General features: G+C 42.1%; 1 protein-coding gene and 2 pseudogenes across 1 annotated transcript; all 3 read right to left on the bottom strand.

Annotated features, from left to right (window-relative positions):
* Positions 1-40734: 40734 nt before the first annotated feature.
* Positions 40735-137345, bottom strand: PARM1 (prostate androgen-regulated mucin-like protein 1). The gene is made up of 4 exons (XM_037150197.2): positions 137065-137345; positions 78132-78827; positions 55916-55994; positions 40735-44776 (listed from the first exon to the last, which is right to left on the bottom strand). The coding sequence occupies exons 1-4, from the start codon at positions 137105-137107 to the stop codon at positions 44692-44694; spliced, it is 903 nt and encodes a 300-aa protein (XP_037006092.2). The 5' UTR covers positions 137108-137345; the 3' UTR covers positions 40735-44691.
* LOC119052804 (histone chaperone ASF1-like) lies at positions 62146-62754 on the bottom strand (annotated as a pseudogene).
* On the bottom strand, positions 74952-76399 carry LOC119052796 (40S ribosomal protein S3-like; annotated as a pseudogene).
* Positions 137346-144179: the final 6834 nt, after the last annotated feature.

Raw genomic sequence — 144179 nt, 5'->3', positions numbered from 1 at the left:
TTGTGATTTTTTAACATACTGCAGTAATTCAGGATATCAGAGGATCAAGCAATGGGATTAAAGGGTCATTTTACTTCAGAATAGTAAAGCTGCATATGATGAAGTCCTGCTCAACACGAGAAATGAAGGAGGGGCCTTTGCTTACTGTGTTGCTAAGGTATAGATCTAAAAACCAGCATTCAGGAGGACAGGTTTCTGGCAAACATTGACAACTGTTTTCTCATTTGATGATGAATACAGAAAGAGAAAAACAAAAACAACAATATAGACTCTATGGAAATATGAGAGAAGGGAAATATTCTGAAATCTCAGGGAAAGTGTATAGTTGTGAGAATGGACAGTACATACCTAAGGACATTTAAGGATAAAAAAACAGAAGTTTAAAAAAAAATAATGGGAATCCTCAATATTACTCCTGAAAACTCAAACATTATGAAATAGAAATAGAAACTCCTAAGGACAGGTCAGACTGAGATTGAAAGAAAATGCATGTATGGAAAAAATGATATAAGCTCATTTTTTAAAGTATACTTTATTGATTATGTATTACAGTTGTCCCACTTTTTTCTCCCCTTTCCCCCCTCCATCCTCACCCACCTGCCCTCCAGCATTCCCCCTACTTTGTAGTTTATGTTCATGGGTTGTACATATAAGTTCTTTGGCTTCTCTATTTCCTATACTATTCTTAACCTCCTCCTGTCTATTTTATGCCTACCAGTTTTGCTTCTTATTCCCTGGACCTTTCCCCCATTCTCCCTCCCCACTGATAACCCTCCATGTGATCTCCATTTCTATGATTCTGTTCCTGTTCTAGTTGCTTGCTTAGTTTCTGTTTTTGTTTTTTATATTCAGCTGTCGATAGTTATGAGTTTCTTGTCATTTTGATGTTCACAGTTTTGATCATCTTCTTTTTCTTAAATAAGTCCCTTTAACATTTCATATACTAAGGGCTTGATAATGATGAACTTCTTTAACTTGACCTTATCTGGGAAGCACTTTATCTACTCTTTCATTCTAAATATTAGCTTTGCTGGATAGACTAATCTTGGATGTAGATCCTTGCCTTTCATGACTTAAATGCTTCTTTCCAGTCCCATCTTGCTCACAAGATTTCTTTTGAGAAATCAGCTCATAGTCTTACTGGAACTCCTTTGTAGATAACTCTCTCCTTTCTTCTTGCTGCTTTTAAGATTCTCTCTTTATCTTTAATCTTGGGTAACTTAATTATGACGTGCTTTGGTCTCTTCCTCCTTGGGTCCAAATTCTTTGGTACTCTCTGGGCTTCCTGGACTTACTGGGAGTGTATTTCCTTCACCAGATTGGGAAATTTTTCCTTCATTATTTGTTCAAATAAGTTTTGAATTTCTTGCTCTTCCTCTTCTCCTTTTGGCATCCTTATAATTTGGATGTTGGAGTGCTTATAGTTGTCCCAGAGGTTCCTAAGACTCTCCTCACTTTTTAAAAAAATTCCTTTCTCTTTATTCTGTTCTGATTGGATGTTTATATCCTCCTTTTGTTCAAAATCATTTATTTAAACCCCAGTTTCCTTCCTTTCACTGTTGGTTCCCTGTATATTTTGCTTTATTTCACTTTGGATAGCTTTCATTTCTTCCTTCATTTTGTGACTGAGCTCAATCAATTCTGTGATTGTCCTGATTACCAGTGTTTTGAAATTTGCATCAGATAGGTTGTATATCTCCTTGTCACTTAGGGTTTTTTTTTTTCCTGGAATTTTCATCCGTTCTTTCATTTGAGCCATATTTCTTTGTCTTGGCACACTGGTCTGGATGAATGTTTCTTTAACTCCTTGGTTGTCCATGTTCCATGAAGAAATATGTGTCTTTTTTTTTTATAAGTGTCAACTTAAAAAAAAACTAACAGGAAAATCTTTTTAATCTAAAAACACCAAGTTTATTTAGAAGCTGTGCTGTAAACTTCTTGCCCTGTTTTATAAGAACACTGAGTTTATGAATTAGCCAACTATAAAGAAGACTTTGTTACCTGACTACTTAGCTAGAGGTAGTGTTCTCTACTAAGACTCAATTTGGTTATTCTCTCTTTTATTATCATAAGTGACAAAGTTCTCTATTATGTTTTCTTGTCATTCAAAAATAAAGAAAAGTGGGTGCCCTTGTCAAATTATTCTATTAGAAAGCTTGAGATTATCAGTCTAAAATATAAATAGTCCCAATTTTATAAATACAGGGGTGGGCAAAAGTAGTGTGCTGTCTGTAGTATTATATTGATGATAGCACTAAAATTGGAGAAATAATCTTCTAGTAGTCAAAATACATACTGAGAGAAGAATTTAGTCAGTTCATTGACAGACGAGTGAAGTTCTGACATTAGTCTTTGCAATTTTGCTTTCTTCTTGTAAATAGAAAAGAAATGATCAACTGACATTCATGTTGGAACCACACTCATTTCCTGATTGTTACCATAGGACATCTACAAAAAACCCCACAAAGTTCAGTGAAAATCAAGAAAACATTCAATGAAGATTAATAAGCTACTACATGGGATTTAGAATAAAGAAAATTATATATATTTTTATATTTGTTGTTTGTGTGCTGCATATTCCTTATCAGTAAAATTTATAACAAACATATATATGTAGAGACACATCCATTTTTTGGAAAGCTTGTTTTTAAACCAGTATATAATTGCCCCATTCTCTCAATTTTCATGAATTATATGGACAAGGAAAAAAATCCTCAAGCAAAAAAGAATGCAAAGCATAATACTAATAAAGGAATTAAAAATGATGCTTTTTCTCAGATGATTTCCTTGGGAGACCCCAAAATCTAAGAGACAATAAAGGCAGGTATAGAGTTTTGAGAAAAACATTATGTTCCAAGAAAAAACTCCAGTCAGGGTGCCTTTTGCATGTGAGGCCAGAGAATGACATTCTATGATGTCCGGTGTCTTGTTCTTGAACAACTTACTGAACTACATACTCTATCTTGCCAAGAAAGAAATCAAAGTTAGGTTAAGAATGAAAAAAATGATAAAGAAGCATCACCAAACCAGATAACTACAGAAGAATAAGTCATTGCTTTAAGTTTGGCTACAAGCCAAATGCATTTAAAATATGTGAAAGATTATTGAATTAGAGTATACAATAAAGTAACTAAATAGCAATTAAAGAGAAAGTAATGAAATAATGATCATAATTTGTTAGTGGTTATACTGACTTAAGATGTTTAAGACAGAGAGAGCTAGATTTTCTAAACTCTGTAATGTTATTTCTTGAATGTTTTTAAAAATTTGCTCTACTTCATTAGTTTACTGAGAAATATCATTTGTTTATCTTGTTCTGCCTGCCATATTTTTTCTGTCTTGCATTCTTTGTCAATTAAGATAGTATTTCTACCTTCTATGGCACTTCTGTTAAATAATGCCATTCCCTCCAATTTAGTAGCATGTCATGCTCCTATCTTCTTCTATGTTCAAATATATTTATCTTGCAGGTTATATTTATTAGTTTTTAATAAACTTGCACAGTTATTCTTTTAAACATTTTTATTAAGACATTTTTTAGAGTAGTTTTAGGTTGACAGCAATGTTGGGCATAAGGTACATAGATCTCCCATTACCTCCTGCTCCCACACATGCACAGCCTCCCCCCATATCAACATCCCCCACCAGGTGGGAAAATTTATGACAATGGATCAATCTACATTGATAACCAAAGTCCATAGTTTACATTATGTTTTTCTCTGGGTGTTGTACGTTCTGTGAGTTTGGACAAGTGTATAATGACATGTACCCATCACTGTGGTGTCATACAGAGTAGTTTCATTGCCCTAAACATCCTTTGAGTTCTGCTTATTTGTTTCCACCCATCAACCCCTGGCAACCACTGATGTTTTTACTGTCCTCATAGTTTTGCTTTTCCAGAATGTCAGAAAGGTGGAATCACACAGTATGTAGTCTTCTCAGACTAGCCTATTTCACTTACTGATATTAACTTAAGATTCCCCTATGTCTTTTCATGGCTTAATAGCTCATTTCCTTTTAGTACTGAATAGTATTCCAGCCTGGCTGTAGCAGAATATAGTTATACATTCACCTACTGAAGAAAATCTTGGTTGCTTCCAAGTTTTGGCAATGATGAATAAAGCTACTATGAACTAAAAACATACATTTGTAGATTTTTGTGTAGACAGAAGTTCTGAAGTCCTTTGGGTAAATATCAAGGAGTACTATTGCTGGATTGTGTGGTAAAAGTATGCTAATTTTTGTAAGAAGCCGTCAAACTGTCTTCCAAAGTGGCTGTGTCATTTCGCATTCCCACCACCATTTGGTGTCATCAGTGTTCCAGATTTTGGCCATTATAACAGGTGTATATTTCATTGGTATATCACAGGTGTATAGTGATATTTCATTGTTATTTTAATTTGCATTTCCCTGGTGACATGTGATATAAAACATCGTTTCATATGCTTATTTGCCATCTGTACATCTCTGGTGAGGTGTCTGTTAAAGCCTTTAGTCCATTTTTAAAATTGGGTTTGTTTTCTTATTGTTGGGTTTCAGGAGTTCTTTGTGTAGCTACATCTATCCCCCCCATTCATTATGGCATCTGTAACATATAAGATCATTATTTCCTAAATTTCATTTTTTTTCTCAATGCCTAAAACCCTGGCAACACCTAATGAGCTCACCTTCTTCCAAGTGTAATTTTAAGATCTCTTTTCTATGAAGTGTCAGGTAGCATGTTATTCAGATTGAAGAGATGAGGCCAAGAGCCAAATATCACAAGTAACTTTGCTAATATCCCTCATTCTGCCAATCAATGACTATTAATGTAGGAAGAGATCCTAGATCTCAGGTTGTCCTGTTCTTGCTTCAGAGATGAGGAGATGGAGAGAAAGAGTTTCAAGGGGAACTGTTGTTTAATTACAATTCAAAGAATCTAAAGCTCTGAGCCCTCAGCTTACTGGTTAAAAATTGTGCTCTAGTTTTTTTCTTATAAGTGAGAACTATAAATGATAAAGCACTGGGTGGAGAAGAGGGAGAATATGAGGCCTCTGTGTGCCCTGATTTATTGAGTGGTTGAATTATCTCATGGATGCCTCTCCGCCTTGTTCATTATCCCTTCATTAAGTCTACCATGGTCTGGTCTGTGTTTCACTGTCAGAGCTACCCTTATGTATAAGTGACTTTCTTGGTCTGTGATGTTTTTACACGCTTTATAAAAGATCTCTTTGTTTCTCCTGGGAATTTCTACCACCCACTGCTCAGTCAGAGCTGCCTTACATTCATTCCTCCTAATGGGCTTACCTCCAGGGGGTATTAGCTAGACTCATCTTTATGTGTATGCCACTAGCTTTTTGTCCTTTTCTTATTTTGCTTTTTCAGGGTTTATTTCAACCCAAGGTTATTGGAGCCTCTTTAGATTTAATATCCAATGCTTCCTAGTGTAGGTTTGATTTTTTTTGTAAGTGTATATAGTTCAGTCATGTTACATATATTCATGTTGTTGTGCAACAAATCTCTAGAACTTTTTCATTTTGCAGAACTAAAACTTTATACCCATTAAACAACTCCTTCTTTCTCCCTTAGATTTGATTTTTGCCTTAAAGGATAACAACACATAAAAGGCAATTCTCTGGACTGCTATCAAAGAAGGAAAGAGCTGCCCATTCCTAAAACTTAGTATTATGTGAAGAGAAGGGTGTTAGAATGGGGGAGATTTTTTTCCCTCCTTAAAATTAGGAGGGGAAACATTTATCCAGAAGAACTTTTCATCTCTTTTGGTGTAATGTACATCTATCTATCTATCTCTCCATCCATCCATCCATCCATCCATCCATCCATCCATCTATTGAATGATACTTGGCCTCTGAAACATCAATGTTTTAAATACAAACAACCACAGCCACGAGTGCTGTGCAGCACATAGGCCCCTTTTTGTGTCATTTATTAAATGCATATATGTAGCTATGACACCTGCTTCTCCCTGTGTCCTAACTGGATGCAATTTCTATCTAGGAGGCAGCCCTAAATCTTTCCACTCCCTGAGAAAGTCTGCCTTCTGTTCATGAAACTTGGAGTAGTTGCAGGGAGCAGCTGAAGTTTCTGAGTCTGAATGTGTATGTGTTAGCCATTAAGAAAAAATTTGTGCTAATTTATGTTTTGAGTCATAACTATACCATCAGTTGGTCCCAACAAACTTGTCAATGCCAGTCCCAAGGGAGCAAGGTCTGAATTCTGTTCCTAGAAATGCTCTTCTGGTGCATTTTGGTCAACTCATATAAAATCCTTTTTGTCTTCATCAAAAGTAAACATTTTATAAAATTACTTTCTGCTTGAGAATAAAAAGACAATTTTTTAATCTCCTACCTTACTGTTTCTGAGAGAACAGTTTACAGTCAGCTCTGGGAACAAAGTCCGTGGAGAAGTCCCAGGGCCTCTCATGGCTGAGGCCCGGGAAAGACCTAGAAATCTCTCGGTCCTATGCCCCTTAGTCTTCAGACTTGCTGACTTTTGCAGTATCTTTATATCATCTATTATTTACTTAATACATACTTAGAGGTTCGACTGACTCATTTTTAACAGTTACCTTTCTGCTATGTAAAACTATCGAAATTATAGGTATGCTTTATATAATAAACTTATGTTAACAATGTAAAAATATAGAATTTATTAATATGCTTTCCCCATATCACATTTAAATCAAAACACAACTCTTAAAAGAAAAAAAATAATAGAGTGTGTGTGACCTAAAATTAGTGGTTTGCATTTTATACTTTGGGATACACTAATCTAAACCACCTCCATCAATTAGTACATGTGGACACGGAGCTTCAGAAAGAATGTGATTTCACAAAGGCCTTCAGCTAATTAGAATCCAGAGCTTCTAACTTCTAGTTCAGTTTTCTAAGGCATGAAAATGTAAATGGAAAAAGCATTCTGGGTGGTAAATTTATCTGGGATTTGGTTCAGAGAATCTGGGGAGATGAGGTAGCTTGGCAACATTTTGGTGGACCTGGAATGTTAGGCATGGGAGTAGAAACTTCTCCACAGGGTCAAGGTTTCAACCCTGGGATCCAAGGAAAATCTAAAAAATTGTTATGTGACACTTATTGGGTATATGCCCATAGGTATCTGGGTGGGGCGAGGAGTCCTCCATAGAGACTAGCAGCCATTGCTCTTGGCAATGAGAGCTATTTTGGTTCTCAGATAAGGGAATAAGTGTGTTGTAGAGAGGTCCGTCTGGTGCAATATGGGAAACAACAGAATGAGGACAGCCCGAGAGGGAGGGAACAGGAGGCGACTGAAGCTGTCCCACCAGAGTGTGCCCAGTTAGGGCTTGGGAGTCATTTCTTTAGGGTGGATTTAGGAAGACGGACATAGGTAGCAGTGAACTACAGAAACATCACATTGGTTTTCTTCATTTATTTTCTGAGGGTCACCTGTGGAACCAAATTGTTGAGTGAAAAAGTTACATATGTAAATATTATCCACACTGTGACTGCTTTTTGTGTGCGATAGGGAGAGGAAGTAGGGCAAAGTGGAGAGAGGAAAAATGTGGTAAAAGGAGGGTCTTCTGCACCATTGAGGACCAGCTTATGGGGGGCACACCAAATCCCAAAATTTATTTATAAAAAATTGTGTATTCTTACATGTTTAAACTTGAGTCACCTTCAAAATACTCCCCATTTGATGCAATACACCTGTTGAGACTTTTTTCCACTGCTCAAAACAGTGTTTGAACTCATTGATTTGGATGCCTTTTAGTGCTTCTGCCATTTTTTGTTTCACCTCTTCCACATCAGCAAAATGTTTCCCTTTGAGCACTTTTAAAAAAAAATCCAGGGAAACAAACAAAAATGTTGTCGCTCTGGGTGAGATCAGGTGAACAGGGAAGGTGGGGCATGGGTATCATGCCATTTTGGTCAAAAACTGCTGAACACTCAGTAAGGTCTGGGCACGTGTGCTAATAACTAAATCACCCAGCATGAAAAGAGCAAAAGGCATTGAAGGAGTCTTAAAAAAAAATTCACTGAAGCCAAAGGCGTCATCTCACAACAATGCCAGCTGGTACACTGCTACAGATGGGCTCCTAGAACACTCACCCAGTGGGGGAAGCCTGGACTATAAAGGGCTCACTCTCCAGAAGATAATTCTGTTTTTTGGGGTCCCCCATCATGTTTTGCAACTATAGGGGCACATGGGAAAGTATGCTCATTGTTACTTTTGCTCGTTGTTAATAATTGTAAAGCAGTTATTGGCACTTACCTCTCTGAAAGTGTTACAGTATTCCAAGGGTAAGACACGTATTTAACAAACAAAGCAGGTTCATGAGTCAGGCACTGTGCTAGGGGCTTTTGCAGGTTATTTCACTCGGTAAACACAACTGGAGAGAATTGCTTCTATTGAATACTGAGCAGTGCAGAATGAGGGTTTTTTCACTTATTCAGCAACCTGAGCATCTATTATGTCTGTGGCACTGATGGACACTTAGGGCCACAGGAAAAAAAGTCATAGTTCTTATCTTTAAGAAGTTCACGATCTATTTGGAATAGCAAAACTAATGCATTTATCTATTCCATGCACACATGGAAACATTGCATAGCTATTTAAATTAAGAAATAAAATTAATCATATATCTGATGATTAATTATACACCATCTTTTGATACTTGTTCTAAGGAGGAGTGCTGGTGATTTTCTTCCCTGCAGAAATCATTCTCAGTTTTTTCACTGCAGTGTTCTAAGTATATATTTCATTGCTTAGGCAATTATAGTTGTCCCAATTTTTTCCTCTGTGCCCCCTTCTGCCTAGTACCCCTCATTCCCTCCAGCAATCCCCTCCTTAGCTCATGTCCGTGGGTGGTTCATGTAAGTTCTTTGGCTTCCCCATTTCCTATACTGTTCTTAACCTCCCCCTGTCTATTTCGTACTTACCTATTATGCTTCTTAATCCCCGTACCTTTTCCCCTGTCCTCCCCCTTCTCCCTCCTCACTGATGACCCTCCATGTGATCTCCATTTCTATGATTCTGTTCCTGTTCTAGTTGTTTGCTTAGTTTATTTTTGGTTTTTTAGGTTCAGTTGTTGATAGTTGTGAGTTTATTGTCATTTTACTATTCATAGTTTCGATCTTCTTCATTTTCTTAAAGAAGTCCCTTTAACATTTCATATAATAAGGTCTTGCAGTTTTACTGAAAATCTGAAAAATTGGGATGATAGAGAAGGGTGAATATAGAAGGTGACCATCACTTGGGGATTTATTGACTAATGCGTAGCCTTCATTTGGAATAAATAGCTTTGCATCTAGTTCAGATTGCTACCAATGGAAAGCCATGAAAAGCCATTGTTTAATACTTTGGAGGTGACATCTACATTCAAGAGACTGCTTCCATAAACAATGAAGACCTGGTCTGCTTCAGAAAATCACAAGTGAAAGTCTTAAGTGGCTCAGGAAGAAAAAATGAAGATGGAGCACAGAGGAAAGCCACTCATGGGTGGGTTGGCTGGACGTGGGAAGAAGAGCTGATGGAGCAGACAGTGGGCCACAGAGGGCACAGAAAGCCAAGACTGAGATCGGTGAAACGAAGGAAAAAACTCCAGCTGGAAAAAATCAAGAATAGGTTTTCTTTTCCTTATATACAAAGTCAAATATCCCAATGAGCCTTTTTAATTTCTCAGCAATACCTTTAGTCACTCAAAGATGGCATGTAAAGCTGATCTTTGTCACCACCTTCTTGGCTGTAGAAAGCAAGACTTTCTAAAGAGGGCAACATGAATAATGTCAAACTCAATCTGTTGATGGCATGTGCTTCAGTTAGCTATTGCTGCAAAACAAACTACCCCCAACTCAGTGGCTAACAATGACATTGTCATTTAATATTATAGTTCTTATATCTACAGATCTGATCTGGGTTGGGTGGGAGGAGGGCTTGGCTGGGGTGGCTCTGCTCCTGTGTCTCTCCTCTTCCTCTAGGGGCCAGTGAGCCAGCCTGGATATGTGCTTCTTATGGTGACAGCAGAGGTCCAACAAGGCAAGTGGAAAAATGCGAGGTCCCTGATGACCTTGGTACAACATTACTTGGTCCTCGTTCTATTGGCTTCAAGAAGTCATATGGTTAAAAAGAGAAGGTGTTGAGAATATGCTTCAGCTATATACTGGGAGGAACTACAACATTCCATGCAAAAAGTGTGGAGCCCGGGATGGTGAAGAACAGGGGGCTACAGTTGTTTCCCTTATTGTGCCAATATGAGAAAGATTTAGGTACGAATTTTAGCTCTGTTGTTGACTAATTACATGTTTTAGAGAGGTTGGTTGAGGTTTCTGAGTTTTTATTTACTCATCTCTAAAACTGAAATAATAAAATGTTTAGATTTTGTTTGTGAAACTTCTGGGACTTAAATTATGTTTTTTCCCCCTATTCTGTGTATATGGTCATATGCTTGCTACCATCAAATCCTTGTAAGGATGTCCATATATACTCTTTTATGCTGCTCAGGGCTGCCTGTATCACCTTTCAGACTGACAAAAAGAAAAGAAAAAAAAGAAGGTGGAATTTTTCTCCAACAATGTGATGTCTACAAGTCGGACCTGGGTAGGTGGGGTCATTCTCTCTTGGCCCTCAGTGCGACTATCAACATCATATTAATTTCCTTTCTGGCTCATGATCCTTCCCCGAAATCTGAAAGATTTACTCTACCTGAATAGCTAGTGCTTTTCCAATATGTCCTCCAATTATTAATATCAGGACACTGTTTGATAGCAGTAATGATGATAATGTAAGCCCTACTTTCTAGCCCAATCCAGTGTGAGGTCTCCAAGGAAATATATAACTTCTGCATGGAGGATCATTTTATGAGGGCAATCTGGGAAGGCAGTAAAGAGCAGTGACTAGGAACATAAACTAGGTAGCTGGGTATGTCATACCCTTTATTTCATTTAACCCTCAGCATAATCTCTGGGAGGTACACACCCATTTTATAGATGCAAACTTTAAGGTGTAGGGAGACGGGGTAACTGGGTCAAGGTGATACAATTAGCCATTGTAGAAGCTAATCTGAAGTATAGATATAATTTGAGAGTATGTATTATTACCCACTTTTTAAAAAGAGCAACAGTATTATACTCTAGAATCACATTTTCCATTTAAGGTTTAGAATTAAATAAATCATAGATACAATTTTTGATGTCATAAAGAAAAAGTACAACAACAAAGACATCTAAAATAATTGAAGGCATTATTTTATTGGGTTTTATGAAATGGAGGTAAATATTATGCCTCTAAGTCTCCAACATATTATTAATGACACATATTTTACATAATTTTTAACTGTACAGTGTACCTGCTCTATTGCCAACACACTAACTGCCATGTGTGTCACTTAAACCTTCAAGTGACGGTGATTTTGCTTGCCTTTGACAAAAGTTCCAGGCCTTTTTGGAAAGGGTTGGGATGGTCCTGTTCTCCTTTTAAAACAGGGGGAATGCTGAACTGATACTTTCCCTTTTTTTTTTTTTTTTTTGTACATTTATAATAGCAAGTAGAGGCCTCCTGAATTATTCGGTTGACCCTGGTTTGTATGCCAAATTGAGGTCATTCTTTTTAAAAATAGCCCTTGCTGCATGTAGAGATTTGAAAGCCTAGCCAAACGTTTTAATGGTGAGGGTCTAGTAGAAGAAACATCCCTTTAATTCTCTCCCTCTCTCCCCATCTCTGTCTGTCTGTCTTGTTCTTTGCTTTCCAGCATCTCTCACTTAGTCCCTCTCCCGTATCTTCCTGTGCCAACTCCTCAATCAACAAAGTTTACAAGGTTAAATCCAGGGATCTATGTGAGGAAGGTATTTGAAGGCTGATCTCATGGCTCTGAGCTTTCTCTTAGACCAGCTGGCAGCCCCTTGTGTCTTATCTTCCCCTGCTTTCCTGTGTAAATGCCCAGCATAACTCTTGTTGCATAACAGCCAGGGAATGAATAGGCGAAGCCAGTGAAATGTGTCAATTTATAGGGCAGCAGAGAGTGGAGAAATATGATTACCCAAAATATGCCAATGTGGGGTGAGTTAACTACCACAAACTACCAGATAACTTTCCTAAATGCAAACAGGGAGAAATTTTTTTTTTGACCTCATGATACCCCAGTCGTGTTTTTTGATCTCCCTCAGACCATCATTCCTCAGCGTCTTTTGCATACTCTCTATTCTGCTTCTAAATATAGGAGTGCTTAGGATTCAGTCCTGGGCTTTCTTTTCAGTTCACTTTACACTTATTTATTTATTTTTTAAATGAAATCTTATCCTACGACAAGATTTTACATGTAATTTATATTCCAGCAATTACCACTTGTTTTCTATGTTTAGCCTGGGTCTTTCTTCTGAATTCGGATCCATGCACACAACTGTAAGCCTGGTCACCTGACCTCAGCATCTCAGGCATCTGGAGCTCAACATGTTTGGAAGTTGCTGGTCCCCTTCTGTCAGCCCCCTTTGGTCCATGCTGTCTGAGTAAGTGCCAACTCCATCCACCTGGTTGCTCTTGCCAGAAACCCGGTAGTCATTATTTCATTTTTAATTTTCCCTTTGAAAACAGTAACATTTATTCCAACTATAACGTGGTTTCTCTGGCATGCTTCAGAGCCTATTACCTAGACATTCTGTCCTGCCAGTCTGTTTGATTTATGGATCTGTGCAGTTTCTGGCACTGGGGCATCATCTGAGTATGGACCAGACAACAGCGATAAAATGGGTGGAATAACTTTAGAAATGGTTAAAGCAAGGGACCATGTGATTCCAACACAATGCTCTCATTATTATTTAATGTTTGGGTGGTAAGTCAGAATCATTAGCATTTGATTTTAAATATTATTTAAAATGCAGTATTTTTATTGTTGTTTAGTTAGAGTTGTCTTGCCTTTTCTCCTATGGCTCTCTCTGCCCCATCCCCCCAAATGTAATGTTTTGTTAATATTTGGATGATCAATTCTTTTTAAAAATGCAATTGTCAAAACGAAAATACATTGATAAGAACCAGAATTGTGATATTGATAAGGACCTGTAATTGTAGCTTACCATTTTGTCACAGGCCAGATGGCACGGTCCCTAATACGTCATTTCAATGCTGTGATCTGTGCTGTTTTCTTTGGTTTTTCACTCACTCAGCATTGATATTTGGTCGTTCCTTATCCTGCGGCCAGAGTGAGCATGTTACAAAGATAAATCAAATTATGCCTTTCCTCTTCTTAAAACCCTTTAATGGGTTCCCATTGAATTATGACGAAATCCAAAATTCTTAATGTGTTCCACCCATATGCACATTGTACATAAACGGGTGGAACCCTGCATACTCTGCTTCTCCAGCCTCCTCTCTTTTACTCCCTGCTCTCCTGCCGCACTTTCTCCAACGCCCCTGGGGCCTGCTCACTTCTTGCGGGGGTGGGGGGATGAGGGTGGAAGGAGTAGGGTTGGGGGCTGAGCTTCCACGTCACTTCCTCAGAGGGACAGTTCCTACACTTCCTGATCTAAATTGCCATTCTCTGCTCTGTTCTCAATAATTCTTCCTTATAATGCTTATCAAAATATATTTTATATTTATTTATGGAATAATTCTCCCCTAGCAGCCGGTGGCCCCAGGGAGCAGGAGCAGTATCCCCTTTGTCATCGTTAGCATACATCTAACATGTAGTGGGTTGGCAAAAGTATTTTTTGTAATAGAGGTAATGTAACTTTAATTATAAATTAAAAAAAATTTTTTCTGGAAAAATCTAACTTTTAGGGCAACCAAATTATTCTTTGAAGACTTTATTACAAAAGTCCTCATATAAAAGGGGTTATTAGGTGGAACAACAATGTATTCAATTAGGATTTATAAGAGATATAAAAATACTCATTACATTGATATAAAAATTTAATATTGGCTTTTTTAATCATAAAAAGAAATATTTGTATAACTAGTAACTTGAACAGGCAGGACTCTTGGGATGTATTTAAAAACTTATTTATTTTTTATTCCTCACTGTCTATAATACAGTCAGTGAAGGAAGTGTTTCCCTGTCATGGCTTACTTTTATGTAATAACAGTAAAAAGTGATTGTGCAATCAAAGTCTCAGTTTAAATTCAGAAATTAAGATACCCAAGTCACGATCCAAACTCTGAACTTCATTTGAAGTGTTTCCACTCCCCTGGCTGGTAGTTTTCTTCAGGCAGAAAGTTAGGGAAGAGGAGGAGTCGCCTTTTTCTCCCCTTTCCCAAGATGGGCTTCCAGCCCTGCTCTCTTGTCTTGCTGATTGTGGCTTCTTGTCCTTACCTGGCCAGTGGTGACGTGATAGAGGGAGAGAAGGTAGAGGAATAGAAAATTTCCTCCTGGATAGATATTGTCATTAAATGGCTGTGCATTCTTTGTGCTTGGTAGGCGTTTAATATTCTCTCTCTTTCTCTTTGGGCCCCTTCTTCCAATTCTCGAATGCATGTTCTGTGAGGTGGGCAATGTCTATATATGTGCAGGGGTCGGGGGAGTATGGAGAGGGAGAGAGAGGGAGGATGGGAAAGGAAGGGAAAGAGAGAGCAAGCTGGCAGGATGGGCATTCGAGGAAGAGCTGATGTTACCGTCTTGAGTCTGAAACTCAGGTGGGATATAAACATAGGTGGGACCTATGTTGCAGTCTTGAGGAGAATTCTTTCTTCTGTGGAAAACCTCAGTGCTTGCTCTTAAGGCCAGCAGCTGATTGGAGGAGGTGTATTACTTTATGGAAAGTATTCTGCTTCTACTGACTTAACTGTTAATCACATCTAAAAAATTCCTCCACAGCAACATTTAGACTAGTGCTTGACAAAATAACGGCCTCGTAGCCTAGCCCAGTTGACACATAAATTTAACTGTAACATGACTACTTCTGGTAAGTCCTGTATCACCTACAGTCTCAGGCAAGGTTTAAAGAGCCTCAGCCTGGCTTTCTCTCAAATGCCACATTAAATTGAAAAGAAACAATCATACATCCTTTTCCTAACAATAATTTTTGCCTTTTTTAATTTGCTTTCTTTTCCTCTACCTTTATTGAGGTATAATTGACAAACAAAGTTGTAGATATTTTAAGTGTATATCTTGATGATTTGATATCCACATATTTTGTGAAAAGATTCCCACACCTAATTAAGTTAACACATCCATTATTTCTCTCAGAATGCTTAAGCTCCACTCCCCAGCAAACCTCAATTATATAAAATGCAGTGTTATCTACTATAGTTACCATTAGCCTCAGATCTAATCCATCTTATAGCTGAAAGTTTATACCCTTTTATAAATCTCTTCCTATTTCTCTAACCCCTCAGCCATAGCAAGCACTTTTCTACTCTGTTTTAATGAGTTTGACTTTTTTTTAAAGATTCCTAATATAAATGATAACATTCAGTATCTGGCTTTGTCTGACTTATTTCACTTAGCATAATGTCCTCAAGATCCCTCCATGTTATTGCAAATGCCAGAATTTCCTTCTTTCTAAAAGCTGAACAATATTCTGTTTATATATATAATTATATATGTATGCATGCTATATGTATATCTGTACACACAATGATTAATATTCCATTGTATTCACACACATATGTCACATCTTAATTCATAGATCTACCGATGGACACTTTGGTTGTTTCCATATCTTGGCTACTGTAAATATGTGGCAGTGAACATGGGAGTCCAGATATTGCTTTACTACTCTGCTGTTGTTTCCTTTGGATACATACTTAGATGTGAGATTGCTAGATCATGTGATGGGCTTGTTTTTAATTTTTTGAGAAAACTCCATACTGTTTTCTACAGTGACCACACATAAATTTATATTTGCACCAACAGTACAGAAGGATTCCTTTTTGTCCTCATCCTCACCAACACTTGTTATCTCTTGTATTTTGGTGATAGTCATCCTAATAGGTGTGAGGTGCTTTCTCATTGTGGTTTTGATTTGCATTTTCTTGATGATTAGTGATCTTGAGCACCTTTTCATGTATCTGTTGACTATTTTTATATTTTCTTTAGAAAAATGTCTGTTCAGTTCCTCTGATCATTTTTAATTGATTGTTTTTTTTGCTATTGAGTTGTATGAGTTCTTTATATATTTTGACTTTTAATCCCATATCAAATATATGGTTTGTAAATATTTTTCTCCTATTTAATAAGCTGACTTTTTATTTCATTGAGGATTTCCTATGCTGTGCAGAAACTTTTAGTTTGATGTAGTCCCACTTATTTGCTTTTGCTTTTATTTCCTTTGCTGAATCATTGAAGAGGTCAGTGTTAAGAAGCTGATTCTCTGTGTCTTCTTCTAGGAGTCTGATAGTTTCAGGTCCTATGTTAAAATCTTTAATTCATTTTGAATTGATTTTTGTGTATGGTGTAAGATATTCGTCCAGTTTCATTCCTTTGCATATGAATATCCAGTTTTCCCAACATGATTGTTGAAGAGATTACCCTTTCTTTATTGATTATTCTATGCTCCTTTGTTGTAAATTAATTGAATATATATGCATGGATTTGTTTCTGGGCTCTCTATTCTGTGTGATTGATCTATGCGACTTTTTTTATTCCAACACCACATTATTTGATTACTATAGATTTGTAATATAGTTTGAAACCAGGAAGTGTGATACCTCCAGGATTGCTCTTATTTCTCAAGATCGCTTTGACCATTCAGGATCTTCTGTGGTTCCACACAAATTTTAGGGATGTTTATTCCATTTCTGTAAAAGATGCCCTTGGCATTTTGGAGGAAATTGCATTGAATCAGTAGATAGTATGAACATTTTAACACTATTAAGTCTTCCATTTATCTGAATCTTCTGTTTCTTTCATTAATGTCTTACCAGTTTCAGTATATAGGTGCTGTACCTCCTTGGTTAGATTTATTCCTAAGTATGTTATTCTTTGTTTTGTTTCATTTTTTGTATCTTTTATTTATTCCTTTTTTCTTTTTTATTGAGTTTATTGGAGTGACATTGGTTAATAAAATTACGTAGGATTCAGTTGTACAAGTCTATATAGTACATTATCTGTATATTGTATTATGTGTTCACCCCCCCAAGTTAAGTCTCCTTCCATCACCATTCATCCCAGTTTATATGCTCTTCTACTCTCCTCCCAGCCTCCTCTTCCTCTGCTCGTCACCACACTGTTATCCAAGTCAATGAGTGTTTTTTTAATCCCTTTACCCTTTTCAGCCATGTTTTATCCTTTTTGACACAGTTGTAAATGGGATTGTTTTCTTAATTTATATTTCTGATAGTTTGTTTTATTAACATATCTCAAAATCCAATCAAAGGTTGAAGTTGTTTGGATGGGGGTTATAAACATTAAGATAATTTAGAGATTAATAACATTATGAGCAAGTCTAGGGGATGTAGGTTATGTGGCTGTCTTCTTAGAATTTTGGTCTGGTTAATACAGTCACAAAAGAAGGACACTTTTTATCAGTGTAACTGGTAAGGACCTAATCTTATCTAAGACTGATGTCTTCTGGTCATTAGGAGACTTTAGCAAACTAAGAAGACAATGCTTCTTTTTCCCCAATTTTTTTTTTAACAAAACATTTGCCTCTTTACTGGGTAAACTGAATATTCTTTTATTCTCTCTTTACTCCCTAAGGTTTAGTCTTCTAATCTCTCCATCTTTCTCTCTGCCCTAGGAGGTTGACATGTATCTGCTCCCTTGCAAGGGAGCCTCCCATCAGTCAGGCCCCCTTGCTTCCAGAAGTCTGGAGGGTGCCAGAGGAGATAGAGGCAAAACATATATTTCCATGTCTTCGTCCATGCCAGGCTTCAGGTTGATAGTAGCAGAGTTATCCTACCAAGGCCACAGCTCTTGTCAGGTGACTGCCCAATAACTACAGGTCTTACTGCATTCTGATTACCACTCCATCTCTTCAGACCTAGGCATGGTATTCAATCCCTTGTTGCTGACCTGTGGTACTTCACCATTCTTGGTGTTTTCTACTACAAGATGAATTACTTAAATAATACCAGGAGTGATTGCAGAAAAAAAACCTTTAAAATGAGCTTCTGATTTATATGATGAATATATGAATGACCTATTTTTTTTTTGCTGTGGGAAATAAGACTTTGGTAATGCATAATATGTGGTGCCATCATGATTACTCAAAGTATCATTAGTAGTAGCGTATGATACAGTACAGATAAAGGGCAGGTAACGGTAGACCAAGTCATTCAGTTTCCCCAACACTATGTATTGGATAACCCAATCTTTCTTTACTGATTAAAATAGTCTCCTTTACTATAAACTACATAAATTCTCATATATACTTAGGTCTGTTCTTGGGCTATTTTGTTCCATTTATTTGGATAAGTCTCACATGATAACTTTACTTTATTGACCATTTATGTAAGTCACGGACATAACACTGATTCATAATAATAATAGCCCTCACTTTAGTAATGCTTACTCTGTACCAGGAACTGTTCTTAGTGATACACACACACACACACACACACACACTTACTAATTTTATATATATTCACTCATTTCCTATATGTATTAACTCATTTCATATTGTTTTTAGTGATATATATATACACACACATATAGATATATAAATTCATTTCATATTTTATGTTCACAACACCTCTATGACCAGAAGCTGTTATTATCTATGTTTTGCTGATGGGCAATGAGGCACAAAGATGTTAAGTGACTGGGCCCAAGTCCCACAGCCAGACAGCAGAGAACCTGAGATTTGAACCTTGGAAGTCTAGACTTACAGTCAGCACTACTAATTACTATGCTATATTTCCTCTAACCCTGAGATGGTGAGAGACACTTATTTTGAGAATAAGAAAGATATAGGCCAGGTGTACTGATGATCTAAATTGATCAGATAGAACTTAGATAACCTAGAAAAATTGATAGTTACTGTATCTCCTGAACTGTCCCTTTCAATTATCTGTTTTTCAGGTAATCTCCTAGTTACTGTCAGACTTTATCTGCATCAAACTAGTGAATCAAGTCCAAAACATTTTATACCTGCCTGTCTTCCCTGATGTTCATATGATTGAGCTAGCCAAATAAATTTAACTTGTTTCTATTGCTGATTTCTCACAAATTGTGGCTGGCATCCGTGTATTTATAAAGGCCTTATTGCATTGCTAAATTCTCATTGTATTATTATAACAGATCACAGATTGATGAATGCCATGGTGAGACACCATAAACACAGTCCATTTTGAATGGGTAAAATTCTCTTTAATTTCCTCATTTATAAAACAGGAATAAGAACAACTCGCTTAGAGTGTTGGGTGAATATTATAATAAGATATGTATGTGAGAGCAATTAATAGTGCCTGGCATGTGGTAGGCATTCAAGTCACGTTGGCAGGGTTGGAACCGTTTAGGCTATGGTTGTTACATGGCTAAGTCTAAAGGTAGAAAGGAGATGGGGATGATGTAGATATTTATGGAGCATTTTTCACAGTCCAGGCACTGCGCTTGGTTGTTTATAGGTTTATAATTTGATATTATGGAATTAATACATATTTTTATAAACTAACTTTCCTATGTGGTACATAGTCTAAAATTAAGGTTCAATATTATGTGCTGCCTCCGCATCTGGTGAAGTCAGGGGCGTGGGGGAAGGGCCCTCAAATGTTCTAACCACAGCTTCTCTCTAACACTACTCCTGCAGATAAGGTCTCCGAGCCAAAAACCCCTCTTATCACCACATGGACTGGGTACAGTTCCCACTTACTTCTCAGGAGCAGGTTCCATTCCCTGTCAGCCCACAGAATTATTCGTACAAGCCAATCACTCCTCCTCTTAGGGGATGCAGCTGTTCCTCAGACCACACATGGAATAACAAGGCCCTAAGGGACACAGAATCCAGGCCAGGGAGGTGTGGAATATTTACTGTATCACTCATTAAATGACTTAATCATCTAGAAATCTGGCACATCCAAGAATGACTGATAGTTCCTTCCAGAAACTGGGGCATTCAATCTACAGGATCTGTATAAAATGCAAAGATGGAACAATCCACTGGTACCAGAAGGAAAAAAAAAAAAAAAAAAAAAAAAAACCCTTAGAAGTCACGTGACCAGGAGACCCACCTGTATATATATAGAGAGAGAAAATGTACTTGCCAGTCTCTGCCTTGCTCTAGGCATTCTCTGATCAAAGAATATTACTATTTTGAAGAAGAAAACATTGGTCTCCATAAATCTTACTACTGCACTTCTGAGGGTTAAAGAACTTTGCTTATTTCTAGTAGTTTTTTAGTAAGGTTCATTGGGAAAATGCCTGAGTCAGGGGAAGAGGGGGAAGAGATTTGTTGCAGAGTGCCAGATACTTCTCATTGGGAAGGACAACTGGAAAAGGAAAAAAACAGGAGAAGGGCTGGATGAAATCAAATCATGGTTTCTTCCCGAAGCCTGACCTCCGAACACATCACAAAGCCAAAGCCCCAAGGGTGCCCTCTGCCCCCAGGAGACAGTGCATATTAGATTGGCCTTATGCTTAGCAGACAGGCCTTGATGCTAATTTCTCCTGACCTCATGTGATTCTTGTCAGCCTGGCCCTCATTTGTTAAGCTTCCTTTAATTATGTGCATAATGGCTCATTATTTTTTATAAAGGAACCAGCAGAGGAAACAATTATGCAAATGAATGAGGTTTGTTGTTTGCCGAGGAGTTGTGGGTTAATTGGGCACTGATATGAAAACACTATTGCCAACTAAGATAAACTTTATGCCCAAGAACAAAGATAAAATGCCAGAAGAATTTACCTAAAGGGCTTTGATCAGACTAGCAAATCTTTGCTCAGGTTGAAGGCTTGTCTGAGTTGTCCAAGATCAAGCTTCTCCCAGTAGCATCTTCTTTTTGGTTTGGTCTTCAGTTGTTAAATGGAAAAGATTTGTGTGTTCAGACCTAGTATTCTTTCCTGTGGTTTTTCCTTTGAAACATCTCATTCATTCATTCAGCCTGTTTTAATTCCATCTAGTTAAAATCTTTATCAATAAGTTCCTGCATGATTTGGCTCCTTTTTGATTTAACCAATTTCACCTCTTCCTGACTCAGCTTATTATAGGTGGCCTTCCAACCTTGAATAGTCAAATGTTCTTTTATTATTACCTACAATGAATTAACAACCCACCCATGTAACCCTAATTCTGATTTATATTAGATTAGATCAGGAAGAGATGTCATATGCTTCCATGCTACCCTATATTTTTTCCTTAAGGCACTTAAAATATTTAAAATTAATTGCTGTTGTAAAATGGCCTAAGCTAACTTGGTAATTTATAATTATTACATCTCCAGAACTCATCATCACCAGCAGGGATGTTACACTGAAGGCAAGTCTCAAAATGGATTCTGCATTGCAAGTATCATCAAGCAGACATGAAGCCCATCACACATCCTATTTTGGAAACTCAGTGAAATCCTGGCTCTTTGTAGGCACCCAGATGAGCTTTTAATTAAAGGGTTCATTTCAGGCAAATGTGAAAATATTCTAGCAGCAAGATTCAGCTGAATTTTTCATCAGTATTAAATACTTCTAAATGGCAGAATATGGTACCAGAAAAAGTACCACAGTCTGGGGCATCATTTTACAAGACATGAGGCTGTTAGCTTTACTAAGTTCCTATATTTGTTTATGCAACTGTGGTCATGCCTATACAATATTTTTAGTCATTCCATATAACTGGAAGATCATTTATTTCATCAAAGAAACAAAATTTTCAACATTTATTACACCAAGTGACAAATCTGCTTTTGATCAATCAGGTAGTAAGATAAATAAAGCCTATGGTAGCCATCTCTGGAGTGTGGATTTTTATTATAATCTTTCAAGTGGTAACTAACCCTCCTGGAGTGTGTATTTTTGGTTAGGGTGGTTCAGGTATTAACCAACCACTCTTAATGTATAAATTAAAGTGCCTACCTATATATCACAAATTATTGTGAAGTAATTTAAAGTAAATTGTAGACAATATAGCAATGGTTGAATTTGCAGGTTAATGTTTGGTTTGCTTACAGAAATGTAATTTCCATGGCATGGGAGGTTATTTCTTGTATTACATACCCAGAGTCTGTACAGTTTTAGACCCAGCAGGTGACCAAGAAATGTTTTTAAAATAAATGGAGATCATCTGCTAACCTTTCTCCCTTCCTTCGCAATTCTGCTATTTTGCTTCTCATTTTCTTCTATCGCTCTAATTTCTAGTTCTTTTTCTTTCTGTCCCTCTCTTGTTATCATTTCCCCCTCTCCTTCTCTTCTTATTTATTTGAAAAACTTGCCTGGCTTTTTCAGAATTCTGGCTGAATATTCTGCTATTAAATAGCAGGAGTGTTGGAAGACGTGCTTACCGTGGTTTAGCTGATTTGAGGATTTATCCTTCCCTTGTCTCCTAATCTGTAAAAGGAGGGCAGCAGCAGTCTACTGTAGAGCGTTGTTGTGAGAATCTGTGAAATGTTCCCAGCATGCTTAATCCACCTGCTTCCTGTTTAGCCTTAGGCCCCATTTCACTAATTATTTGATTACTTTAATTTCCTTTGCCATAAAGTCATTCATTTCTTTCTCCGGCTGGTGTGGAGAACATGAAAATGTAGCATCTCCTTTGCTGGCTGTGCATTTATGTATGAGAGGAGGACGGGACGTGGAACGGCAGACCAAGGAGAGTTGCCTCGCTCCCCTCATCTTGCCCTTTTAGCTGGGTTCTCTAGGACAAACCAGTAAATCCTTGGTAGCTTTTGTTTTTCTGTCCACAAGCTTGGGTTATGATGCCAACCTCATGTAGATGTCACGAATATAATTGAGATTAGTGTATGCAGTGACAGTCAGCCCAGTTAGATGCTCAACCAATGTTAATAGAATTGAATGGTCCTTTCTAACCAATTGTAACACTACAGTTCAGGTAGGGATCTGACCTTTCTGAGCTACGAATATTGGATTTACTACAGGATTTAGAGCCTGTACAGGTATGGGAGTATGGGGTAGTGAAAGTCTGAAGGCTGAGTTGGAGGATCAGAGAAGACACCAACCAGCCAATCTGAAAGCTAAGCACATTCACCTGCCAGAGTGAAACCAAAGGGGAAGCTGATGGAGAGGTGTATGGGAGACTACTGCTTGTCAGGATCCACAGCCACACATCTGGTGATGAGCCTGAGATGTCTGTTAGACAGTAGGTTGAGCAGTCAGGGGGAAGAGCTTGACTCCGAATGGCGGAGTGCAAACAATACCAATCCACTGGCGCCCGAATATATGAATGTATTTGTCACTCAAATTTAAGCTTGATGACCTTCAGAGAATAAAGGCTGCTACTTCATTTTTACCTCCCATATTCCATGCAGATTCCAGTTTTGAGCAATTTTAACTCTGTATCATATACAAGCACAGAATTCTCAAAAACATAGTTTTAGTTTTACCAAGTTGACCTGGAAAAAACACCATACCAATATTTTCCATTTTATAGCTAACTACTTTTAGCTTTAAGTTACTATTTTTCCCTGAAGAAATGCCAAAGATTACCCTTTATCCGTGATCTTAACCTTATAGAATTATATAAAATTATACCTAAAGGGGTCAGACCCCTACTTCACACTTGAAATGCCTTGTGAGAGGAGAGAAGGATTTTAATGTGATCATATATTACTTTCCTTACAAACTGGCAAGGGGAAATTTTATTGATTACAATCTGGGTTTAGATTGTAAATATATACTAGCAATGACAATGTCTAGGGTTTTTATAGTTTATTCAATTGTTATTTGAGCCATCCCACTAAATTTTAAGTTCCATATTCTGTCTTGCCACCTCTTCTCTGAGCCCCATGGAGCTCCAGCACAAGAAGGCTGAATTCTCTGAGGCCTGTGCTTTGATACTGCAACTGGACCCAGAACACTCATAATGGAGTAGCACCTCCAATTTGTTGAAGAGAAATCAGTGTTAAGATTCATGAATACTTAAGATTAAGCTACTTAAACTTTTCTTAATAACATTCCCACCCTCCTGCCCCTTACTCAAGGCTACTGTGTGACTGTGAGGCTGCGCACTGGGGATCAGTGCAGTTTAAAGCATTAATCATCTTCCTCGTTAAGCATCGGGGAATGGAAAGATGGATAAGATGCTGGCACTGTCTCAAGGGATTTAAAATCTAATATGTTTGGGGGAAGGGAGAGAAAAAATGATGAGATCACTTTATGAGCAAGGTACTCTGGTGAAAAACGTGGCCATTAGGGAAGAGGGGGCAGAGATCTGGGGTCTCAAACTGGAGAAGGCACATTTGGTCATTGGCCCGTCTAAGATTTAATTAAGAGAAGAAAGTGGGCAGGGTGTTTATTCCCAGTAAAAGAAACTCAAGGCCATCTGAACATTTAATTAATCTTTTAACAGTCCTGGTTGAGTGAATTGAGAGGTTGAGCTCTTATTTTAACAGATTGAAATCTGACAAGAATGAATACAGGGAAGATAAAGAGCAAGGACAATAGAATAAGTTTGTGATTGCTAAAGATAAATTGTAAAGGGGATGTTTACTTTTAGCAACTCCATTTATCCTGTGAGGGCTCTGTAACCCCCTGCACTGGGCATCTCAGTGACCTTATTGTTTCTACGATCACTCCCCCCGCTTGAGTGCCATACCTTGGCTAACCATGGCTCTTCCTCCCTTTAAACTTTACGTGTCTTCACCCGTTTTTGTGCTCTGCTGCTTATTAGACTATAGTACTTCTTTACCCAGATATTCAGTGTCATCATCCAAATACCTTACATGATAGCATTCCTTAAGATAGGCTAAGTGCTTTTTAACTATATTATGCCAATTTATTAGATCAACTTGTTAGACTGAATTAATATGTTAATAAGCTAGTGCCTCTAGCTAACACAACGATATGTTAACAGAGGGCTACTGGAAATAATACCATACTCCCTAAAAACCTTAGATCTGTGTAGTTCTTTATCCTTTGTAAAATGTTTTCACATCTGAATTTGAAGAAGTTCTAGAGTAGTGGGAATTAGGTACCAGGGTAGAATGGAAGAGAAGATGTCTTCAGGCAGAGGGGCCTCTGGGCCCAGAGCTACCATACTGTGCAATCCTAGGAGAGCCGTTGGCACTGTGGAGCCTGGAAATGGCACCCCTGCCACTGTGCAGGGCACCAGCTCTGAGCAGCCAGATGCAGGAACCCTGTGTTCTTTGATTCAGTCTTCTGGTTCCTTTGCCCATGCCTGAGAAGACGGCTTACCCCTGCTAGCCAGTGAGGACGGTGGGGGGGCTGGGTGGAGAGAATCCTAACTCAGTACTTCCCAGGATGGAATAACTAAAGCCACAATACAACCTTCTTCCCCAAGCCCAGGGGCAGTCATAAAAGTACACTTGGCAGATAATTTTTTTCTCTCAAAGCTCAGAGTAAACCTGGTTGGAGTTATGAGTAGAGTAGAGGCCAATGATTATAAAAGTATGTGAAGCACAGCAGGGGTTTTCCTTTTAGCATACAACCCCCTCTCCTGGGCAGCTGCCATTTACAGCTCAGTGAGTATTCTTGTGTTGCCATGGACCGCAGGCAGGTTGCTGTGATTTTCAGGTTTCCTGATGAATTTAGAGGGACGCCAGTTTTAGAAATAATTTGTTTCAGTGCTGTCAGAGCTCCTTCTTATCAATCTTTTACACCAAAGTGGTGTTTTTCAGGGCTCCACAGTTCTTCTGCTGCGAACTCACTCTTTCACTGTGACCTTTCTGCTTCAGCCGTCCAGGAGGTCCGGAGGGGCTCCCCAGACCGCTGGTTTTCCCAGCAGTTTAGCAGAAGTCCTCAGAAAGTATGGCGATTTTATAGGAAAAGAGGCAACAAACATTTTGTTTATATATATTTTACACATTTGCAATGTAAGATAAATCACAAGCTTCAGAGAAATATGGTTCCATTCCTAACAAGCCAAACTATTCTAAAAGCATTGCTTATATGCAAATGACATGTGAATCAGCTGTCCTTGCTAACATTCAGTTCATCTCAGTTACTGTGTTTGTGTTGGGTGTGAACTTTGCAAAGTTTGCAATCACTTCTCCAGATATAGACTAATGTTTGTTCCAGACTACAGGGGCCAAGAATAAATGGCATAAGCAAAATTTGTTTACACATTTATGCATTCCTTCCTTTTTCATTTCTTTTGGCTCAGGCAAGGGATGCAGAGGAATGTGACCTTTTTTTATTCTTGGCTGCAAGTGTGGAAATCCACAGAGATAATGTGATAGGTTTGGGCAGCCATGGTGGGGCTTATAACACATTAATGTACAAGCAGCAGAGGCTCTTCACAAGTACTTAGGTGGAAGCTGCTCAGAACGCCGCTTCATTTGAGGGTGGTTTTAGAGGTGGAAGGGAGTAGGGGAGCCCAGCTGCCGCAGCCTAGACTGGAATGAAGACCCTATTCTCTGTCCACAACTGATTTCTTTGAACTATACTCTCACCTTCAGTCCCTTCCCAAACTTAACAAGTGGTTTAGACTTAGCATTATACAATAGATTCTTAAACATCTAAATGCCGTCTTAGCCTCCAGTGTATGTCCATGCTTCATCCTTATCTTAGGTGGTTTATGGAGGTGAGCTGCTGGGACATGTGCATTCGTGTGTGCTCCCACACCGCTAACTTTTCCCTTTACAGCTGTCACAGTCACACTCTCTGTCCGTGTCACACCCACACTGGAGGTGAGGCCACCACAAACTACTGTGCATAGAAAATCTGTCAAGCTGAGTATTTTTCTGCAGCCCCTTTCTACCATTCTGTTTTATTTGGTGTTATTATTTATGTTTGTTATTTTTAAATTTTGGTTGTTGCATGGTATCTTGATTTTATCCAAATGATTCAAAGGCTTAAAAGCATTTATCAAAGTAAAAATATAAGGATAACAATAGTCACATAAATACTGTAATTCAGAATGTATGAACAAAACTCCCAATATAGAATGTGAATATTATGAATATACACTAAATTTCCATCAGCTGGAACTAGAGAATCATGGGGATGATTTGCATAAGAAAAAAAGTATTATTAGGAAGCATAACAATAAATATCTGAAATTTGAATGTTGCTGGACTGACAACTTAATTTTCCCTAATACTTAATATATTGTCTATAGAAAAATCTTGTCTAATACAGGCATGAAGATATTATAGCTTTTGAATCGTTTAAAAACAAAGTATAATAGGAATAATTTCAGTGGCATTTAAGAAATTAACATTAAAATGACAGTGACTTGAAATGAATACGGCTATTTTTACTTTTTAAAAATGTGTTTCATTGATTATACTATTACAGTTGTCCCATTTTTTCTTCCCTTTATTCCCCTCTGCCCTGAACTCCCCTCCACCAGCATTCACCCCCCGCCCCATTAGTTCATGTCCATGGGTCGTACATGTAAGTTCTTTGGCTTCTAAATTTCCTATACTATTCTTAACCTCCCCCTCTCTATTTCATACCTATCATTTATGCTTCTTATTCCCTGTACCTTTTCCCCATTCACCTCCCTTACCCACCCCACTGATAACCCTCCATGTGATCTCAATTTCTGATTCTCTTCCTGTTCTAGTTGTTTGCTTAGTTTATTTTTGTTTTGGTTTGTTCAGTTGTTGGTATTTGTGAGTTTGTTGTCATTTTACTGTTCTTATTTTTTATTATCTTTTTTCTTAGATAAGTCCCTTGAACATTTCATATAATAAGGGCTTGGTGATGAGGAACTCCTTTAACTTGATCTTATCTGGGAATCACTTTATCAACTTCCCATTCTAAATGATAGCTTTGCTGGGTAGAGTTATCTTGGATGTAGGTCCTTGCCTTTCATAATTTTTAATACTTCTTTCCAGCCCCTTCCTGCCCACAAAACTTCTTTTGAGAAATCAGCTGATCATCGTACGAGTACTCCTTTGTAGGTAACTCTCTAAAAAATCTAAAAAAAAACAAAAAAAACTAAGCAAACAATTAGAATAGGAACAGAATCACAGAAATGAAGATCACATGGAGGGTTATCAGTGGGGAGGAGAATGGGGGAAAAGAGAATAAGAAGCATAATTGGTAAGCTAAAAATAGACAGGGGGAGGTGAAGAATAGTATAGAAAATGGAGAAGCCAAAGAACTTATATGTACGACCCATGGACATGAAGTAAGAGCAGAGAATGTAGGCAGGTGAGGGGAGGTGCAGTGATGAGGAGGATAAAAGGAAGAGAAGATGGGACATGTACTAGCATGATCAATAAAATACACTTAAAAAAAATAAAAGACTTTGGATGGCTGAATGGATAAAAAAAAGACCCTTACATATTCTGTCCACAAGAGACTCACTTCAGATCTAGACACACAGAAACTGAAAGTAAAGATATGAGAAAAGGTTTTTTTATGAAACTTGAAATTAAAGAAAAAGCTTTTGTAGTAATACTTATACCAGACAAACAGACTTTAAAGCACAGGCTATAAAACAAGAGACAAAGAGGGACCCAGAAATTCCACTTCTGGGTATTTATCTCAAGTAACTCAAAACACTAAATGGAAAAAATATATTCATCCATACGTTCATTGAAGTATTGTTTATAATAGGCAAGATATAGGTGCAACCTGAGTATCCATCAATAGATGAATAGATAAGGCAGTGGTACAGAAATACAATGGAATATGACTCAGCCATAAAAAAGAATGAAATCTTGTCACCTGCCACAACATGGATGGACCCAGAGGGTACTTTCCTGATTTAAATAAGTCAGACCGAGAAAGACAAATACCGTATGACTTCACTTATATGTAGCATCTAAAAAAAACCAAATGAACAAGCAGAACAGAAACAGGCCATAGATACAGAGAACATTTTGACTATTCCTGACGAGAGTGGTTTTGGGGGAAAAGGTTAAAAGGTGAAGGGATTAAGAAATTGGTAGCCCTGGCTGGTATGGCCCAGTGGAGTGAGTCCTAGCCTGTGAACCAAAGGGCCGCCTGTTCAATTCCCAGTTAGGGCACATGCCTGGGTTTCAGGCCAGGTCCCCAGTAGCGAGAGCATGAGAGACAAACACACATCGATGTTTCTCTCTCTCTTTCTTCCTCCCTTCCCCTCTCTCTAAAAGTAAATAAATAAAATCTTTAAAAAAGAGGAAGTAAAGTTGGTAGTTATAGAATAGTCATGGGAATCTAAAATATATCATAGGCAACATAGTTAATAATGTAGTAACTATGTAATGATACCTAGGGAGCTAGATTCATCAGGGTAATCACCTTATAGGATATATAAATGTCTAGTCACTGGGTTATACTCCTGGAATTAATATAATGTATGTTAACTGTAACTTAAAGATACATTATTTTAAAATAAGTCAGTTGAATAAGGAAAGATTAATTTCTCTTTTTCGAAGATGTCTTGTGGCAGGCATTCTAGGGTTGGTAAAGTAGGCCTATGGTATCATCCAGGCCTCAGGCTCTTTTCTCTTTATACTACCATATTTGTGTGTGACATATTAGTGTGTAACTTGCAGTTACTTCATGGTCAAAGTCAAAGGGGGCTGCTGGAGTTCCAGATATCCCAATCCCGCTCTAGCCAGCAGGAAGTGAGGAGAGGCACACCTATCTTTCAAGAAGATTTCCCAAGAGTCCTAAACAAGCACATCTATTTATATCTCAGCTTAGTCACATCACCATCCTAACTGCAAGGGAGGTGGGCCGGTAGTCCTCCATCTGAGTAGCATAGTGTCCTTCTAAAATCTGATGTTCCGATACTAAGGAAAGAGGAAAATGGACATGATTGTATAGCAGTTTCCTCCATAAATGACTTCAAAAGCAAACTTAATCAATTTCTAATAATAAGCACCAAATGATGCTTTCTAGTATACCAAGAAGTTTTGTTGCTAAAGACAAAGGAGAGACTAAAATGGAAGATGAATCTTTTAAAGTTGTACAAGTCATTCTATAAATGAATACTTGTCACACAAATAATAAGAATCTTGTAAAATTATTCATAAAGTTAGTGATAAATATATTTGAGGGTTATTGATAAAATTTCGTTATGAAATAACTCTGTTGTATATTGATCAATATCAATGAAATAAATATGAAAGGCCAATTACTATTACAAGTACATAATAGCAGTAGATAGTTTGCTTTGAAGTTCTGTAAAGCCACAAATTCGGCATTTCAGATAGCTGCTGCCAGTTGTCACATGTCTGAGGGGAAACTGCTTCACAATTTTTTGTTCTATTTATTCCTGAAAACCCATGATACAGGAGATTTTGTTCATTTAGTTAATAATAACATTGTAAGTCATACTATAGATAGGAAAACACTGAGATTAGTTCTAAAGGAGGGCCAGACTTATTTTGCAGTAAGTAAAAGAAATTTCATTGAAATGTGAAATCACTCAACATTTTAGTCACATGGGATGGTTGGTGGTAGGTAGGCCACAGGTTTGAATTTTAGAGGGATAGTGAAAGTTGTAAATACAAATGGTGGCTACTGAGTGCATTATGTTTAGTGTACTATGCAAAAAGTTGGGCAGCAAGTAAAATCTGCTGATGTAGGTAGAGAACAGATAGCCTGTGGCATGTGGTAGTGGTGCAAATGTTAAACATTTTAACTGTGGTGAACTGAGATGGTATACAGCCAACACCTTGACTTTGGCCTTTTGTGACCGACCCTAAGCAGGGGGTCCAGCTGAATCTGCCTGGTGGTCTGACCTATGGAACTATGAGTTGTTCTGAGAACATGAGTGTTGTTTTAAGCTGTTGCTCAGTAATTTTTATGCAATAACAGAAAATCAATACAGTGTGTTCAAGAAACTGGGTAATAAGCCCTAAGAAGATTCAGGGGCCCACACCATTAATATAATTTTTAGTCTAATGGTCTGAGGTATGCCGGAGCATTCTCTTTGAAATTAGTGCAAGAGTTATGCATTTTTTGCATTTTTCCTGTTACCAGGAAGGAACACAATTGCTGATAGGTATCTGGCTTCTGGAGGCAGCATATCTACTGAACCTTTGGGAATATTGATTCAATTCATTCACTGGGTAACATGTAAGATTGACAGCTTTGTGTGGTTTCTGACCTGTGACAGAACATTTGTGCCAAATTATATCCCACTAGAAATATATGAAATTAATAGTTTCATTACAGAATTTCTGGCATTGGATACATTGGCTTTTAAAGTTGGGTATTTATTTTCTGTTGTATTATACAAAATAGTGCATTAATTTTATGTAGACTTTTAAAAATTGCTGGCAAGGTTGAAATTTTTTCCCCTGTTCATTTGTAAAATGTTTGTAGGCATGAATATTGTTGGGCCTGGTCTTTATATGTCACCTGGTCCAGTGGCCCTTTCTTCTTCACTTTTCTACTTTCACATAGTATACAGCGGGGATTCTGAGGTATGCTAGTTTGGCTTACCATAATAAGACGCTATAGTGTCCACTCACATTCCTAGAAGTGTCAATTAATGAAATAGGGTCGGGGATTGGGTTGGAAATATGCTAAATATAAATAGATTTTTAAAAAATTAAAATGCTATAAATATACTTCACAACTTCTCTTTGTTTGCTTAAGCTTTTCAGGCTTGTGACTTCAGTTTTTCCAAGGCTGGGCTATTTTTTCTGGATGAAGGGCTACATATTTTAGGACTAAATGTACAGACACAGCTCTCAGCATCCTTGGCCCTCTATTGGAATCCTCTTCAGACTGACAGAAACTTCAGCTTTTATCTGACTTCATTAGGCAAGTTAAACAAACTTAAGGATATTTGGAAACTTTTTCAAAAGTTAAAAATACTTTAATGCCCTCCAAACTTCTACTGACATTTTAAAACTTGATTATGCAAAGAACTTCGTCTCTGGAACATGGAATTACCTACTGCCAAAAATAACTCAATTGAGACCTAGAATCTTTTTCTAGCTCTAGAGGAGTGATGTTAGCAGGATTAGTTAACAAAGCAGAATCCACATTTTGAGTAAGGACATCATATGTGATTAATGGAATGTTTGGAAATAGGGACCATCTGACTTAGGATGGCTTAGCTTGAGAAGTTCAGTCTTAAGTGCTATCTTAAGTAGCACTGTAATCATAATGAACAAACTTGTATTTTTTATTATTAGCTAAGCACTGAAGTTGATGTGCTCTTAGAATAAAGTCAGTGTAAATAATTAGTGGTAAGACAATGTGGTGTGTTGACTTGAGAGGTGAAAGAAAATTGCTGGTATGGATTAAGGATTGGCTGAGGGGCATGCCCAGTCCTGGAAAAGGCACATTGATTGTCACTTGCTAGGAAAAGTGCTTGGGAAGTAATCGAGACCAGGTGATAAGTGGGGTAAAGGATGGCATAATTACTCAGGAGAGCCAGCTAAACATTTCTCAGATCTCAGGGGAAGCTGAAAGGGCTGATATAAAACCTGGACACCTATTCTGGAGAAGTGGGCTGAAATCTTCAAAGATGAGGCTACTATTGAAGATAGATGTTTCATATTTTTGAAAAGAGAGTGGGAGACTGCTGTAAGAGAAGTCACCTTTGAAACTCCTCCCTTTGAATTAAGCCATTCACATTCGTTAACTCATCAATCAAAATTTTTGCCCCCCAGTGAACCAATAGCCAAGATTTCCAGGGTTCCTAGAGCAGTGAAAAATGATGATTCTGACTACAAAGAGGTCTATGAGGGCCCTGGCTGGTGTGGCTCAGTGGTTGAATGCCAGCCTGTAAATTACAGGGTCGCTGGTTTGATTCCCAGTCAGGGCACATGCCTGGGTTGCTGGCCAGGTCCCAAGTAGGAGGCATGTGAGAGGCAACCCACACATTGATGTTTCTCTCCCTCTCTTTCTCTCTCCCTTCCCCTCCAAAAAATAAATAAGTAAAATCTTAAAAAAAATAAATCTATCAGGAAGAAAAGGCACTTTCGGTCCACATTTCATTGGACTCACATTTTTTAGGAACTAGTTAGCCTACACACACTCTCACCCCCCAGATACTTCCAAATATAGATTTATATTATGTGTTTGGTTTGACATGATAAATGTGTTTTTCAGTGTATATCCAAAACATGAGTTTTTTTTCTTTTTATGATTATTTGGCATTTTAATTAAATAAAATGGATTTTCAGGGACAGAACTCCAATTCAGGAGTCAACTGGGACTCTTTTAGCTGTCATCTAGAAACTGTATTGTAAATTACGAGTCAGCAATATCTGCATTTCTAATTCTAATTTGTCATTCCTTCTGAGGTACAGAGAAAGGAAGAGATGAGGTTAACAGTTGCTGAGTACTATGTATAAAGGATCTTACTTTGTCCTTATAAACACCATTTTTAATTATTATCATCTACTTTTTTTCAGGTATTTGAGGTGTAGAGAAATTAAGTACTGTGCCCAGAGTCATTAAAGGTGGTAATTAGCAGAACTGAGATTTAACTACAGGTTTATTTACATACACTGCTTTGCCAATAAGCTATTCTACAAGAAGGTAAAGATATGCCATTAAATTATTAACATGAAAGTAACCATTATGACATTTACTTCTTTTTACTCCAAAATATGCCTAGCTCAGTGCTGGGCACACATTAGATGACCAACAGGGGTAGGTGGGGAAATGAATAAAGCATGACATTGAGAACTGTATCACCCGGGCTCAGTTCCTGGACCCACCAATCACCAATTATGTACTCTCAGGCATAGGATAATAAGACCTATCTTTTTAGGTGCTTGTGAGGAGTAATTGAGTTGATGTTAAGAAATCACTTAGAACAATGTCTGGTACATAGTAAATTCCAAGTGGATATTAGGTTTGTTGTGTGGTTAATCAGACATATTACACTACATTGTAGCTGTGTGAACATGAGTAAGCCTGTTTCCTCATCTGTAAAATTTGGGAAAATAATGGATCTTGCATGGCTATTTTATTTAGCAAGCATGGTCCATTATAGTCTTTGCTCTGTGCTAGGTACTTTTCTATGCATTCTATAGGTATGTATTAATTCATTTAACATTCATAGCAGCCTAATGAAGCAGGTACCATTTTGATCCCCATTTTACAGTTGAAGAAACTGAGGAACTGAGAGGTTAAATATTTTTAAGGTGACACAACTAGTAATTAACTGAAGTGAAACTCAAGCATGCTAGCTCCACAGTCTGAGTTTGGAATGACTATTCCACCCTACAGATGTGGTGAAATAATATTTATAAAGCATCTGTCTAGTTCCTGAGACATAGAAGGAGCATAGTAGATATTAGCTTCTCTGACATCTTTTCAATAAACACCTTTTGAAATTCTCATGGAATGCAACAGGGTGTGAACTTTTCAGCTGGTCTACATGCTTTCCTAAACTATCCAAGTTTGTGTAATAACAGCATCCTCTGCTGCTCTTTGGGGGCACCCAGAAATATGTGGTCTCTGATTAGGCCCATCTTGGATCATCTTGTCTGTTGACACGTTGGAGTTCCAGGGAGCAAGACATCAGCCTGCACTCCTGTGTATGCAGTGATATCCGGGAGAGCAGCTGTCAGCGATGATGGTTTGGAGCAGAACAGCTGGAGGGCAGAGCTGATGTTTCTAATGACTGAGAACAAGTAATGGAGATAAGGCGGCGGAAGGGATCACTCTGGCAGCAGTGTGCACCACACCACGCTGCTGTTGGGAGTTCCTTGATGAGAATGCTGTAAGAATTTTAGGTGGGGCAGCTCTGTGCTGTGCAGGAGGGCCCTGAGAAAATCAACCTGGATTATCATACATTGAAGGATTTGTACCATTCTTGACTCCCAGATACTAAATGCCAGTAATTCTACCAGTCATAGTGTTAACTAAAAACTAAATCCAAAATATGCTGCCCTGGGATAAGAGATGGTGTTATCACCCCTCTTGAAAACTGCTCCCTGTCAGGCCCACGGGTTTACCTGGCATTATGAGGATAAGGCTGCATCCTCTATGGCCTTGCTGCTCAAAATTAGGGCAGCCTGGGACCTCTAGAGTCAGCATCACATGGGACATTATTACAAATGCAGAATCTCAGGCTTCACCTCAGGCCCGGGATCAGAATCTGCATGTTAACAAGATCCCCGGTGATTTGCATGCACACTAATGTTTGAGAAGCACTGCCATACCAAAGAGAACATGGGCTTTGGAGGAAGAGGGTCCACAGTTGACCCAGAAACTCTGCCTCTTAACTGGCAATACGAGCCTCCGTTTTCTGGTGTCTAAAAGATCTTACTACCATCCTCCCAGTGTAGACACATAACAGGCGTTCAGTAAATGTCATTTCCCTCTCCCCTTCTCCCTTCCAGCAGAGGGCACAGCCAAGAAAACACGTTTGGCTCTTTGATGATCATTAAGACAGTGTGGCAAGATGAAGAGAGGATAATTTTTCCTCACCTCGGCTCTCCCCTCCCCTGTCCTCTCCTTCATTTCCTCTCCCCACACTCCTGTTTTCTTTCTGCAGTTGGAGACACAATACTTACCAAGGTCTGGCTGGAACACCCCTGGAAAAGAGGGCTGATCTGAGCATGACTAGGGTTGGGAGAGGCCAGTCCTCCTAGTTCCACAGGGTCAGTTAGGAGGAACAAACGATGTTTCCAAGACAAAATCTCTGACCAATAGCAAAGGGTGGAACCTCAAAGGAAGAGCTCAAGGGGCGAGTTCAAGTCCAGGGAGTTGATAAGGAAGACAGCATGAGAATGAAATGCAGAGAAGCATCGGGAATAAGGAATATGGAAATAAACTTGTCAGAACACTTTTAGATCCTTCCAAAACACTCTTTTCAGGGCTCCCAGTGCACCCAGGGTACCCATCACTCTGCACGGAATCACATTTGACCATTTTAAGATTAAAAGCGTTTTGAGAATGAATATTAACTTAGGGATTGTGTTTTGTTTCACTTGTTTATACATCTAGAATGCATAATGAGTACTGTGTTTTGAATGCTGAACGAATGAATGTAGGATTTTGCTTTTGGTGTGACAATTCTATCACAGTCCATTTCTTAGGAGAATTCATGGGGCCTTTAACAGAGCAAAGACTGAGGTTCTCCCCGAGCAAATGAATTCATTTTGGCCTCAAATCCCATGAACCTCTGTCAGGTAGCAGCCTATGTTTCCCACAGCTCCACCCCCTTCTTACAGCTGGTACCCCAGCATAGAGAGGGAGGAGCCAAGGGGGAAGAACAGAAAGTTGGCAGAATCCCTAGCCTACCAGTTCTCCTTTGCTTATGATTTTGACTGTGGTTGGACGGAGAGCCTGTTACTTTTCAGGGAACAAGCTGCCTCAGTTTCCAGAATCTCAGAGTGAATGGGAAAGAACGATTGTGATTTTCTTCATTGAAGAGCCACGTGTCAGTCCCTTGGATGACTCAGCAGATCAGTCCCTAAGAAGCTAGCTCAAGGATGTACCTGACATTGTGGGAACATTAAAACTGGCCCATGGGAGACAGACATGAATCCAGCTTCTCCACCTGAAGAAGGTGGGAACACTTGGAAGGGGTCAGGCAGAGGCCTCAAGGTCATGCCCCCTTGGATAGGGCTGCTTAGTGAGTTTGGCTGCTTTCTAGAAATGGCTGTTCAGGAGGAGATGGCATAAGCCCCCCAACAGCCCCTGGGCCTCAGGTCCTAAAATTAATTATCATTGGGTTTTACTTATCCTGTACCATTGAAATGTATTTAATTTCATTTCAGTGAGCTTGAGAGTTTGCTTGCATGGCTCAGCAAACTATCTACAGCCTGGAGTCTCCTCACAAGGGGAGCGATGGGGGACTGGGAGGATATGAAGGGAGGAGGGGTATGTGGAACTTCCATGTGGAAAGAGGAGAAATTGAAGAAAAATTCTGCTCTCAGTCTCTCCTACTCTTTCTAGTAGGTCTTTTGTTCAGTTCTGGCATTCTGAAGAATGTATTATTTCTGCAAAGACCCCAAGCAGAAATGGGAGAGCTGGGAGGACTTGATGGGTGGATAGAGGTGTGGAATGATCCAGGGTTGTGCGTGCAGCAAGCTAAGTGCTGAGAATGGTTTTGAATCTCTTCTCTATTCTCTCTCCCTAACTTTAAAAAAATATTTGTTGGGAGTGGGTGAAGTAGGCTAGAGGGATTGGGGAGGAGAGGGTGATAGCAATGAAAGTAGGAAGGGGAGAGCATTTGGCCTGTTATATACAATGTCAGTCCCTCCCTTCCTTCCTTCCCTGCTCTTTTAAAATATTGAAATAGTGGAGTATCCAGTTTAGTAGCTTCCTTTCTTTTTTTTAGTTTCTAAGTTTTACATTTCTACAGAAGGTTAAGTCACCGACCACATATAGAGCCACAACCAGGTGAGATGTTGGCTGAGGATAGAAAAGGAAAAAAAAAAGGGAATGACTGGTGGAAGAAGAAAGTTATAAATAACAACATGGCCACATGACTAGTTGCAGAAAGTCTTTTGTAACTGCTTATTCTCATTCTTGCTTTGACAGGTGTAAAGGTGTATATATACTTATCAGTTCTATCTCCTCCCTCACCCCCTGCCTTGAATATAAAGTAGTTAACCTTGTAATTTGGCACTTAAGTCATAGGCATCAAAGGAAGATTGCATCTGAATGAGGAGTGAATATCCCCAGAGCTAAAGCAACCTATGTGACACTTCCTCTTTAGGAGATGGGAGTGAACCCTCAGTTGTGGAAGAGATGGTTGCATTGCATTAGGGCTAACGTGATGTCCTTATTGATTTGTGGGAAGTTTTCACCTGGGGTGAAAAAGGTAGACTGTGCTCATTTGCTTATTTTCAGCTCAGCATTGTTGCCACCCTTTTCTAAGATCTCCTTTGCAATACAGAGGTGAAGCCAGGAATCGCCTTTCTTGAAATCCCGTCCTGTGTGGTTCTGACTAGAGCTTGTCCATGAGAGCTCCTCAGGTGAGACATGGAAAAGGCAAAGCCATTTTCCAGACACAGCTGCCACTGAGCTCTTGAGAACCCCCAGCTCACTGCTGCAGTTTGAGACAGTGGCAGCTTCCCAGACTCCCAAGAATTTCAGTAGTTACCAGCTAGTGCATTCCTTCACCTTTTCTTTTCTTTCTTTTGTAGAATTTGCGTGAGACTCTTAATGCTCTATGAAATCTTTAACTTTGTATTAGGCCTTTAATATCTATCCCAGGAATACATGGAGAAATGTTTTACTTGTTTTCCTTGATGAAGTGTTGTTACAGAGCTGAATGTCCTAGCTCAAGGGCTGAGTTGGGCTTTTGCCTCTCACACCACCTGATAACACCTGGCTTCTGACTGATTTGAACTTTTCAACACTCTGCCCAGTGGTGTTTGTTGCAGTGAATTCTCTCCAGGTGCCAAGGGACAAATGGCTTGTGGGAAAATAGGACAGTGGTCTGAACTGTCTCATCGCAGCTGCCATATTCACTTGAGGATAAGGGAAGGGTCAGCCGGGAGGCCCCTGCTGTTGAGCTGGTGGATGTTGAGTGGCTGGATGCCACTCAACAGAGTGACGCCAGGGGCAGTTCAGAGTCTGACAGGCTGGGCGCCCTAAGGATGACCCCCCACCTTTTGGCCACTCTAGAAATCTTTCTTTAGGCAGGGACCTTGCTTTTGGTGGGTGCACAGCCCTGGCCTCAGGCTGTCCCACACTGGGTTCAGACATAGATGCGCCTCTGGCATGGAGTGAGGGCTTTGTGGATGTGGTCAAGAGCGAGGACTATGGAGGCCAACCACTGGCATATGAATTCTGCCCCATTACTTACTAGTTGTGTGACCGTGGACAAATTCCTATACCTTTTTGGCTCTTAGTTTTCTCATCTGTACAATGAGGATATTAATAACATCTACCTCATAGGGAGGACAACTCATGTAAAGTGCTTAGAACAGTATCTGGCTCATAGTAAGTGCTATGTGAGAGTATGCTATCATTATTATTATGACATTAAGGACAGACAAGTTGGCACCATGATGGGAACTTTGGGTGAGAGTGATTCCAAGGGCAGAAGTATCCATAGACCAGGCTGCTGTGGGCTCAAACCTAACTCCTGTGGAGAGCAGGGAGGACACCAGTGGACACTGAGAGAGAGGTACTCACTAAAACTCCGAGGACAAAGGCCCTGTGCTGTGCCCTAACAGAAGGGGTGGGGGTGGGGAGGCTGTCTCTCCCTTGGCAGAGGACACAACCCAGCAGGGCAGCAGGAGTCAGCAGACATGTGCCTGGGAGCTGCCTGGGTTTGCAGTGGGCTGCATGCCAGACACCTTCAGGACAGCCCAAAATAGCTTAGGGAGACTTTGCAAAGGGTAGAGTTTCCATTTTAGCAAGAAGTGTGAGAGTCTGAAGAACTGGTTATACTTAAATCAAATACCAGTTCTTTGGGTGGAAAAAGACCAAGGGCTCTGGTGACAGAAGAACTTGGTTTGAATCCCACCTCTGACATTTACTAAACTGTAAATAGTAAATACATGGAAAGCAGGAGCCACCTGATTCATTATGGAGTACACAGGATTCCATACATGAACGAATGAGTTTAATAAACTGGAACCTCAGTTTCCCCATCTGTAAGATGGAGAGAGTGCAAGGACCACTATAGCTGATGCTGAGATTACATTAGACGATGCCCATAGGCACCAAAGTCCATAATGAATATTAATTAGATTCCTTTTTTAATAGTAAATATTCAGTGTCTCACTTAAAAGAGAAACAATACATTTGTTGACTCAAATTGATTAATGCTGTTTTAGTGCAGTAGATGTAGTTCATTGTGCATTTGCCAAAGACTAGCTCCTTTAAGAGAAGAGATCATATATCTTACAGGTTTTTTCCTTCAATCTGATCAGCACCTTTCAAGTGTCATTTATGACTCAATGCTTTCTAACAACAATAAAAATTCAGCTAGTGATTAGTTAGTACTATTGAATTTCAGAAGAGGAAAAGATTGTAGATAGGTTCTAAATAATCAAAACAGATTATGATCTGACTTGAAAAAGCTATCATAGTGGGAACAATATTGATTTGAGTCCAAGAACTCAAAATGTATAAACACCATATATTGCTAGCAAGCCCTTTCTATGTGCATTTAAAATGCTTTCTGACCAATCCTGTTCAGGCACATTTGGAATAATGGGGCTTTTATTGGCTTTCATGCCCATATTAGATCCTCAAAAAAATGCCAAATATGTGCTTTCTTCCCATTCCATCTTGGTCTTAACTGTTCCTAGTCAATCCTTCATGCTCTGCTCCTGAAAGTCAGTTACCTAAACTTATTAAATTTGACCTGACATTTATATGCATTGTGAAATCAATAAACTCTAGTTTGCAGATGGTGCCATTTCTCTCCTATGTTGCAAAATGCATAGGCTTTGGTGTTGCTCTTTTCTTCAGAACCAGAATAATGTTTGGTTAACTTCTGAGGGGTTGAAGTTATGTTTTGGATGATTGATATTCCTTGCCATTTAACTGTCAGATAAAGATGGGTGTGCTGAATGTAATTTTTGAAAGAGAATGAACCAAGTACTCTCAAATGTATTGCTAATGCCAATATGCTTTTATATGACTTGATTATGCATCACCACTTATTTATTGAATCAAAATGTTTTTTACATTTATCTTATAAGGCATGGTATATAGTTAAGAGTAAAATCACTGCCTGAGAAGTTTCTCCATTTCTGATATCCTTCAATTCTTTTTGAAGATCAGAGAGACCTCCATGCTCTGCAGAAAATATTATTTATTGATGTGGGATAAGCTTTGTATAAGAACAAGCCGGGGCTACTTAATATAAGCAATATTGGGCATATCAACTAAATGGCTTGAGTAATAAAACACGTCAAAGTGTGAATCACCACTGTCAGAGCAAGCTTTCAACAACTTTAATTGATATAATTGGTATGCAACATATCTTACAACAAATATGGATACAATCACATCAAATATCAAAGAATTTGCAGGTCTTTCCATCTTTAAATCATGTCAGCTAACTCATCCCAAGAAAACAATCTGGTACTGGTCTCTTGGTTAGCACTATTACCAATATCAACTAACACTTTAAAATCAAAGTTGAAATGGTACATTCATTTGCCAAAAAGGGGTTAAAGGCAAAGAAGGTGAATCAACGTGCAAATTAGCATCCGACCCCAAATTCATTTCCCATGATGCAGGGGATTGAACTGCGCACCCTTACAAGCAAGATGAAGGGCAAACAGATGATATCAAACCAAAATCAACTTCACAAAGAACCCTGAAGACCCCCCAAAGGTAAAGGCCAGAGGTCTATTGATATTAGTGCTCAGGTATCCATACCGTGCTACCCTCACCTCCTGGATCCTAACGCACCTGTGAGAGCACGTCTCAGGCCATCCTTCCCTGGAGATGGAAACTGACCGTTGTGGTTCCAGGCAGGGCCACCCTCAGTCAGTCGGCTGTACTGGGGGGTGGCCTGGAGCTGTAACAGCTGTCCGGTGTGGCTACAACGCAGCTGCAATTTTATAGATTTAAGTAAAAACAGCACACCAGTATAATAACAAACAGTATAACCAGTATAATAAGAAACTGAGATCACTTATATATCTATGTAATACTGAAAATGTCTATAAATATTCTTCTGCAGAAACCGAAAACACTGTAGACATGATTTCATTAGTCCTCACAACACACTTGTGAGGTAGCATGGGGGGAGGTCGGTGTGAAAGCATCCTCCCCATGTAAGAAATGAAGACAGATATTCAAAGAGGGCAGGAGACTTCGTTAGGGCCATGAGGAAAGAAAACAAAGTTGCATCTCACCATTTCACCATTTGCAGGCTGCAGTCTAGAAGAGGCTGCTCGCCTCCCTCCCGCTCTGACATTCCTCTAATGCCTGACTCACCCTGTGCCTGGACCGTTGTTTAGATCCACTGGAGCCGTTCCCTTGGGGAGAGCTGAACAGACTCTCCCTGAGGTAAAGGTCGTCAATTAGCCACATATTTCATGTGTGTGTATGTGTAGCAGTGTCTGTTGAATTCAGTTGCTAAAATCTTTTGGCCAGTTCAAAAATAGAAAAGGAACGCATTTGGTGAAATGAGGTTCTGCCCATTGGTATTTTATACTAACATTAATAAGGAGCACGAGAGTTTTTACAGGAAGCTGTCACCTTGGGAGGGGGTGTGTAACACTGCCCGCTGGTGGAGATCTGCTTTAGGGCCAGACCCCTCTCTTTTTTCATAAGGATTTAGAAGTTAATAAAAGCAACCAATGCTCCAACTGCTCTTGCACAATCACAGCCTTAGTTAAGGAAAGAGGCTGGCTGGGTCCATGGCTTATAGCTGGTCAGAATTTCTTGGCAAGAGGCTGTGTCCTCTAATCCAGTGTTTATGACGGAAGCAGTATCAGAAGTGCACCTCTACAAAGGTGTTGCATGGACACTTTGTCAAAAGTGTTTTTGACTGAGGGACAAACTGTGGAATGTTCTGTTTTATTTTTGCTAAACTGAAAGCCTGGGCAAAGAGTGGAGGTAGGGAACAGGTACAATTATTCAGGCCAAGCTGGGCCAGAGGGGGCATCACTGGTCATTTCTAACCATTTTTTTTTGGAGAATAACACTTAAATTAAAAAAAAAATCGAGACATCAGAATTCCACTCCTCATTACCCACTGCTTTTGTAAAGTACCTCTGGAGGCAGCCATTCTCCTTCGGTCCCTAAGGAGTTTAGGAATAAATTCTGTTCAGGGTGTTGGATGGCAGGTTTGTGGAAATGGCCCAGATCCTGGTGTCTTGAACACCAGAGGCGTTTCAGACAGCGCGGCTGTGGTGGTTTACAAGCCAGCACTTTGCTGGCCACAGTGAGTAACAGAATGAGCTGAGGATCAAGTTTCTGGAAACTAACAAGAGTCGTGGCAGCAGGTCCAAGTTTAGAAATGAAAACTGACCAGTGTCAAGTTCTTTAGGACACTGTTGGACAATGTAAAACATTTTGCAACAGGACCCGATGTATGTTTTCTCCTCCCTGAAATCAGGACATCAGACGCTGGTTGCCAATATCCAGTGTTAGAGAGGGACAGTTACAGCTGTGGAGTACGGCTGCCTAGAACACAACAAGAGACAAACAAGGCAGCGCGCGTGCCTGGGACTACCCATGAGCTAACACATTAAACACTGTGAGATAAAATTTAATGAATCATTTTATTTAATTAAAAATCTGGGAGTGTTTTGTTGCGTCATAATGGACACGGCAATAAGTTATGGGATTCTCAGACTCAGCACTGGTGACACTGTGGGCCAGGTAATTCTTTGTTGTGGTGGGCTCTTCCGTGCATTGCAGGGCGTTAGTGTACCCACGGTCTCCTACCCACCAGCAGCACCCCCAAGTTGTGACGATCAAAAATGTCACTAGATGTCTTCATGGGTCTCTTCCCAGTAGGGGGTGCAAAACTGCCTGGTGGTTGGGAACCACTGCAATAAATGAACACCTGCAGAAATGATCAGTTCTTTCTGAAAATTTGCTATGTGGGATTTTAAGATTATCTACCGTTTGATTTATTAAAGGGTGGAATTACCGTATTTGCCATGTATAATGCACATGCACGTTTTTGTGCACATTATACATGAATTATTATGCCCATGGTGTGTAGTCATGATACCCATGTGTAATGTGCATTTTTATTTTTTCCTTCAAATATTTGGGCAAAAAAGTGCACATTATACACTGCAAAATATGGTAGTGAGGTGAGTGTATGGGAATAACAAATGGATTGATCACTGTGTCTGTTTACTATGAAAATGCCTCACTGAGCAATTACAGATAGACTAGTGTCTTATTTTTTTGTTTAAACACAGTATACCTCCATTACCAAACAGATAGTAAGGCAGTGAACCAGTGGCTTTGTGGGTATAAAGCAGGGAATCTATGGCCTCCTCCACGCAGTGAACACCTCCGACAGTCACTGAGAACTGACTCCCACTTTACCTAACGAGGCGCTCAGTGCATGCCAGCCCCCTCCCTCCTCCACCCCCCCCACTGCACACTCCCTCCACACGCCTCTTGCTTTCTCTTCTCTCAGCTCATCTCCCAGCTTCCGTGGAACCGCAACTCCACAGAAAGCTTATGGGCTGGGATGCCGGCTGCTGTGGACTAGCACAGGCATCCTTGGCAGGGACAGGAGGCCTGGAGGAGAGAACAGGTAGAAGGCACGCTGAGATCTGACAGCAGCCGGCAACTCTGCCCCTCTGCCTGATGGCCTCCTCGGGGGCACCTGCTGGGTTCCTCTTTCATTAATTAGGCGGCTAAGAAGCTCAGTGCATTTTGTAGAGCCAAGCAGGGGTCCTGTCAGACACGACCAGATGAATAGAGCTTGAAAAAGACTCTGAGAAATCCCTACTTCCTCATCTGCAGGGTGAAATCCTCCCAGTACTCATTTCCTTTCCACTGTTGGAGATTTAATATCATTTCCTAAATGAAAGTTTTAAGAAATACCACAGACAACAAGTTCCCCTAAAACCCCTGACAAAACAAGTGGACTCCTCTTCTTCAGTCCTTGCAGTGGGTCCCGTGGTGGGTACAGAAGCCTCCATCGTGGTGTTCTGGCCTGGATGCCCAAGGTTGGCCCATTTCAGCTGCAAGTCAGCCTCCACACACCATTAAATATGGTTCTTTTTGTACCAGAAAGAAGAAGTTGTAGTAGCCAAAGAAGGAGGAAAATGAAATAACCAAACCATAAAACGGGCTGTAAGATTGTCGCTCAATGCGCATCAGGTACTTGTTATAAATCTACTGGCTAAGCACTTATAAATAAAGAGCCGTTTTCCCTCGCCCCAGGCCATGTTCCTTTGTTAGGAGTCGTCGTACAGAGGGTTGTTGTAGTTTCCCCAGGACCCGTAGTCGTGGTCATCCAGAAGCCTTCCGTAGGAGGAGTGCCTGGTGGGAAGGAGAAGACAGCTGTGGTCACTTGGAGAAGTTGCCCATCTGAGGACAGCCCGCCTCCCTGCCACCCCACTGGGGGCAGAGGGTGGGGGGTGGGGGTGGTGTGCAGTTCACAGGGCGCACATCGGGGAGCTGTGATGCTCCACTAGGGCAACCCCAGCAACCAGGGCGTCTACAAACACCCTGTACATTATGACTGATCCGCTGGGAGCCCAGATGGCACCTTCTTTTGAGATCAGTGAGGCCCTGTCTTTCTCCTCGACTTCTAGTGCTGTAGAAACAGAGGCCCATTGCCATGGCTATTTAAAAAAAGGAAAGGGAAGAAAGAGAAGGTTGCATTCCTGGCATTTGGACTTAGGTCCTGGACTTCATTTTCCCTGAAATAAGAATGATATAACCAGAACCACTGTTGCTGTGGCCACCCCTCCTGATGTTTATAGAGTGTTTTACAGTCTACAAAGTGCATCTATGTTTCGTTTCCACTTGTTCCTCAAGTGAGCAAACCATGGGGCAGGTATTGTTTATCTTTATTTCTCCAGTGAGCAAAATGGGGCTCAGAGATGTTAACTGATGTGCTCAATGTCACCCAGCTGAGCTATGGGTCAAATCCCTACCTCCTGGATCTAAGTCCAGTGCTCTGACCTCAGCTCCCCAGAGTCTGACTGGCACCTTAGTTCAATGGCAATATGGGTTTAACAGGCTTTGGTGAGTCATTCTGGGAACCTGTCCCACAATTATATTATTCCTATGAGAAACTGAAGTCAGATTGTTATCACTCCTCTCTTCAAACCTTTAAGTGGCTCCTCCTCTTATGAGTAAAAGCCAAAGTCATTAAAAAACTTGGTGAAGCCCTACAGGATCTGGCCCTCATGACTTTCTGAGCACATCAGCTACTATTCCAGTTCTTGTTGTTCCCTCTGCTCCAACCTGCCGGTCTTCCCCCTCAGGCCTGACATACTCTTGCTTCAGGGCCTTTGCACCAACTGGGTCCCTCAGCTTGGAACAACTGTCCTCCTGATCTCCACACATGGCACATTCTCTCGTCTTCTTCAAGTCTTTGTACAAAAGGCACTTTCTCAGTGAGGCCTTCGGTAAGAACTCCATTTACTTGCAAGTCCCTCCCACCTCAGCAATCCCTGCTTTATTTTTCTCATAGTTCTCATCACCTTCTAACATACTCTACTCGTATAACTCACTTTCCTATTTTGTTATTTCACTTCACCCCTAACTGGACCATAATATAAGTTATTTGCCTATTTTTTCTGTTGTTGTTATTGTTGTTAGCTCCATCTCCAGAAGGATATCTGGCACACAGTCATCAATAAATGCTGGTGGAAGAAAAGTGATTGGAGGGGGGAATACATCCTGAAAGGCCAATCTGTTCACAAATTGGGAGCTTCCTGGGAAGTACTGTGGTCATTTTGTATTAGAACTAATGACAGGATTGGGAAAACATCACAAAATGAGCATGTGGTGCCTCTGAGGTTCGTGCTAGTGTGGGAATTATTGCACCTTGCCACTGGAAACGAGCTCTGCTATATATAGTGCAGATAAACATACCCAGTCCCCCTAATTTTTGTCTCAACTAGATATGAAAATTAAACAAAGTAAAAAATAATCTGAGAAGCACAGAAAGCATTTGCTATATTAATATCTGTTGCTAAGATAATTGTTGTCCCTGCTGAAGCTTATTGCCATCTGCCAGGTGTTTGAAAAGAGGTGATATGTTGAAAAACATCAGATCCTTGATGTGCTGGTTTCCAACTCGTAGCCTTTAAAATCCTGATTTTTGATCTGAGGGCTGGCTCAGCTGACCCAGCCTATACACCTGGAAACTTGAGGCTGTTCCCCAATATGTCTTGTTTTCACCAAAGGTCCACACTCATTTCTGTGGGTGTGAGAAGGAAAGACATCACAAATAACACAATGCTGGTCTTCTGATTGACTGAATGGAGAGGCCAGTTTTGGTAACTGGGGTCACCAGCTATCCATTGCTAACATTTCCCCCATGTTTTAAAGTTCCAATTCCAGTCAAATCCTTTAACAGGAGGGTTGAAAGTGGAAGCCGTAGAACGAAGAAGTGAAAATCAAAGAATTAGGAGGCTGGAGCCAAGCCTCCAGTTCAGCCTGACTTAACATTCAAGCCTGGCCAGCGTCCGCCTAACAAACACACGCCCTTACTGCTAGCGCATTTCCGCCTCGCCTTTATGCGGTAACGTAACTTCTCACACCGTTTTTATTCCTATCATGTAATTTTATTCTGTTGAGGTGTCAGTAGGGCCAGTGGATGTGTGTCCTCGAACCTGTTTTTAACCCCCTGTTTCTTCATCTGTAAAGTGGAGAAACGTAAAAAAGCTGGGTTAGGGTCACTGGGAGGATTAGATGAGGCAATGCATATAAAACGCCTGGCCCATAGTCAATGCACAATCCATGCTGGCCAATGTTGCTTTTTAATTTTTGTGGTAATGAAACTTACATAAGCCCATGGCAAATCTGTAAATAGTAAAAAAAAAAGATGTTGAGTGAAAAGTGAGCCTCCCTCTCACCAGGAACTCCTGAAACTGGGCCCTAGGCACAGTTATAAGACCAACTTCTTAGAGTGTCGTTATTTGAAGTGTTGTAAATTATCTTCATGTAGGAGTGAGGTCAGGGGAATGAAAACCTTCTGGTCACCAGGTTTTACTGGTAATGGCTATTTGATCAGAACTGTATCCGAACCTGCTGTATAAGAAGTGGCATCCACTGCACATGCAGCAGTAAAATAAAGGGAGAGATGGATCTTTCATTTTTCTCAGTCTTCTCATTTGATTAAACAGTGAGTTAAGCAAAATACTGATAAATGAGGATAGGAAAGCAAGAGATATAGATAAACCATATTTGGGCATGTACTGAACCAACCCGTAGGGCATGATAAATATATTAATGAGCCTAAAGAAGAAGAATTGGCTGTGCTGGGATTCAAGCCAGGTTTGTTTAAATCTGACCATATATAGAAAGAGCTAGACAAACACATCTGTGTGTGTGTGTGTGTGTGTGTGTGTGTGTGTGTGTGTGAGATAAGGAGAGAATAATTAATGATCACTTTAAACTCTCTCTCCAGGTCAAAGCTTCTTAAATCATGGCATGTTGTAAATGGAAATGGGGGAGGTTTTCAGACAGCCATCTGTGAAGCCAAAGAGGTAAAAAAGCTCCCATTCCCCAAATTAAGAAAGTGGCACCCAGGGACACTAGAGGACTTTTCCGTGTGATTTCATGGTAGGTAGAGCTGGTACTGACACCTGGGTCTCCCTGTTCTGTAATGCCACACTGCTTCATCTCGTTTCAGTCTGAATAGCAATCTGTATGAATGACATCATCCCAGGTCAAAGAGGTTGTGTTTACTCAGTTTCTCAGCGAGGACTGGCACTCGTCCAGGACAGCCATTTTTGCCTGCTGTGACTTGGCTCCCCTTAGATAGTAAACCTCTTGGGGACAGACTACGTCTTATGTTTCATTTTATTTTCTGAACATCTAATAGGTTGCTCTTGATGCAGGGGTTCTTTCATAAATATTTGATGACAACTGCACATATTCAGTAGCACAAAAATAGCATCTGTGGAGTTTGCTTGGTCAATGCCAACAGGGAGTAGCGTGGTTCTGTGGCAACTCACTGTGCAATATAACTGTGGCAGAGTGAAAGCATCTCGTTAAAGAACACAAAGGGTCAAAGCCACTATGTTGACCTTAAATATGGGAAGAAGAAAGAGAATTGCAGCTAAAGTTCTCCCACATGATGACATGGCTTTAAATCACTTGGCACAGTGCTCACAGTCCCTGTTAATCAGTGGCACTGTGCTTATGGTCAGTGTTATCCAACTGTGTGGTATGACTCATTTAGCTAAGAGCAGAACCCAGGGGACATGACAGGGGATGATTTATGGTGAGTCCTTGCCTCATAGCTTCCTTCTCAACTGGCTTTGTTCTAACAGGAAGCAGTCCTCCCTACTCACCCCCTCCCCATTCGGCGAATCCTTCTTGACAATTGGAACATGGATGTGGTGGTGATAGTGTGGTTAGAGGCCTTTTCCATGATGACAAAATGGTACCTGCTTTAAGATAACTGTAGTACCAATACTTAATGGAGACTCAATTGTCTTTGAAGATGGATGATGTTTTACTTTCCTGTGTTGAAACTAACATATTTTAAAAACCACCTTCTCCTTTATGAGGGTCAACCACAGTTCCCCATCAAGGCTCCAACTTTATTAACTCCCCTCTGCTCTTTAGTCAGGCAAGCTTGCCATTCAATTATTAGTGCTTATTGTGTGCAAGAAGGAAGGATGCATGTAGATGAAGGAGACGTGGCTTCGTGCTGTGAAATCACAGCTGAGCCTGCATCTCATTAGTCATCAGTAATTAAGCTGTAGATTTTTATCATCCATCAGCAAAGCTAGATTGGTGTGGCAGTCCCTGCCTCCCTTTTTTGTTGTTTTTGTTGTTGGCTTTCTTTCTCTGATTGTCATTTCCCTGCTTGGCTTCTTTCATTCAACCCGTCATTGAAAAGTTACATTTATCGGTCCCTCTTCTGGGGCCTGGGGGATAGTTCAGTGAGTTAAAAGACCAAAATCCCCGTCCTAGAGGAGCTTACATTCTAGTGGGGTCAGATATAACAAATAAGACATGAAAAACAATTTGGTAGATGGTCATAAATGCAATGGAGGAAAATAAAGCAGGGAAAGAGAAGTGAGGAATTCCAAGTGGGAGGTGGGGATTATACTTTTGGATATGGTGACCAGGGAAGGTCTCGCGAAGATGACATTTGAGCAGACACATAAAGGAGATGTGGGTGAACCCCGTGGATACCTGAGACGCACCCTCTGGACAGAGAGAGCAGCAAGTGCAAAGGCTCTGGGGCAGGAGCAGACCACACATCTGTGTGGCAGATACTGAACTATAACTTAAAAAATTAACTTCTTATATTGGAATGATTTTAAATTTATAGAGAAACTGCAAAGATAAATTCCCATTTGCCCTCCACCCAGCTTCCCTTGATGTTAACACCTTCCACGATCGTGGCTCATTTGTCAAAACTAAGAATTGATTGAACTACGATGTTGAAGCCAAGAATACTGTCACCATTAGGGGTGATTTTATTTGACCGCAGTTACCATAGCAAGTTAGTGACAGAATGAGCATCATAATTCAGGAATTCTATCAGTTTCATCTTCTAATTACCAAAATCCCAAAGAGAGAAACGTTTGCATATATCATTTTCAAAGTGTTCTTTACAAAGTCTGGGTTTCTTTTAAAAAGCAGTTACTTTCAAACTAATCTTGAAATAACCACATTTACTTTGAAGGAACAGATAAAATTTTTTTAATTTTATTTTTAAAAATTATCTACCAGATATCACACTGGCAGATATTCATTACAAAAAGGCCTGCAGAAATACCTGTGTATTTCTGACCAAGTTCAGAGTCATGGGGTAACTAGTGCCAGTGGGTGGTTTCTCTGACTTTCCCTTCTCTAAACCTAGTTTCTCCTGATTTGGAGGCAACAAATACTGCTTGCCCTAAACTTTCCTAATGCTTCCAGAGCCACTCACTCGGGCAACAAGGTTTGTAAAGCAACTCTCATATTCTAGGCACTGCCAGGGGCTTTCTCTCCTTGCGGTGGAGGATACTGGCAGAGCACACAGTTCGTCAGGGAAGTGAGTGACTGGTACATAGGAGGCATGTGCGGAGATGTTTAGAGGGGGTCCCTTCAGGGCTAGACAACTTGGAATCAGCCAGACAAAACAGAGGTGGACCAAATACCTCCGACAGAGGGATCAGTGTGTTCACAGTAACAGAGCCATGAAACATTGGGGCAATCTATCTGGAAACTCAAGAGCACAGTGTGTGTTTGGAGTGTTAGGAGATGTGGGTAGATCAGGCCAGCGGCACTGGCATCGCCTGTGAGCTGGTGAGAAATGCTGATGCGCGGGCCCCATCCCAACCTACTGAAGCAGAACCTCTGGAGCTGAGACCCAGGAAACTGTGTTTTTAGCAAAGTCTCCCATTGATTCCTATGCACGCTAAAGGTTGAGGTAGCTTATCAAGCTCTTTAGAATGCCAAAGCTGAGAAAGGCAACCTGTAGGTCACAAATCCTAGGAGATCTTAGCCTTTATGACTGGCTGGGCCTACTCTTTAAACCTAATAATAACCAGAAAGAATCCAGTTGTATAAAATATAATTACCAGAAGACTTAAAGCAAAACAGGTGACTTCTAACAAGATACCTTCAGAGTGAGGTCCTGTTGTGTCTGTAAATCAATATCACATTTATTTTTGTGAAGGGAACAGCCGTCTTGTCTGTCTGGGTTACCAGCACGCCTAATTATAGCAGCATCCACGTTGCTGGCGATAGCAGATAGGGTCTCCTGCGCAGGGGATTATCTCGTGGCTGAACGGTTTTGAGCCAATTCAAATAAAACAAATTCGACTTACCTCATTCTTCAATCATCACTAATTAAAGGCACCCTTCTGCAAGAGGCAGGCAAGGCCTTTGCTTTCTTTTAAACTTGCAAACAAGCCTTGGAATACAGACTGCTCAGAGATTGTTTCTGTTTAGGAATTTATGACATGGATGCAACTTCACTGGCATTTAGAAAAAGCACACCTGAACCTGCCGGATGGGACATGAGAAAACGAAGCTGCTGTGCCATTTCTCCCCCCGTGGTAGGAATCCCTTCTGCTCCGATTCCCCGATGCCAACTGGGTGGGACTGTTGGCACTTACCGTTTTACTAAGCACTGAGTAGTGAGCATTGTTTTAATGACAACAGTCGTTAGCCCTTCCATCATCCTCATCTCATACCTGTCACTGCGTGTTTCTTTGTATCACATTTAACCCTTGTAACAATCATGAGTTAGGTATCAGTATAGTCCTATTTTACAGATTAGTATCCTTGCTCCGCGGTCCGTGTTCTTTACCACCATGCTATCCGGTCTCTCCAGGGACTCTCCGTTTATTACTTCATTTTTGAAACAAGCTTGAAAGAGAGGTATTATGAATGCTACTTTTGCAGATGAAAATATTAAATATCAAGGAGATTATAATTTGCCTAAATGGTAAGTAGAACCGAACCACACTGCTGCTGGCTAAAATGGCAGTGGGGGTGGGTTGATAACAGAGAAGAGCCCTGGAAGGTTCTGGAAGCCACATCCAAAAAGTGGCTCACCTCTCAGAAAATGTGGTTCTCTAGGCAGAGGACACTGTTACAAAACCAGTGGTCCTGGTCCCCAAAGAATAGGAGTGTGAAAACAGATAGCTAATGAGTCTACTGATGCTTTCCAAGGGAAGTAGATCTTGGGGGCAAAGGTGAAATTGCTGAGGTACTATCAGTAGAGCTTGCAAGGTGCACCCTTTTTCTGGTTGGGAGGCTGACCTCTCAAAGTGAATTCTTTGTTTGCATTTGCAGGGACATAGCCTGTGTTTCAGGCCAGAATCTAATGGTTCCCTCGTGGGTTGTGAATTCAGTCACTTGCTACTCCAGCCAAGTGAGCTAAATAGCCACAGACAACAGGCCTCTTGTTGTGTTATTGTTCTCAGAAATCTGGGATGATAGGAATAAAATAAATTTTCCAGCCAAGGCAAAACCCAGCCTTGGGTACACACACATGCACACGCATGCATCTGTCAACTGAGCCAAATGTATTTTTGATGAATGATTAGTGGGGCTTTCCAAGAACCTGCAAACAACACTTGAAGAGGTTTTTTAGCTCAGCCTTAAGATTCATGATAGTTATTAACCTCTTTATGTCGTCATTTTGCCAAAATAATTAAAGGATCAACAGAATGGGGTTTTCCTTAGGGGGTTTTCAAACAGCGATCTGATCCCTTTATTCATTCCTAAGTTTGTTGTGCCAAAGATGAACAGCGACCCTTATACCACTGGGGGCCTTTCTACACTCTAGAGGGAGGACCTATCTGGGGGAGAGAAACCACGGCTAATTCCATTTCATCACTCGCCACATTTATCTAGTGTTGAGAATGCCTTGAGAAAATATAGTTTAAATTTCTAGAATAAAATGTTATGCAATTTTAATCAGCACTCATTAGGACCCATTTTAATAGCCTGCTAATGAAATTTTTCAAATGCAGCAAGTTCTGTGGTGGCAGGACTGTGTCCCGTCACTGATGTGATCCCCCTGCTCCCAGGCTCAGAAGGGCTCCTGGCAGGTGGCCAATAGTAATTGTCATCAAGCAGCTGTCCTGTTGTTGGGGACCCTTCCCGTTGCCCACTTTGATGATGATGATGATGATGACTGCAGCAGTGGCAGGACTGTGTGTGTACTCTGGAAGCGGTACCTAGTAATCCCCTCGGTAATGCTGTCAAGGAGTAAGAATCACAGCGCTTACTTTCCCAGGGAGGGACGTGAGGGTGAGTGAAGCTCCGTAACATGCTCAGGTCACAGGAGAACCGGCTCCAACGTGGTACAAATGGGATTTCAATCAAGTCCTCCCTACTTGTGGGGTCTGGATTCTTTCTTAGTCGCTGTTTGAGACTGCCTGTCCACAGTGGTGATGAGTTTGAGATGGTAAACTTGAATGCTTTCTTGGAGTCAAGAAAAGGGTCCTTAAGTTATTTCAACATCATTTGGGGCAAGTATGTGGCAAGAGGGAAGAATTTCTATTTCAAGCCACACCCCAATGAAGGTTGTGTTTTTGGTGACATAGCCCTTTCAGAGACTCACCAGTGGTGATTCCAGAATGACTCTAAACTAATCTGTAGGTCTCTTTTTTGGAGCACTGACATCCCACCCCCAACAGAGAAAGAAACTTTGTTACAAATAGGGACTGAGGCTCCTAGACTAGTTCATAAATGCAATTTAACTCAAAATTAAAATACAATGTATCTGCAATAATAAACTAGTAATTAAGCCAGATGAAAGAGAGTACCATTCAGTCAGATATGATTAATAAAATTAACTTTGCTGCCCTAGGAAATATAGACTTAATGAAGAGAGAGTGTTTTTTATATGAAGAAGACTTAAGGATGCTTTTATAAAGACTTAAAAAAAAAACAACAGGCAGTACTGACCCTTTAATTCCAATTTCTTTTCCAAATCTGGCTTTCCTATTCTTTGTACCTTAGGAATAGATGACATTACAGGACACTCTTATACTTGGCACTACCATTCGATTGACTGGGTGCACATTTAGAACAAAAGGTGGAGGGAGATAAAAGAGAAGGAGCTGGAGAGAGTTCCCTAGTGGGCGTTGGTCTGTTCAGGGTGACTAGAGTTGATGAGGAACAGCCAGATGAGGGGCAGCAAAGACGATGTGTGCCTAGGGATGAGAATGTGAATACGTGAGGTCCACATGGGGAGCCAAGGCAGGAGGGAGGGAGGGACAGGGTGCCTCTCGAGGAAGAAGCACAGCTGTACGGAGAGAAGTCAGTCAGGAGGGTATGTGGGTGCACACAACAGTGCCCAAGTGACTGTGGTGGGTCTGTCTGGGACAAATCCAGCCATTGTTACGATAACAAGAATGGTTCAAGTGACAGTGATATAACTTGGCAGTGAAGGAGAGTGGACTGGTATGTGCATGTGTGAACAATGACAACTTTACTGCACTAGTCAGTGGGGGTGGTAGACACCATTGAGTGAGCATTTGTACCGTGTGGCTGTTGCATTCAAGATGACTGAGCAGGTAGAGCAACAAATCTGCATCAAATTTTGTGTTAAGCTTGAACATTTCTCCACAGAAATTATTCAGATGATTCAGAAGGCCACAGTTATGGGTAACTGGTGACTGACAGCTTCATCACCACAACATGCCCACTCATGTCTCACATCTCGTGCAGAGGTTTTTTGTAAAACATCAAATTACTCAGGTGACTCAGCCCCCCTACGGCCCAGATTTGGTGCCCTGCAACTTCTGGCTTTTCCCAAAATTAAAATCACCTTTGAAAGGGAAAGATTTCATACCACTGATGAGATTCAAGAAAATATGACAGGGTAGCTGATGGCGACTGGGAGAACTGTGAGGTGTCTACTTTGAAGGGGACTGAGGTGTCATTGTCCTGGTACGATGTTTCTTCTATCTTATGTTGTAACGGCATGTTGTAAGCATCAGACAGAAAGCCAGTGTGACTGCAGCTCAGTGGTTACAAAGGGGAGGCAGCTGTGATGAGTGAGAAGAGGTAGGCAAGGATGGGTCCATGGATGAGCTCGAGGGCCAACCTGAGGGGTTAGGATTCAATTCTAAGGGCCTGGGAAGCCACTGGGGCTTTCAAGGGAGTGAGGGAGAGGGTCAAAGGAGCTTCCGTAAAGACGGCTCCAGCTGTGGGGAGACAAACTTCCAGGAGTGGCTGTGCTCACCATGGTGGCACATGTCCTTCTGTCCCTTTTTAGGGGCACTGCACAGACTGGCAAATAGGACTGTCACTTGACATTTGGCATTACACAGGTGGAAGGACATTTAGGGTGAGTGATGTGGTTCTGAAACTAGGGTTTCACCGAGCAGTGGACAAAGTGGGGGCTCCCAGGGTTTTGCCACTTTCTATTTGTCTAAAAAAGGTAAAATCTCAGCTATGATCTGTGATCACCTTCATTTCATAACAGAAGATATTTTTAAATGAAAAACATGAGGATATAATCTCGAGGGGGGATAATTTTATATAAAACACCACACATTCCGGTTTTTGCAGCATTTTGCGTTAGTACCGTGAAAGCTTCCTTACAGACTGAGCACATGTCCACACGCCAGCGTCTAGAACTTCAGTATTTAGGAACCCACTGAGCTCGCCCCAGTCGCCCACTCCACAGGTGAGACCCCTTCAGGGCCAGGAGTCACGGGACTCCTCCCTCTGGGTGAGTGGGTGAGTTAAGGGCGGAGTGGGGGGGCCTCAGTCTCCTGACTCCGGGTTCATTCTCGTTCCATTACATCATCATGTTGTGCATTTCAGCTGACTTCCTCTGCTTTGCCAAGGTGCAGACACTGCACCCTCTATTCTTGTCCACTGTGGAGTACACTGGCCATTTCCACCTCCCTGCCAATACATCGAGAACTACGATACTTACTAAGAAACACACATTCAGCACAACTCTCAGCCTGGAGCCCCACAAAATGGAATCCTTCCCCTTGTAAAGAAGAGGGGGGGTCTCACCTGATCTTCAGATACGCTGCGACTCCAAACACCATCAGCACCACGGCGATGACAGCCACTGTAATGGCGGCGATGCTGCCTGTGGGGGGGGAAGGCCCAGAGAGCAGGTGAGAAAGGTGTTTCCTGCAGCTCCGTCCGCACAGAAGTCAGAGCTGTACAAAACCCAGGGTCTTGATTCTGTTACCAAAATACTTTTCATGCTAGGCGAGGTTTTGATAAATGGCCAATATTTGTTAAGACCTTTTGGCTGGTCTGGAGATCAAAGAACAGTCCAGATCAATGTTTGATTATCTTTGTAACAATGGCGCCAACTTGTAATGTTGCTGCTGTCATTTACAGGGGTAGGGGACGCAAATCTCCTGAAATCCTATTTTCTTCTCTTATAAGCTCTGGCTCCTCTTTCTGCCATTTGCAAAATATGGGGAGACTTAGGGTTACTGTGAAATATTTGATATGGGTGGTTTCAAAATAAACCACAATCATACAGCTCTGTCAGTCCTGGCCAGTTCCAAAGGGTCCTCATGGTAGGAGGTGCACTAATCTTAATGTTGCCATCGAAGCAAAGCATTTAAAAATATTCCTTTTTGGGCAATGTGTCCATTTTTCATCCTCGAAAGGTAAGTTTGACTTCATAGAGAATAAAGTTAAGTTTGGTGTAAAAATAAGGTCAAGTCTGGTAGGTAACAGTATTTTTTGTTTGCAGAATTAACCTGGTGCAATTACAAAGTAACGTGAATGTTTTATTATGCAGTTTGAAATCTGGGTCCAAAGGCAACTATTAATGAACAGTTAAAAACAACAACCTGTTAGGCACGCAGCCTTGGAAGAATTGCCGCACTGCTTCCAAAGATTACTACTTTGAAGCACAACACTCTTTTTGTGTGAGCTTTGGGCTAATCATGTATATACTTCAGCTTTATTTCACCTTAGAAAAGCCGAGAATCAATCGAGCTCTTGTCCTCTATAGTTAAAGTGACTTTTTGGCACTAACGCTGGTGTTAGAGACCCCATTTACTCTTTCGGGCCACTGGGAAATTATTTCCTACCTCAGCAAATGAACAGAACTCTGAGACACACTGGAAAGAGCATCAGGGATCTGGAGTCTCAATCTGTGAATTCGAGTGTGGTTCCCTATGGTTAGCGGTGTGACCCTGAACTGTTTAACCCTGTCCACTCATACACCGCTCACCTGCAGCGACAGACAGGAAGACCCGCTCCGCTCCCGCCCACAGTTGCTAGAGGATTAAACGAGATGCCCTGTGCGCCACGCTAAAGTACTCTCCCAATGTACCATGCTGGACTGGTGCCCACCTGTCATGGACTAGGTCTCAAATGTGACAGATCTGACCCCACATTTTTTGAGATTTATTATGTGTAGATTATTTTGCCACATCTCCTTTTATTTTTCCCATCTTTTGTATATTGTTCTTATTAGCTCTTCCACCAAAGGAATTAGAGTAGAGCTAAGAAGCATATCAGTCTACTAATTAACTCCATAGTAACTCCCTAAAAGTTTTGGGTGAAAGGAAGCTAGGTCAGACACCTATGCCTGTAATTTCTAAAAGTGAGCCAAAGAGGTTCATTGCTAACATAGAGACTAAAACCGGGGTGGCACAGGTTGTATTGCACCATTTCAGAGCTTCCACACTTCTGGACACTCACATGCCCAACTCCTTGCTCCTGGAATCCTAGAGCATGATTAGCATAATTATCAGTATATCCTCCTTCCTTCCTTCCTTCCTTCCCTTCCCATAACTTCCCTCCTTTCTTTTTTCCTTTTCCTCCTTCCTCTCTCTCTCCCTCCCTCCCTGCCTTCTCTCTCTCTTTCTTTTTACTATTGTCAAGACAGAATTGTGGCACCACATTCCTCCCCTCCCCTCCCCTCCCCTCCCCTCCCCTCCCCTCCCCTCCCCTCCCCTCCCCTCCCCTCCCCTCCCCTCCCCTCCCCTCCCCCTCCCCTCCCCTCCCCTCCCCTCCCCTCCCCTCCCTTCCCCTCCCCCTTGTGAGAAGGCCTCCACTCCTACTTTGAAAGGCTGCACTTAACTTCTCAGCCTCCAAACGGGGATGAAATTGGAACAATTCAAAGTTCATGGAAGCCTATTGACAGCTCCTTTAAGAGCTTGTGAGAGGAGTTATTACTGCAGTGTAAGGAATTGGGAGTATTTCAAGATTCAAAAAGGCACAGTGATTGCAATTAGGAGCAGTTTTAAAAGCCAGTCTTTTAATTTAATTCCCCTCTGTTAAAAAATGGGATATAGTTGACTTCCCTATAACTCTTGTTTTGTGCTCCAGGCATAGTTTAATACAGGGAATTGTAGGTTTGACCTCTTTCAAAGTTTCTTCCCTAACTCTGAGCAGTTGGATCTCCTCCAATTCTGTGATTTACTGATTTTATTTATATATCACCTTGTTCTAAAGATAAATTAGGCAGCTTCCGAACTCAGGTGCTGTTCTTTCTTTTAAAAAAACATCAAGTGACAGCGACTTGCTTCTCCTCAATGTGACTGGCAGCTGTCCAGCTCTCAGTTAACGTCATCTTCAAACAAGGCCCTGTAAGCCCACCTTTTCTTTTTCTTTTTTTTAGCCCACCTTTTCTTGGTCACAGAGAGGCCCAGTGGCCAGAGCTGGAGCTCGCAGGTGGTTTTCCACCCAATGGGTCTTTGGGGGCAGCAGAGCAGAGGTGCGCTTCTGAGGGTGGGCACTGCCCACGCCGGGCCCGAACACGCCAGGTAAAATGGACTGCACTTTGGACCATTGTATTAACTATTCTGCCACCCATCGGCTGTCCTCAGAGGGGGCCAGCCTTGGTAGCGAGGTCCTCTGGAACTAGAAGACCTTCAGCAGGCCCCTTGTGCCCTGAGCTCCCTGTCACCTCCACAGCAGCTGGGACTTCCAGAAGCAGCTGGGAACCTCGCCCTGGGAGGTTCCACACCTCAGGGCATTACAGTCTGAGCATATGAGGGGGCGGCTGAGCCAACATTAGCACAACTTTATATGGTCACAGAAAGGGCTTAATTTCCTCTTTGTGAAAATGCCATTTCCTACTGCGCTGTTTAAACTAGACTGGAATTCCCCCTTTCCTCCTACTCTTTTGTTTTTTCAAGACAGGACAGGGAAGGAGCACACAAGGAAGGTGTAGCTGGGGCAGGGGCAGCCTTGCCCTATGAAGGAAGCCGAGTACACTTGGGGGGTAGTGCACCGGGCATAGGGGTGAGACAGTGGCTGCCATTACAGTTCTTCCTCATTGGCATCTGAAGTTATAGACTGAATGTGACTTACTCTGCGAAGCCCAGGAGCCAGAAGAGATTAAGAGAGGGTTAGAATAAATGTATCTGTATATTTCATAATCCAAGATACAAGAACGTTCCACGGTGCTAGCACATCCCACCATGCCAACATGCTCTCCCTGCCGAGAGGGCCGTTGAAGATTGCGAACCAAAGCCTTCTTGAATTTTGGGCCTCTCTGAGGCGGGGGTTTCTCAGTGCACCATTAGTCTATTCTGCACTTGCAGGTGATTACTTTGTGCTGGCACTGTGCTGAGAACTTTATAGCTATCATCTCATTTCATTCTCTTTCTGAGTGGAGTAGAATCAGTCCCACTGTATGGATGAGAAAGTTAAGGGCCAGAGAGATTAAGGGCTCGATTCAGGTTTTATAATCTGGTAAATGAGTAAGCTAACAATTGAACCCAGGACTATTCCGTTCCAGGGTTTGCATTTTTACTCATTGGTACACTGGTTACTTCTCTGGCCAACTCCTACTTTTTCTTTATGACAACTTTGAGAGCTTTTCCCCCAAGCAAACGACAGGGTTGCTGTGTGTGTTAGCGCTTTGTGTCTGCTTCTTTTTGACATTCTGGGTTGAGCTTCCCCCAAAAGATTCTAATTCTATTCATCTTGCCTTTCTTTTCCCTTCTTACCACACTCTTAGGCCTAGCTACAGTCTCTAGCCTGTAGTGGGTTCTTAACTCATTCATTTAACGTCAAACAAATGTGATACAAACAAATGTGATGCTGTTGCAAGAAAGGCACCGGGCAGTCTTTGAGCTCAGTCACTGTGCTGAGAAAGTTCCCCTGGCAGCGGGCTCCTCACCCGTCCATTGTGGGGGCCCCTGCTGCCAGTCTTACCCGAGTATCTACTCCTGTGACTCGACAGCTATGGACCAACCACTGCGTGGCACGTGTCCCAGGGACAGTGCAGCAGGAGGAGAGTCATTTTAGGGATGACTGTCTGGGTAGAGTGTGGTCTCTCAGAGGGCAATGCTTCTGGCCAGACCTGGTCGGACTGCTTGAGGGAGGAGGCTGCCCTGGAGGTCACCTCTTGACCTGCTTGGACTCCGTTCTGTACCCTGTGCAGTCCTGGAATAAACTCGGGCATAATTTTCAGGGGTCTTTCTCCCCGCAGCTGCCTCTCCCACCGCAGACACACCCGCTGTCTTTGTCACACACCTGTCAGCCCTTCATGGTCACAGGAAGTCTTCCACGCTCAGAAGAGGCTCTCCTGACTGCGCCACCTTTCCCTTGTGCAACCAGAATGGGCCCTCCTGTCTCCCTGGGCTTAGCAACGTTCCGGTTCTTCCCACATTCCTCTAGGGACACTTCTCATTGAGGCACTTTCTTTTTTCCTCACTTTAAACACAAAAGAAATGTTCTACCTGACCTTTTAGGCAGGACACTTGCGTGTCATATCCAAAATGACTTTACTAGGCTATGATGGGGTGAAACTGAACAACCTCTGAAAGAAAGGGTTTTCCTAGGCTCTTTCAGGTTTTTATTTATTTATTTATTTATATAGAATTTTTAACAGTAGAATGCATTTTATTTTTAAAATCTATAAACTAGTTAGTGGACAATATTATAATAATCTGGAATACTGAATTTCAAAGTTTAACAGCAAAAGTGTGCCTCACAGATTCACTCTTATAGAATGACAGGAAATACGTACAACTTAGACTGCACATTCGGATAAATGCCCCCTTTCCCTTCACAATAAAAGCCCTAAAAAGTGCAGTATGCAAGTCGTGGCTGTGAAGGCACTGCATGGCTCTGCGTCCTGCGGCTGATGGCCTGTTTAGTAGCAAGAGTAATGAGAATATCCTACACTTAATTTAATGGAGCATAAGGAACTTTCTGAGGAAGGACCTAGCTCTTCTTAAAGAAAAAGAACTTTTCAGCCCATTTAGTTAATGAATTCCATTCCAGGATGGCTTTTTAAAAGCTTATCTGGAAAAGCTATCTAGAATGTGCCTACTACAAATACGTCTGCTCTTATTCTGCATCAGTGTCTGCGGGTAGGGAGAAGAGTACCAGGTGTGAGAAATATACGGGTCTCCAAAGTAGTAACTTACCTGTTTTGCTAAAGCTAAATACACCTCCCCCAATCTACTATTTTATGTAAATGCTGCCAACAGATGACCTATGTAAACAATTTTAAATTAAGTTTACAATATTTTTATAAGTCTAATGAACAGATTGAAGTCATTATATTCTCCTATTCTCAAGCTCAGGGAGTTGGTATCTGCTCTGGACATGTTGAATTCACTGGGGAATAATGATGTATGATTCAGGGAGTGTTCTGATGTCCTCAACTGTTATAAAAACAAAAACCATAACCAGGAGACTTTGTAAATGGTTAGCCACAGTTGTTATTATCTTAGAAACCAAAGTGAATGCAATCAAACATTACAAGAACTGTGGTAATAGCCCCAGGAGGCTTGAAGACGGCCTGAAAAATCAGATCCTCAAGTTCTTGGTCCACATAGTGGACTTCAGATCCCTTCTTTAAAGATATACCAAAAAATAATGGAAATTCACCCCTAAATTAAACCAAACTATATGTTATTACAGGAAGAAATATTTTATGAAGTGCATTTTGTTTTTTTGAAGGCCAGTAAGTTAGTGGTTCAAAGATTATTGTCCAGGAGGCTAGGAAACCCTTATAACCTGGTCTAATGATTCATATTTCTTTACAAGTGCTTTAATTACCTATAGAAGAGAAGAAAATAATATATATGGTTTATCAGGTTAGTTTCAGAACCGATGAAATAATGCAGAGAAAACATTATTTAAAAATGGTTGTATTCCACAATTTACTTGAATACTGGCTTTCTTATAAACTTTTTACAGGACTTGTTTTAAAACACATTCTTCACATAGTGTCTGTGATGTGACTTATGGAAGAGTTCTGTGTGTTTTTATAGCTTAACTTGTACTACAGGGATGGCAGAGGGTCACGGGCAGTCCACGTGGGACTCAAACACAACATTCAGGGAGTTTCTGACGTGGGCCATCCCTTTGATGCTGAAGGTACTGCATTTGCAGAAAGATGTGACTGCAGGTTTGGATGACTGCTCTCTGCATCTTCCAATATTTTCTATGTTCTCTTCCTAATTAATGTGGAATCTTGTGACTCTGGGATTAGATGCCAAAATGTTTCTTTGAAGCTTAGAACAGTCTGGTTTTACTTGTGATTTCCCATTAGTTCTGTCTCAGTATATTCATTATTTACCTAATAGCCAACTCTAATAAATTCTTGATCTCAGTAGGTGCATGTGATTAGCACAATGGTTACATCTACTGCATCATCTGTGACTGGAATGAGTCTTGGATTAGGGTCATCAGCCTGAAATACTAAACTGTGCCTTCCTGCAGGCACAGAGCCCACTAAATGAGTCTAAAACAATCGTATTCTTCACATTCTGCAGAGCCCGCATAGGTAATTTTTCATTCCCAGTCTTTAGACAGGTCCTCAATGCACTCAAAGTTGACCTCGACCGGAAAGGGTTGTAGAAAGAAGGGTTATAAAGCACCATCACACTGTTCACCAGAACCTTTGCCATATTGTGAAAAAACCACAAACAGCGGGAATGGGGGCTTGTTGCAGCACAATAAAGCCCGGCACAAGGTTGCTGGGGAGAGTGCAGACCTTGCCCAGGTGCAGGCTTGTGGTTTTGTAGGGGTCCTATGCTCCTTTAAAAAGTCGTTACTGCTCCGAGACAGCCAGGGGCAGGAACTGAGGGTGGGGACTTTGCAGGGCTGACAAAATGGAAGTGTCCTGCTCCTATCTGTAGGTGGCTCCTAAATCACAGGCTCCTTGGAAATTCCACCGTCAGCTCATTTAGAATGCACGTTAAGTACAATTCTTTGACCAAGTTCCTGGTTCTGTGCACGTCTGATCTATTTTGAGAGGAGTCTTTAACAGTCCTCCTGTTTTTCAATATTCTTGCTCTTTTCTTTCCCCTTCCTGGTCCAGAGAGCAGGTAAGAGGTGGAGAATAGAAGCAGGTGGCCATTTTAGACAGCGTGTCGACTCCTTCAGTCAAGGTCACCCAGAGGAAAGGAACATTTTTTCTCAAAGGAATATTTTCTCTTTAAAAGCATGTGTCTGTGCAGTGCTGGAGGAGGGAAGGGGCGACTGGTGAGAAAAGGGGCTCCAAGGGTAGAGTCTGGGTGTGCCTGAATCTCTCTTCATTATGTCAGGAGAGGCCTCCTCCATCTCCACCACATCAGCCTCACATTGCAGCTCCTTCCTCCAAATGACAGTGATAACAGCAGTAATATAGACAAAAACAGGAACGACAACGATCGCCATGAAGACTTGTCACTTACTCTGTGCCAGGCACTGTTCTATGAGCTTCGGTTATTTCAGTTTGTGCAGTTCTCCATAAGGTAGGTATCCTCAATATATCTGTATTATGAAGGAGGAAACTGAGGCAGAGGCACTAAGGGCCCAGAACCACATGGTTGGTAATTAGAACTGGGACGCAGGACAGGCTCCCGAGTCCGAGCTGCTCCCCACACGGCTCTCCTGCCACCCCGAGCTCCGGCGATAGCTCTGCGTCTGCCCGTGAATGAAACCTGCCGCTCTGGTTCGCTCTCTGTCTACTTTCTGTCGGCTGCCTGGGAATGGGGCCCAACTTGGGCTGGGTGATGATTTGGGTCTTCTTGCAGTTACTGGTGAAGGTGGGTCAAAGCTCAATAATTTAGGCTGATTGGGAGGGGGACTATTTAGAAACAGATAATAGCCACACAACAGTGACCCAAGATGGCCCACCTCATTGGCTTCTGGCATGTACTGTGCTCCACAATCCCTACCAAGGGTGCCGCCAAATGCTGTGTGTCGCAGTATACTAAATACCTCAGGGTCTGTTCATTTGACTGTTTCCCCTGGGGTTTTGTGTGCACACATGTGTGTGTAGGTTGTGATGTGGGGGAGAAAAAGTGAAAAAGAAAATCTCTGTTTTTGGCTATCACTACCTAGATGGATCCTAATTTTACCATTATTGAAGGTGGCTTTGACTTCTGGCCTTGAATGCTGCTTAAATTTCATTCCTGTTTTCCTCCCACTCTATCCCACAGCAGGGGAAGCTATGCGTATCTCTCTCTGACCCCAAATTAATGCCACAAGCTTCTCCTGAATAAATGCCAAAGGCTCCCCCAGGGGCAAGGACAGTGTGGGGTGCAGGGGCAAGAGGCCAGAGCGTGGAGGTCTGACCGCCCAGCTGCTGAGACTAGTGCCAGGTCCTGGGAATCACACAGGGAGTGCGGGACTGGGTGGACAGACAGGCAGACAGGTAAGGTGGGTAGTACCCAACTCTGCATTTTGCCTCTAACAAGGTGCGTGTGTTTGTGTGTGTCTACAAAAGCTGGAAGATTCTCACTGACATGTTGCTGGGGGTAGTTATGCATGTACATGCAAGATGAAGATGTATGAAATACTGTTACACCAATAGTTTTACATGACCATGTTCCACCTGCTCTCTAGACTGAAAGTCCCCCCAAGGATATCAATTGTACTTTATTTGTGTAGGTACAAAGTAAGAAATCCACAAAATAACTGATTTCTTCTGAAAGTGCACTTGCTTTTTAAATTGAACTTTTTTAGTAAACATGCAAAAATAAATCTCCTTTATAAGGCATACAGCTTGCGTATAAATATGCCACAGAAATGTTTTGAAGACAACCTAAGTTTATCTCAGTAAATTAGTCCTTCTCCCTATGGCCCATCCCCCCAAATCTCTAAATCACTGAAGGACTGCTTAGTCATTTCTTCACACAGAACAGCAGAAGTGAACTTTATCAAAATGAGTCAAATGTTCTTACAACCAGAATCTTTTACCTTCTGTTTATACTCTCACGTAAAAGCTAGTAAGTGGGTGGACTTGGTCAATGAGCAGACCTGGGACTCAACCTTTGGGGCAGGATCCCCAATATCTTTACTTTTCCACTTCCTGTAATCAGGGGAACTGGCCTTACTTTTATCTAAGAGCATTTTACTTACATGGGTAGCATATGGTTAGACATGTGTACAGAAACCTAAATCCCTGTGCTTGCCTCAGCAAGTGCTTGTGGCCTCTTGTGCATCTCTCTCTCGTGTGGGAACATCAGCTGTGCTTTAAGGACGCGGGGAGCTCAGGTTTGCAATTAATGCAACAAAGGCACTCAAGTCAGCACATCCCTGGTTATCACGCTTTTAAAGTTTCTTTACTTCATTTACAATTACAGTCTTTGCCAACACAAATGAGGCTTCTTTCCCACCTGGAATTTATTGTAACTACCTATTTAGGTGGCCAGGACCCAGCTCTCCTTTGATATTATAATGTGTGAACTGGACTGATTTCTAAGAATAGCAAAGGGGACACCTCATCTGTTTTCCCTTAGCAGGAGGACAGGCTCATGACCTTACAGTAGCCCCAGGTCAATGTCAGGGAGCACTCCTCTTGTTCAGTTCACCTGAAGGCACTGCCCAGACCTAGGGGAGCCAGTACAGGAGAATTCCTCCTGAAACACGGGTAACCCCTCCATCTGAATGCTTTTAACAGACTCTCCTCAAAGACTGCTCCAAATTCAGTCTTGGCCTAACAACAGTTCCCAGGGGACATCTGTAGTATTGTGCTAAGAGCAGTAATGGAAGCATTAGGAAAAGCAATCCTGGTCGTAAGTCATAGAAGCCGTCATGACTATGGCTAGGCAGAGCTGGTTGGGTATTTCCATTTTGGAGTTTAGAAAATAAAGCAGTTTTTTAAAAAATCTCACCTGGTTAGGCAGAGAGAGGATTCAACCAGGGAGGCTGGGTTCCCCCAACCTATGCTTTTGTACTTTCTGTGATGAGAAGACCTGGCACGGAGACTGGCTTAATAAACACGTTAACCGAAGAGGCTTGGGCAAGTCACTTTGTACCTGTCAGATTCCATGGCCTCACGTGGGTTCCATCTCTACCTGTCCATGGGGATTTGTTCAATCATTCACACAGCTATTTACTGGGTGGTGAACTTGATGAAACACTTGCTTCCCCACTGAATGCTTTTACAAATTAGCGTGTTTTAAATGCTTTGTTTATCAAGAATGCAATGCAAAGGTCCCACTTAAGTTCTGGGCACCCCTTCCGCATAAAACTCTGGAGCCAGGAAAGAATCTTGAATCCAGAGGAGATCTGAGCCAGTCTGGTTATTAGAAATGAGTGAGGACCTCGAGGTCAAGTTTTGCTTTTGGCAAGATCATGACCAATGGAATAATGTAATTTTATTGTTGGAAGAAAATTCTAAGAAGGTTCATTGACTCTAACCTCTTTGTTTTACAGATGTTAAGATGGAAGTCTATAGAAATTAAGAGATTCAGTTGAGAGCAGACTCCATTCATAACAGAGTTGGGACTAGAACTCAGACTTTTTGATACCTGCTTTGTGTCTTTGTAAATTCTCTACCCCTTGTCTCATCCCAAGCAAAAGCTGTAAAGCACTGGTGGCGGAGGCAGTAACTAAGGACAAGATGCCAGCCTCAACTTCAGGGCAGTGTTCCTAAACTTCAAACATGTCCGTAACACTCTCACGTTTTTGCCATGTCCACACCACCTATTCTATTATTTTTTAAATGCCTGTCTTTAAATCAAGTCATTGTTGTTCTTTGGATACTCACTATCTATAGCTTCACCCTAAGCAGTAATAGCTGTGAAATCATAAATTCAACCTGTTGTTTTATTCTTGTCTAATATTCACATTAAAAAAACCTAGTTTTTATTAGAATAAACAAAGTTCATCATTTTGCATACTACTTATGTAGGGACTTATAGTTCTGAGCATACTGTTTCCAGGAAAACCAGATTGGCAGGGGCTGGGAAGTCAGGAGAAGCTGGGCTGGAGGTAAGTCGGCTGCCCCCAGCGCCCCGCGCAGAGGCCAGGAAGAACGGAGGGAAGGAGCTGGGCTGGCAGTGCAGTGTCACCACCTGCCACTGGTCCAGGAAATGTGGCAGCTTCACAAATATTGCTTCACTGGAGAAAATGTAGCACAGGAGGGACAACTGTCCTGACTCAGCCTCTCCCAGGTGTAGCAGTGCAGACAGACACGAACAGAGACTTCGCTTCTAGGTCTGTGATGTTACGAGTCCGTCCCTTAACATGCTCTGTGTCACTTTCCGCCCTTTTCATACCTCTCCTGAGGGCCAGATTCTCAGTGCCTGGCTTCATAAGCCTATCGTAACTATTTTAAAATTACTTTCTAGAAGGAATATCAGCCTGTGCTAAACTGTAGCTTCTATTGGGCCAGGAGAAACACAACTTCACATGGGTAGGGAATCTCAACTCTGTGCCAGCCCCATTCCAGATCTCCTCAGGATGGCGAGAAGGGCAGGGTTGCAGAGATTTCTGGAGCATAATTGGAAAAAAAAGAATAGAGAACCCCCTCTATTGTTTGTCCTGGATGAGGAGAACTTTCCTGTTCTTCTGGAAATTCATATGTACAGCACGAGTGGGTTGGCTGTGTCAAGTGAGATCATCTAAACTCCTTGGCTGGAAAACAGATATTTCTGTCCACGAGTAAGGTCAGAAAGAGGGAAAAAGGTCCCGGCATCTCTCTGCTATCTGAGTGTCCTTAAAGCAATTCATATTGCAGCTATAAATAAAAATGTCCTGGGGTATTTTCAGGTCGGAACAACCAGCTGGGTGGCAGTGGGCACAGGAGGTGCGTGTAGGCAGAGAGGCCAGCCTTTTGTAGCCTCTGGCTTTCAGCGTTCAGGACCAGACTGGGGATCTCAACCCTCAAGTCATCTCTTCGGGACTGACACGTTGAGGCAAATAACGTATTGCAGAAAGCATGTCACTGTCTTGCCTAAGAGCTGCCACTCATCTTCATGAAGGTTGAAATAGGTTTTGGTTTCTGTTGTTACCTTCTCCTCTAGCTCTTTAGTATTGCAATGATGAACATGCGGCATGACTGTGGGTCAAACAATGCTGCAGGGAAAAGCTGGCAAGTGCTCTTTGTGAGACTCGCCCAGCCTGCAGGTGAAGGCTCAGATTTCTCTGGGGTTCACCCGTCCCCGGGAAGTAAGACCTCCCACACTGGTATTTCCTTGGTTCAGAGGACCTCAGTGAGAAGGAGGGGAGGTAATTCTCAGAGCCTTAATGCTGTTTGCTAAGCGGTGTGCAGATTTATGATTTTAATTACGGGACGTGTGTGGAGCAGAGTCACAGTTTCACATCCCTGTCCTGACACTCTGACCAAGGGCAGGGACATCAATATAATCACTGCCACCCAAGGAATTAGGGAGCTTCGCAGAACCATTAATTCATTTAGCTTTGCCTCCATGTACTTAATCACCAAGGCCAGGCAGGAATCTGCTTTTGCATACTGTATTTTAGCAAGTTTTAATTTTTCTAAGACTGAGGCTCCCATGGTTTTATAGTAAAAAAAAAAAAACTGTAGAGAAAATAATTTCTGAACTTTGATGCCAGTTAAGGGAATAGGGCAACCTCAAGTTCTACCCGGCATTCTCAGGGGCAAGTGGGTCCCAGGCCAAGGCCTGGAGCTCAGCCTTGGATGCTGCTCCCGCCCTCGCCCAAGATTTCTCTTCTCCCCTCTGGAAACCTCTGGTTGTTTGCACTCTTTACCCCTTCGCTTTGGATTTCCCAAGAGTTGTGAAAGCCTTACTATTTCAAATGTGAACCTGGTTATTTTCCTCTTTCATACTTTTTGGATTATCCTTTTCTGTATTGTGTTCGTGGCAGGCGCTTAAATGGATCTTTATTACCTAATACTTATTGTAATAACCCTTTGGGAGTTTTAACATGGTTTACAACCATTAAATATATTTTTTAAGTTAAGAAAATCAAAGTCTAGAAATGCCAACTGTTGTTGATATTCACACTGAGAATTAAAGACCCAACCGTAATAATAATAACGGCTAACATTTTTTAGTACTAACTACGAGAGGCACATTATATACTTGTCTCATTTAATCCTAGTAAGAGTCTTACAAGGCAAGCACAGTACTATTATTATCCTCATTTTAAAGAGGAGAAAAATGTGGCACCCAGTGATGAATAAAATGGCCCAAGTCTCTCATCTAGCAAATGGCATGAGTGTGATCTGAACCAGGCAGTCCAAGGCCTGAGTTTGTACCGTCAGTAACATTCTTGTTTTCCTGGAGCCTGGCTTTGGAATGACCCCACAATTTCTCCAAACAGAAATATGGCAAATTGTTTTTGATGGCCCGTGTCCATGGACTTACTAAGATCTATAATTTTAACCTAAATTCACCTTCATTTTTGAGCCTGTGGTCCACCCCTGAAGGCGAGTCTAATGATAAAAGCAAGGTACTATTAAATAGCATTTTGTATCTCATCGGCCAGTATTTTTCTTTGCTGGGACCTGAGAAACAAGGCATGCTGAGGAAACTGTCAGTGTCGCACCCATTATGTGCGCTCCAAATACAGGGCCCCCGACTGGGTCGGGATTTTTTAGATCCTTTTCTGATAAAGATGATGGGTTGGTACTGGTCCCTTCTCACTTTTCTCCTGGTATTATTTTGTAACTAAACAGACATGCTCTTGAGTCAGAAGGTTACAGTAAAGATTTAGTCTGGATATGGAATCAGACCTAGTGCCATTGGTTTTCTCAGTGAGCCAGGCCATAGAGTCATTAACGATGTCAGCTGTGCTTATGTGCGCTTGCTTTCTCTGCAAAGCACTTGCAAAATCATTTCAGTCATATATAACTGATGAAAGTGTTTGAAGCAGCAACAAGAAATTGTTCTGCAGAGACAGAAACTCGGCGAACGTAATGGAAGGGGACACTGAAATAAGTACACTATGTTGTATTCACGTTGTAAATATGTTGTAGGGAGTTATAATCCAGTAGACAACACAAACGGTAACTAGCTGACTTTATTACTTTGACATATGTTTTTGAAAGGTTGTTTTTGTAACTATTTCAGAACCAGATTAAGATTTAAGTAGTGAAAGTAAATCAAAGGAGAAATACACATAGTAGAGAAAAGAATTCAGAGTAATTTTGATCTAAAATATAATCTGACAGCTGGAGCTTCTTGTGCGAGCTGGCATTAGCAAGCTTTGAGGTTCAGTCTAGGTTTAAAGAATTGAGTACAAAAGAAAAAATATCTGAGAGTTTATAACAATTTATAACTCCTCAGCCCTTAAATCCATGGAGTCCAAAGCTGGAGCCATCAGGGTGGGAAAGGAGAGGTGTGGTGGGGGTCAGGGTGCGGGGGGCCAGAGGAGGCAGGGACGGCAGGCGGGAGCTCCACCCTGGAGGACGGGGATTTAATTCTGAAAGCAGCAGCGTGCCCAGAGGGCCTGGGATGCTGGTGGTAGTGAGATTATGCGTGAGCCAACCAGATTTGTCTTTAGTTGTCATTCTAGTGAGGAAATGAAGGAGCCGGTTAGGAAGCTTTCCTGGTGGGATTATGGGATCTTTGACATCAGGGTGAAAGTAACAATAAGTAAATGAATTGAGAGCTATTAAGAATTCAAAATCGATAGTAGTCAGTGAGGGTGAGGTCACAGGGAGAGGACAGCGGACTAAAAGGATAGTGGTACTGTTTACTACAAGAGGCCAGGTCTGGGCATGTACAATGATAACACATTTGTAAAACTGAGCCTAACTTAGATATAATACTTTAAAGGGGTATTGCTTTTTGATATATTCTGGATATTCCAAAAAAAATCTAATCAGTACATGTTTATTAACATTCTTTTACATGGTCTTCTCACCTATGATTTTTAAAAAATTAAATACTCATTTTCACCTTTAACATATTTTAGTGTCATCTAAATATGATGGTCATTAACTTATTATAATAGACTTTTTTTAGATGCATTACATGTTTTGGAAAAACTAAAATTTTTCTACGCCAACTTTGAAAGTTATTTTTACCATTTCTAGGAGTTGATTCTTTTTCTAAATATATATTCATTTTAAGAGTTATTCTGGAAGAAGGAGATGCCATGTGGAGCTAAGCATCCCTTGCAGGTACGGCTGCAGAGATATTTAAATGTCAGTGCCTGCTTCATGCCCCTTATTTAAGGATATTTATTAGAACAGTTCATGCCGAATAAATACTGGGGTTCAGATTAGCAATTTCAAGTTTAAAGGCCTTTCCCAATTTTCATAATTATGTGCCTTTTTGTAATGGAAAGTATAGGAGAGCATTAAGACCAGTGGACACTTGGATTTTACAGACAAAAGAGAATACCATTTTGCAACAAGTGGAATGACTATAATTTTAGTTTGCAAGAACTGATGATGTTTTGAATATAACTTGGTATGCAACATCAGTTCATCCCTGAAGCATTTGCTGAGCACCTAATTGTGCACAGTACCATTCAGTGTAGTTCAGGGAGTCAGACACACTTTTGTAGTTATAGTTTCCACCCTTGAAGAGCTCTGACTTAATAACACAGATGACCCAAATTTAACACATCACCATTTTCTCTCTTCCTTTAAAAGCAAAATAGAAACTGAAAAGCAAAAATCAGAACTCATGTTTCTGGGCAGCTGCTTTGGGATGACTGCTACCAGCACCAGCTTCTCCCCCCACAGGACAGCCCCACCCCCGAGAACCAGCAGGCAGCACTTGGCATGTGACAACATCCCACGTCACTCATTTCCACGGAGTTTCTGGAGGCTGTTGGTCCTCTCCTAAATTTCCATTTGTACATATTCAAGTAGGATGGGGGTAGTGAAAGGAGCACCTGACTCAAGGACAGTCAGGAGAACCGAATTTGAATTCTGCCTAGTCACTCCGGTGAGAATTTGAGTAAGTCACTTAATCTCTGTGGGCCCATTTCTTTACCCCTGGAACAGATAGCTGCAAGCTCACCTCAGTCCCTAGCTCCATCCTTGGAACATGTCTCCACTCAGTAAACCTCATATGAATATGAATCTCATCTCTTTTGCACAAGATAATTATAATAAACAATTTGCATGGTGTAATACACCAAAAGGACCCTGACAGATGACCTCTCTTGCCCCTGGTTTACAGCTAAGGGCTCCTACAGTCAGAGGAGGTAAGTGACGTGGCCTTTCAGTGCCAGTGGCAGGCCAGAAACCACAAACTGGGCTACATGTTTCTGGGCCCAAACTTCCTGAACTTACCACACATATTTCTGCCAGTTGAGCTCTCCTAAAATGTAATTCCCAACATTCCCTTCCTCTGACCAAAAGCCTTTGGGGACGGTCAATGGCCCGGTAAGTAAAGTAAGCTGGCTTATCCTGCTCTTCAGGGGTCCTCTCACACGTGTCCTGAAATCTTCCTTCTGCTTTTTCTGCACTGTTCCCCTCCAGGCATCTGGGAGCCACCAGGCTAGGTTACTTGCCATGCTGGGTACATGCTGAATTGTAAACTCCATAGGAAGTGACTGTTTTATTCCTGGCCAAACCCCCAGTACTCAGCCAGATGCCTGACCCATTATAAAAGCTCAATAAAAGTGTGTTAAGATGGTGGGCATTCCTCATTATGATAACTATAACAACAACAAGAAGAATGATAGCAAAACTATAATAATAATAACAACAGTAAATCATAGTAAAATAACAACCATAAGGACCGACTGAGCCATTGCTCAATAGTTACTATGCTACAAATTTATGATCTCAACTAACTCTGACAATAACCCCATCATGTGAATACTATCCTTTCCCCTCTTACTGAACAGAAGGCTGAAACTCAGAGAGATTAAATAGCATTCCGGGGATTGGTTGGCTAACTACCGTTTGTTTATTCAACAATTGCTATGGAGGCTCTGTTCTGGGGGTTGGGTGTAACGTACATCTTCCCCTTTGTGAACAAGGTCCTCGCTCACACGGAGTTGATAGTCTGGTAGTAGAAACATCTACTCACCAAATAAATAAGTCAGAAAGTGGCAAGTGATCGAAAGGAAAATAAAGCAGGGTAAAGGGACCAGAAGTGATGGGATTGCTATCTTAGATGGGAGTGTGAGTAAAGGCTCCCTTTTCATGTGTCAAGACTTTGCTTAGCTGTCATCTCTGACAAGCAGTGAGCCCTTTAGAGAGCTGGTGGGAAAGTGTTTTAGGCACAGGAAATGGTAAGTATTAAGGCCCTGAGGCAGGAGCATCCCTGCTCTTAGGAAACAGGAAGACTGCCGGTGTGTCTGCAGGTAACAGTGAAAGGAAGTGAGAGCAGGGAGGCTGTGAGGGTTCAGATCGTGCTGAGCACTGCAGCCAGGGCACGGACAGTGCTGCGCTCTCACTCGGGGGAAGCAGCTGGAGTGCTGGAGCGGAGGGGTGACAGAGCTGCCCTGGGTTTGAACGGGACGTCTCCGGCAAGAGTGTGATGAGTGGCGAGATCAGTTACAGGAATGTTAAAGTCATGCATGTGAGAGATGACAGAGGCATGAGAGGATAATCAGTTCTGATGGACTGGCTGTGAAGTATGTGGAAAAGAAAGGGATCTAGGATTAGTCCAAGGCTTCCAGCCTGAGGGGAAAGGCTGAGGGGGGAGCAGGCTGAGGGTTGAGGAAGTCAGTAACTCATCTTACACACACTGAGTGTGCGCTGCCTGTGAACTACCCACGTGGGGAGTATAACTTAGCCGACAGCTGGATGTCCATGTCTTTAGTTCAGTGAAACAAAACAGGGATAGAATTTTTACATGTCAGGGTTATCAGCATATGGATGGCATTTTAAGTCATGAGACAGGATGAAATCATCTCAGGAATGAGCGTGGAGAGAAGAGGGAGCGTGAGTGTAGAGAGGTCAGGCAGAGAGGAGGGCAGTGGTGGTCCTGGGGTGCTCCGGTGTAGGAAGATGAGGGGTGAAGTGTGGCAACAGAGATTAAGAAGGAGCGGTCAGCCAGGTGCACGAAGAACCAAGAAAGAATGTGTCCTGGAGGTCAAGTGGAGAAAGACAGTGTTTTAAAGACAAGGGCAGTGATCATCTGTGTCAAATGCTGCTGATAGGTCAGGTCAAGCCAAGCCTAAGAATTAACCTCACACGTGGCCAAGGGAAGGGCACTGGGTACCTTGAGAAGAGCAGGTCTGGTATTTACAGCTGCTGAGTGCATCCTGAAGCCAGGCGTGTGCAGCATTAACTGCCCCACCACTGGTCCCCTACCTTTGCACACAGGGGTTCCAACGGCCTCCTTAGGCCTAAATTTCCTTCATCTCCTACAATTCAGCACCATCATGGAATCTTCCCTATTTCCTCTAGTCAAATCTACCTCCACTGCTTTGTTTTAGAATTACTCATTGGTGACTGAATTGATGAGTTCTTGGATTAATACAAATATGCTATGTGAACCCACACAGAATAAGACAAGATGCTAAACAACAGTGTGATGTTATTACTGTCACTGTTAAGGCAACACAAAATCTCTAAACAAAAACACCCCCAACAGTACCCTGTGAGCACAGCCAAGGTGTTGCCCTGGGTGCAGCCCTGGGTGCTGGGTGCTGCAAGAAGACTTGACTGTGGTTTTCCAGATCTGGGCTCTGGGCCCAGCTCTGCCACTGAGTGGCGTGACCTTGGGTGAGGCACTCCAAACTTCTGGGACATAATTCTTCCCCTTTGAAATGAACAGACCGTATCACATTTGTTCAAAGATCTGTCCATACACCTAGGTTCATTTCATTCACATTAAGAGTGCCCTGGGCCCTTTCTTTCTACTTAAACTATGAAATCTCATAAGGTAGGTCTTACACTTCTTATACTTCTTTGCATCAAGCACAGGAGCTTGGAAAATGCGTAATAAAAAATTTTTTTCTTTTAAAATGCTTTTATTAAAGGTCTTTATAGAGCAACATCCAGACCCCAGATCCAGCTGCCAGTGAGACCCTGTAACTCTGTGGGCACTGGCTGGGGCAAGGCAGGCAGCTCTGGCTTCCCACCCTTGTATTCGGAGACGGGGGTGGTGGGCAGTATCTCATCTTCGGGTTCCACAGTGCTCACATGGTCAGGCAGGAGCTTCTTGGGACCTACCTTACCACTGGGGTCCAAGGGAAGCACAGTCTTCACTGTGATGCCCAGCACTCCCCACCTGAGCAGCACATGGTGCACGGCAGTGTCAACATGGCAACGAACAGGGCCCCCACTGTGCGTCATCAGACCATCGACAAACTCCACGGATTTATTAGCCCTCTGTCCATGAAGTTCCCAGACAGGATGCCCTCGCAGCCTTTGGCCCCACTCTCCACGATGACCAGCAGCACGCCACAGCAGGCCCTCCGCACAGCAAGGCCTCCTCGGGGTTTGTGACACAGAGGCTCTGCCTGGGCAGTGGCACACAGACCTCTCGTGGCCACCTTTTCAGCATAAAGCTCTGCACTGCCCTCAAGGAAGCCAAACTTCCTCGGAACCACAGCAGTCAGTTCCTGTCCCCATCGGCCCTTCTCACCAAGAACATTCTGCATCCTGGTGGCCAAGATAATAATTTCTGTCCTGGTTGGTATAACTCGGACTCAACTCCAGGGTAGCCACCTTCAGCCAGTTCTTGAGTGAGAAACTTGTTTAATTCAGCTTTGAAGATGCCATCAGCAACAAAATCCCTCTTTTTTGGGAATTTGCACAGCCATCTTTATAATAAATATTTTTTTGATGTAGTGGATCCTAGGGATAAATCCTGTTTGGTCTGTGAAGTGGAGTCTGGTCCGTGCTCAGCAATCTCCTTCTACCCGGCCACGCTTATTTTTTGCCCAGTCACCCAATCGTTCCCTCATCCATTTGCTCTGGAGTTCCTGCTGGCTACAATGTTCCTTAGAACTGTAAAGGGTCGTGACGCAGCTCTGACGCTAATTTTGTGCCTCTTGACCCTGCTGGCTTAGAGTCGAGGAAATTGAGACACGTGGTCTAAAACAGAAGCCAGAATATCGGAACAGAAATGTTTTGGATACTCTTGCCCATGAAGTTATAGCACTTGTGAAAAGCACTAAGATCTACCAGATTATGAAGATTTTTGCATGCCCATCTCAGAATTCGTGGATCTGCCCTGTCTGGAGCCTAGTAGAGTGGGCAGAGAGCAGCAAAAGGGAGCTCAGTTAGAAAACGGAAGCAACAGTGCACGCAGGTGGTGATGAGGGCCTGAACCAAGAAAGACAGAACAGATGGGCCACTGTGTGTGAGCCTGAACTTTGATAGCACCTTCGTTAAGGACAGTCCTTCAGACGCTGAGCCAAGTGAATAGCCACTCTGCTTCAGGTCCCTAGACTAGGCTAGAGATGTTACCTGCGTGCCGGGAGCATGGAAAGTATCAGGCAGAGGTGCGGGTCGGGGCAGGGGCAGAAAGGCCACGTCGCAGTGCAGTGTGGTAAGTGTGGGCTGGAGGAATAAACAGGGTGCTAACGGGATGGGGGCTGTGCAGAGGAATCCACGTTCGGATCTGGTGTGCCAGATTTCTTTCCTTCGCCTCTGTAGATCCTCACTCTTCACCGTGCTCTCTGACCACCCCTCTAGGAGTCTGACCTGTAGGACCACATCAGTGGATTTCCTTCCCTGTGGCTTCTGGCAGCATGTCAGGGGGAAGGGGGCAGCAGTGGGGGCAGAGTACTGATTCCCTTCACTCTCAGGAGGTTAACCCTAGGTGAGCTGTGTCTCTCAACCAAGAGTCACTGCCCCTCTCAAGGTGGTCTGTTCTACAAGGCCCCCACTCTGGGTACAGGCTACTCTTCTCTCTGCCTAGGCCTGACTCATAGCAGCTCTGCCCTCATTATCCCCTGTGGTCCCCCTGTACCCCATCCAAACCTTTGTAATTTGTTCCTTTATCCCCATTTGACTGCACCTCCCTTTCTTGGGACTTTCACTGATAAGGTGAACCTTTGAAATAAGAATTTGCAATTCTTTGGGACTTCATCCCTAATAAACTCCGAGCTCTTCCACGAGGAATCTGGGCTTAGCTTTACCTCTCTCCCCTCCATGGTCTAATAGAATTTCTATTCATTGTGATTACTTAGTATTTGTTAAAAGATACTAATTTCTCCTCACAGCCATTCCTGGGACTGCAGGTGGTCACGCTGTGGCTCCGGCCCCCCAAGTGCCCCTCTTGGTCTGACCCCCACACAGGACTACCCAGGGAAGGGGCTACAGCTCCAGGTCCCCCCACCTTCCGGCTCTTCTCACCTCCCTGTTTCTTAATCAAGATTCCAAACGTCCCCAGTAAATCCTTTTCCTGCTCAGTGCCCTAATGATTACAATCTCTGTGCCAGTGCCAATGCCAAAGGCATGTAACCTCAGAAAAGACCCTAAATCTCTCTCGACCATAGTTTCCAAGATTGTAAAATCAAGATAAAAATACTACTACTTCTTAGGGTTGCTGGGAAAATAAAAACAGTTGTGATGCCCTGTAAAATTTTTTGTCTTTCCCATGAAATAGATCAATGACTATAGGAATAATTAAGTTCTCAATACCTCCACCCTACTTTTTTGGCTGGTTTCCACAAAGAGTTTGTTAATCCACTGAGCAAAATTATAATAACAACTGCCATCTCCTGAGCACTTAACCCCGTGAGGAACTCTTCTAAGCACTTTATGTGTCATTGCGTTTAATCTCCACATGAACCACATGCCGTAGAACCTGTTACTCCCCTTTTACAGACAAGGACGAATAAGAGCACAAAGAGATGAAGTAACTTGCCCAGAATCAGGATCCAGAATCAGAACCTAGGAAGCTGAACTAAAAGCCATACTATTAATCTTTTTATACTTACATGGTCTTAATTCATTTACATTCCCTGTGACATATGTAAAGACAAATCATAGAGTTGCCAATTAGCCACAATGAATGAGATATCATGTGGAAATTACTATGTGACTATAAGTAAAGTTTGCACTCCTGTGGAAATTCTTGTGAATTATACTTTAGCTCAGATTTTACACTCTAAAATTCAAAGTTGATCGATTGTGATCAGTGAACTCAACTACTTTCTTAACGTCTCCACATCATCAAGAATGCGAGTCGTGTTGTAGACGGAGACTCACCTGAACTCAGTGCATGTTCCACTTCCTGCACGACCACTCTGGGGGAGGCGGTGGTGGTCTCTACATCTACCAGAATACAGGTCACTTTGGCTGGCACAGTTGTTTGGGGCGTTGTCTCCACGGGCACCAGCTCCGAGGTGGCATGTGAAGTGGGGGTGTGGCTAGAGCTGTACTCCTGTGCTGGGGACTCCGGAGTGGTTGAGGCTCCTGTGCTCGCAGTGCTGGGCTCAGTGGAGCTCTCATCGGTGCTGTCAGAGACAGAGGAAACCGCTGCTGGTGAAGTTGATAGGGTTGGAGGTGATGAGGCCGGAGCCCGAGGGGAGGTGAGTGCAGGAGACTCATTGGGGGACCGTGACTCTGTAGCTGGCACGGTTGCCTCTGGAGTGCTTGAGCTGTGTTCCGTGGGCGTGGGTGTTAAGTGGACCCCGCCGCTCGTTGATAATGGGTCTCTGCTTGTGCCCTCCCACGTCAAGGTGGTCTCCTGTTCTCTGGGGTCCTCAGAAACATTCTTAGGGGGTAGAGATGTCTGCTCTGATGACACTGTAACTGGGAGCACCGAGTTGCTGGGTGTGCCACTTGTGGGAGAGGCGGAAGGGCTATGTGGAGAGCTCGTCCAGAAGGCCGTTGGCGAGATAATCTTTTCAGGAAAAGAAGCAGGCAAGGGGGCTGATGTAGGCACGCTCTGTACCCTCAGTCCTGTGGAAGAGCCAGTACAAAGGTGGTTAATGTGTGGAAACCCGAAAAGAAAGGCTGTTTTACAGCACTTCCACGAGTCTTACTCATTTTGCATGGTACCTCTTCAATTACAAGGTGACTCTTGAATAGGTTTCTTCCCACTAATTGCTCTCCCCTTCCTCCGTGGCTATCAGGAGAAACCAGCCTGGAGGCTCAGTAAGAGCAATTAGTGGATCCGTCAAAGCAAGTCCAGTAAATCCATGCAAAGAACTAATCTTGTCTCCTGCTTGCTTCAAAGCATGCCCATAAAAAGTGAGACTTTCTGGGGGACTGACTGGGAACTTGGACTGCTGAGGGCCATGAGTGTACAAATATCTGTTTGAGGCCCTGCTATCAATTGTTTTGGGGATACATACACAGAAGTGGAAGTGGAGGATCATATAGTAATTCTGTGTTTATTTTATTAAGAACTGCCCCCTAGTAGATATTCTTTGCTCCCTTTTATTTTTCATAAACTACTTTATTTCTGAAATTACAAATTATTTATTTACTTATTTATAATCTCTTTCTTCTACGAGAATGTAAGCTCCATGGGGTGCAGGCACCTGGTTTTAGTCACTGCTGTTTTTTTCCCCAAGCCTGGGGCAGTGCCTAAGTCATAGGAAACAATAAATACTTGTGGAAGGAAAAAAGAAAGGAAGGAAGGAAAGAAGGAGAAAAAAGGAAGGAAGGAGAAGAGAGGTAGGAAAAATTAATGAAGAACTTCATTAAAAAACACTCCAGAATCTCTGCAGTCTTTTCTACATACCCCTCAGTATGGTCATATCCATCATAGTTGCCTCAAGGATGACTACCTACCTGGCGTTAGGTGAGGTCTGGAACCCTGCTTAAAAAGCCAGACCCGCTCTGTGCCGTTCTACCGTGACGTACCCCTATGCCTGCTGCCTCATTCGTCTTTGACTATTTAAGCCTCCATACCTTGAGGAGATTTCTTTGGGGGTAGCATATAGCATATGGCCAACCATGATCAATATTAGTAAGGAATAAAACCTGGGCTGGATTCTAGCACAGAAGAAAGGAGAAAATATATATAAGGGGCATTCAAGCACTTGGGGGTAAAACTGCTTCTCCTTCATACTGCCACATAATAGATTCAGTAGCTGATGGAAAGTTCTGCCCAGAATCTATCCTGAAAAAGAGTTTGTTCATGATTTAACACAATTTAACATTTGGGTTGTTATCAGAATAATTGGTTTTCTTTTATTTAAAAAGCAGTTGGTCAAGACCATAAACTATAAAAGAGTCATTCCCTGGTAAGCATGAGGGTGGTCCTCTCAAATTAGGGTCGCGTGACAGTCCATGTTCCTATGGTGGACTTTTGGCGGCTGTGAAGTGCCAACAATCTCAGGATGAAGATGACAGTTTTTACTATTGTTCATAGCATCTATAATAGATGAGCAGATGGAGGGAGAGAGAACCTCAGTCTAGTAGCTGAATCAAAGTCTTTGGAAGTCTGGGGTAAATGAGGAATGAGTCACAGTCAAAGGAGCATTCATTCATTCATTTGTTCATTCATTCGAGCTTCTATTGAATGTCCATGGCCTTCCCCTCAGAGAGTTCACTATCTAGCAGGACAGAAAGGACACCATCTTTTTGTACTATGATGTGATAAATGCCTTATAGAAGTCAAAGCAAGTTGCAGTGAAAGCCCTGAGGGAAGATGAATACATTCTGTATGGGGACTATGGAATGTAAAAATACACAAATGTCATTTTCAAATGACATTTAGAAAAGTCACAGAGGATAAGACATTTGAGCTGGTTCTGAAAGGATGGGAACACACATATGCCACTTAAAATGTATGATGTTCAGAGTGACACTTGTATTGTCATTTCCAGTAGAGCTAAAAGTTGTACCATGGAAATTATTCCAGTGTTGAAATGACATGTTTCAGGAATTGATTTTGAACAGAGGACACTCATTTTCTTGTGTAATTCTAACAAATATAGTTTTATAACTCCTACTCTTCCTACTCCAAAGATGATTGGAGGTGGGTCACTGATTTCCCATGGCTGCCTTCTGAGTACTTCCATGAAGTGCTTTATAGTCTAGTTCAGGCAATCCCCACTCCTAACAAAACATCCATGTGGGAAATCATGGAGCAGTACTGGTTATCTTCACTTGAACAATCAACACCAAACCTTAATGTTAAATTAAACATGAAAACCTCTGCTTTTCCTTATTTCATGGCACATTTACACTGCTCTGACTCCATGAGGGTGGTCTTCTTTCAGCACGAAAACATCCAGGGCTCGGGCACCATGACAGTCCTGGAGAATGCTTGCTGTTCTAGTTTGCTCTGGCTGCCAGGACAAAGTACCATGGACTGTGTGCCCTTAATAACAGAAATTTACTTCTCACAGTTTGGAGGCTGGAAGTCCAAGCAAGGCATGGGCCAGTTTACTTTCTGGTGGGAGCTTTCTTCCTGCCTATTGTAGGTGAAGGCTTTCTAGCTGTGCTCTTGAGTGGCCTTTCTGCAAGTGTCCTTGGGGAGGGAGGGAGGGAGGGAGGGAAGGAGGAAGGGAAAGAGAGAGTGTGCAACCTCTCTGGTGCCTCTTCTTATAAGAACACTAATCTCATTATGAGGGACCCACCCGCATGGCCTCATCTAACCCTAATTACTTCCCCAAAGCCCCACCTCCAAGTGCCATCACTTTAGGGATTAGGGCTTCCAACATTCAGAATCACTGAGGACATATTTCTGCTTTCTCATATGTAGGACTTGTGTTTCTATAGGAATACCAAACTGAATAAGTCAAACAGCTGAGAATGTATATATTTCTTCAGGATATCAGAAAATAATTAAAGCTAAAGAGGGCCTAAGTGATGAGTAAGTGCAGCCCCTCATTGGATAATGAGAGAACAGAAACAGAGAGGGGAAGTTATACGATTGAACTTAAGCATCTGAAAAAAAGTTGGGCAGTGTTGTCTGGAAAACACTGTGTAAGGACAGAGTCAGAGCTGGAGTTCCCATCTCTGCCCCCTGGCCCCCGTCCCACCACCAAACTGCCCTGGGCTCGCAGAATCAGGTAGAACATGCTGTAGCAACTACCTTACAGAGCAAGCAAGGAGGAGCCCAAGGGCGTCTGGGCCCCTGAAGAAGTTAAAACAGCGTAGTACCCCATACACCTTCCCACCCAAAGTAGAGTCACTTTCCTTTGAGGAAAAGAATTAGTTCTGATATTTCCTTATGAAAATGGCAGAAGAAATAAAGTGAAGAAATTGAACTCAATTAATCTCTAAATTAGAGGTGAAAGAGCCTTGTTCCCAAACAGAGAGACATTGCTAGATGCCGTGTGCCCTGTCTGGGCAGGGACGGACCCACGGGCCGACATAGATTGACTTACGGAAGGAAATCTGTTAGCCTTGGCCCAGATGAGAGATGAAAGGGTATGATGGCCAATTCAGTCTGAAATTCTTCCCTGTAAGTTCACAAATGATTGTCTTACCTAAAGTTTGGTCAGCTTTTGTGTTGCAAGAACAGCTGACGGATTGTTTGTTGTTCAGAAGAAAAGCAGATTTGTAGCTGCATAGAAAATTATTCATTTCCATATATATCGATTGTTCCTTATGGGGGAGAACAATATTGCAGTTTATGTTTCTTTAACGATACGCAAGAACTGTGTCTGTCCTGATCCCTGGTTTCTTGTCTTGCCTTGGAGGAGGGGTTTGGGGGCTGATGGCTGAGACAGGCAGGTGAGTTCTCCCAGTGCTGAGAGGAGCTGCAGGACATTCTAGGCCAGTGAGTCTGCATTCTGCACGTGTTGTTGGCCTGCCTGGTTGTCAAGAATATGAATCTGCAACATTGACTGCCGGTGGACAGTGAGTGCCCAGAACTGTCACCTTTTCCTGGGTCCCATCAGCAGCAACCTGGGCCAGTGCCAGTCCCAGGCAGCCTCATTACCTGTGTTGCTCTCTCATCTGTTCTCTCTCTCCCCAACGCCCACCCCCAACGAGTCCTTGCCTGTCCTTGGCATGTCAAGTACCTGAGAAAATATGTGACAAAGCTTTGGCAAATTCAGTGAAACTCTATCAAAACACAGTCAAGGCCTCTCCTGTTGCTGCCGAGTCGGCCCGAGTGTTGCCTGTGGTCTCAGCGGATCGTGCCAGGCCAGCCTGGCAGAGGCCCCACGGCTGCTGGAGGTCTGTGCGCTAAGTAATTACTAACAGTTACTCCACACAGCTAGCCCAGGAGCTTCTTGAAAGGCCACTGGACCGTATCACTCCCCTGCAAGGGCTGAAGGGAGGAAAGGAGGCCCGCACTGGCTCTTCCTGGCATTGAGGATAAAACTTCAAATCCTTACGGAGACTTAGAAGGCTGTCTGTGATCCCACCCTAGTCTGCCTCTCCAGCCTTGCTCCCCACCAGATCCTCAAACACACCAGGCCCTTTACTTTATTTCTTCTGCCTAAACAACTCTTCATCTTCTCTCTGCCTGAGTCATTCCTATTTATCCTTCCAGTGTCAACAGACGGGCCTTTGCTGATTCTCCTACTAAATCTGTTCCTCCTGCCCTCAGCCCCATATGTGCTCAAAGTATGTTGCAGAACTCCATAGCACTGAAAGTGCCACGTATAAATAAGTCTGTAATTGCTCACGGGGAGCTTTGTTTAATCCTTGCCTCTCCCATAGACTCTAGGATTCATGTGGAACAGGGACTCAGGGATTTGCTCTCTGTGTATCTTTATTGCCCAGCCCATGGGGGGAATTTAAATATATAAAGTCTGTCCAGAAGATATCCAGCTATGTAATAGGAAATACAGAGACATTTGTTGAAGAAGATAACAGATACAAGAAGCATTGTACATAGGACAATGATGCCTCCTCAGTCCCCTTGAAAGCAGGCATCTGGGGACCTCACGCAGTTCTCCCAATTGCCATCAGCTGCCCCATTGTATTTTCCTGAATCTCATAGATTCAGGTCTGAAATCTCTTCCCTTTCAAAGGCGATTTTAGTTGGGAAAACCCAGGAGTTGCAGGGCACCAAATCTGGGCTCTAGAGGGGTGAGTCACCTGGGTGATTTGATGTTTTACCTAAATACTCTGCATGAGACATGATGCGTGAATGGGTGCATTGTCGTGATGAAACTGCCAATGACCAGTTGCCTGTAGCTACAGCCTTCTGAAACATCTAAAATAGTTTCCGTGGAGGAATGTTCAAGCTTAATGTAAAATTTGATGCACATTCGTTGCTCTACTCGCTCAGTCATGTTGAATGCGATGGCCACTCAGTACACAGTACACAGAGAAGCTCACTGAGCAGTGTCTACCACTCCTCCTCATCATCGTTCACACATGCGCATTCCAGTCCACTCTCTTTGGCTGCCAGGTTACATCAATGTTGCACAAACCATTCTCGTTATCTTAACAATGGCTGGATTTTTTCTAGACAGACCTCTTATATATATTTGAATCTGCTAAGTGCTCTGTGCAGGGCACTATGCTAAGCACTTTCCTGCATCATCTCATTTAATCATAATAACCATTATTATCTTGATTTCACAGATGACCAAGCAGGCTCAGAAAAGTTAAGTAACTTCCCCAAGGTCACGCAGCTACCATATGGCATAGCTGAAGCTTGAACCTGACACTATCTGGCTCCAGGCTAACCTTGTAATTACTCTACTGTATTGTATGGGGAAATGCAAGGGTCTTTTTGAAGTCTGGGTCCCATCCTCCCAAGGCAATCACCAGTTTTTCTCGATCTCCCCTAATAAATTCTCTAGTAGAAGCCACTAGAATGACCTTTTAAAAAGTTGTCTGACCACACTGAACGCTTCTACTTCCCTTTAATCCTGTAAGAGGTTCCCTAACGTCCTATGTATAAATCCTGAGCTCCCTGGCGGAGCACATAACACCTTTTATGACTCCCTGATCCCACCCATTCCCGAGCCCTAGGATCTTAGTGATCTGAGGGATCGGGTGCTCCTGGCTGTCCAAAGTCTAATGATCTGACTGTCTGCCTCCCTGCCTTGGCACCTGCTGTTCTTGCCACCTTGACTCCTCTCCTGCCACCCCAATTATGAGAACTCTAGAGCCTTACCTCCTCTATAATAAATATTCTCCAACTTGACAGAGAACTTTTCCTTTGTGTGGCCACAGCACCTCATACAAACTTTAGTTGTAGCACACATTATACTGAGCCATAATTTCTCCCCATGCTTGTCTCCAGTCAGGCTGGCAGCCCTAATAATCGGAGCTGTGTATTGTGTTTTTGTGTTTTAGAGCCTGGCACAGAGAAGGCACTCCATAAATATTCACGGAGTAAAAACATGGGTTTTCTACCCTTTGGAAAACAGGAATGTTCTCTGGCTTGTACGCCAGGCCATGACAGCAGAAATGCATCCTCCCGTTCTTTGTCTGTAAGTTCCGTAAAAAGCACGAGCTAATGGGAAATTTTGGATGGGTTTCTAAACAGACTTTTGCTATGTTTGCTTGCTCATTTCTACTTTGCATACCACAGGGATTTTCTCTCTCTCTGTGTGATACAGACCAGAGTTACCAGTTCTCGAAATGCTGACTCTCCATCAGTCGGTTCAGACAGGGGCTGGACTTACCATTCCTGCACTAAATCGACTAAACTTCAGCAAGCATTTTTGAAAGAGAAATGTAGTTTTAAAATGATATATGTTTTCTTAATATCAAAGCTAGGTCTTAGTATTCTTTACGTTGAGTGAAGACACCTTTTGGACTCCCACACTTACAAAAATTCCCTATGTTGCCTTTGGTTGGGTTGGGGTTGCTAAGGGCCTCCAACACTCCAGAAGGTTCATCTAACATTTGCAAAACCATTACTAATCAGTCTGGTCCAACCATATGGTATTTGAAAGCTATCATATGTCTAGACAGAATGTGTATGCCCCAAAGCCATCAAACTGTGTTTAAGACACTTACTTGGAGTAGATAAGCCACATTCTCCTGAGTATTTTGTTTATGGAAATGAGATACAATTCTAGTCCGAAAAGAGGAAAAGTGCTCTGTGTTCCAGCTGCCAAATTAGAACCTGCAGACCTGGTGTATGGCTCAGTTTTTCCATCCACAAAACTAGGACTAATGGTATCACCAGGCTCCTCTGGGTGCCACAAATGCTAATGAGAGAATAACATTTGTGAAGAATGTTGTACTTCCTGGGGAAAAATATACCATTTTCTTTCTTTGCCCCAGGAACAACATCTGTCTTTTTCAGTCAAATGCGCACCCCTATCCCCTTACCCCAAACTCATTGTCATTAGCTTGGCGGGACTGTGGTAGCCCTGGCTGACCTCAGGAGGAGGTCCTGCTGGGCAAAGATGCCTGAAAATACATATATTTTCTTAATATCAAGGCTTAAAGTGACTGGGTGTTCCTGGTTGTCCGTATTCTCAAAGTACCCTGTCAGTGGTTCTCAGGGTGGGCATTGGAGAGAAAAGAGACCACATGGAAAGGACTAGTACCTTCTCTTCAACAGCTCTGTGGTTGAAGGTGAATATGAGGCAGTGCTCTGGGTAGTGGAATAGGATAAGAAGATGGAACACATCCTATAGGGAGCAGGGTACTTCTGCGAAACAAAGTCAGATTCTCAGGTTCCCTTTCTCGGGGCCAAGTCCAACATTAGTAGGGCCAAGAGCAAGAGTACACACAAGGCCCACACAAAGAGTGTCTAAACATGGAACTGCTATATATTAAGCTGTGTCTATGCCCTGGCTTATGCTCCATTCAGGGCCCTGCAGCCCGCTCCCAGAGATCCTGCTAGTAACCTAACAGACCCAGGGATCTTCCAGGGTGGGGCAGGCCAGAGCCGGGCCTGGGCCCACCTGAACCCAGGATGGAGACTGGCCTGGACATGTTTCCCTGGCAGCTTTGGTGGGCAGCGTCCCCTCTCCCAGGCCTCACTTTCCTGGCAGGATTTTTGGGCATTTCCTGAGCAGGGAGGGAATGCAGGTAGCACCATGACTTACAGTGACCAACTTCTAACAAAGGCAGGCAGCCACTCTACTGGTGACTCAGAGCTGGGGCTCTGACCTCTCCTCCGTACACTCCTGCCTTCACTGCTTTACTCTCTGGCCTGGGGGCCGGATTCTGGCCTCTCCTTTTTGTTCAGTTACTGAACAAGTTTTAAAAAAATTTTCTCATGGGATTAAAAAGAAAAAAAAAGGCTTTGTACTTGGGGGGCGGGTTGTAAAATGCAGTCTCTCGCCTGGTTGAGGGCAGGGAAACATACTCTTCCTTCCACTCCACCTCCCACAGGCCCAAATTATACAATTAAGTCATTTCTCAGACCCTGCAACCTCTGGAAACTACAAGAACTTAAGAAAGCCTGTAATATCGGCCTGCTGTGAATCTGCACCTCTTACTTCAAAAGACTTTTTTTGAGACCTAGAATTGCCCAAATAGCTGAGATGGCCCTAGTGCATCTGTACTACTGCCTCCTCAGACTAAACGCACCTGCTCACTTCTTTCCTCACTTCCTCCAGCTCAGCTGAGAGTCCCGTCCATGACCTCTCATTCTACAAAGAGCTGTAGATCTTTTTTTTTTGTAATTTTATTTATTTTGAGAGAGAGGAGAAAGGAAGGAGAAAGAGAGGGAGAGAAACATCAATGTGTGGTTATCTCTCACATGATCCCAACTAAGGATCTGGCACACAACCCAAGCATGTGCTCTGACTGGGAATCAAACTGGTGACCCTTTGGTTCACAGGCCTGCGGTCAGTCTACTGAGCTACACCACCCAGGGCCTCCAGAGCTTTACCTGCTCAGTTCCAAAGCAATCTGCCTCTGGAAGGACAGTTCTTACGGTCACCCCAGGCTGATGTTTCCTGGCATTCTTATTGGAGAATTAGCAGGCAGTGTGACTAATTACAAGAAAATGCCAGTGAAATGCAGTCGGATAAATGAAGCTGCCTGCTTCATGCCATCTTAGTTAACGCTTTCCTAATGCCAAATTCTGGGTACTCTATAAGAATTAAGTCAGTCTCCACAATCAATCTAGGATAAGTGTTATTATATATAGTCATTTTAAAAGTAAGCAAACTATGCACAAGAATAAACTCAAAATTGATTAAAGACTTAAATATAAATCATGAAACCATAAACATCCTAGAAGAAAACATAGGCAGTAAAATTTCAGACATTTCTTGTAGCAATATTTTTGCTGATATATCTCTTCAGGCAAGGGAAATGAAGAAAATAGATAAATAAATGGGACTACAAACTAAAAAGCTTTTGCACAGCAAAAGAAACCATATATATATGGTTTCATATATATATATGTGTAAATATATATATATATATATATATATATATATATATATAAATATAAAATGCATAGACACAGACAACAGTTCGGTGACAGCCAGCAGGAAAATGGGTGGGGAGTAGGTGGAGGTGGGTAAAGGGTGGGAAGTGGGGGCAGAGAAAGACTGTGCTTGTGGTGATGGGAACACAGTGCGGTGTGCAGATGGTGTTTTGTTGTATTGTACACTTGAAACCTGTATGGCTTTGTGAACTGATGCCACCCCAATAAATTTGATAAAAAATAAAATAAACAATAAAAACATTACTTTCAAAAATAGAAATAAAAGTAAGCAAACTGAGGCAGAAAGAGCTTAAAATAATTTATCAATACATATAACTGGAAAGTAGTAGAGCTTGATGCAAACTCAAGAAGGCAGTTAACTTCAGCGACTTGCCTTCCTGACCATCTTGCTATATATATTCATATAGCTGAGACTCATGGGATAGAGGCTGGAGGACTTTTGAAAAAAAAATGTGCTTACCTATTAGAGGAATATAGAAGAAAGAAAATTCTCTCCGTGCCTATTCCTTTTCCCTCCTCCCTGTCTTTAATGTGGGTGTGATGTCTGGCATAGCGGCAGTCATATTGTGATGCCAAGGATGAAAGCCAATCCACGAAGGATCACAAAAGTAAAAAAGAAAGAGCTTTCTTCTTGATGATGCTGTTAATTCTGCCAAGTTAGGTTTGGGATGTCTGTCTCCAGACTTCCTGTTAAATGAACAGAAAATGCCTTTGGGGATTAAGGTACTGTTGGTCAGGTTTTCTTTTTCTTACAGTATAGATGGTGGACCATGTAAAAATCTTACCACAATGCCTGGCACAGTGTAAGGGCTCAATAAATATTAGGCTATTATTTTGAACTCTAAGTTCCTTTAATTTTCAAAAGGTACTTTCCAGGCATCATCAGAGGGAGACTATGGTGCCAGCTGCAGCGTCAGGGGCAGAGTGTTCCCGGCATCCTTCAACAGAGCAACAGGTGGCTAGGCCTACCATCATACCTGGATGTATTATCTAGGCTGATGCTTATGAGAGCTGAGCTGCCTCACAAGCCCACAGAATGCATCAGAAAGGAAAAAACTAAACAAAACCTGATATACACGATCTGCATTTTTCCACTTTATTAAAAAGTGGTCCAGAAAGTTCTGGGACATTTTTCACCATCAGTCTTAGAATGACATGCACAAGATCAAGTAGCTTGAGTTGGCTGAGGAAGCAGAGGAAATAGCACCGAGCAACACCCAGGGACCTGTACCTTGTCATTATCAGACAAGCTGGCCTGCCTTTATCGTGCTCTGAGGTGCAAGCAAGAACATGCTCACTAGAATGGCATCCTACTGTTTAAATTTTAAGCATCACTTAGGAGTTTCCATTTTAAATATTCTATTAGAGTTTTATTTGTTTAGGTCTAATTCAACCAATGCATCCTGAATGCCAGCTCTGACCAAGGCACCCAGGCTTCTAAGTGACATGGAGGAGGGCATACTGAAAGGGAAAGAAATTTGTTTTATATTTCACATAGTCTTTTCACTGACAGCTGCAATTTGGCTTTAGTTTTCCTCTCCTGTATGTTGATGCTTAATGTCCTCTGTACCTGACCTTTCTGAATAATGACCTCTGATCCTGGCACAGTCATGCTTTCTCCCCTACCACCGTTCTCCACACAGATCATCTGTTTCGTCAAGTATTATCTCAATGCTTGTGTTTCACATCCACCCCCAAATTCATAGTTGAAACCTAATCCCCAGTGTGGTTTATGTGAAGACGGGGCCTGGGGGAGGTGACTAGGTCACGAAAGTAGAGCCCTAATGAATGGCATTACGGCCCTTATAAAAGAGACCTCACTGACCTCCCCAGCAAACTTCCTCTAGGTGTGGACACAGAGAGAGGTGCTGGCCTTCAATAGAATGAGACCACGCTGGTGCCTTGATCTTGAACTTCCCAACCTCCAGAACTGTGAGAAATAAATTTATGTTGTTTATAAGCCACCCAGTCTATAGAGTTTTGTTACATCAACCCAAACTCACTAAGGTGGAAGGGAATAAACAAGTAGGTGAAGGGGATTGGTAGGCGATTACTAACGCACTTAAAGTAAGGTATTAATTAATTATAATTTTTGCCCTTTAGCTCTTTTTGTCTTCTATAGACATCTAAATGAGAATGAGTTTTATTATTTACTTGAATGCTCCAGACTGGAAGTGCTGAGGCAGAATTTGGAACCCTGAAGTCTCTATCTGGTTTCATGGATGTTGAGGCTGTAATTTATTGGACAAGCTGTTTTTCCTTTTTAAGATCCAGTTTCCCTGATTATTAACTCTTTTTCCCATAAATGACCCTCAGTCCTGTGCTTGGTTGGCCTTTCTGCTGAGGTGGGCGGTCTGGGTGGAGAATGGAGGCTGTGGATCCCACCACACTGTACGGCAAGACCCCACGCATCGCCAGAGGCTCCAGGGAAGGACTATGGGTTTCATTTTCTCGTGCCGTGTGGCCCCAGATAGGCAGACCACCCTAAGGAAGAAGGGGCCTAGGGAATGGGAGCTCAGTCATTAGGAGGCCCAGCTTATGTGTGCAAGCTTGTAGCTCACACAAAGGTTGGAAGAACATAAGCTAAGTGGGGTTGGAGACAAATCTTATTTCCCATTTACATCTCATTAGGGTAAACTATTAACTTCACAGGAGTGAATGCCTTCTGCAGAAATGTTCCTCATAATGAACTCAATTGGTTGAAATCAGTATGAGGGACCATGCTTTATGTAAAAGATGTTGTGGGTAATGAATTTTAATCAAATACTTTTACGTGATGAGGGGGACTGGCTGTTTGAAGAAGTTCCACAGTGAATCCTCATTTAATGTGATTAATTACCTCCTAATTTGTCACCTGTGTAATAAACGTTCTGATTTTTAATTTGCCTAAAAATTTAAAATCTTGCCTAAAAATCTTATGCTCTTGTTTCCTAACACATTCCCTGCTCCAGAAAGAAGCCACTTGCTCTTCTTCCTGAAGGAGTTTGCATCTCGGCTTAAAATAACATAAATCACTACTTGGTCTTCGGGGTTTCATTTGTTAACCAACCTCCAACTGCTGCTCCTCTCAGTGTCTCTCTCTTAAATGCCTACGGCAGGGGCACCTCGGCTAAGGAAAGTGTCAGCAATACCACCTGGGGAGGCCCCCTCCTGGCACTGTTATTGGAGTACAGCAGATTCTGATGAAAATCTTTGGGATCCATTAAAATGCTGCTCTGCAGCCACTGCTGGCAGATGCTATTAAATGCATCAATCTGGAAGGGCAGAATCTGGCAATGTGCGCTAACTTGGGTGAATTACGGAAGCTATATGAAAATTGGCTCTGCTGGTAGCTCGACTTGAAGAATAGTTCAGAATGGCTTTATAAATGTTGCTATTTAGAAAGAAATTATTCAAAAAGTAACTGCCCATTCTACACCTTATGGACCACTTCTCTCTGGCCATGTTGGGATTAGGCAGTGACACTCTTAATGCACACATACTTCATTTGAGACAAAGGCAGTTCTGCCTCATGACCTTATTTTAACTGAGACTCCCAGGTTTAAATATCCAGGCTTGCATCTTCTGTGTTCTCGTCTTCTATCTCCAAATGCCTTTGGAGCCTTGCACTCAAAGTCAGTAAAGTCCAGCAACTGGTTTCTCTTTCTCCATCAAGCCAGCTCCTCAGGGCTTCCTTTATCTTTGTCATCACTTTTCTCCTTATCCAAGTTCTTTTTATTTTATTTTTTAAACAAAAACTAATGCAAAAGAATGAAACCAGACCACTATTTTGCACAATGCAGAAAATTTCATTCAAGATGGAATAAAGATTTCAATATAAGACTTGAAACCACAGAATTTCTAAAAGAAGACATAGGCCCGAGGTCCTTGACATTGGTCTTAGGGATGTTTTTGTGGATCTAACTCCAAATGCAAGGGAAACCACCATTAAAATGAAAAGGCAACCTACCGAATGGAGAAGGTATTTATAAATCATCCATCCAATAAAGAGTTAATATTCAAAATATATAAAGAACTCATACAATTCAACAACAAAAAACAACCCATTTAAAAAATGGGCAGAGGATCTGAACAGACATTTTTCCAAAGAAGACATGCCAATGGACAACAGGCACAGGAAATGATATTCAGCATCACTGAGTATAAGGGAAATGCAAATCAAAACCCCAATGAGACACCACCTCACATCTGTTAAATGGATGTTATCATAAAGAAAAGAAATGATAAGTGTCAGAGAAGATGTGGAAAAGAGGGAACCCTCGTACACTGTATATTGATACAGCCACTGTGGAAAACAGAATGGAGATTCATTGAAAAATTAAAAATATAGACAGGGACCAGAGTGGAGAGGGAAGGAAATTCCAGGGAGAAAGGGGAAGGATTCCCAGGAACAAATATAAAGAACACATGGACAAAACCTAAGGAGGGTGGAAATGGGAGGGAGGTGGGGAGCATGGTGGGGGATGGGAGTAAAAGACAGAAAACTGCACTGGAACAATAATTAAATAAATTTTTAAAAAGATCAAAACAAAAAAAACAAAAACAAAAACAAAAAATATATAGCTTTCATATAATCCAGCTAGTTTGCATCTGAGTATTTATCTGAAGAATACAAAAATACTAATTTGAAAAGATATATGCATTTCTACATCTTTGCCACATTAGTTATAACACCAAAGACATGGAAACAACCTAAGTGTCCATCAATGGGTAAATGGATAAAAAAGATGCAGTATAGGCTGCATATAATGGAATGCTTCTCGGCTACAAAAAGGAATGAAATCTTGCCATTTGCAACAACATGAATTGACCTTGAGGGTATAATGTTAAGTGAAATAAGTCAGAAAGAGAAAGACAAATACCACACGATTTCACTCATATGTGGGCTCTAAAACAAAACTAGAACAGATTGTAATACAGAAAACAGATAGGTGGTCACTGGAGGGGAAGGGGGTTGGCAGTGGGCAAAGGGGGGGAAGGGAGCTGACTGCATGATGATGGGTAGTAACTAGACTTTTCGGGGTGATCACTTTGCAGTATATAAGACACTGAATTATAATGCTCTACACCTGAAACTTACATAATGATAAAAATAAATAAAATAGCATATATTTAAGGTGTAGAATATATCATTTGAGGTATATATATGTGTGTGTGTATATATATATATATATATATGGTGAAAAAATTACTAGTCAAGCTAATTAACATAGCATCTCCTCCCATATTTACCATTTGTTTTTGTGATGAGAATTCCTGAAATCCACTCTTATCAAACTTTCAGCATACACTATATAATATAAACTGTACATATCATGCTGTACATTAGACCTATAGAATTTATTCATCCTGTGATTTGGTGCCCTTCGACCAATATCTCCTTATTCCCCACCTTGGTCATCACCATTTCACTCTGCTTCTATGTATTTGACTTTTCAGATTCCACATATAAAAGAGATCAAGCAGTTTTTTTCCTTTCTGTTATCAGGCTTCTTTCACTTAGCATAATATCCTCTGGGTTCATCCATGTTGTTGCAAATGGCAGTATTTCTTTCTTTTTTTAAGGCTGAATTTTATATACTTATAGATACTGTGTATACCTCTCACAATTTCTTTACCCATTCATCCAAAGTCACACAGCTCACAAGAAGGAAAACTGGGGTTTGGGCCCAGCTATGTCTGACTATTCCAGTAATCCTTCACGTCTTTCCGTAAGGAGGACCTTATTCCTGCAGATATGGAGGTTACCAAGGGCAGCACTTTGTCTGCAGTGAAATGGTAAGCGACACCTGAACATGCAAAGGCACAGACACACACAGATGCACACACTGTTCTAAATGGTCCATCAGAGAGGAAGAGCTTTGCTGGCCCAGCGAAGGCCCACACAGTGCGAGCCAGAAGGAAATGGGTGTCATTCTTCAGGCTGCAGGACAGACACCCACATGTCCTTTGGCAGGAGCTCTCTGACACCCAGACTACTGATGTACATTTTCTCTCTCTCAAAGGCTGCTCTTAGCATGTCGGATTCACATCTTACCCTAAAACCACGTACCCATTGTTAGTCAGGTCCCTGTGGATTGAAGCAAAAGCACTCCACTTGGTATGACTATGGGGCCGGCACTGCATTCACAAGTCTTCATCCAGAAAATCTACCTTTTACTAGGTCCTTATCAAATAATGCTAGATAGAAAAGCCAAAATTATTCTTTGCAAAATCAGAAATAGCATTTCTATTTGCTGTGTAACTGAACCAAGATCATCTCAGCTTTGGCTTCTCTCTCTGAAATCCACCCTTTCACTCACAACCTCAGCAAGCAACAGCAAAATAAAAAAGATACAAGAAATCTTTATGAACCACACAGAGAAAATTAATTCTCCTTTCTATGTGTAATAATAATGTTGGTGATAATCACTGATTATTTTGATAATAAAATAATGGTGATTAATTTAATTACTTGGTAATAATTTTAATTTGTTTTACTGTTATAAAGCCACAGTCTAGGTAAACACTACTAATAAAAAAGAAGTAAGGCAAAATTCTCTTTTTAAAAAGAAGTGGTAAACTCTCCAGAAATAGGCAACTTTGAATCTCCAGCCTCCCCAAATGAGACTGGATTCCATTGTTTCAGCTGCAAACAGGGCGTTTCTTTTTGGAAGACCTTTTTTATCACCATATTCATTAGGTCCCAATCTAAATTGAGCAACTCCAAAACAGTTCCCAAAAATGCTCCCTTCATGCTGCCAAGGGCACTGGTTAGGTTTAATGTATTAGAAGAAAGTTTGATTCCTTTCTCTCTTTTGTTTTCTAAACCCTGTCAAACTCAATCCTTGTATATCCTTCCATTAAAAAAATTTAGAGCCCACTATGTACTAGGTACCCTGCTAAGTCTTGGTATAAAATAACAAACAAGGTCATTGCCCTCACAGAGATCAATACTCAGTGGAGTGAGTCAGTGGTTAAGCATGAGGTTAGAATGCTGTATAATTAGTGATGGTTCAGGGTACTGTTCAAGCACATCAAAGGGGCCTAAGGCACCTGTGGGCTAGGGTGTTCCAGTAGACTCTGAGGGAAGAAGGGGGAACAGAACAGCATTTTAAACAGAAAATGTATCATGTACAAACTTCCCAAAATGAAGTCTTGTGTCTGGAACTTAGAATGCAAATAATCTGGGACCAGATCATGCAGGGACTTACAAGACACGTATGAACTTTGGACTTTGTGCCAATGATTTTGAACAGAGGGTTGATGTGATCAGCATTAGGCCTTTGGAAGATGACTCTGGTGAGGGCAGAGACCTGATTGGAGGCTGGCAAGTCTGAGGCCTGGGAAAGCTGCTGGAGACTGTTTCAGAGAACAGAAGCCACTGTCCTGCATGATGGTAGTGGCCATGGACATGAGAGAAGTTGAGTGTGCTCAGAACCTCCCTTGCACTGGGCTCCTTGAATGTCAGTCTCAGCACCCGTTGTGGGGCCTGCACGCAGTGAATACCTGAGGGTCTGCAGAGCATGCATGGAACTCTGCAGCCAGACTGCGCTGTTCAAATCCTGACTCTGCTCCTCGTTTGCTCTGTGTATTCAATCTCTTGGTGCCTCAGCTTTCTCAAATGTAAAAGAGGGATAATAATAGTATACCTCCCATGGTAAACATACAGGAAATGCATGGCTAATATATGTAAGCATTTAGAATAGTAATAGGCACATAAGGAACACTCAGTAAATACTAATTCTTACTATTAAGTATGTTTGGTATTGCACTTGATATTTCCTTTATTCACAGCCTCATCACACCTTACTCTGTCAACTCCATGATGGCACCTTCAATAGCCTTCCCACCCTATTATTTCCTTGCCTAATTCTACTCTGCACATGCCTTCTAGACTAACCTTCAAGACATCTTTCATAATGTTGCACCCTTTTTCCAGCTCTGACATGCCCCCCAATTAAGTAAAAAATCCTTAATCTAACAACTAAAACCCTTCCCTAACCTGGTCTTATTTACTCTTCTCTAAGCCTATTTATTTTCCATTACACTTATAACTCAGGGAATGCCCTTTTGGTTTACAGGAATTTAAATTTGCAAGGAGTTTCATGTAACATCTGCTTTGGCTTGTGCCAATGCATTTGTTCACATGCATGAGAACTGTGTTGGATGGTGTGGACCTCCCAAGTAGCTGAATGCCAGGAAGAGCCCCTATGAGGTCATCTTCCCAGTGGTGAAGTATTCCCAGTATTTCTGGTTTGCAAGTCTATAATAGTGATGGTCTTATGTACCATTTGCTTTGCTTGTATCGATTTATTTTGTCTTTTGTGGGCTTAAGAAGGAAAGGACAGTAAAGGCTTAAATGTATGCTATTCAATAGCCATAAATAAGCTGAACGAAGGCATTAAGCTTTATCACAGAGTAATTAATGAAGGGAAATTGCCTTGGAGGCCATGCTGTGACAATTGATGTCATTTACTGAAATGATACAGTCCATCAGAAAGGCGATTTGGTGGTGTTTTGGTATATAAGTGGCTTAAATTCAGGGCTCTAGAAGCATCAACATCTCTGGAATATTTTAGACTTATAGAAATTTGCCTTATGGAGGTTTTCAGGAAGAAATTACCATTGAAAGACTGAGGAAGAATGTCGCCTTCCAAAGGCACACTGTGCTCAATGCTGGGCATCAGTGTCTTCATCTCCTCCACGCATGTACCGATTCCCGCTTCCTGGTCTCGCTGGTACTCTGCCCTCTTCTGTCAGTCTAGAGTTTCCATACTTTAGTGCTGTTGCTTCATTTTCTTCTGATCAGCATTGTTTTTAGGGGGAAGTCTGCTGTAATTTTTATCTTTGTCCTTTATTAATTGATTCTTTTTTTTTCTGGCTGCTTTAAAGACTTTCTCTTTTTCACTGGTCTTAAACAATTTGATTAAAATGTGGCTTAATGCAGTTTTATTTGTGTTTCTTTTGTTTGAGGTTTTCTGAACTTGTTAAATTTCTAGGATTATAGTTTTCATCAAGTTTGGGGAAATTTCAGTCATTAGGTCTTTAAATATTCTTTCTGTACCCACCCTGCTTTTGAGGACATGCATGCAAGGCCGGCTGACTGCTGCTCTGCTCATTTAATTTTTAAGTCTTTTTCCCCTCACTGTCTCATTTCAGAAAATTTCTATTGCTTTTCTAATATACTAATTTTTCAAATATACTAATATATATGAATATACTGATTTTTCTTATGCCCTGCCAGGCCCTGTTGGTACCATTTAGTATATTTTTCATATTAGACATTATAGTTTTCTTCTCCACAGATTTGATTTGGTTCTTTTGAATATCTCCCACATCTCTCTTTAAAATGCTCATTTTTCCCTCTATCTTCTTGAACACATGGAGTATATTTGCTATAATTATTTTAATGTTCTTTCCTACTAATTCTATCACCTATATCATTTCTAGGTCTGGACCTATTAGTTACTTTCTTTCCTCATTATGAATTGTAATCTACTACTTCTTTACATGCCTGATAATTTTTGATTAGTGATATTGTAACTTTTTATGTTGTTGGGTGTTAATTTTTCTCTACTATTTCAACTATTTTTGAACTTTGTTCTGGGATATGATTAAATTAGTTGGAAACATTTTTATCTTGGCTTTAGTTATTATCCCTGTCAAATACTTAGTGGCAATTTAATAGCACCAGAGGGCCTCAAACTGGAATCTATTTGCCAAATATTTTAAAGGTGAACTGAAGTGAAAAACTGCCATCTGACAAAATTAGTCTGATTGTCCTAATTACTATGCTTGATTGACACCCACTATTTTGGCTGTCTCCCCGCCTGCTGATCCGAAGCTCCCATACTCTGCTGGGATTTCCACTGTTTTCTCAGTTCAGCTGGTAGCAGCCTGTGACTTTCTGAGACTTTCCTTGGATGGTTCTAAGTCTCCATCTCTGGGATCACAGATAGAGCCTGAGGTTTCTTGCACAGGTTATGCATATCTAAGTTTCATCTTTGGCTAGATCTGGGCTGGTCTGAGGCCGACATTATTCTGGAGGAGCTCATCAAATCCCTATGTATGTTGTAGTTGTAAAGTGCTTCCTCCTTCCAGCTGGAAAAACTGGTTTGATAGATGAAGATATCAATAAAATTACTGTCTCACAGGTGAAGGTCACTCCATTCAGAGCCAAAGGCTGTGACTCCCTGGTCTTGCTTGAATTAAAACCCTTTCAATGGATATGCTATTCATTTCCTTGCAGATTCTTTGCTCTCGGCTTGAGCTCAATATATTCACCTTCTCATTTTCCCTGCCAATTTGATCCTTCCCCTGTGGTCTTTATTTTCATTAGTGGTGGCTTCAGTCTCCTGATTAGATGAGCATGGAGCTCAGGAGTCAGCTTCAGGAACTTGGTTTCTTACTGTTTTCACCCAGTCTGTTTTCTAGTCCCAACAGTTTCACATTTATGGTGTCCCCTGCATGTTAATGAATTCTGACACTCCAATGGTTCTTACTCATTTTTTCCTCTGCATTCCCATTATCACTCCCTTGCCTCTGGTGTCACTAAACCATCCCACACAGTATTTCCAGGTGAAGCTCCTTGAAGGATGGCCTGTTATGTGAATTCCCTCTTCCAAAGCTTCAGCAGTTCCCACTGTCTACAAAATGAAGTCCAAGCCAATCCTCCAACAATGAAGGCCCCTTTTTCAGTGCTTTTGGCTTCTGCTACCTTTGTAATCTTAGCCATCTTGCTTCACCTGTCATCTCCAGCCAAACGGAACTTCTAGCTCCTCCCAGAATTCTCTCAGCCCCATTTATGCCTGTTTACACCTATGAATCTGATCTTTAAGGTCTAGCACACATGCCAACTCCTTTATGTCATTTTGTTAACATTTCTAGCCAGAAGTAATAGCCGTACACTTATGCTTAGAACAGTGCCTGGCAAACAAGACGTATTTATTTGATGAATGAATGACTCTTTCTCTTTTACACTTTCATGACATTTCATACTTGTTCAATAGCACTTTTATCATCCTGCGTTGGTACACCAATTAGTTAATTCATTCAACAAGAAGTGACTGATCACCCATGATGTGCAAAGGGCCTGTGCTATGGAGTTAACTAATAGTGGTTGTTTCTCCCATGGAAGTGTGAACATGTTCAGTGTACACATGGGCATCTCTCTCACATCCATGTGAACCTGGCCCATGTAGACATGGGTATCTCTCTCATGGCTGTGTGAACGTGTCCAGTGTACACACGGCTATTTCCTCCCACAGTGAGGTTTCCAAGGGAAAAGACCACATCTTATTCCTCCTGGCTTGACTCATGGAGCCCAGTGTAGGACTCTGCATGACTCATAGTAAATGCTGAATTGAATAGAAATGGATTTTTTTCTGAATTAATGAAATAAACACAGTTCAGACAACAGTCAGGATCCTGACAATCTGTTTATGTCTCAAAAACTTGAAAGGAAGACAAAGATCTTTTAATATCCTTGGAGGAAGTAGGTGCTGACTTGCTTCTGTGTATCTGACTTTCATCCCTTTCAAAACAGAAGAGAACTCTGTTCTTATCAATCGGTCATAAGAGAACAGCAAAAACAACACAGTCTGTCAAGTTTACCTTCTTTGAAAGGTAGTCAAGCTAACTGAGCAGCAGACTTCTTTTAATTTTTTGTTTTTTAATATATTTTTCTTGTGCAGCAGACTTGAAAACTACATAATTTTATCTCCTGATCTTGACATAAGTTGGCTTGAATAACAACTCAAATATTTTATATTTTAATGCAAAAAATGAATATTTGGTGTAGCTATTGTTTCAAATTTAAAAGGAGTCATTACAAATAGTTTTACTTCATGATCTTCTTATATGCTACTTAAAATAGCATTTAATTGTCACACCTGTCTTTAATATCACTACTGTTTATGAACAAGACTACTAGAACATTCACTCTTTCATTCATAACTGTGAATATTTACAGTACATACAAAAGTGTTATGAAAATTCTGTGTCATTTCAAAGGAATAGGCCCCTGTAGTCACCCCTACACAGTGAGTCTGTCCTTCCACCACAGCTGACTGGACCGGGGTAGATGCTTGACCCCTTTGCACAAGCTGGCCCAGTGAGATACCTTCCTCCAGGAAATTGTATTTGTGACTGAGATACCAGGTAGTCTGTTACAATTAACATTTAAATTGGGAGGGCATCTTCCCACGTGTGTAAAATAGAAAGGAAAGTCAATTTGCAGATGAAAGGGAATGGAGCAACCTGAAAGAGAAGCACAAATAATATTGAGAATTTAGTATGTTTTAGGTACTATCTCATTTAATTCTCTTAGAACACAACTCAACTCAAGAGCTGATAGTGATGAGGCAAAGAGAGATTAATGGAAGGCAGAGCAGGAGTGCGAATCCAGCAGTCTGAGTCCAGAGCCCAGCTTGTCAGTGTGACATTACTCTGCCCTGGACAGCAGTGTGGGGGTGGGGACCTTGTGACTCGGGCGACAGAGTGTTGGCCTCCTCAGCATGAGATTTCTTCATCTTGTCTTAGACTTGTCTGAATTTACTGCCTTTAGATACTATAAGGAAGACCAATTTCTTTCATTAAATTCTCTCCTTTGCTTAAAAACCTTCAGGAGTTCCAGTTACCTGCAGCCCAAAAGTCACATACAACAGCCCTGCTTTCTTTATTTACACCCCCTGTGTCAGACCTGGCTTTATCATCCAAGCTCATGTGCGCATGCTCCCATTTCCATTTCCACAACCTTCTCTGCTGTGTGCTGCTTTCTCTGCATAGACACGCACACAGCATGTCTCTGCACCTGCTTCTACACTATACATACAGACCAGTTACTCGTTTGTGGAAATGCAGAGAGAAAAATGTAAAAGGGTCTGGAAGAAGATGTTTGGGACTTTGTTTAATTGATGGGCTTGGTTAAATTATGAGAAAATATATTATCATGAGTTGCTGTTCATAACATCTGCAATGAATGCTTTTAGTGTAATTAGGGAATTCGAACATAAGCTGAAGAAAAGTAGTTAAATATGCATTTTGCCTTTCATACTACAAAGGGAAACCTTCACAACAACTGGGAGATGTTAAACCTGGCCTAATCCATTTTTTTTTTTAACTAGGAAAGTTTTTGGCAAACTTCTGCTGGCATCTAAACATTTGTAAATTTTTAAATGGATTATGCATGGCAGGCCCTATGCATTGTAAAAATGCCATCTTTTAGCATTATTGTTATTAGAGGAAGAAGAAAACACAATGAATTATTTTATCAGTATATAATTTGAGTCTAGTCCTTGTGGTTCTTGGCTTCTTGCTGAATAAAATGAGGCAATTGTACATTGTTTGGGCTCTGCACTTGGACTGCTCAGGGTGAAATCACTGCTCACCACCTAGTTGCTATGCAGTGTCGAGCAGGTTACTTTTGACCTTGAGTGAGTTACTCTGTTACTTTCCTCCTCTGAGCTTTGGTTTTTTCATGTGTAGGGGTAGTAGTCATACCTACTTCACAGGATTGTAATGAGGATGAAAGGGACAACCCATTGTTGGAACAGGGGGTCTGCCATAGCCCAGGTGTCTATACACTTCCCACTGTGTGTGCCCAACTACAAGCCTTGAATGATCCTCTGACACTGAGCCATTTCTGCAGCTAGTCACACAGCCAATTAAGCAGGTCAAAGGGACACAGAGTGCCTGCCCTCTGACTATTGGCTCCTCGGGGGGAGGCTGGCTGGCTCCCTACTTGCCATAAAAGGTGCTGAGCACTTGGTCCTGGATTCCTCAGCTGCAGCACAAGTGCCAACAGGGGCATCATCTGGTCCCATCCTGTCCTGTGGGACTTAGTGGCAGAGGAGCTGGCCCTGCCGTGTGATGCTCTTGGCTGTCAGCTGTGCTGTAAATAAACATCACCTTGCTCTTATCCATTGAGTCTCATCGTCTACATTCAGCAACTATGCAGTTTTGGCAAGCCAGTCTTCCTCTTGCTGCTTACTCATGCCTTTGGATGTTTTATGGAGTCTTATTACCTTTTGCCATCCTCTATAGCAGGAGTTGGCAAACTTTTTCTGTAGGGAACCAGACAGTATTTTAGGCTTCAGGCATATGTTTTGTGTGTTTTTAGAACACCTTTCAAAAATATAAAAACCATTTTGATTCATAAGTTGAACTAAAATAGGTTGAGGGCTTACAGACCCCTACTCTTATGAGGCTAGGGCTCTTCCCTGACAGCCACGTAACACACTCAGACACAAGGTACTAGATTAGTGAACATTCAAAAAGCATTAGTTTTTCTCACACTGTATGAGGTTTGTTTTGTTATTCTCTAAACACAAGTAAGGAAACCCTGGTAGTACTCAAAATAACACTCCCAAATAATGGAGAACTTTTTGGTATACCTGTAAGGCACCTCTAATACTTCTTTCTACTCTGACAAGTGAATTCTGCTTACTTGGTGACAGAACAATTCTTTATGACAGACTTCCCGATGCGGTGCCAAGAATGGGTGTGTGTGTAGCCATGAAGCCCCTCAGCCTTCGGGCAGTGACGCAACTGGCCCTCACGCTCTGTTCTGTCAGCTTCAGCGCGCTTTGCAAATATTATCATTTCCTAGGTGTGCCAAGGCATGACATAAGTTGTTAAGTACTGCTTCAAGTCATTAAGTTATTGTCCTGTAAGGTACAGAACCCGAGGCCTTATACATTCAGACCGCTTATTTCAACTAGAGTGTGGAAGGCATGGGCTCAGAAGGGCTTGGAGGTCTCTCTGCTGACCCCGTGTGACTGGGGAAAGGCTTCTCCAACAGGACAGAAGATGCTAAGGTCATACTAACTGGTTAGTTAGTGCTTCATGGCCCAGACAGCCTTTGAAGAGTAAGTTGAACAAAAGCAGCCAGTAAAAGATCAGCGACATAAAGAATAAAGATAAAAAAAATAGGTCGTGGAGGATGGCTGAACTGAAAGGTGAAGGGTCGAGGGGCAAAGCGAAGCCAGAGGGAACTGGAATTCAGTGTCCACAAATTTCCAGGCGCTGGTTCTAGTTAAAAAGACAAACCTTCCAGAGCAACTCCTAAAAAAGTGAAGCGAGGAAAATTCGGGCAAGAGCCCTGTGGCACGGCCCTCAGCTTGTCCTCGCGCAGTCTCTGTCGTCCCCCCGGCAGGGGTGCCGCAGCCTTGCTCCACGGGCGTGACTGGGGAACGTCAGTGTTTTCAGGCCTGCGCTGCTCAGAGACAGGGACGCAGATGCTGCCCGCACCCCCCGTTCGTCCTCGTACAACCCTCGCCAGGCCCCCAATACCAGTGACCTCGAGGAGCTATGTGTGAATAACCAGGGGCCCTTCCCATGAAATCATTCCGCCTGTGGCTGTGCTCTGGTCCTGGCAGCAGCTGGCACCACCCTCCTAACCGGTGCTGCAGAAGAATGTTTCTAATACCTCAGACTTCTCAGAAACCTTGAGGAATTTTTCCTGGAAAGAAGCATCTAGACCAGCCTGGGAGACAATTGGGATCAGGAGTAAGGTCACTAGAAGGTTAAGCCAGCTCCTCATGAGCCCGACCAATGGAGGAAAGCCATGGAATGCGCACTTCGGCGAAGCAGAACCCAGGACCTTAGCCCTGGCCTCAACCAACCGCTTCCCTCTCACGCAAGCGAACCCAGCTCAGGAACATGACCTGAAAAGTAAGGGCGATTGGATGTACCATTATTTTTTGCACTGTTAAAAGAGAGGCAAATACTGCCAATAAACTACAGTTTCAGAGGCGGTAAATGCAAAGAAAAAAGTGGGTGTCTGAGCATTGGGGAGATGAAGTCACAACTCGCCCCAAACACCATACTCAGCCTTAGGTCTCTGTTTGCCGCTATTGTATGTGGCTTCACTTCACATGTGAGAAACACAGAGTCCAGGGACTGGGCGACTTACTCAAAGCCCTGAGCTTCTAAGGAGCTGAGGCAGGAAAGGAGACCTGTGGCCCCTACGACTGTGTGGCCTCTCATTTCAAGGTATTTATCTCTAGCTCTGGAAAAGAAAACTAAATTCATCTGTAGACCATTCACTCTTACTCGGGTTTTACTTTTGATTTAATAAAAACTGAATTGCTGCCTTGGACACATTCAGATAGGTTGGGAGCAGACTGGGTAGATGTTTGCCAGTGGAGAAGATGGTACCTCTAGATTAAAAATGGGCTCAGAAAAATCTATAAAGTAGGTAATTCACATACCTGGCAAGAAAAGAGCTACTTATGGCAGGTAGATTTGATGTTTTACTCGATCTGGAGTTACTGTTTAGTGAGAGAGGGTAAGAACAATTTTATTGCCCTCCCTCACACCTCAAAGCTAGCGTGCTCACATCCCCCCACAGCTCCTGTGCCACACGTAAGTGGTGGACGCTTGCTGCACCTGCCACAAAATGCTCTCGTGGTTGTCATGTGTACTCTCCAGCCCAGAAACCCTTCAATGTTGAGAAGATGGACAAAGCCACACAAGAGGACAGCTGCCACTGCAGTGCCCAATCTGGCCAGGCTGGTATCAAGGCACAAATTAGGCTTGGACGGTAATGATCTGGAATGTCTCACATGGCTGGTGCCCCAGCCACCCCAGATACTGGGAGCCTGCTGTCCATACACTGTCACTTCCAAGTTTAGCTTAGGGAGGCATGGCCTCTAACCCCTTGTGTGTGATGACTATCCTGTAACTCAGAGCACTCCAACACCTGGATTACAGGTGAGTGCACACGGGCTACCTGGCTGGGAACGGCCTTGTTTTCTGAGTCTGCTGAATGGCTTGGACAATAAAATAAGGTTGCATTCATGTTCACTTGGCTGCTGTTAGTAGCTCTGGGAGCTCGGCCCACCGCTCTTCAGACGACAGTGTGGTGCGCCGTGCCCTCCAAACCTGTGGGAAACAAAGCCCGGTGCTCCCAGCGTCTCTCTGGTTGCCCAGGGCCTGACAGCCAGGTGCTGAGGGGCACCCAAAGGAGAAGCAGCAGCCAGGCTGCCTGTGCTGGGACGGGAACAAAGGCATCGCCTCCTCGCGCCACCAGCCAGTCTTCCAGCCCTTATTTCTGTGTGTGAAGAAAGGAATCGCTCACAGAGCTGTGCCTTCAGACCAGTTACTTGAGAAAATGCATCATTCCTCTTGAGACACTGTTTTCACAAGCAAGACAGGTGCTTTAGCTCCTGTAATGAAACGTGGGGCCACCTGCTCTCTCTGTCTTCCCCTGGCTGTGGGGGACCACCCACTGGGGGAGTCCGGAAGGCAAGATACACCTGCTCCTGCTGGGCAGAATGGCGGTGGCAACTGCATTCAGATTCTGTGCTTGTATGTCAGCAACACAGATGATGTAACATTCTGGGTGCTGTGCTATGTATTTAAGCCCCTTCTTGTATGTTCAGTTGGAGTTTAGGTTTGTGCTTTCCCTCCAGATGCTTGCAAACACACTTTAAGTCACCTAACACAGCCAGGAAGGGGCCCTCAGTCCTCCAACACAACCACAAGGGGCCTGTGAGATTGGTTCCCTCTGGGCACTCCTGAAAGTGAGACAGACAGGAGGAGGACATCAGCTCTTCTCCCCATTCTCTCCCTGGTCCTCAGGAGAAGCCCTGTGCACACTCTCTGTGGCTGCCTTGTTCATATCTACCTTCAGGGAGAGACTAACAGCAAAAGCTCAGTTTACTGCCTGCCTGTATTCAGTCTAGTCTGATCCCCTGTCCGGGAGGTTATTTCTATTTTTGAATATGAACAATCTTGGCAAGCCAGCTCCTTATGTACCAATGTCTTTCACTGCATTTCTTTTCTTCTTTTACAAAGAAATATTTTTGCAACTGTGTTTTTCACATTTGTGTTGTACATTAGAGCAACATCCAAGCTCTGTCCCCTGAGTTTCAGGCTTATATGCTCTGGTATAGGGCTGTGACATTGGAATGACACTGTTAATCATGTAATTGGAAACATTCTCAGTGCATCACAGTATTTTTTAAATATCAGAAAACTCTGTTACGCTCAGAATAAGCAGAAACCAAAGGTCCAACTGATTTGTCTGTGTTTCTAGAATTCGAGTTTGACACCTTTCCCAAACTTATGCTTGGTTCATTCTGTCCAATGAAGTGAAGACACGTGTTTGGCTACCTTTGAGTAATAGGGAGACAGAAATAAATGATCAAATGGAAAAATTATTTCCTTTGATATGGAAGAAAATGGATGAAAAATTAGCGAAAGGCAGCCTTTTCTCTGTACTGTCAGCAGAACCCCATCGAGGGGGTGGAGGCTGGTTTCATAATTTTTGTTTCAGTTCATTTAAGGGCCAGTGTTATTTTTCCTTCTTTTATGCACACCAACAAATAATTAGAGTAGGACATATAACAATTTCAGAACTCATGTGCGGTTGAGACGGTGTGGTGTTTGGGAAGACCAAATGCCTTATTGTGGAATACAGTACCCACGTAGGGGGTGAGGCGTAAAACCAGACCAAATTCACTTTTTTATTTCCTGACCTGTACAAACTTAATTATTGAGAACTGATGTTTTAGTAATCTGATTTCCGAATGATGCAGTGTTCTTTTCCTAAAATTTTCTTGAGACAAATGTTCTAATTTTATTTGTAGCATTTGGGGGAAAGTAAAGTTCAATGTCTAATTTTGCCGATATATTTAGAGCTATTTTCCTGTGCTTTCTAAGAGACAAAATAGGGAAACAGAAATGGTATAAAATTCTATAAATAAATTATGGTTGGCTTGTCCTTAAAGATTATAAACAGCTGAAAAGAAATGAAGTCATAGTCATACATTAATTTTATTTTGAAAGCTAGCTAGGATATGGAGTAAAAACTGAAGAGTTTAGCAAGAAGGGAAATGAAAAGAAGGGGGAAAACGAAATCCTGCAAAGCCTTCAAAAATAATGGAACACCTATATTTCCTTGCCAGCTTCTTCTAAGACATCAGAATCATGTGTTTGCTCCTTTGTCCACTGTGCTGGTGGGAGGCTCAAGTAATGACCAAAGCACTGGGGTATTAGCTGACTATCTGTCAGCATGTTGCTTAATGATGGCTTCGTTTTGCCCAGTATCCTAACAAATGTTTCACCTTCTTCTTATATTGAGCTACCCTCCAAAGAAAAACCACAAGTTAAATAGCAGCTGAACAAGAGGACCTTACAGGTAGACATGAATTTGGTTGGATTTTATGACCACCTTTCATGTCCTTTCAGAATTTATTTAAGAAGTTGGGAGAGTCAACATGTGTTAGCTTATGAAATTTTATTTGGAACTAAAACTAAAAAAAACCCCTACAGCTTTGAATTTAAGTTTTCACCAATTCAGCCCATGTGCCAATGTCAATCTCCCCCACAGGCTGTCCCCTCAAATGCTCCCTGTGACATAGTCTGTCTCATTGCAGATGAAGCTCTAAGGGGCCCCAGAGCCTAAGCCAGCTGGAGAAATAGGGCTATTGTGAAGATAATTTTAGGTTAGAATACAGGCCAAAATCTAAAACTGGTTCTGCTTGGAAGTTGTCTGGCTGTCCTCATTTTATCACTTGGCTTTTCATGGAGAGACACTACTCCAGGACCTACTCAAATGACAAACAACCATGACATTCTGCCTACACCAAGGGAAATGCAAAGTGGAGATGGAGCTTATCAATTTTTGCAAAGTCCTGTGCACCTGGATATGTTAATGTGAGCAAATGTGATGGACGGGGAAATACAATCCTCATGTAGTTCATCTTCTTCACCAAAACTGGCAGAATTGTAGGACTCGTGTTTGCAATCTTGTAAAGTTATCACATCTGCCTAAGGATCTTTTGACTGGAAAGAAGGACTTCTGCTTGGGGAAGAACTTCCTGGTGGGTTGCGGATACCAAACCATCTGCAAAAGTAAGTGCCGAATCTTCAAAGCTTGCTGACTGCAGACCCACCAGCCAATCAATTTAGGAGGAAACCGGCTCATATAACATTAACGAGGCAATGTCAGTGGCCAAGGTCCAGATGCTGGATGTGAAATTGCAGGTGGAGTCTGCTCTCTGGCTACAGCATACCAAAGCAACCAAATCATCTGGACAAGACTCAGGCAAAGCTGGTGGCACAGGTGCCTCTCCATCTGAAATCAGATGGTATTAGCATGGCTGGTGATGACAGACTCTCCTTAATCAAACTTCAGTCAGGCTCCTGTGAGCCCTCCCCTAACTTGAAGCTCCTGCTCCCCTCCCCATTCCATGTTTAGCCTGCACAGCCCTGCACAGCCTGAGAATTCTGCCAAGTTAGTTTAGTGAGAACCCTCTGCCCCCTTCGCATCTGATCCCCTTTGATACCTGACCAGCTCACTTATCCCCCACCTTTGATGCGGAAGTCCTTGGCCTAATTTCCTGTTGTTTTAGCAACAGTCTCCTCCCACTGATGTCTCCTCTTTATGATTTGCCATCCATTGGCCCCCTCACTCTGCTCCTTGGCCACGAGTCCCCACGTGCCCTTGGTGGATTCAGAGTTGAGCCCAGTCTCTCTCCTTTATTGTGACAGTATCGCAAGAGTCTTGAATAAAGTCTTCCTTACCATTTTTGCAAGTGTCAGAATGAGTTTTTCTTTTTTAAAAATTCATTATTTCTCAATTTATTTTATGAAGTGCTTTCTATGTCTTCTTTTATTAAATTTTTGTTCAATTACAGTTGTCCCACCCTTTTCCCCATTGCTCTCCCCTGGTCCCCTCCACAGTCAATCTGCACCCCATTGTCCGTGCCCATGAGACCTCTATGTTCCTTGACTTGTCCCTTCCCTGTCTCTACCCCCCTCCCTTGTCCCCTCTGATTACTGTCAGTTTGTTTTTTATTTCCGTGTCTCTTGTTCTATTTGCTCATTTGTTTTTTTGTTGATTAGCTTACACTTATAGGTGAGATCATATGGTATTTGTCTTTCACTGCCTGGCTTATTTCACTTAGCATAACATTCTCCAGTTCCATCCATGCTGTTGTGAAAGGTATCCCATTTACTATAGCAACAAGAAAAATAAACTACTTAGGAATAAATTTAACCAAGGAGGTAGAAGACCTGTACTCAGAAAACTTACAGAATATTGAATAAAGAAATTAAGGAAAACAAAAATAAATGGAGCATATACTGTGTTCATGGATTGGAAGAATTAACACCATTAAAAAAACCATTCATACTACCCAAAGCAATCTGTACATTCAACACAATCCCTGTCAAAATACCAACGGCCCATTTCGCAGATACAGAACAAACATTTCAAAAATGTGTATGGACCATAAACAATCCCAAATACCCTCAGCAATTCTGAGAAAGAAGAACAAAGTAGGAGGCGTCACAATAACTGATATCAAACTGTATTATAAGGCCACTGTAATCAAAACGGTCTGGTACTGGCATAAGAACAGACACATAGACCAATGGAACAGAATAGAGAGTCCAGAAATAAACCCATGTCAATATGGTTGATTAATATTTGACATAGGGGACAGGACCATAAAATGGAGTAAAAATAGCCTCTTCAACAAATAGTGCAGAGAAATCTGGATGGCTACATGCAAAAAAATTGAAACCCAATCACCAACTTACACCACACACCTAAATAAACTCAAGATGGACAAAAGATTTAAATGTAAGTTGCAACACAGTAAAAGCCCTAGAGGAGAACACAGACAGGAAAATTTCAGATATTCCATGTAGCAATATTTTCACCAATGCATCCCCTAGGGCAAGGGACATAAAGGAGAGAATAAACAAATGGGACTACTTCAAAATAAAAAGCTTCTGCACAGTTAAAGAAAACATCAGCCAAATGAAAAGGGAACCAACTATAGGGGAAAACACACTTGCCAATGACACCTCAGACAAGGGCTGGATCTCCAAAATGTAAAGAACTCACATGACGCCACTCCAGGAAGACAAACAATGCAATTTAAAAAACAGGCAAAAGACCTGCACAGACACTTCTCCAAGGAGGACGTGCAGAGTCCAACGGACACATGGTTTTTCTTTAACGGTTGACGACTGGGCTGCAATAGGAGCGAAAGGTCAGGGCATTTTGGTAACAATAGCTGTCAGTGTCTGCTCAGCAGGCAGCTCAAGTGTTTTTGTGATTACTTTGTTTAAACAAACTTTTTTAAAGAAAAACTTTAGTCATTATTTTACTTACTTCTCCCACTAGGTTAACAAAAAGCCAACACTGACTCAGTTTTGAGGTTTTATCTTTAAATAAACTGTTTATTTGGAATAATTTTAGATTTACAGAAAACACTGGCTATTTTAGTAATGAGGCTTTACCCTTAAATAAACTATTAATTTTGGAATAATTTTAGATGTACAGAGAAATTGCAGAGATGGTACAGAGTTGTCATATATCACTCATGCAGTGTCCCCCCACCCCTGTTGGTATCTTTTATCAAAACTAAGAAACCACAATTATTACACTACTGTTAATAAAACTTGTAAATGTAATTAATGGTATTACTAATTAGACCCGACTTGGATTTCATTAGTTGTTCCATTAATGTCCTCTGTTCTGGGATCCAAGTCAGGTACCACACTGCATTCCATTTTCATGTCCCTCTAGTCTCCCCGGATCTGTGACAGTGTCTCAGTCTTTTTTGTTTTCCATTGTCCTTATAGTCCTGAGGCATGCTGGTCAGGTGTGCAGGAGCATGTCCCCAATCTAGTTTTGTCTGACATTCTTCTCATTAGACCCGTGTTACGGAGTTTTGGAAAGAATGCCTTTTTATCACCTGCTCACATTTGGGGGATTATTTTGACTGTTCTGAGTGTCTCAAATACGGCAGCGTTTGCTTGTTGCCCTTAGAGCAAGACCCTCCTTCACATTCCATAGCTATCCAGAGGGAAACCCACACTCCAAGGGATTAGTAAAGGGTTTACTGAAGCTTTCATGGTGGAAAGGGGGAGAGGGGAAGGAGGAAAAGGTTACATGGCCCATAGCATAAGTTAATGAAAATCCCCTCTAGTGTCAGTGTTCCGCCTCCTTCCACGGCAAGGGCAGCCTGCACGGCTCAGCGGGCCACTGGAACCCACTAATTCCAATGGATCTGCACCCCATATTCCCCAACTCTCCTCTTAACGCATCTCTACACCCACCCACCATTTGATTCAGCAAAGGAGCTTTTGAAGACCCACCTGCACAGAAGTCACCTAGGGACAGTACATAAGAAACAATTTTTTTCAATCACAAACAGTATTTTTTCTTTTATGTTAAAGAAGGTTTATTAAAATCTTTTCTATGCACAATCTATCAGGTGAGAAATGACTTCCATACGATGTCTACCCGTGCAAGGCAAACTGCAGAGTTGGAAAAACTGTCTTGGCCCCAGTACTTACCCAGCAGGATGGGTGAGTAGAAGCTTATTTTGCCTAAGTGTTCAATACTAGCTTTTTTTCAAAGTTATGTTTACAAGGCAAACACAAACGCACTCATCACACTGCTTTAATTGTGTGCCACTAACTCCTCCCTCTCTGGGTCCTAAATGGTATGTAGGCAACACTACCCCTAAATTTCTCAGAGAAATAGAAATTAACCTAGAGACATGGGGGAGCAGGTCATTCACTCAACACAAATTCTTCTTTGTGTTTTGTTGCTAACTAAGCTAGTTCCTACTCATGATACAGTTTTTATTTATTTGTGAATTCAACAGATATTTTCTAAGTTCTGAGGCTCTGAAACTGGACTAGATCCTAGGAATGGGATAAACAAAATAGACATAATCTGCACCCTCATAGAATCTATAATTTAAGATAGCAATTTTCAACCTTTTTCACCTCATGGCACACATAAACTAATTACTAATATTTTGCTGCACATCAAAAGATACATTTTTTGCCAGCCTGACAAAAAAAAATTAGGCATAATTTTGATTCATTCACACTGGACAGCTATTGTTGTGTTGGCTTTTATTTGATAATCTAAGGGAAAAGAGGTGAGTGCCCCTGGGAAAGCAGTCATGTCTTAGGTGTTTTAAAAACTCTTGTGGTGTATGGGTTAAAAATCACTGCTCTAAGGAGACAGGTGTTAAACACAATAATAAAAACAAGGCATCATTTCAAGCATTATGACAAGAATCATAATGAAAACATCATGAAAGGATGCAATGAGATCTGCTCTTGTGTGTGTAATTTGCAGGGTATTTTTTTTCTCTTTTTTGGTCCAGTGTTAAAGGACTGATTTATTCTTTGAGATAAGGGGTTAGGGAATGCTTATCAGAGGGACCGACATTTCTAGGAGATCCGGAGAATGAGTGAGAGTTATCTACTCTGACTGTGAAAAGCACAGCCAGGGCGAAAGGAGGGCCTGCTGGAATGTTGTAGGAACTGCAGGGGACAGTGTGTGTGTATGTGTGAGAGTCCCGTGTGACCTCAGCCCTCATGACAGCCAGGTTAAGAGCACATTCAAGGTTATGATACTGTCCTTTATGCAGGCAGCAATGAGAAGAGCACATTCAAGGTTACGATACTGTCCTTTATGCAGGCAGCAATGAGAAGTGCTGGGAGGACAAGAGTTAAGTAGCTCCTGTACTTCACAGAAGAGCACGGGGTGACTAAATGCTAAATGACCCGTCCCAAACTCCCTAGCTATTTCCCCTGCTCCTTCCACACTGACAGCCCCCTCTCAGGAAGGAGGAGAGTGAGTCAGCAAATCTGCAGCTCAGCTCCCTGGCACCACATGCCCTCCTAGCTCGGTCTGCTCCAGGTAAAGGTGGATGATTCCCTTCCAGAAGAAGGGAAGTGCTACATTTGTAGATTGGGTACCACAACAGTCCCCTCAGCATATCTGCCTCTGAGTTCAAGGCTAACTGACGACACTGGTTGTTGCAGAGACTTGTGTCTGCACCTGATTATTCCTCCTTAATAACTCTGCTTGCTAAGTGGCTTAATCATCTCAAAATTCCAGTGAAACAGAATTTTGGCTCGTGTTTTATAAATAGTATAAGAGGAGCCATATTTTTGTTGACACTTTGGTTTAACACTCAGGCAAAGTTGGTAAAAATAGTGTAACAACAACAAAAAGCACTAGTTAAGAAAACAATGGTGCTGGGCACCTTGTGCTAAATGAGCTGCTGCCAATACATTATGTTGCATTAGCAGTTGTGAAAGCTAGGAGCTGAAGTACCTGTCAGTGAGTTGTGGATTCTTGGGGATCTACTGGATGCAGCCTGTGGATTAGAAACGAAAGGAGAAGAAATGTGCACAGTGAGGAAAGGAGAGGTGGATTAAAAGGACTCGCAATGCTTGGGCATTGGGAGCTTTCTACAGTGGAAAGGATAATGCAACCAGACTTCAGGATCATAAGAACCTTACCCACAGAGTCAGAAGACCTCCTGGGTTCTAGTGTTAGGTCTGTCACTAACTAATTCTGGGACCCTGGGCAAGTCACTTTCCCTCTGAGCCTCCATTTGTACACTTGTGAAATGGCAGTGGTGAGGGAGAATGAGGAGAGTTTACGTTAACCTCCAAGTTCTCTTACAAGTTAAACATTTTATGATTCCATGACTCTAGACTTCCATGGTCTAATATAGTGGCCAGTAGCCATTTAAATTAAATTAAAATAGCAGCGTCTCAGTTGAACTAGTCACATTTCAAATACTCCAAAGCCAGAGGCAGCTAATGGCTACTGAACTGAATGGTACAAACAGGGGACACTTATATTGTCACAGTAAGTTTTACTGGATTGCTCTGTTCTAGATCTTTTTCTTTAAAAAATACCCTTGAGAGGCCTAATGTGAACACTATTTATGTTCTTAGTTATTGACTTTATTATAAAATTGATTATTGCTACCACTAATACTGCTAAGAGTTGACATTTATTATGTGCTACTATTGCTAGAACTGGCCTAAGGGCTATTTTAATTTAATGCTCATGATAACCCTCTGTGACAGCGACTGAGTTGCTCAGAGTCAGGTTCTAGAAGTGGCAGAGCCAGGACCTGAGCCCAAAGACCATCATAATCCTGAGCCCGCATATCTCGCCCCGGCCCCAAGCTTGGTATCTGGGCTCACTGTCTTATGGCCAGGCCTTGTGGCTTCTTCCTGATCCCCTGTTGTGGACCCTGGGCCTTTGCCCATGCATTGTCCTAGGGTGCCCCCCTCTCCACCTCTCTTTGCTCCGCAACTTCCTACTTATCTTTTAAAAATTAACTCAAATATCACTTCTCCATCAGGAAAAATAGTTACCCTGACTGCTTTGCCTCCCCACTGTACTCCATTCATACCTCAGACACGGAGCCCACCGGGCTGTGTTATAATATCTTTTTGAAGGTCTGATCTCCCACCAGACTTTGAGTGCATCCAAGGTGAAGTCTGTGCCTTGATCACTTTTTTATATCCACCCTTTCAAAGAAGGTGTTGAGTCACTATTTGTTGAATGAAAAATGTCAGAATATCTTTCCGAGATCGAGTCACCACCTTTTCCAACCACTCCAGCTTATCTGGATGCTTTCCATTCTCCCTGGAACTTGCAGTTTAGGTAGCTCATTATTATTTGATAGTTCATAATCTATAGGCAGAGGGCTCCAGAGCCTTCAGATGGGGAGGAAAGGCAAATGCACACATATGTTCATAAGTACATATTATTTTGGGGACTAGGAGTTCTTCCTTACTAGCAAGCAGGTTGTCATTTATAGGCAAGGAAATACTGCCACTTTTTACCAATTCTTGTGAAGTCCTGTCCACCTTTCCCACCATGCACCAGGCCTGGGCAGTGCTCCGCTATCCCTGCCTACCTTGACAGAGGCCCCTCGGAAATACTGTAGACCTGTTAGGGTGCAGCCTGGCTGTTGTCTTGCCTCAACTCCTCCCACAGCAAAGGGACTGCAGGGTGCTTTATGAAGGGGTGTTACAGTTATTCACAAGGCCTGGCACACAGTTAAACAGACACCTGCAAACGCCACACTTCCTCCAAGGGAGCAGAACGCCACCCCACTCCAGGCCCTGCCGCTCTTCCCTCAAACACAAATGGAAGAACAAAAAGCTATTCCCGCCTGTCCTGTCCTCTAAGGTCACACAGGCAGCTCTACTTCTAGGCATCTTTTGCCTATTTTAAAGAGCTGAGCTAGGTTCAAGTCTAAATAAGACAAACCTGAATCAATCAACCTAACCATGAATCAACACACAAACAAAATCAGAACTATTACCAGAGCAAAGGGGAGGAAGAGACATATGATTTATCAAAGACCTCCTGTATATCAAGACTGTTCTGGGTAGATTAACCTTTTATAGTCCAACAATCCTAAAAGGTATGTTGAATGATTACATTTTACATATGGAGACACTGAAGCCCAGAAAAAAAGCCTGCAATAATAGAAAGAGCGTGGGTTTAATGCTTAAGAGTTCTGGGTTCGATTTTGGTGCTCTGTGGATTTGGATACATTATTAGACATCCCAAAGCCTGTTTCCTCATTTGGAATTAGACACCAGTGGTACCAGCTTTCCAGGGCTGCTGTAGAGTCAGGTAGGAACACATCTGTAAGGTGCCTGACACAGGGCTGACACCTTGCTAGATTTAATGTTAGTTCCTTTTTCTCGTCTGCTAAATGGCCGAGTTGGAATTGAAAAGCGGAGTCATAGGCCCCAAACCCAAGTTCCTTGTAGCTGTGGAATGAGAACTTGTCTGAGCTGCTCCTCTACCACGGTGATGATCGAATCAGACTAGCTGAACTTGAGTGTTTTTTCCTTTGTACTGGCAAAACACCCTCTATTATTTTACATATCAATGCCCAGTTGTAAATCTCTTAGAACTGAAAATCAAAATCCATAAGTCATGCATCTTCCAGTGCATTATAAAGTGCCTTCAGCACAAACTGATCACATAAATATCTCTGCCAGCTACTTAATGTCATAGAACTGCTTAGGAAAAAGGCTTAATGCTGGCAAAAGATAACAGGACAATTACTGAGCTTCAGCTCCTATGGAATTTGCAAAAAGCCACTGAGACATAGGAAGGAACAATGGCCTTTCTTGCCCTAAGTCTCTCTTTCAGTTCCCCTGCTTTGGGATGGGCTATGTATTCCTCTGGAAAGAAAGAAAAATGCAAGTCTACAATATGTGTGTGTGTGTGTGAAAAGTTGTGGGCTGCATTTAGAACCAGAGAGAAAATCAGTCTCAGTAGATTTCCTGCACAGACCTTGAGGAATTCCAGTCTCAGAGTTGGCCACAGGTATATTTGTCCTTCAAATCCATATTCCAGGAAATGCACTGTTATCTTACCGTAGAATTTCTTTTGCACACAGCACCGCCTTCACTGCATAACTCCATGAAAATGGTCTCGCTGGACAATATACGAGTATTTTCCCGTCTGTGCACCCCACCCCCAATGCCCTAAGAACACTGTAGAGACAACTGTGGTAAAACAAACAGGTGCAAAGTCGAGATCGGCCTTGTGTTCTGGCTCTGCCCCTTTGTCTGTGGTTTTGGACATGTGCCCTCACTTCTAGGAGTCTTGATTTTCTTCATTTACATAATGGAGGTACTAGCTGACTGCCAATAGCGTGTGAGGACTGAGGGTCATTTTGTACCTGAAAGCTCTGTGGAAACCACAAGGTGCTATTCAAAGGTTATTATTAGAATTTGAGGAGCAAGAGCCTGAAAAAAAAATGTAGGCTCAGGGTAGTATTTTCCATTTTAAAATTGAAATTCATACTTGCCACTAGTCTGATTAATTTTGGATCAGTTTTTTCAGGGAGCTTAGAGTTTGAAGATCTTAACTAACAAAGGGGACTTCCAAAATAGTGAGCTGTGAGCATTCAAATGTAGCTTTTATGGCATTCTACATAACAGATTATAATGCAAAGAACGCTGGACCAGGAAGTAAGAACACCATGACTGACTCCGAAGGCTCTCTTTTGCTGACCGCCCAGTGACACATCCCTAAGCCGTTAACCCCTCCCCATTTCCTCACCCACAACTTGAAAGGACAGGCGTTGCCTTTGCTGTTTGCAAGAGAAACCTGTAGGTTGAAAGCCATGGCCTGAATAAACTTGAGCCAGCACTACTGTTAGTATAAGGACACCCTCGAGAATTAGACCATCCCAAGGAGATTTATGAATTTTCAAAGAGTAAATCATTTAAAGGTCCAATTCATTGCAGAATGAATGTTAGATGTTCTTAACTTTATTAGGAACCCAGAGTTGAAGTATTGGATACAATCCATGGTTCTTCTCCCAAGCAAAAAAGGCACATAGTACATACATGCAATATTGAATACAATTTTAGGTGTTTTGAGACTGGAGCTCATTAAGGGTCATCTACGTTTTGGTTGACCTCAGAGTAAGAATCTGTTTTAGGTCATAAAGAGCAAATACTAAAGCTCATCCGATTTAGAACTCTTATTTAACAGATGCAGAGTGAGGGCACGGAGCTTACATTTACCTTAATGTAAATGTTGTAGTTTTAAATATGTAGAGTTTTTTCCCCCATTTTTCAAAAGTGGCAATCTACATTATATAGAGAAAGCATAGTTATTTGTACTATTTTATTTACCAGAATATTACATTTATCATGCCATTAAATCAAGACAAGCTCATGTATATCATATCCATTTTCCATATCATAAATTGGATTTATACCTTGAAGGGATGCTTTGTAGCAAGAAAACACAGACTGGATTAATCTGGTGTCCCATTTGAAGACAAACAGCTAATGCTTTTAGGAAGATACTGTATTCTCCAGGGCTTAACCCTAAATTCCAAAATCAGTTTTCCTGAATGTACTCAGCTCCTGCCATTGCTTATGTTCTGCCAAATTCTGTATCAAAAAGAAAAATCAAGTGTTGCTTAAGTTTGATGCCAAGAAAAGCACATTTTTATTTTAAAAAATCAAGAAAATACACGCACACTACAGTTCTCATGTTCAGGAGTCCAGGTGACGAGTGCCCACATTTCCATCACAGATGGGGACTTGGTGCCTGTCACTTATTCACCGTCATCACAACCAGTGGGAATTGCCCTCCTGCAGGTGTGGTGGGGTCTGTTCATGTTTTCTGGACACCATACTGGAATGGGCCAGGAGTCCCAAGTGAAAAGAGAATGAGCAGGTAGAACCACTGAGTTTGCAGCAAGGTCCGAGCGACAGGATGCTCACTGTGCAATGTCAACATAGTGGCACTGCTGTTGCTGTTGCCGTTGTTGTTGTTGGGCATTGTGAGCCAAACACAGGGGCAGTCTTGGTGGTTAAATACCCTGCAGCAAGTGCTGTGCAAAGAACATAGGTGCCCTTTCCAATCCAAGCTCTGGTCAGTGAAGTTTAACCAGAGTAGGCACAGCTTAAGGAAGCAGATAAATGATGTCACTTTGACTAGCAAAGGCTTAATGAGGTATCAACTGGCACATGTCAATGAACTTTTTCCTCTGGTTCAAATCTTCTGTGCCTTCCTAGAAACCCAACCCTGATGAAGTCAGGATGAAGTTGGATCATTCCCCTGGAACTCCTGTCCCTTCACACAGCATCTCAAAAAGGTTTTTTCTTCTTCTCCTGAGTGGTTCTTGCTTGTGAATGATCTCTTCACACCAATGGTGAGAAGACTTTATTGTGGGTATTGAGCCTTAGAGCTCCAGAAGATATAGTCCAGATCTATGTCTAGTTTCTGCCTCCAGAGCCATGTAAAGTCCCAAGCAGCAGCTGTGCCACCTTTGGAGAGAGGTCTTGAGGTGGCCAGGCCAGCCACAGTAGAGGTGGCAGCCTCCAAACTGGCCACCTTGACTTGCCAAGGCAGACGAGCTGCTTCACCAAAGGTGACCCACTTTCCTTCCTCCTCCTGTCTGTCCCTTCAGGGTTCAAGCCCCAGCTGGTTCATCGGCTTTCTTCAGTCAGATGTCTCTGGAGAGGCCAGGATGTTCTCAGATGTCCGTGGTGGTGGGGATCACTTTTCAAACTTTAATGTTTCTTGTCACTTCTTTCAGTCTGGAAGAATTATCACAAAGTACAATCTTCCATGGAAAAGTTTGATCATTGCAAGCATGTGCCCCAAACCAGATATATGAGCTGGCTGACCTGCTCACCCTTATATAACCTCAGATTTCCTGATTAACTCCTTTAATCTTAATTGTGTTAGAAAAAATCCAAAGCTTCTAAAGCCTTTTACTCTAGTCTCCTGGGCACTGATGTTGGGTCCCAGGCTGTCTTACCACATTGCTTTGGTAAAACAATGGCTCTCCCTGGGATTTAAAAAATATAATGAGGCTGTTCCCTTGCTTTGTAACATTTTAACTCAGCATGAACTCAGTTCTTATCCAGCAGGCTTTGATTTTAGTATCAGAGCTTAAAATTTTTTTATTCCTTTAAGAATAACCCAAATCAATAAAAGCTTTAAACAGCAGACCTCTCTTTTTTCTTAGGATATTTCTCTTGCTTTTATAAGAAAAACTAAGCAATTGAATCTTCTAAGTAGTGAAATTATATTTTTCCTGGGGAAAGTATTTCAAATGCTGATTTTCACTCTATCTTATAAGGGAAACTATGATTCCAAAAAACATTAAATAGGTAGCTACAGAACCAAATGAATATCCGTGTCCTGCCTAGTGAACATCCTGCTTCCTAATCAGAATACATGGATGTATAGGATTATAGCTGTTAAATGTATATAATACACTAGGTTTTTGATGGGAAAAGAGAGATGAATTTTAGATATTTCAGGAAATTTATGAATCCACTGAATATTAAACTTCCTGAAAAAGACATTCTTTCCAGAGGCACTTTTTAAATTCTTCTGATAGTTTTAGAAGGAAGGGTGCAGGTAAGGAAGGAGAGAAATATACATACCACCCACAAATATCCATACAGAGTGGGCAAAAGTAGATTTAGAGTTGTAATACAAATAATAATACAATAATTAATAAACAGTGATACAAGAATAAACTGTGTTTCACATACACACAGATGTAAACCTCCTTTGGCCAACCCCCTGTATATACGCATCACACATACAAACAGAAATCCACTGTTCCAGAATGTCATGTCATGATTTCTGTATTTTCCATGAAAGATTCCTGTGACCCCCCTATGTTCCACACCCAATAACACCTGAAACTTACAGATCTTACTAATCAGTGTTAGCCCAATAAATTGAAATTGAAAAACCAAAAAGATACTTTTTTCAGGAGTGGCTCCCCCTGTCCCTGTGAGCAGAGAAAAGGCATCACATCCTTACTGCCAGGAGCTACACCGAAAAAGAGCAGAGGCTATTTTTGCCTTCTGCAACCTTTTGCTTTTTCGATTCTCTTTCTGACTCTACCTTATGTACAGTGTTGAAAACAATATAGTGTTAAATGCGTCAAAGAAGAAGTGAAAGAGTGCCCTTAAAATGTGCCACATGCCTTCCCAGCAGTCCACACGCTACGAGCCCCGTCCAGATCAGAGTGCTCTGCAGCGCCCAGAGACCGCTCACAGTTGGCGGGCTGGCTGAGTAATCAGAACTGCTATTGCTTATGCAACCCATTCTGTGTGGGGCTCTAAGAAGGCCCATTAAAAATCTCATTAACTTAGACTGTTGGTTTTCAATGAGTCTGATAGGTTTAGAAATAAATGAAGGCATTTCTCCTCTCCTCCTTTCCCCCCTTTCTTCTTTTTTCTCTCTATTTTCTTTTATCTTGCTGGTCACAATGCCTGTAGGGGACTGTTACGCAGTGTTCATGACTGAGGATGATGTCTTGTGTTATGTACTCTCCAAATGCCCACAGCACTCTGGCTGAGAAACACATGGTTCAGTCGGCTCAACTAGCTTTCTGTCGTCATGGGAGAAGGCTGGTTGCGACTGGTAAAACCTAAATAAATAAATAAATAAATAAATAAACAAATAAATAAACAAACTTGGGATGATGGTAGCTCCTATCTTGAATATAAAAGTAACTTATAATTGATTACATTATTAAATTTCTTTTATCAGTGGGGAGAAGGGCTTTTCATGAACATCGTTTAGATGTGAAAATAATATTACTGGGTTGAGTTGTGTCCCTACAAAAAAGATGTGTTGAAGTCCTAACCCCTAGTGCCTTTGTACATGACCTTCTATAGAAATCTGGTCTTGGCAGATATAATCAAGTTAATGAGGTCATGCTGACTGAGGGTGGGTCCTGATCCCACCTGGCTGGACAACCTGTGTCCTTGTAAGAAGGGAATCTGGGTAAAGACAGACTCAGGGGGGAAGTCCACTCAGAAATGGAGGTAGAGATGCCAGTTGATACTTCCACAAGTCCAGGCATACCTGGGGTGACCAGAAGTTGAAAGAAGCAAGGACGGATGCTCCACTCCAGGCTTTGGTTTTCCAGGGAACATGGATGTACTGAAACCTTGATTTCAAATTTCTAGCTTCTGGAACAATGAGAGAATAAATTTCTCTTGTTTTAAGCCATCTAAATTTGTTCTAATTTTTTTATAACAATGCTGGGAAATTAAGACAATAGCTGGTCTGCATTTATTCCAAGCTTGGCAGGCTGACATAGTTCAAGGGGAGCGAGCATTTTGCAGCAGTTCAGAGGCAGTAATGCTTGGGGACTGGACACTTACTGGCAGCCCAGGCTGCTGGGTAATTGAGAGGACAGGAGAAGGTTTTCTTTTCTATTTAGATGGGCATACTTACTTTTATGTTCTCTGTACCTGTGGATCTTTTAAAGGACAATCCTTACTGGATTCACTTATCTTGAGTGAGGTATGATTCTATTAAGACGTGCAGGTAAGGGTGCTTTCCCAAAGACTGCAAGCTTGTCTGGAAGCGATTACATTTCCTTTTTAGATTTCATGTGCTGATGTGTGACCCTGTGAAGGAGGCTTCATGGATCTCCTCTCCTTTCCTTGCTTCTCTGGGTCCTTTGGGAGTCCAGTGCCTTCACAGTGCACTTTGCAACTCCGTATCCAAGTGGGGGTTCCAGCTCCCAGCCCACTTTCCAGTATCAAAACCTTTTTGTCTTTACGCCACTTCCCTGGGGCTTTCTGCTTTCTACCTGTCAGGGAATGGCCATAGAGAAATAACTTTAGCTACTCTAAACTAATGTGTTATTTTCCTCAGGGACCGGGCATCTTAAATCCTGACTCTTACGGGGAGAAGTGTGTGCACAACACTGAAGGGGTTTTGGAAACTTTGAAGTTCGGGACTTATATTCCTACGTACAGGAGATTGTTAGTCCAAGTTCAGCCACTCAGGAGCTGGGAGACCTCAGGGTTCACATCTTTGAGTCTCAATTACTTTAGTCCAATTCAACAAGTACTGAGCACTCACGATGTGTGCACTCATACACACCTGGGCAGGAGGGACAGGAAACCAAGACAGCATCCCTGCCCTCCAAAGGCCAGACGTCTGCAGGGGCTCACATATACAAGCAACTCCAGGGGACATTGGAGCTTGCAGGATGAAGAGAGTTTTGGTGGCAGACTTCCAAAGGAGGAGTCTGATGCCGCAGGATGAGGACTGCCACGGGCAAAGCCTGAAGGTGTGAGGCAGGTGTTTCCGTCTCGGGAAAAACTTCCCAAATAAGAATGACCCATATACTTCTCCGGCCTGTCACATCATAATTATTTGCACTGTCTTTCTTTTGTTCTGTGTATAATTCAGATCTTAAGCCAATTGCTAAGGAGTTTAGACTTGTTTCTGTAAGAAATGGGGAGTTCTGGAAGATTCTTTTTACAAAATGGGAGATAATAGTATAATGAACCCTTATGTACCCTCTGCTCAGTTTCAAGAATTATTTCACAATAATTTTTTCTCTAATAACCCCAGCTATTATTTCACTCCCATATTATTTTGAAGTAAACCCTAAGCATAACAGCCTTTCTTATCTAAATATAAGCACACATATTTCTAAAAGATAAGGACTCTAGGTGAAAACATAAGGGGTATATCACTATCATACTGAAAATAATATCTTGATGTCATCAGATATCTAGTCAATGATTAAATTCACAATTGTCTCATAAGTGCCATTATTGATGTTTCGAGTTTAGGTTTGATTCAGGTTCCATAAAGTCCACAATTGCTACGTCTTTAAGTTTCCTTTTAATCTATATGCCCTGCCCTCCCAATCTTTTTCTCATTCTTGTTCTTTTTTTTCCCCTTGCAATTTATTTGTTGAAAAAAAAGGTTGTTTGTCCTGTGGAGCTTTCTGTAGTCTAGAGTTTGCTGACATTACTCTTGTGGTGTTATTTAGCATCTTCCTTGGTCCTCTGAGTCTCTTATAACTTGATTGTTGGATGTGGAGGCTTGATCGGATGTAGTTTCCTTTCAATGTGGCAACACTACTTTATAGGGAATGGTGTGTTCTTCCATCAGGAAATATACATACAGTATCTGGTTGTTTTATATGGCATGATGTTGACAGCCACTGATGGTCAGTGCCAAGATTTAATACCTTATTACATCATGTAATATGGTGATATTCTATTTCTACTGTGCCGTCTTCATTTATTTGCTGTAATACTTAGATAGAGACAGTCAGTCACCTCGTTATTCAATATTTGGTCACCCAGTGGTGTACCTCATAAAGGCAAAATAAGGTCAACCAATCAATCAATATCACTTAATCCTTTCTATTTATCTACTATTTTTTCAAAATAGTGTGTTGGTTTATCAGCATCTTCCAATGACGATCAATAAAATGTTGTGTTATCGTTTTGTTTCTGGTATCATTGTGAACTCATGAGTTTAAACTACATGACTCAATATTGCAATTATCCTTATGGATGCTCAGATTGTCCTATTTTTGGCCAATGGGAGCCTCATTAGCGGTTCCGAGTTTCTGTGACAGGACCCTGGTAGTCTTTGAATGCATCCTCGGTATCTGGTATAACGAGATATTCCAGGCTTACCATGTACCTTTCTTAACCTGGACGTGGAATTAGCCATGCCTCTGAGAAGCCTTCACTCCTTTTAGTGGACACAGAACTTAGCAAAAACAGTCCAAACAACTGGAAGACTCTGAAGCAGATCTGGGTCTCTTGCTCATTCTTTGGAGGGGGGCGGGCACTTTGGCCTTGCCTGATGAGTCCCAAAAAATTGGCAAGAGACTGTGAGGGAAAAAAAGGTGACCAGGGACTACCTAGGGTTACTGTAACAGTCTAGGAAAGATTGATAAGGTTCTCAACCAAAGCACTGTCTGTGGAATGGGGTAGAGGATCAGAGTTGGGAGAAATTCTAGAAATTAAATCGACACAAAAGGATTTATCAACTGATTTGGCAGTTCAAGGCAGTAGGGGCTGGGGTAAGTAAAAAGTAACACCAGTTCAAAGCCTAGTTCTCTCACACCAACGTGTGGGCTATAGCTCACTGCTTAACTTGCGAGCCTCCGTGACCTGAACTACTAAATGGGAATATCACTGCCTACCTCACGGGGCCGTTGGAAGAATTAGATGAAGCTGCAGACGAAATGAACATGTGTGATACTTAGTGCAACTAAGTACTAATGTGTGATACTTAATACAACTGAAGGTTAAAAATGTTGACTCCCGACTCCCCTGTATTTGTCATATGAAGGGGTTGGTCTAGATCACAAAGCCTCTCCCAGTCCTTTCTGCTGCAGCCCCTCTCTGGTCACTCTCGAGGTGCTCTCTGGTAATGCCTCGGAGTATTAATAATGGATCCCCCAGCATTTGCCTAAACCACATCTTATTGATTATTTTATTGAAAAGGAAATGTAACAGATTTAATGTTGCCAAAAGAAAAACAAATCATCTATTCTTCTGAAGGCTATTTTTATTTTTTGATCTCTAAGTTGACAAATATAATTTTAGAAAAGCTCAGAATAATGTTTTAATCTTAAATTGCTCCCTTAAGTGACAAATGTTGAAGATATTAAAAACTAACTAAGCAGCTTAAATACTGGCCAGTGAGCTCAGAGCCTCTTAAAACACTGTCCAGAATGGCTGTCCTGATCAATGATTTATGCAGCGCTCTGGTTTGAGAAAATATATGACTTTAAGTCAATTTCTTCCCAGAAACTTCCTTGCCCATTACATCAGTGATATCCTGTAAACCTTTCTGAGATTATTTGCTTTTCTAAGATCTTATCTTTGAGGGCCCCATCAGAAGAACTTTTGAATCAAGATGTGAAAATATGAACAGCACCCAGCAATTATACAGTCATATTAACTGTTGATAAAGAGAGATTAAAATATTGATTATATCTTTATTTTAATTATGAAGGCAATATGAAATATTAAAAAATTCAAGCAAAACAAAAGAGCATAAAAAGTGAAACTGGCCCAGAGAAAACCACTGTATCCTTCTTAACCATTTCCTCACATAAACATAATGTTTTCAACGTGTCACCGCAATGTACATTTTATTCTGTAGCTTACTTTTTCAATATATTATGAAATATCAGTATGCAAAATTAGGTCAATATATTGTAACCATTTTTACCTGTCAGTGCAGAAGTGAGCTACCTCTTTCTTTAAGGCAGTTGCTTAGTGTGGCCGGCTTGAATAAACGTTGAATGTATTCTAGTTTATCTGACTAGCACTTTTTAGTTCGACATTTACATTGTTTCCAATGTATTAGTATTTGTAAAAGTTCTAAACCAAGACAAACTCTAAATGGAGTTTGGACAGATGATAGGTATGTTCTTGTCAATTTCTGTGTATGTTTAAGTTTCCATAACAATTAAAAAAATCAGTGCTTGAATGCTGCTTTTAAAAACTGTTATAAAAACAAGAGACAACTGTCACTTGATGACATTTAAATTTTTAAAAAATATTTTATTTATCTATTTTTTAGAGATAGGGGAAGGGAAGGAGAAAGAGAGGGAGAGAAACATCACTGTGTGGTTGCCTCTCACGTGTCCCCTACTGGGGACCTGGCCTGTAACCCAGGCATGTGCCCTGACTGGAAATCGAACCAGTGACCCTTTGATTCACAGTCCTGCACTCAGTCTGCTGAGCTACACCAGCCAGGGCCTAATTTTGTTTTTAACAAAAACTGGCTGTAAATTTTCTGAATCTCAAGAACCACACTTCCCCTTTTCCTGATAACCCTCGAAACTGAAACTGTCTTCTCAGTAATGAGCACTTTGTTCTCCTCCGCCGCCTTTCTGTTCAGTGTGTGCTCCTTGTCCTTCTAGTGAGGACTGAGGCCCAGCTTTCCTTGTTAATCAGGGCACATGCCGTCTCCCGTGGAGGAGCGGTGGGGGTGCTCACCTGGCCTCAGGTCACACCTGCAACGCCGGACACAAGGTCAGGGTGGCTCCCCGGGGCCACTCCTCTGCTTACGGTCAGTGCCGCTGCATTTCAAGGTACTGAGTAGACTTCTCACTTCAGGAATGGAGAAGTGGACCTCCGTGAACAAGCAAGGCACATGCTTTTAATGTACAGTATTACCTTTTCCCTTCTTGTGTGTTTATAAGTCGTTCTTTAAGTTGATATAATAAGAAATTTTATCATAATCCGTAGGGCTTCAAGATGAACATGGTGTTATTTTTTAAGCTCATGTCCTTTTTGGCAGCTGCTAAATAATCAATGTTCCTACTTAAGCCAGAGAGTACCATGAAGATTTGTTGGAGGATGAGGCTGGTGGATTTTAGCGGCCGCCGTGCCAAGGGGTGTCAGCCCTGCAAGGCTGATGGCAGGGGTCAGAAGATGCAGGTTTGATTTTTAGCCAGGACTTTACTTCCATGGATTGCTTGGACTAAAACACAGTGGGGGTTTCAGAATCACCAATGACAGCAAAACGCAGAGTCTGCAGGGCCAAGAAAACTCCCATTCGATTCTTCAGCTGGTTAGTGACTGACTCACTCTCTCAGTGCCTGACTGGACTTTACTTACATACATACACACACACACACACACACACACACACACACACGGCTGAGAAACTGCTGGTGCCACTTCCCTCAGACCCACATACCTTTTCCTCAGCAGGCTATAATCAGTTATTCAGAAAATGCTCAAAAATGCTCAAAAGTAGACATTTCTTTATCTCTCTAGCTGAGCTCAAAGGCGACCATTTCTCAATTGGCCAGAAAGTTTCAGCTATTTTACAGTGATATGCATGGTAAAAATAAAAAGGAGTACATTTTTATCCAGAAACGTTTTGTATGTGCTCAGCTCCCCCCAAAAGCTGATTTTTAAAGTGCCAGTTTTGTAGCCCTCAATGAAAACTCGATACCTGGCTCATTTTTCAAAAAAAGCATTTGGAAGCACTAGATATAAGCCCCTGAGAGTAAGCAAGATTACCAATGTCTCATTTTGGGGGAAGCTAAGGAAAATTTCAGATTAAGTTTTCATTTTGGCAGCCTTCGAAAATGTACTTTAATTGTTCAGTCCAGCAACTGTTTTTGAGTACCCCCTAGTGCCAGACGGTCTTTAGCAATGAGGATGTCGTAGTAATCACAGACAACATTTTGGGGGGCACATGGGGGTGAAGGGATGAAGAGAGATTCACATGAAAGAAAAAGTAAAGGCAAGAGGCAGCTGAGGAGCATTGGGACTATGACATCGGCAAGTGAAACGGAATGCGATTTTTAAGTGTTGGTCGGGCTGAGTTCTACCGAGAAGATGACATCTGATCAAAGGTTTAAGGGAGGTGAGGGACTTAGCCATGTGGACATGTGGAGAAAGTATGCTCCAGAGAGAGGAGCGGGCCACCACATGCTGTAAGGACGCCGGTGTGGCCGGTGCAGGGTGCGCAGAGGAGAGGTAGACGGCCAGGTCTGAGAACAGATGGGGCGGCAGCTGAAGCAGATGTTGACTATCATTTTAAGGACTTGGAATTTCACTCTGAATGCAATGAGAAGCTATTGCAGAACTGTGAATAGAGCAATGACATCATCTGATACATTTCCACTGGCTCAACTGTTGCTATGCAGAGGACAGATCTAGAGAGGGAAGGAGTAAAGGCTGGTGGACCGGAGAGGAGGCCACTGCATTATTCCAGGGGAAGGATGAAGGTGGGTCACACCAGAGTAAGAGCAATGGCGGTGGCAAGTGTTTAAATTTTGTATATATTTTAAAAGTAGGGCAAACAGATACTTTTTTTAAAAGAATTAGATAAGGGGTGTTCAGAGAAAGAGACTCAAAGATGACTCATGATTGTCAGCCTGAGCAACTAGAAAGCTGGAGTTGCCATTAATCAAGATAGAAAAGGCTGAATTCAGGTGGAGCCTCAGGGGAGGGAAATCCAGCAGCTCAGATTTGGACACGCTGAGTTTGAGATGATGGTTGGACATTCAACTTTTGGTTTTCTTCTGACCAGGTCAAAAATTGCCATCCTTACAGCATGTAAGCTCCCTGAGGGTCCAGTTTTATCTGTTTTATTCATTGTTGTATCTCCAGAGCCCTGGACAGTGTTTAGCACATGTAAGTTCTCAATAAAAAATTAATTTGCCCTGGCTGGTGCAGCTCAGTGGATTGAGCACAGGCCTGCGAACCAGACAATCATGGTTCGATTCCCAGTCAGGGCACATGTCCGGGTTGCAGGCTGGTTCCCTGCAGGCCACTTCCCAGCAGGGGATGCACGAAAGGCAACCATACATTGATGTTTCTCTCCCTCTCTTCTTCCCTTCCCCTCTAAAGATAAATAAAATCTTAAAAAAATTTAATTTAACATTTGCTAAGCACTCACTACATGTCTTGCTCTGTTCTACATGCTGAGGACAATGCTTAGACAAAAATAGCTAAAATTCTGCTCTCATGCACCTTAAAGTCTAGTAGTGAGAGGCAGACAAGTAAATGAAGTAAAATAAAATGAACCTTCTGTCTGTTGGTACACCTGCTTAATAATACTTGTTGAATGTTTACGCACATGGCACTCCACATACACTATAGTCCTGCAGGGCGGGCAAAAAACTAAGATCCCAAAGTTGGCATATTCCATGCCAGACTGTTTTAGTTCAAAGCCCCTTCTACCCATGTTGCTTCTCAGATGAAGTAACACAAATCCCATTGTCATTGGAGAAACAGCAGGGCTGTGTCTCTCTTCCTGTAAGCATGTGAAGGAGAATATGCTAAAACACAGGACCCTTTCGGAAGTGCAGTTCTGGGAAGCCTACCTGGAAGCGAGTAACCCTAGTAACTCCGCCCTCCCTAATGAATCCAAACCATGCAGAAGAGTTCCTCCCTGCATCTCAGGACACTTCTCATTTTTCACCCCCTTTCACAATGCTGAGGGTACTTTAATCACCTGCACTAAGGGCCATCGTATTTTTAAATAAAAAAGGTTCCATTTGCAACCTTTCACAAAACTAAAAAGGTGTACTAAAATATGTCTTACAGTCATATATATTTGGGGGAAGATTCTCTTATCCTGGCCCCTAAAAATGAAACAACGAATTTTCCATTCCCAGCAGCATCATTCAGAGGGGTGGTTTGCTCTTTAGTAACACCAAATGATTTCTAGTTATCACCCCCCTCCCTTTCCGCTATTCTCTCTGCCTCATACAGCAGACCACCTCCAGCCTCTCCCACCAATCCCACCCAGAATTTCTGAAACCACCCTGGCCCCTTTCTACTGTTCATTTCTTATCCAGTTTTCATGTAATTTGATATCACACTTCCTTCCTCACCAACACCTGCTAGAATGTAAATGATGAATGACTGATCATTTAAGTCTCAAAAACTGATAATCCTTTCTCCTACTCAGACCTGCCTGAACAGTTTTTCAAGCAGGAGAATTCCAGGGGTCTCCCTACTTGCATGCCTTTTCCATCAACATTTGTAATTTTTAAGACAAAACCTCCAGGTTTCCCCATGGGTTGGTTAATGGCTGTATCCACCTTGAGTTTTACCTCTTACCCAGCAGATCTACCAAGAGTAAGAACTGCCATGGTCAGGAGAGTGTGATCCATCAGTAACTTGCCTCTTTCCCAGGCAAAGTGGGAGGTGTTCAATCCACCAGATTTCTTTAGGACCCTCTGTTGAGGAAATCAGCATTGGGACCCCCTCACGTTGTAACTGAGATGTACTGAAGCCCTCTCATAATATGACACATGACATTAACTCAGTAGAATCAGTGAAGGCTTAGACATTTTCCTAAACACATAGAAACAGAGCGTTGCAGCTTTTGCATAATGAATAAGGAGAACATCTTTTTATCCTCATGATAATTATTATTGTTTTTTCCAAAAAGATTCACATCACAGCACAAAGCAAAAATCCTATGGTACAAAGCATGTACAATAAAATGAAAGTTCAGTGCCAGTATAGTGGTATCATTCTGCTGTCTATCTGTGGGATCACAAAAGCTTTTCCCCCAGAAACTGGAAAGGTTTCCTAAGGGACAGAGAGCACCAGCAACAATCCATCATGAATACAGCAGTGAATGAATGAACTCTGCAGTAATGAGGTTATGCTTCTGGATTACACAAAGTTGGCAAGAATACCCTAATTTAGAAGATGACTTACAGAGGTAGGCTAACGTAGGCTAAATTAGCAGCCATCATTACCTGTAAGGTAAGTCATAAGTAATAAGAAATAATAACAGTGATAATAAAATGATAATACAAGTAGTAATACAATGATTAATTAATAAATAATACAAGAATACACTCTGTTTCACATACAACTGTAAACCTACTTTTGCCCTCCCTTGTATATTTCAATAACTGCATCTAAGAAAATATCTGTTCTAACTGATGAGAAGTGGAAATGAGAGCTGAAAGTTTATGACCATGGCCAAAATACAAACACACACAAATAAACAAATAAAACCTTCTCTCCTTTAATTCTTTTCACGTTTAACACCTGCAGTAAAGTTCCCACGTCCATATTTCCTCACAAATGAAATGGAAGTCAGGTGTCGGAATTTGGACTCTCACTAGATGTTATCATCAAAGCTGTATTCTACCATTCATCTTATTGGAATTGAATAAATGTTTTTTCTAAATATCATACCTGGTAACTTCCCACAAGTTTTTCTCATTTAAGTCACCTACTCACAGATGTTTGCCTTAGGTATAAGAGGTACAAATTTCTACAAGAGTCCAATAGCTTAAGTGGTTTTTTAAATCTGCCTCGAAGTTCTGTCCGGTATCTGCTCCAGGCTCCATATAGCCATGGCTTCCAAGCAACACAAACAGGCCTATCCTCAAAGAATCATGTAAACCTTATCTAATTAATATTTGTGAGATGTATTAAGATTCTGGCACAGAAGAGATATTTGAAATCCAAAGCTCTTCTATAACTTTTTTTTTAATCAGCTGCCAGCTGGATGCTAGAGGGCTTCTTGTTCCAGCTCCTATGCGAGAACATTGCTACCCTTTAAACATATTGTTCTGTGAAAAGGGAAGGTTATAAGGGGGTCGGGCAATGTAGTCTCAGCAAGGCCACGGAAGTCCCACCAACTGTTCAGAAACACACCACAATGCACTGTTACTGGATAAGCAGTCAGATTCAAAATATTTCATTGAAGAGCTGCCCCTGAATCCTCATCCTTGTAGCTGTTGTTCTAGAGAGAGCTGCTAGGAAAACTCTGCCTCTTCCCATCAACAAATTGTTACTAATGAAATGGTGCAGGGCAACTAAGGCCCTGGAAGGCGGGCCTCAAAATAAAGCTAATTGTAATATCACACTCATTGCACAGATGAACCGCAGGTGAAAAGTCAAAGGTAGGGTTTCTCGATAAATCATAGGATGTCCAGTTAAATCTGAATTTAAGGTAAACAACAAAGAATCATTTAGTTTATGTGTGTCCCAAGTATTGTGTGGGATATAATTAGAATTCACTGTTTATTGGAAATTCAAATTGCATTGGGCAACCTGTGTTTTCATTCGCTAAATCTGGCAACACTAGCCAAAGGAAAATTAAAACAGCTCATTTTCAATTGACATTATATCACCCTGCACCCATGAAAAAAATTAATTAGATCATTGTCTGTTTTGTTTTAATGACTTCTCTAACTTAGAAAACAGCAAAGGTCTCAAGATTTATAAATGACATTAAAAACAAAAGAAGTAGACTATGCCGTTGTAAAGGATTATGGCCAACATTTAAAGATCCACAACTCAAAAAAATCTGATGTTATGTCAAGCCTTGTCATTTAGATAATCTGAGCTGTGACTATAAAAAGTAATGCCGGGTACTACATACAGAAAGCAGTCTTATTTTATTGTCAACCTGCTCGCACGGTAACCAGATGATGACCTATTAGCCCTGCCTTTTCAGGTAAAAGTAGTCATTGTCTAAGGCACATGTAGTCATTGCTCACCTGTTTTTTTTTTTTAAAAGATTTTATTTATTTACTTTCAGAGAGAGGGGAAGGGAGGGAGCAAGAGTATGAGAGAAACAACAATGTGTGAGAGACACACCGATCGGCCGCCCCTCGCACACTCCCAAAGGGGACCTGGTCCGCAACCCAGGCATGTGCCCTGACCGGAAATTGAACCAGCAGCGCTTCGGCTCTCAGGCCGTCACTCAGTCCACTGAGCCACACCAGCCTGCTCACCTCTTTTTAGAACTGTCTCTGTCTTCTAAATGAAACATTAATTTTTCCAAGCAACCGGCTCATTCAATTTCTCATTAGCAAAGAAAATATTTGGTTCCTAAACTAACATATCCAATTTCAGCGACAGATACTTCTAAAAGAAAGCAAACAGTTGTAAATGCAATGGCAGAATTCCTTTCATTTGGGTGTTAAGACAGCCAATCCTCTTGAAAATGTTTTTAAAACATTTCTCTCCATTTAAATGCCTCTCTCCCTTGGATGCTATATGCCTCCCCACCCCTCACCCCACCATAACCCTAGGGAAAACTGTTGCTTAAAAAAGACTTCTCCAAACCATGAAAATACTTGGGCAACATTTTTCTTATAAAAACACAAGCATAACTGGATCAGGTCCAAATGCTCAAGTTAAATTAGCGATCTGGCCAGTATGACTTTGGGTACCGAAGAGAGCCATTCTGCATCATTTCGACATCATGAACTGTCTTTCCCAAAGTTGCTGGATCTGAATTATCTAAAACTTGGGTCTCTGGGAACCTGACCTTAAGGTTTAGCTGAGTTGGACTTTTGAAATATACCAGTTTGCAAATGACTTTGTGGAAGAAATAAAGTCCTTGGTGAGACTTTACTTCTATTTGTTACTGAGCATTTTTGGGACTGTTGTGCTAAATCTGAGCTGGCATGTTATTAACCTTTTCAAATCAGGCATTTAGTAGGCTGAGCCGAGTCTCCTCTTAATTTGCACATTAGGGTTTGCCTGAACAGCTGGCACTGTGCTGGAATATTAGTTGAGCTCTCTGATTTGCATGGCCTAAGAGCAAACATATAAACTCTGCTTTTGGAGAGGATGACCTAATCACTTCCAAATACAGTAAACTTCATTAATGAGGCTAATAGCAACAACAGTAGCTAACGTTTACTGAGTGCTTACCATGTCCCAGGTCCTGTAGGTGTCTTCAGTCATTTGACACTTTTGACAACCTTATGAAGTTGAATCCCCCAATTTTGTAGATAAGAAAACTCAGAGGGGTTAAGTTACTTGCCCTAATTTACACAATCAGTAAACAGTAAAACAGCCTAGGCAATCTACCTGCTGAATCTGTGTGCTTTACCACTTTGCAACTCTACCCCAGTAACTGTATCAGGTAACAAGGAAGAACTTCCACCTTCTCAGGTAAAGGTGTCACTTCTTGAACTGTGACACAGGCTTCAGAGGAGCAGGAGGTGACCAGGCTAAAGGAACACAAATGCTTCACTCCCATTCCCGACCAACCACAGGCAACCTTGCTGCTTCTGTAAATGTGTGTGCAGGTTTTCCGTTTACTTTGCACATGTCTGTGGTAAGATTTATCATAAGGCTCCAATATGCTTATGACATATGTCTGGACCTGTGGTAAGAACCACAGGTGAGAAATGTGTAGGGCGGGGTCTTCCTTCAAAAACAAGGACGTTCTTGATACGTATCTAGAACATCCTCTATCCTTCCTCCACACATCTAGGGCGTTAGTCACTTGGAGAAGAGCTAGGACAGGCTCACAATACAAAGAGGGTCTCCAACAGCGCGGCCGACTGGAATCTGGCTCCTGGTCCTGGTCACCAAGGACCAGTAAGCAGGCCTGTGTAGTGAGCTGGAATGCAGTTGTCTCCTCCACCAACAGGGCAGAACCCAGAGAAGGAAAGTTGGATCCTTCGGATTTGCACCTCTCTTACCTACGTTTCTTTCTCCTTTGTCCTTCTTGAATGTTTAAAAAAGGCCTTTTGAAAGTTCCAGTATATTTCAGATGTCTCAGTGAGGGAGTTTTAAAAAATAAACTGGGCCACAGAACGTGGAGGGTGGCAATAATGGTGGTGGGAATGGCGGAAGAGAATCCAGAGGGGAGAGAGGGAAGAAGCTGGAAGCTTCCTGTGGCCAGCTTCCTCCCTCGCTCCAGCTCCTGCTGCCAAACCTCTCGAGTTCTGGCTTATACTTTAGTGCGTGGGCAGAACTCCTGTGTGCCCTGTCTGCACAGCAGAGGTGCTGGGGAACGGCTTGAACAATAGCCAGGCCAGTTTTCTACCACAATTAACTTTAAGAGAACTGAAGACATGGCTCATGTTTCTCTCTTCATTCTTTTAAAAATGCAAGTGTGTAAATACAGAGATCTCCTTTTGCTGGGTTGACAATGGACATATTTGCAAATGTCCATTATGTTTATGCTAGAGGAAATGCTATGCATATATTGATTTATTAAGCTAAAAAGAAAGTCCTCTGCCAAATCCCATTCTTGGCTCAAGATAGTATCACCTTTAAAGTTTTACAGAAAATTTCCTGAAGCCTCTAAAGCTGGAGGGGGCAGCACGAGGTGGGGGAAGAAAACAGAAAAGAAGCAACTGCTTTGCTGAAGGAAATGCGACCTTTGCCAAAAGACTCCGGGGATAAGCCGCTGAAATACGCAGTCCGCTCCTTTCCCTAGAACACTCAGCCCTCTTTCCTTTACCAGCGCATCTATTTAGTCCTTAAAAAGTGCTTTGTTTAAGTTTCTGTAAACACTTTACGTTGGGATGCAAAGAACCGCATGAGGTATATATGCCAAGTAGTGTTAACACCACACTGACCCCTAAATAGACTCCTATAGAAGTGCAAACGCAGAGGAAAGAATGAAGCTTCATCACTCTCGTGGGGATATGTGTGCAGAAACGTAACTGTCTTCGGGGTCAGGCGAGCCCTCGAACTGGGAGGTTGTGACCTGCTTGGTGCCGACCCCCACACAAGTGTGCAAAGATAAAGGCGAGTCTGCTTGCTGGCTGGCTGGCCCCTGAGCCACCAGCCTCCTCAGTCTGACAGTGAGCAAGGGCCATATTTCTGTCCCTGGAAGAGCGGGGCTAAATCTAAAACTAGCTAAAAATAATAATAATAAAAAAATCTTGAGCTCCTTAGAGAAAAAAAGATGTCTCAGCTCCCACCCAGCCTAGTAGGATTAATCCCAGTTTAGTCAACTGCCTGTGTTGTTAAAAATACAATAAAAATAAGAAGACAAGCTATGGAATAAAATTAGCCAACAAAACTACCTACTAGCTCTCTACTGTCTCACTCAGGGTATTCTGAGCCTCTCTTGAGCCTCATGAAAGGATTTCTGGTGAGGAGAGAAAGGAACATTTTATGTCACTTCCGAAATATCTCTAGGTTGGAGGATGATGGCAATTGCCACGCAGGGCAATCCTGGGGCTGGACCCGGCTGTTCCACCTGCTGGACCAGGGCACTCGCAGACCCAACCAGGGCTTCTCGGCCAAAGTCACCCGAGTCTGTTCGGGAACCGTATGCTGACTCGTCTCCAAACCGTGCAGACGCCAGAGAGAGAAAAGGGAATTTTTCTCAGGCGTTCAGCAAGTAGAGAGAAAACGCATGCTATAGCCTCAGGTTAGGAAACTTTTCCTCAAAACGGCATTAAGCTTTGGGAGCTGCCAAGAAACCCCTAGTTTCTTTTCAAGGGATTGTAGCGCGACTTGTGTCCACAATTACAGCAACCCAAGCAATTCAGGAGAAAAAATATACACGGACCACCAGCAGGAGTCAATTTGGAGTGTGTACGTGGTTCGGCAACATTGTTATGTAAACACGCCAGTGTCCTTGCACAGGAGCTACTGTTTCCACCCATGCCTTGTTCATATTCAGTTTTCCCTCGTCGGGCAGTAGTTTATGCAAAAACTGGGTGTCACAGCTCTAGATCAAAGCGTTGCTCCGAATCTCTCCCCAGCCCCTACCAAGCCGAGCTCAGTCCTCCTGCTCGTCTCCCTGCTCCTGCTGTCGGAGCTGGCAAGACCTGCGAGGGGCTAGCAGCGAAGCTGTCCGAGGCGGTGCGTGTGGGTGAAACGGGGGACTGTTAGTTTTAGCCAAGTTAATTTCTGCTATGGCACGCAGTTTGGGAGGCTCCGGACCACTGTGTAAAACTGCAAATCCAGTGGTGATCACGAGCTTGAACCAGGTCGGGGCAGCTTCGGTGGGACTTGAATGCCGCATCATCGTCCCCAGGAAGGGACACCAGAGACCAGAGAGCACCAAGTACTGGTGAACGCAAGCTAGCTCCAAGGGGTGAGCAGCCACTGCTTAAAGCTTTCCCCGCTGCTATCCCCACCTCCCCACTCCCGCCCAGCTTCTTCCACTGTTCATTCCTCCCTGGCTCCCTGGGTCCAACCGCTTCAACAAGTGTGTTGCCAGACTCTGGCAGGGTATGCCTGCAGACCTGCGGAGCCACGAGTCGTGGTCAGTGTCGCTCACCGGGGGCTTGAACGCGTCGCGCAGCCACCTGTTCTACAAACTCAGCCTAGAGTTTGTGGGGACGCTGGCTACCCCAGGAAGGACCTTGTCACCCCCTGGGTTCCGACCGGCACGCTTCAAGATCTCCAAAGACGCGCACCATCACCCCAACCCCAAAGCGCACATCCCTTTACGCAACCTCGGAGGCCTTGCACTTACTCCGGCCACCCGCGCGCGGGCACTTAATTCCCAGCCTCGCTGCTTCAGCCCCCTACCCAACCGCTAGTCACCGGTGCCAATTCCACGTCCGGCCCCTCCGGGAGGACGGCGCCCCAAAGTACCTGCAGTGAAGATGCAGAGAGCGAACAGAGTCTTGGAGACCATTGTATCCTGGTGCTTGGTGCCCAGTCCGGCGCGGGCAGCGGGAGAGTTTGTCCGGACTGACCTAGCGCACCGGGCGCTGGCTGCTCCTCCTCTGCCCAGCGGGCTGCGGTGGGAATCTAGAGGCCCTCGAGGATCCGGAGGCGGGCGGAGACGCCAGACACACGCGGCGCTGCTCCGTCAGCTGCGTGTCCTGCGGCGCCCAGCGCGCTTCTGCTCCATCCCAGCCGCCTGATCCCGGGGCCGCCTCCGCCGCGCCGCCTAAACCCCTCCCACCTGCGCCCCGCAGCGGCTACAAGGCCTCCCGCTAGCCTCCCTCTCCCAGCGCTCGGGTCCCGGGAGCCCTGGCCCAGGGCGGCCTCTGCTGGACAGTCAGGGCGTGTGAGACCCTCCTTTTGACAATTCAGCAAATGTTTGGAGTGGCCATATGCCATCTTAGGCGTCACCTCCAAGAGCAAAACCCACTATTATAAGAGAGCACATCCATTTCTTTCTACACCTTTTCCTTCATTTCCCCAAACATTCCCGCCTGTATATCAAAGCCTCACACATATTCAACCCCACTGCACTTCTGGTGCCTGAGCCAGGAAGTCTGCGGTCCTATTTAGTTTCTCACCAGAAAAGATGGTACTAATGTCTGCTAACGCTGACTGTGGGATTACTCTGAGCAAGGGCTCATACTAGGTGCTGTATCGTGACTCCTTCTAACAACCCTATGCCATAATGATACTTATTCCATTTCACGTATGAGGAAACTAAGGCACAGAGAAGTAACGTGCTCAATGTTGCATAGCTGGTGAGGGCTCAGTCCACATTTGAACAGTTTGGGTGCAACGAGGCCATGATGGCAAAGGCCGTTCCCTAAGTAACTGCTGCATGCTGGACAATTGTGCTGTACAGGTCCTGACCAAGTCAAGTCCTCACAACAATCCTTTGAGGTGGGCACTGTTACAGCTCCATTTTCAGGAGGAGGAAGTGGAAGCCAGAGAGGTTTAAGGTCCAAGGTCACCCAACTAGCTAATGATGCAGATAAGATGTCTGCCGAGACACCCTGGGTCACCCCCGGTACTGAACTCTTTTTTCAAAGCCCCCAAATCCAGTGCGTTCACACAGATTGAAGCTGATCTTTTGCTTAGTTCTCCCCACTTGCTTATTTCTCACACCTCTATCAGACCAGATGTTGGCTCTTCACTTCATATGTATGCGACTATGAACCTGGTGGTTCCCTAGTCACTAGAGCTAGGGACCTGCAGGAGTTTAAGAGCCTCCTAAAAGAATTGACTTGTTCAGGACCATTAATAGCCCTGGAGAGTAGCTTTTTCTGTGACTTCTTTCTCATATACCAGAGCTTCAGGTTTTGTGTTTTCACTCTTTTGGGCCTCATCATTTTATCTGTGACAAGGTCAATTCCTTTGCCTGATCAGCATTATCACTGCAGAACTTGTTATGCTTGTATAACCAGAAAGACAAAAACTGAGCACATAGTTTTCCTCTTGTGTTGGTAAATTTATTGATTCCTTTAGGAATGAGAAGTAAAAGATATTAGTACAACAGTGCCCATCCCCCTTCCCTTTTCCCTGGCCAGAGCAACTGCAAATTCGATTTGTTAAACCCGTTGTCTGAAGGCTTTTGACCTGAGGTCCTGCTGGCTTCTAGTGTAATCTACGTGATTATAAAGAATTTCTGCATCTGGGTTGTGGTTGTCATGGAGGCAGGGACCACACACACAGATGGATTTTTGCAGGGCCCTTCCATGAGGAACAGGGGCCTTTAAATAGGGCCATTGAAGTAAGTAACTGTACGACAGAAATAAAGTGTTTTTCAAAACCACTTCACAGAAAAAATGATTTAATTAATATTCAACAAAACTTTAATGAAGTCCCTCTGGAGTGCAAAGCATATGTGATTCTGACTTTGATATCTAAGATGATTGTTTGGTACTCAAAAAATGGTGATACCCACATACTAATCAGTTAAAATTCCCAAGGTTTTTTATTGTATGCAGAGTAGAGTGGAAATTAGTTCTTTAATAAAATCATTTATTTTTATTAATGATTAAAACTTTTAACTTATCAACTTAGTGAAAACATATTTGATTGCGTACTAGGTGCCAGACACTCTGCTAGGCTGCGGGAATGTAATAGATTGTAACAGACAGGGTAGGCTAGGTTATCCTGCCATAATAAATCACCGCAAAGTCTCAGAGGCTTCAGAAAATAATGGTGTATTTCTCACTCATCAAAGTCTGCTGTGGATTCTGGTTATTCCCCAGACTAGCTGTTCTCTACGTCCAGGCTCAGGGTTGTACCTCCACATCAAAACCTGCCTCCCCACTCACTGAGATGGGGAAAAAGAAAAGTAGAGAGTTAATGCAACATTTAAATCTACACCTGGAAGTTTCTGCTTGTACTTTACTGGCTGAAGCAAATCAGCAGTCACGCTCAGCTTCAAGAAATCAAGGAAGCACACTTTCTTTGTCTGCTCAGATGGAGAGGAGAGCTGGACAGCAGGGGACAGTTGTGATGTATGTCACAGTGGTTAATTGTCCCTGCCATTAGGAAGTTTATATGCTAGCAGTGAGGAGTCAAACATCGAATGAACGATCACAAAAATATATGCGATAGCTTATGTTAAATGATATAAATAATAACACCCACTAACATTTATGCAGTTTCTGCAATGTTAGGAATTAATGCAAGCATCTTATGTAATCTGTTTAAACTTTACCCCCTAGAAAGTTATTCCAATTTTAGAAAGAACGACACAATCCAGAAAACCGAGAGATACCTAAAGAGAGTTTAAGTATGAAGGAAACCAGAAAATGCTATGAGCTATTATGGCAGGGTCGCCTGCACTCCTCGGTGGAGTCAGGAATGGAATTTGCATGCAATCCTTCAGTCGCACCTTACAGCAAAAGCTAGTGTCTTTATAGAATTTGGGGGGGATAAAATCTAAAATAAATCTGTCTAACACTGACTTATACCTTTTTATTATTGTTAAAATTAATTTCTAGTGTTGTAGACTTTCAACACCTTAAAAACTGGCCTTGGTGGACTTAGTTTTTGACACCCTGAATTTATTATAATTTATAGATAATGTCATATAATACGTGTTAGATAATATATAGAAGTGTTAGCTTTGGACTCTGGGGTCCATCATGGCCTCGGAGAAGCAGAAAACCATGACTGAGAGTGGGAGTGAGGCAGTAAGTGCAGTGGTTAGAGGTTGGGTGCTGACGTCCAGCCCACGGGCCCTGAAGGCTCGATTCTAATCTGCACTCTCCATATACTGAGTGACTAATGACTTGATACCTCTATGCCTCAGTTTCTTCCTGGCATTATTGGGAAGATTACATGGGTTACAAATGTGAAAATTTTGGCATGGTCTGACTGCCAGTAAATGTTATTATCTACTATCAGAGGACAAACTTTGGGGCAAATTTAAAAAATTTTTGGATCTAAAATACAAGGGGAAAAATTAATGGCTGCTGCAGCCACTTCTTCACACGGACAGTTCTGTGACTCGAGCTCTGCCCTCAGTGATTCCACTCCCCCTACAGCTGAGATGCAGGCGAGAGCTCTGAAGTGCCTCTGACACCATGGCCCACCTCTCCTTCTTCCTTCCCCAGAGGCAGGAAAGCAGCCTCCACACCCTGGGTCCTTCTGCCCCGGTTTCATTTCCCTTCCCCAGCCGCACTGCAGAAACGTCTGCACGGGCTCTGCACACTTCCTCATATCGCTTTGCTTTTCTCTTCTTAACTCTGACTCTCCCTTTTTGAAAACATCACTGGCAAAAAGATGAAAAACAATTATGCAAGAAGAGCAAAGGGTAAATTTGGAACTTTGCCAAGAAGTATTTGCTTGAACAAAGGCAGTTTTAATGGAGTAGGAGAAAACATGGTTATTTTCCTGATTTAAATAAAGTTGTTTGGAGCTGCTTGAGTTCTTTGAAGACAGTAAACTAAATGTCACTCATTTGTATTTTAATTAAGGAGAAAACCTCTAAAATATTTCAGGAAGGAAGAAACAGGCTTCTAGGCAGCGAAACACATGACAAAACCTCTAATTTAAACAAGCCTACAGCTTGACTGACTTGATACTGTGCACCTGTGTTATCCATGAAACTAACACAGGTCACATATGTAACTTAAACATTTCCAGAAGTCTTATTTTTAAGAAGGAGAAAGAACAAGTGAATTTAAATTAATTAATCAAAGTATATTGAACAATATGCTTTATTTACCCCAATATATTTAAAATGTTTATCGCATCACATATAATGAAAAAATATATTAATGAAGTATTTTACATTCTTTTTCTTAATCTGTGTTTGATATCCAATGTATATTTTATACTTATATGACATCTCAATTCAATTGTCAGCACATTTCGGTTAAAGGTAACTAGTAACTACCACGATGGGCAGAACAGCTGCAGACCATTGGGCCAGTCTGTTCGCCTGCCTCCTGGGTATGTTCTGCAACAGCACAGAGCAGTGCTGGTGGGACTTTCTTCACTGACAGTGGAGCGGTTGGAAGCCTAGCACTTGCTAAATGTATGGCTTCTAGCCCTTACTAACCTCTCTCTCAGTTTCTCCCTCTATGAAATAGATGTGATGATTATAATAATGATACCTTGCTTAAAAGGATTATTGTCAAGATTAAATTCAGGGAAAGGAGTTAGAACAGACCTTAGAGCCTCAATAAATGCTTACTGTTATATTCGGTAGGAGTGGTTACAATGGACAACGGTTACAAGTGTTGAAATCTTCCTGTCGTCCCTGTGGTATTAGAGGTTCCTTACTACTCAGAGACTCTGGCAGCATCACCTGATTCCAGAAGTCTGTGTGTGCATAGTTTAGAGCGGCATTTCCCAAACACTTTGGTCCCAGGACATCTCTACACTCCTAACACTGACTGAGAACTCTCCAAACCATTTGTTTATGCAGGAGGGGCATTTAAAGGGCCCTTTCAGGTAATTGTAGTTTTTTCTCTTTTATATTATACCAAAGCTCAACAAGTAGTAGTTTCTTAAAAGTTAGCAGCAATGTGGAATGTGAAAGCATCTCAGTGAATTTTTTGTATTTGCTTACATTAAAGTCCTTTGGTCTGTTTTGCACTTTGGACATATCTTTTACCAATATATGATTTTTGTAACCTCATGAATCGGTCATACGGAAAATAGTGGTTCGCTGAGTTATGCTGATCTTCCAAATTTTAACACATTTTATTATACAACATCAAACCATAAAATCTGTTAATATCTCCACCTATATAATCAGAAAAGTCTTTAAATGTTGTGAAGCTGTAAATGTTGTGAAGCTGTAAAGCTGTTGTATCCTCCAATGGTGGAGGACACACATTGGTCAAAATTCTAATTTTCACTTGAAAGCTTCAATGTTATTATAAGCAAACACTGGCAATCCTTTTCCTCAAAGTGGTAGGCTCACTTGATGGAGAAAATGCCATACAAATATCTAAGTCTAAATAACCATAGTGTGCCCTGGCTGGTGTAGCTCAGTGGATTGAGCACGGGCCTGTGAACCACGGGATCGCGGTTCGATTCCCAGTCAGGACACATGCCTGGGTTGCAGGCCGGTTCCCTGCAGGCCAGTTCCCAGCAGGGGACGCACAAAAGGCAACCATACATTGATGTTTCTCTCCCTCTCTCCTTCCCCCACCCTTCCCCTCTAAGGATAAATAAATAATAAAATCTTTAAAAAAAAAGAGTAAATAACCATAGTGTGTCTGTTAGTCATGCTTTAAGTAAAAATTGTGTTCCATGAAAAAAGGGGTTAGCTCAGATTGCAAATGAAGCCATCACATAAGTGCATTTCTTTGAGGCCATCATCTCATTTTGGTACGCAGCCAACAGGCTTTGTGGGTATATCCCAGTTATTGACACAGACATGAAAAAATGTGTATTCAAAATTAAAATTTAATAAGACCTTCTTAAGTGAAACTTGCCTCCTCTGCACCCCCACCCACCACTCCCCACCCCGTTTAAACTGCACAGTGGTGGAGAATATTTTGACTACTGGTACAGTTGGGTGCCACTGCCTTCATTTATGTTAAGGCACCAGAAGTTTCACCTACATTTGCCTTTTCACCATCAATGTAAAAGTCAACAAGTAAATAGCATCTGAGTATTAGGATGGAAATAGCTTTGACTTCGCAGACCTGAGAGGATCTTGGGGACCCCTAGGAGACTGTAGCCCACATGTTAAGAACTATTGGTTCAATGAAACATCTTAGAAGGTTGCTAAGGACATCGACTGTTTTTTTTTGTTTGTTTGTTTTTAATCCTCATCTGAAGATATATTTATTGATTTGAGAGACAGAGAGAGATTATCCACATGAGAAACAGAAACATCCACATGTGAGAGAGAAACATGGATAGGCTGCATCCATTATGTTCTCCAGCAGGGGATCGAACCTGCAACCTAGGTATGTTCCCTGATGGGGAATCGAACTAGCAACCTTTTAGAGTATGGGATGACTCTCCAACCAACTAAGCCACCAGGCTAGGGCAGGGCATCAGTTGTTTAATCTGTCCAGAGCAGACCTTTTTTTCAGGGAAAGCTCTTTCCCCTTTTCTGTGCAGGTGGTCTAGTGGGGGCTGCATCTCCCCGTGCAGCCTCTGTTGCCACAACAGCTGGTGTGGGGTGGACGTCAGACTCCGTTTGCCTTATGGAGTGCACTTTCCCAGGACTTTTACACTTGGAACCAGGAAATTCTATTCGCAATTGCTCTCTGCAGATAAAGCATGCGGTTCTGCTACACTGGCGGATCTGTCTGGAAACTGGTCAGAAAGAGGATACATAGCAGAAACCCAGCTGCCAGAGTGAAGGAGAAATGGAGAGAAGAGAGTGTGGCATTCTGGTCTCTAGTCACATTTGTCTCTGAAGTGCAACCTCAGCCTCGCCCTTTTCACCACTCTGTGACAATTCTGATCAATTTCCCCTTTCGGTCAAGCTAGTTCAGATTAGGTTTCTGTAGCATGCAACACAAAGAAATTGACTAATGCAGAGGGTGGCAAAAGCTAATTTCCAAAGTCATTCAGTGTTCAATGATATG

The sequence above is a fragment of the Artibeus jamaicensis genome, unplaced genomic scaffold (assembly GCF_021234435.1).
Source record: "Artibeus jamaicensis isolate MK-2021 breed Jamaican fruit bat unplaced genomic scaffold, CSHL_Jam_final scaffold_1031, whole genome shotgun sequence".
NCBI classification, from domain to species: Eukaryota; Metazoa; Chordata; class Mammalia; order Chiroptera; family Phyllostomidae; genus Artibeus; species Artibeus jamaicensis.
Note: the sequence above shows the minus strand (reverse complement) of the source record. Positions and strands in the feature narration are given on the sequence as shown.

What these genes read in the sequence shown, in the direction of transcription:
- PARM1 (XM_037150197.2), bottom strand. Translation starts at nt 137,107, where the DNA reads ATGGTCTCCAAGACTCTGTTCGCTCTCTGCATCTTCACTGCAG. An exon ending in TCTCTGCATCTTCACTGCAG is followed by an intron (nt 78,828 to 137,064) that starts GTACTTTGGGGC and finishes GCTCTTCCACAG; the next exon opens with GACTGAGGGTACAGAGCGTG. An exon ending in GGAACATGCACTGAGTTCAG is followed by an intron (nt 55,995 to 78,131) that starts GTGAGTCTCCGT and finishes CCCCCCCCACAG; the next exon opens with GCAGCATCGCCGCCATTACA.